Genomic DNA, 144,179 nt, shown 5'->3' with positions numbered 1-144,179 from the left:
CTGTTCTGCAAAGGTAAGCAAATTGGTGGTGGGGGGGGGGGGGGGTGTGCAGAGGTAGGCAGAGAAGTAATTACAGTTTGGGTGCACAGGTGAACAAGGAGGGGATATATAGAGGTAGGGAAGCTGGGTACAAAGATTAGCAGAGGACGCAGGTAGAGTTAAAGCAGTGAAGGGTTGAAGTAGAGAGGATGGCGGAGGTTTGGGGAACAGAGGTTATTAGGGGTTTTAGGATGCAAAGGTGTACTGACAGGGTGGATAAAGATGTAGGTCGCATGTAGGACAGCCCATTCATTTCAATGGGCTGCTCTATGCGCTAGAAATGCAGAAGAAAGTCCCTAACGCTTTTTCAAAATCACACAGTTGTACAGCACGTCAGCAGATATTTGAGGGTTTCATTAACAATTAATGGCACTGCTGTGTATCTGCTAAAGGGCAGCACATGTATGTGGTGTCATAAAGGCGATTTTGCATGCGTTCCCGATGCACAAAAATGTAAACGCAGGCTGAATGTCTCAGTTACATTGGTGGTCAGGGCAAATGTTCTCATTACATTGGGACTTGGTGTAGAATCCTTTCATTCACACTGGTGGCCAGTGTGAAGGCCCCCTTACATTAGTGATCAGTGTAAATCCCTCCCTACATTGGTGGTTGCTGTGAATGCTCCTATTACATTAGTGGTCAGTGTAAATCCCTCCCTACATTGGTGGTTGCTGTGAATGCTCCTATTACATTAGTGGTCAGTGTAAATCCCTCCCTACATTGGTGGCCAGTGTGAAGGTCCCCCTTACATTAGTGGTCAGTGTAAATCTCTCCTTACATTGGTGGTTGCTGTGAATGCTCCTATTACATTTGTGGTCCGTGTTAATCCTCTTTGCCCAGGGATTTCATAGGGGCTGTAGCATGAAGATGGGGCGGGGGGCAGTCATAGAGAATGTGGTGGTGGATCAGTGGGGGGCTGCAATGAGTAGTTGGAAGAGTGGGGATCTATCAGTGAGGGGCAGGGGGTTTATTGGGAGGGGGCAGTAGTTGAGGGCGAGTGGGGATCTGGTTAGTGGGGTGGCGTTAGTTGGTGGAGTGGTACCAGACAAGGTCCTTCACTGGACAATGATGATCCCCGCTCGCTGCAGCTGAAGTCAGCCCAAAGCTCTGATAGATGCCTGTCATTGCCCAACAGAATTGAGTGCCGGGGTGGAGATGTTAGTGTGGCCAGTCTGTAGGAGTGTACCGGAGGAGGAGAGCAAATGTCCGCTACAGGGGACTGTGCAAGGGGCTGCAAGCCAAGATGGAGGAGTTCAGACCCAAGGTGGAAAGGCAACTGGAAGATGTGTTGCACCTGACGGGGGCCCTCTCCCATTCCGTCAGCGATCTGCAGTGCAAGAACCAGAGGCTGTGGAAACAGGTGAACAAACTCAGCTGCCAGATGAAACCATAGAAGTACTGAGATGGGCAGTGGGACTGAACAGGGATGGACAGACCAGGTACTCCAGCCATGCGCTGCTCGCTGTGTCCAGCAACGCAGCTCAGGTCAATTCAATGAAGGGAGTATAGACAGGGCCGGTGCTAGACTATTTTGCACCGTTTCTATACCGTATAGAAAGTATAATTTAGAGCAGGGGTCTCCAAACATTCTAAACAAAGGGCCGGTTTATTGTCCTTCAGACTCTTGGAGGGCCGGACTTTGGCAAGTGGGGGGTGGCAATTTTCCTGGCATCAGTGGGACTTAACATATGGTATTAGGGGGAGAAATAGTGCCCCATTGTTTGTATCATAGGAAGGAATAGTGCCCCATTAGTGGTGTCAGTGGGAGAAATAGTGCTTCACTGTCGGTGTCAGATGTCAGAATAGTGTCTCGTATCAGTGGGAGGGATACTTCCCCAAGGGCCGGATAAAGGCACGCAAAGGGCCGCATCAGGCCCTCGGGCCGCAGTTTGGAGACCCCTGCTTTAGAGGTATAGAAGTTTTATTTGTTTTTTGGGGGGTGCAAGCAGCTGTTCTTGCCTAGGAAGCAAAATAGTCCAGCACCAGCCCTGTGTGTAGTTCACTCCTGAACCCTTCAAGAGGTTGTAAACCCTGTTAAAAAAAAAAAAACTGTAATGCCGCGTACACACGATCATTTTTCGGCATGAAAAAAACATTGTTTTTAAAAAATGTCATTTAAAATTATCGTGTGTGGGCTTCACATCATTTTTCAGGTTCTGAAAAACGACAACATTTTTTTTTTGAACATGCTGCATTTTTTAACGTCGTTTTAAACTATGTCGTTTTTCGGGTTGTAAAAAATGACCGTGTGTGGGCTAAAATGATGTTAAAAACCCGCGCATGCTCAGAAGCAAGTTATGAGATGGGAGCACTCGTTCTGGTAAAACTACCATTCATAATGGAGTAAGCACATTCATCACGCTGTAACAGACAAAAAAGCGCAAATCGTCTTTTACTAACACGGAATCAGCTAAAGCAGCCCAGAGGTGAATAGAACTTCCCCTTTATAGTGCCGTTGTACGTGTTGTACGTCAACGCGCTTTGCTAGAGCATTTTTTTAAAACGATGGTGTGTGGGCAACGTCGTTTTAATGATGAAGTTGGAAAAACGTTGTTTTTTCAACATGCTGAAAAACAACGTTTTTTTTTCATGCTGAAAAATGATCGTGTGTACGTGGCATAAGACAAAGGCATAATGAGCTAGTATGCACCGCATACTAGCTTATCATGAAATAGGAAGTTGGGTTGTAGAGAAAAGTTTAATGTAGCATACAGGGCAAGGGGCTTCATAATCCAGAGCCCACCAAAAAAAGCCCACCAAAATGTTCAGCAGCAGGCCCATGATGCTCTGAATCTGGCCCTGACTGCAATCATCCTCCCACTGAATGCAAAGCACTTGGTCACAGCATGGTGTGTCAGCATTTTGAGGGTTAACGTGAACCGCTTTTCAGAGGGGCAGCAGTGTAGCTTATGAAAAATGTATAACATGTTTTTGCGATGACAATAAAAATATCCTTATCCTGAGGCTTCATTCACCTGTCTGAGTGTCTTTGGTCATTTTTCAGGTGTTTTTTTAGAGCACTTGTACAAGCATTTTTTACCTTTTTTTGCTCGCATTTCAGGCTTCAGCTTTTTTTATTGTTATCTTCAGCTGTTGGACAGCTAATTACTATGCAAGAATATGTGGTTTGTATATATTTTTAAGGTGCTTCTGTGTAAAGTGGTTGTAAAGGCTGAAGGTTTTTTTACCTGAAGGCATTCTATGCATGAAGGTAAAAAACCTTCTGTGTGCTGCTCCCCCTCACCCCCCAATACTCACCTGTGCCCCCTCTCAATCCATTGATGTGCATGGGAGCCTCTGCTGTCCCAGATTTCTCTTTCCCCATTGGCTGAGACACAGCAGCAGGAGCCATTGGCTCAATCACAGCCAGTGAGCCAATGAGGAGAGAGCATGGGCGGGGCCAAGCTGAACCTATGGGTGTCTCACGGATGCATAAAGCAGAGCTCGGGAGTGAGCATGCACCAGTGCTCCCATAGCAACGCAGCTTGCTATTGGGGGCGTTGGTCAAGGGGGAGGAGCCAGGATCGCTGGCTGGGGACCTGAGAAGAGGAGGATCGGGCGGCTCTGTGCAAAGCCATTGCACAGAGCAGGTAAGTATTTATATTTGTTATTTAAAAAAAAAAAAAACTTTAATATCATTTTAAGTCTAATGGAACTCACAAAATAAGCTTCTGTACTTTGTTGAGTGAAGAGCTTCCAGCAACACTACACTACACACTGAATTAGATGGAAATCCTAGTGTTGGGTGTTGAAGCGCTTTCAGTGAATCTTCAAACCGTGCTTAAAATTTCTCTGCTGTGAATGGGGCATAATCCTCAAGTCCCCGTTCACACTTGAGCATAGCATATGTAGATGATTTCGATGCTTTTTTGTGTGTTCTGCACATTTTTCCTGTGCCTTTTTAGGAGTGAAGTTCTGCAGAGGAGTTTCTTTGAGGCAGGATCATGCATTTTGGCCCCCTTTTTATATGGGGCACCGGCAAAGTGCGTAACACATATTTTTAGGCAATTTTTCATGTGCTTCTATTGAAGTCAATGGAGCCAACTATGTAACATTCCACTTCCAAATCAGCTTGTTTACCTTTATGAGCTTCAATCATTGAGCTACAGGCACCTGAGCGCTCACAAGTGACCATAGACAATTGAAAGCATGAGATTTGGCTTGTTGATCGTTTTGGGGCTTTGATGTTTGACACTCAGGTATAAATAGGGGTTTAGATCAACCTGGGTAATTTTTTTTAAATATTTTTGTATTTTTTGATCTCATTGGATATATGCCTGTCCAGTCAAATGAACTTCAATATATAACTGCTGTATGTACAATAACCATGCTTGGAGTTTCCTCATATTTCCACATCTCTGTCCATGGTCCTGAAAGCACTGCTATGACAGATCAATCATTAACTTCATTATTCCATTCAACCCTGCTGCACAATACTGGGGTTGGTTTTCTAAAACTGGAGGGCCAGATTCACAGAAGAAGTACGCCGGAGTTTCTACTGATAGTCCGGCGTACTTTCAAATTTGCCACGTCGTATCTTTAGTTTGAATCTTCAAACCAAGATACGACGGCTTTTGGCTTCGATCCAACAGGCGTACGGCTTCGTACGCCTTCAGATCATAGGTGTAATACTTCGGCGCTCGCTGGATGGAGTTCGCGTCGTTTTCCGCGTCGGGTATGCTAATTACCCTTTTCCGGCAATTAACGAAAGGTACGCGCGGCCGTCACATTCTCTTACGTCGTCGCTAGCCGGCTTTTCCCGGCGTATAGTTAAAGCTGCTATTTCTTGGCTTATATTTAGACTTGCCAAAGTATGGCCGTCGTTCCCGCGTCGAATTTTAAATTTTTTTTTTTTTTTTGCATAAGTCGTCCGTGAATAGGAAAGGATGTAACTCACGTCGACGTTCAAAAAATCACGTCGGTGCGACGTAATTTCGCGCAAAGCACGGTGGGAAATTTCAAAACGGAGCATGCGCAGTAAGTTTGGCGCGGGATAGCGCCTAATTTAAATGATCCACGCCCCATTTGAATTAGGCGGGCTTGCGCCGGAGGGATTTACGCTACGCCGCCGCAACTTTACAGGCAAGTGCTTTGTGAATCAAGCACTTGCCCGTAAAACTTGCGGCGGTGTAACGTAAATGCGATACGTTACGCCGCCGCAGATGTCTCTGAATCTGGCCCGGAGAGTGCAAAATCTGGTGCAGCTCTGCATAGAAACCGATCAGCTTCCAGATTTTGTATCAAAGCTTAATTGAACAAGCTGATTGGCTATAATGCACCGGATTTTGCACTCTCCAGTTTTAATAAATCAACCCCACTGCATACACACAAGCAAAAACCGAAACAAATTTACCATACTGAACTAAATACCACTAAGTAACCTACATAATAAAAAATGATAGTTTCCATGAATGAGTTTAATCTCATAATTAACCGCCCCAAAGTCAACATAGTAACAAACAGCTAATGACTTCAGTACCAAGCTTAGGTAACAAGGCAAACAGCAATATGCTAATGTTGGGTTCACATGTGTGTGTGATGCGCCAGCGCACGTGCACGTGCATTTCTGCACGCTTTTATTTATGTTGCGACAGGGCTGCACATTCTATATTGAGGGCATCTGAAGGGCACTAAAAAATATCATGGCTTCTTTTTTTTAAATTGACCTACACCACAACGCACTGTATTACAGTTTACTTTCTTAGAATGGCAGGCCCAAAAGTGGTCACTGGATCGATTCTCAAATATACCAGTCTCAGCAGAAAAAACATATACCAAGGTAAGAGCAAGGAAATTCCATAGTGAAGTACCACTAAAAAAATCATTTATTTATAAACCAAATGGGTAGGTACTCATAAAACAAGCATATCGCACAGCACCACCGAATCTTCTGCAGGTGTGATAACGTCACCACTAAACTCTACCCTACGCTCATTTGGTCCGATGGGACGTCATCCAAGGAGCAACAGGCTGTATGCTTGGAAATAACAAATGTTATCTCTATTTTGTCATTAGAATGCAACTGAAGGATAAGTTCACTTTTTAGAAAAAAATAATAATAAATGCACATTCTTTTGCAGGTAATTTTTTTTTGCATTTTTGGAGCCTGCAAAGCATTGCACCAGCAATCAGCAGATCGCTGGTGCCATGCAGGTCTCTAGCGGATCTGCCAGTGTACCTGTGTGCCCATATATCCTGTACAGGCAATGTTTATTTTACCAATTGATTATCAATCAATCAACTTGGTACATTCAGCTTGCCCATAATACATGGTTCGAATCTCGGCTGGGTCCTGCTGAATCAGCTGAGATTCGAACTGTGTATGGCCTGCCTAAGATTCATAGCAATTGGTACTTCTTATGCCCCGTACACACAATCGGAATTTCCGTCAGGATAAACTCAGATAGATTTTTTCCGACGGAATTCCGTTTAATCTGTCTTGCATACACACTGTCACACCAAATTCCGACCGTCCAAAACGTGGTGACGTACAACACTATGACGAGCTGAGAAAAATTAAGTTCAATGCTTCCAAGCATGCGTCGACTTGATTCTGAGCATGCGGGTCGGAGTTCCACACAGACAATCAGAATTTGCGATAGAAAGAGAACATGTTCTCTTTTTTTCCGATGAAAAAAATGTCTAAGTCCATCGGAATTTCCGATGGAAAAAATCAGATGGGGCACACACACGGTCGGAATATGCAATGAAAAAATTCCATCTGACTTTTTTCATCGGAAATTCCAATCATATGTACAAGGCATTAGGTCCTCAGTAGTTCCTGGTAGGTCAGTAGGATCTCCTGAAGAAGTCCAGATTGGTTGGATGTAACATGTATAGTGGGCAGAGCCGTATGCAGAAGACATTATCACGCTTGCTGTGCTGGAGCTCATACACATAGTGGTTAGAGATCTGTCTATGTGAGCAGACCCCCCAAAAAAGCTCAAAAAATGCTAATCACTGCAAAATCGCGGTAAAAAACCTGCAAAAAGCACAGAAAACAAAACTGCAGAAACGCTCAAAAGCAAACTGCATAGGTGTGAATGGAGCCTAAGATTGTCGAAAACAAGAGGTTTGGGTTAAAGACTCTCCTACCTGCCAGTACGCACCCTTCATCTTTCAATCCTCTGGCCTTCCTACAAGAACCGGACATTTTTAGGTCAGGCTTCTTTATGATGTTCTGTGTTCATTTCTTTCTTTGTGAGTATCTTTATACTTATATTTACTTCCAATAAAATGCATCAGTGAGCACTATCAGTTTCCTTCAACTGGTATGTTTTTTAACTGGTGGCACAAGTTGGAGAGTTACTGAGGTGGCGTTAGAGTGACAAGTTTGTCATCATCAATATCCCTGTTGGGGGGATGCACTGTTTTGACCTTCTTTTATTATTGAGGTCAAAACCTGGAGGTTAGCTGATTTATTTGCCAATCGGTTGAGTGTGTTCTATATCACACAGTGGGAATTTCAGAAAGAAGACCTTAGATTATTCACTTTGTTTGGGAACACTGAACACTGTGGAATTATTTGCATTTGGGACTTGACACTAATTTTTATAAACCATCACACTATTTGGGGCATTGGGGATTTATTACATGTTTTTATTTATATTTATTTTGTGACAGTACACGTCTTTTTCCGTGACCAAATAATCCCACACAAATAACGATATTCTCACAGTGCTCCTACAAATAAACATATGTGCCACTTCTGTGCTCCAAACGATTATGATCAGGCATAAATTTGGTTATTCCCCTGGGTCTCTCGATTCACTATTGAATGAAATATAAATTGATGCAGAGACTGATATATTACACTTTATACAGTGTTTAATATTTACTGTATGCTTTTGTACTTTATCACCATGGATTACACAGTGTTGCAGTTTTTAAAGCACCTGAGTATTGACATTTGGGACTTAATTATTTGGATGCTAATATTTATTTTAAATTTTGTGGTTTAAGTATCTATTACCCTCACAACAGGTTTCACGCTGTATACATGTACGGTTATAGAGTTTATGTTTTGTTTTGTTTTTATTAACCGCTCAACATTATCACTTTTCATATTCATTTGATTTGAATTGTGGGTATTTTTTTTTTTTTAATAAAAAGACAAACTTTTCCTAACAAGATTATTATTTCTCCTTGTTTACCCTTTAGTTAATTTTAGTTAGATAACACAACAACCCCTTTCATTTTCAACTTATATATTTTTCTGATATCACAACATAATATATTATAACAATAGCATGTTGTCATACAGAGACATCAGTAAATCCTAGTTTTATATTAAAGCGGTACTACACTGCATTTGAGCACCACACAAACCAAAAAATCTATTTGATTCATTTTTATTATTCAAAACAAACTCCCCCATTCATCCATGTCTTTATGCTTTATTTTGCTGAGAAATCACTTTGAAAAAAAAAAAAACCTAGGATTTTTGGCCATGGCCATATTGAGTAAAGGCGGATGATTCGCGGAGCATTTACTTCCTGGAATCCATCTCTCCTTGGCTCAGGCATGCAGGCAGAAGGGCATGCTTACCTGAAAAAAACTCCTTCTTCCTTCCTGAAGACTCCTGGGATGTATGACATCATCTGCCTAGACCTGGACACCAGAAAGCAACTGAAAAAGAAAGAAGTAAATATAATTTACTCTTGTATCTATTTACTAAGGGTAGCCCCATAAGGATTGAAAATAATCATTGTTAATTGAAAGAGTGAAGTTCCACTTTAAGCTTACCAAATTCCTAAATCCCGCTACAAATCGAAGGGAGAACGCAGATTTTCGGTCCAAGGACCACGGCTCTGGAATGCTCTACCCACTACCATCCTCTTGGAGGAAAACCATCAGGCCTTTAGGAAAAAACTAAAGACCCACCTCTTCTGAAGGACCGGTATGACTCTGGATGTCAAGCCCCTTGAGGCGATTAAGTTCGCATTTGTTGCGCTATACAAGTACTCACTCACTCACTCACTTACTGTACCCAGAAAGGGATCAGGCATCCTTTCAGAGTCTACACATACTGCTTGGATCAAAAAGTAAACAAACAAAAAGGAAAATCATCAGCCAGAATATTGCTGCTGGCCAGGTTTTCTTGCTCTTTTCATGAGGCAAAAAGAATGTGTAAAAGAGGTATGAGGTACTGAATTTTATACAAATAAGTGAGGCGCTGCGTGCAATAGTGAGGCAAAAGGAGCTATGTGTAAGGGTGGCTTGAGGCCCTTAAAGTAATACAGATGATATTGCATGTAATAGAGAGGCATATGGCGTGATTATTGCCTAACCAGACAGATAAAGCAAAGTATATCTGAAGTATGTAGACACCACAACAACTCCCAAAATAAAAAAAGATTGTCCCGTGCCTTCTAGGCAGGCAGAAGAAAAAGAGAGTATTCTTGTATACTTGTATACTTAGTATTCTTGTTAGTGAAGCTTTGTTATATGAGATGATTAGATGTGATTTGCTTATTATGTTTGATAGCAGACTCTTGGCTTGAGGCAGCAATGCATGGAGTGAAAACAATGCCTGGGGAATAGTCATCTAACACTGCAGCAGCTGCAGACCTAAAGCACAGGCCCAGATCATGCTGTGCAAAGACACAGAGCATATTAGATTTTGCAAGATATATTGCAGCAATTGTCAGTAAGAGGCATATTTTGCTGTCCATCTGTCTCCTTTCTAGTAGAGACATGTTTTCTCAGTTTAGTCTTTGCATTATGTGGTGAAAGTATTTAAGCTTTCAGTATTATCCCTTAAAATAGGGGCATAATTATACTCAGGCACCTGGGATAAATGCATGGGTCTACTGTTCGGTGACCTTGGTCCTCCCTCTCATTCTTACTGAGATATGTGCTCTTCTATGGTAAGCCTGACATTGATTTAACACAAGCCAAATCAGATGGCATACAGATCATCAAATGCTGTATGATATAGTCCCAACCTTCCTACATTTATTTTGTACCCAAGAAAAGCTGGAGAGATACAAAATATTTCATATTATACACTTATAGGGATATAGCTGGGTTCTAAGATCACATTGCCCCCAAGGGCACCTGAGTGACAATATACATGTGCTCCAGGTGGTATTAACATTTTCAGAAACATATCTAGCACACCATTACAGAAGGACCGCATCTTCCTCTTCATTCTCCCAGCTGGTGACATGGTTTTCTCCTACAGTATCTCACAGACCTAAACCCTATTGAGCATCTGTGGGGCATCCTCAAACGGAAGGTGGAAGAGTGCAAGGTCTCTAACATCCACCGGCTCTGTGATGTCGTCATGGAGGAGTGGAAGATGACTCCAGTGGCAACCTGTGAAGCTCTGGTGAGCTCCATGCTCAAGAGGGTTAAGGCAGTGCTGGAAAATAATGGTGGCCACACATGTTGACACTTAAGGTCCAATTTAGACATTTTCACTTAAGGGTGTACTCACTTTTGTTGCCAGCGGTTTAGACATTAATGACTGTGTGTTGAGTTATTTTGAGGGGAGAGCAAGTGTACACAGTTATACAAGCTGTACACTCACTACTTTACATGGTAGCAAAGTGTAATTTCTTCAGTGTTGTCACATGAAATGATATCATTATTTACAAAAATGTGAGGGGTGTACTCACTTTTGTGAGATGCTGTACCTGTCCTGATACATTGCACTTATGATTTAACTGATTCCGCCGCCGGGGGGGGGGGGGGGGGGGGGACACATGGAAGCCATCCTACGTTATCTTACAAGGCCTTGTGCATTGTGATCCCAGGGTCATTTATTGGGGAGGCTGGGAAGCGAAGAAGCCTGACCTAAAAATGTCCGGTTCTTGTAGAAAGGCCAGAGGATTGAAAGATTAAGGGTGCGTACTGGCAGGTAGGAGAGTCTTTAACCCAAACCTCTTGTTTTCGACAATCTTAGGCTCCATTCACACCTATGCAGTTTGCTTTTGAGCATTTCTGCAGTTTTTTTTTTCTGTGCTTGTTGCTGTTTTTTTACCGCGATTTTGCAGTGATTAGCATTTTTTTTGCTTTTTTTGGGGGGGCTGGATTTGTTGTTTTGCAGATTAAATTAGTTGTTTTGCAGATCAAAAAACACAAAGCTAATTGTGGAAAAATCACAGTAAACATGCACTACATGCTTTTCTGCAGCTTCTCCATTGAAGTCTATTGAACCAAAAAAAAGCACAGTTTTGCATTTAAAAAAAGTCACTGACCCTTTGCAAAAATGCAAATGCACAAAAATGCATTGATGTGAGCGTGTTCCATAGCAAACCATGTTAAAAATAATGTAATTTCTGCAAAAGTATGAAAAAACACATTGGTGTGAACGGAGCCTTACAGCGAGTTTACCCTAGCAATAGGGGAGATACTCACAGGTGGCCAGCAGGCATCATTCTATGGGAGCAATATGGATGTATATTGTAGGCAGGCAAAGGCATCCCCAGGTGTGTTATTTAAAGACATTATAAACCTCCCAACCTGCACCTTGTGTTTTTTACCTGCGTAGTCTGTGCAGTGATCACATTTGATGCTCTGTATGCAGAGTCTATAGTAGAGTAAATCTTCCCATTCTGTTTTCAGAAGTTTGTGTTCAAACACGAGGCATGTAGCGTTGCACTGCACAGGTTAGTGCATGACCTTTGTGTGTAGTCTAAGAACTGGCAGAAGAAATTACATATCCTGTCATCGCTGGGTTTTTAAGTCTGGTGTCGTTGCAGGTGAGAGATAAATAGTAATTAGTTCTGACACAAACACAAACAGGCAAAGCAACTAACAGAGAGAGCACCACACTGTAATAGATATGTTTTCATTTGTGGTGCAACACAGTAGAAATGGTAAGGCATGCACTGGGCAATTTGATAACAAGAAGTTGTTTGTCCCTTTTGAAAAGGGACAAGTATGTGAATGAAATTATGGACGTAGGGGAACATGTGAGCCCATCATTACGAGGTAGGGCAAACAAACAACACAAGGAACATAACTATACTAATACCTATTTAAAACAATTGAATCAAGTGTACAATAGGGATGAGCTCGATGTTCGAGTCGAACATCGGTTGTTTCACCCATTCGCTGAATAGCGAACAATATTGGGCATCTGCGAGAAAATTGAGCACCATGTAACGCCCCATAACGCACCGCGAGATTGCAGTGCATTAGCGTCTGATGATTGGCCAAAGCATGCACCTGACCTGCATGCTTTGGCCAATCACAGCGTGCTCTGCAGAGAGAGCTATAAATGGCCAAAGGCACTCTGCATTTAGCATAGACTTTATATTCAGTGTATACCAAAACAGTGCTATGCTGCCAATCTGTTGCATGTGCAAATAATCAAATTAAAAATCAATTGAACCTGCAAAAGAATGTGCAAAATATGCAATAAATTGTACAAAATAGGTGTACCACTACACTTCCCCTACAGTGCTACTCGTGCCTAATCCAATGATTAAAGTGGCACCACACTGAAACAAAGTGACTGAAACATATCAATGAAAATTAATAATAATAAAAGTCCAAAATGCAAAAAGGTCTTCAGTTCCTTCTAAAGTGAAGACTTCACCAAATAGTGCAAAATAATGTAAAGTGCTGGTGCTCTCCTCCATCTCGATATCCTAGCCGCTCACCTAACAATCTGACGCCTGTTTCACCAGCAGGATAAAGCAGATCCACTCTGGGTGGTCAGATGCTGCGGGATCTGCGTTATATGACCTGCTGGTGAAACAGAGGTCAGATTTTGAGGTGAGCAGCTAGGATATCGAGGTCAAGGAGAGCACCAGCACTTTACATTATTTTGCACTATTTGGACAACGTGTTTCTGAGGCTTTGTTCGGTCAGAGGAAGAGCGGTGGGGAAGGTGGCCGGTGACTGATGCCTTTAAACTATTTTTCAGTCTTCAGCGCCAAGGTCTGGTTCCAGTAACCATCGCCAGCATCTGCATTATATGGTGCAGGAATATCTAGGGGCAAGAGCAGACTTGGAGACGTTTCCAACAGAGCATCCACTGGGTTACTGGGTCTTAAGGATGGACCACTGGCCAGAACTTGCTCAATATGCAATTGAGCTATGGGCCTGTCCTGCATCCAGCGTGTTTTCGGAATGCACATTCAGTGCTGCTGGAGGGTGTATAATGGATCAAAGAGTGCACCTGTCCACAGACTCTGTTAATAGGCTCACATTTATTAAAATTAATCAGTCCTGGATCAGCAGCTATTTGCTATGGATCTGGGATCCCTTGAAGACTGCCTATGCTGCCTATCCTATTACTCCTCAATCATGATAATGCTAGCTTTCAACAATATTTTTGGTTTAGGGCACCACCACTCAAGGCCCAATTTTTATGCTGGTGTTTAACAGAGGCATGTAATTACAATTTTTGAAATAATATTTAACAGCAGGGCCCGTTCCTGCACCCAACAATAGTTAAATAATAATTAATAATTTAACCAATTTTTCTGCAGAGTATATTGTGCAGACCCTATGTGTGAACCTGTCCACTTAGAGACACAGTCAAGCCCTATACCCATGGCGTCTGATTGACAGTTGGCTTTCTAGTGAAGGTGATCAGGTAGTTTAACAGCTGCCTAATCACTTTCGATGACTTCTGAAGTGTGCCCTCCTGACATAACCCCCCTCCCATGTATTTTGGGCTCAGCTTTCCCACCTGTGGGTCCGAGACCTGCATGGGAGGCATTGCTGGGTGGAGGGGAGAAGGCCCAGAAAACATCTGTTTGCAGATCATGCCAAGGCAGAATGTAAAATGTCACCTCTGGTTTCTGCTGACAATTTCCTGACCAAGGTGACCAGGGAAGAAGATCGATCTGTGCTCCATTAGCTTCAATGGAAGGCAGGGGAGACATTAGGGGTCTAAAAGATCTGATGTCCCATTAAAAAGAACTTGTCTTAAACCTTGCCCACAAATAGATTTTTAGTGGAAAAATAAAGTTACACCCATAGTAATACAAATATCACCACCATTGTAATTTACAACATCTCTGCTTTCAGAAAATATATACAATTTTGGTGTTTTAACATGGATTTTAGTATAGTTTGAGCAAGAATGAAAACAATTGGTTTCTGCCAGCTTTGGCTGGAGTTCTGCTGTAAACCTCTTGTCTGCCTTTATGTGCTTCAGTGTTCCATTTCTGTATTGCTTTTTCATAGCAGAATTTGATGCATTAAATGTTGGTGACAAAATAATTATTTTAGACCAATGCGATACAAGATAATCCAGAAAATAAACTTGCTTGGTGCCCTTGATTCATTGGCCCTGGTTTCCACTGACAGTATCACTTATATCACCTTCTGCTGAAATAGCACTAATCTTTTTGATTTAGCTATTTGCAAGTTATCTCTTGGAGGAATGAACTGTAAATTCAGTGTCAGGCTTTAAATATTTATGCAGACAAGATATATCTCCCTTGGGGATGTTACAAGCTTTAGAGTCTGAGGATTTGTTACAGGATTTGCTGGACAAACTTACTATGATCAATAACAGAGAATTACACTGAAAAAAAAGAAGATAGATATGATATCTAGATGATCTCCTGAAAGAAGCTAAATGATAAGTGCTCTTTAAAATAAAGTGCATTTATCCTTTTTGACCTCTTTCACTGATCCAACCTAACCCACCCTCCCCCTCCACACATAGGCCCGGATCCACAAAGCACTTACGCTGGCGTATCTCGAGATGCACGGCGTAAGTGTATATATGCGCCGGCGTAACTATGCGCCGTATCCACAGAACTAGATACCCCTGAAAATAGGCTTCTTCCGACCGACGTAACTTTCCTACGCCGGCGCAGCGTGGGCGCATATAGACGCTGAACGCATCTGGCGCTCCCATTGATTTCCTATTCAAATATGCAAATGAGGGAGATATGGCGATCCACGAACGTACGTACGCCCGACACGGGCTACGTGTGCCGCGCATAAGTTGTACGTCCGGCCTAAAGTTACCCCTCATAAAGCAGGGGTAAGTCAGCAGCAGACATGCACAGGTCAGCTGGAGAGCAGCTGCAGCAGCACCGTTACGGACGAGCTGAGCATCCACACTTGCAGGACAAAAATCTGTATGCCAACATGGCATCCATGGTCATAGCTATACTACTGGCTTCACAGGCACGTAGGAGGAGGGCACGGGAGACGATATACCGACCGCGCCTAAATGTCTTTGGCATGGGGGAGAATGCACGCATGCACACCACTGTGGTCCCTAGCTCACACACACCACATCCACATCACATTGGATTAGCCCAAGTCCACCATGCAGGACTTGGGAGCAGCAACGCCACGCCAAGGCTCCAATTATGTTGCTGTCCATTCATACCACATTCACACGGCCGTGGGTATGAATTCTCCCCGACGAGCCAGGGTGACACCCCTTACTGGCAGGAGTGTCACCCCCACATTCACACACCAGTCACACTGTAGCCTGCACTACTGACCGTGTGCTGGGTCTACAAACCAAAAAAACTCATAACCTGAGTAAACAAAAACAAACAAAAAAGCACTTATCTGCGCTGTCTTGGCCCATGCCTGGTGCCACGGCCACGGCCCGACTCCTCATGGGAGCCTCATGGGGGGGGGAATCAGAAGGAGGAGGAGCATCCCCTGGTCTCTCCATGGCTGGCTGCCTGCCCTCCAACGCCAGGGCGATGCGGGTGAGGACCGCATTGGTCTCGGCCTGCAGCAGCCTTGACTGCCTCCCCTCCGCCTGGATGGCAGCAGTGTTTTCCCGTACGGCCTCTGCCAGGGTGTGGACCTCTTCCACGAGGCCTGCTGTGGTGGCCTGCAGATCCCCCTGGCAGGTGACCACAGCAGCACAGTTGGCGTTCACATCCTGAACACTCTCATTAATGTTGGCAGAGGAGGCCATGCTGTCTGCCACTCGCCGCATCTGGACGGCAACCTCACCCAGATTGGCGGGTCTGTTCCCTCTTGAGATCTTCCGGGAGGAACTCAGACACCCCCCTAGTCTTCCAGGTAGCCTTCCTGGGGCCAGGAGAGGCTTGGGGCCGTCTAGAAGGGGAGACCCTTGAGGGTGTAGACCTGTTGGGGGAGGACCCTGAGGGGCTACCCCTGATGGAGGTGGAGGTCTGAGTGGTCCCGGCCAAAGGGGAAGACTCCTCCAAGTAGAGGGAAACCACATTGTCACTGGTCATCGTCTCCTTCTCAACCACCTCCTGAGGAGAGGTGTGGCCACTCCCCTCCACCGATGACTCACGGCTTCCCAGGGGGTCAGACTCAGACTGATGTTCGGGGGATGGTGTGGAATGGCCACCGGCAGCAGATGGCCCTCCTGCACATCTGTGGGTGACACAAAACATTCACATGTTGGTGGAGCCACACACTTGTCACATGTTCCCTTCCACCCCCACACATGCTACACACAGATAGGAGATAAAACACACTTACCTGTTCTCAAGGCATCCTCAATGGAGTCAAAGCCCTCCACTCCCTCCACTTGATGCCTGTGGAGACACTGGGCAACCACCTGCTCAACAGGAGTGAGCGTCAGAGTAGTGGCTGGTCCCCCTCCAGTGCCACTGGCATGAGTCCTCATCTTGGCCAGCTTACCTCGGACCAGGCGACGCAGGTCATTTTTTTTTCAGGATGTCGTTGGAGGACCTGACCTCATGTCCCAGGGCATTGACCTCTGTCGCAATCTGCATCAGGATCTCCGCCTTCCTGGCCCAGAATTCAGATTTTTTTTTTACTAGTAATGGCGGCGATCTGCGATTTCTATTGGGACTGCGACATTATGGAGGACACATCGGACACTTTTGACACATTTTTGGGACCATTCACATTTATACAGCGATCAGTGCTATAAAGTTCTGTATAGCATTACTGTTGTGGCCATATTTTGATGAAAACAGCCTATACAAAGTGAAGAAGATGAATTATCTCTTAACATACACAGACATATCTTTCCAGTAATAGCTGTCCAACTTTCCAGCAATATATAAATCAAAATGCTGTTACCTGTGGTTTTTCTTCTGTTGCTTGCAACAGTACAGTATATGCCACTCACTTCAGGTCAGGATTTCCTGTGATGTGATGATGAGTAGGCACTGGCAGCATATCACTCGGCGGCTCGGCCACTGACTGCACTGAGTGGGGGGCGCCAGCCGGATCTACACAACATTTACACAGGCAGGCAGCTAATTACTGAAGAGGAGTGGCAGAACTGCTGAGCTATCTCATCCAATGATCGGGCAGGGGGTGAGGGACATCAGATGTGTCAGGACAGAGAGCAGCCGGCTGACTCAGAAAAAAAGTCACTGGCGGCCACTGCAACTGACAACACCTTCTTGACGATTCCAGGGGGGGGGGGGAATTGCCCCCCCTGTCCCCTACCTGCAGACACCCATGCTTCCAAGTCAGATTACCCAGCTCATACACTACAAATACTGAGCACTGGGTGTATGTGTGTGCCCTTACGGCACCAGTAACTTTAGTCCCTTGGAAGAAGAAGGCCTTGAATCTTCAACTAGCCACTTTAGTTGGTGCACTTAGATGCCCTGTTTGGTAGAGTGAAAAAGTACAATATTCTGGCAGTATCCGAGTAACAAGGTGGACACTGTGACTGCTTAACAGGGTGTACGTGTGACCCAGGTTCTGGCAAGTATGAGCAAAATAGGCAACATTGTCTGCATGCAGTGTCTCTGTTTCCCTGCAAAAAGTGCCCACTCACCAATCCTGTGGTCAAGGTCGAAGCAAAATGTCCTGGAACAGGCAGGCTCTTCAGGTAGCCTGACTGGATTCCTCACAACTGGAACACTTTACACTGTCTGTACAGGTGCGCCTGGAGAATGCACTTGGGATTCCCCCTCTCAGGCAGGATGTCCCCAACTGACCGTGGATCTGTGGGAGGAATGGCACACTGACCTGGGAAGGCAACACCTCTCCCCTGGGTCCAGTCTTCTCACTTGCCTTGTGGCATCTGTCCTAACTACCAGTCAGACTCTGGGTCTCTCTCTCTATTCTTTTTCCCCAGAGCATGCTGGGGTGTGCAGTTCTGTTCCCACAGAAGGTTATGGGTCAGTTTGTTTAGGTCCCACAATCATTTGCTCCTCTGTGGTAAACTCCCATTGGTTCCCTCCCCCTGCCAATTAAGAAGCATGGGAGGGAACAGAACAGGCGGCTGTTTCTTTTGCAAATGCCTATCGCTCTCACCAGGGCCGGCCTTAGGCCTTTAGGCGCCCTGTGCGAGAAATATTTACAGCGCCCCCTAGTAACCATGCCCCTCAGTAACCACACCCCTCAGTAACCACGCCCCTCCATAACCACGCCCTTTCAGTGTCCACACCTTTCTCCAATACCGGCTCCATTTAAAGCCTTCCATTCCCAAAAAACAGATTACAAGCTATGATAAAAATACAACTTTTATTCACATAATAACGCCACCTATACTGTATATCACACGCTATAATAACACTGCCTATACTATAAATCACACGCTATAATAACGCCACATATAAAATAAATCACATGGTATAATAACACTACCTGTAAATTTACTATCAAATATCAAACATAATTACAATAAAGTATTTTTTAACTTTTGTATTTACTGTTCCTTTAAGAAACACCCTATTTAAATAGGAAAATACAAAAACAGACAATAAGCAGTACACTGCATTTATAAAAAAAGAATTTACTTACAGAAAAAAGTTTTTACATCTGCTGCCTGCTTCTGTGGATTCTTGCCCTCCTTTGTCTTCTCAGTGCGCATGGCACATGAGCTCCTCATTCCTGCTCCTCATAGCAAGGCAAGGACAGCCGCCCACGCCTGTGGCCTGCCAGTACTTTGTCCAGTTTTAAAGATGGCCGCCGCACTGTTGCTGAGCGGCGGCAATCTTAATGAGTAACCCACAGACTGCCAGTGACAGTGATCTCCGACTCCTAACAAGGCAGGGACAGCCGCCCACGCTTTCATTCCTGCAGAATCCGCCTGTGGCCTGGCTGTACCTAGAGCATTTGGCACCCGGGACGGATCCTATATCTGCCCCCCCCCCCACGGTAAAATTTAAAATCCCACTGTGCCCCCTGCATCCTTCAATATCTCTGTCACTACTGTGTACCCCCTCTCCACAACTGCACCTCTGGACCCCTTTACATTATACAACACCCTGCATCACTTTACAATTCACAGCCCCCCACAGCTCTAGACACCTATATGTTACACAGACACCCCCTAACCGTTCTGGACCCCCTGCATGTCACGCAGACCTCCCTACAGTCCCCCCCTACAGTGCAGACCCATCCCCCTACAGTCCCCCCTACAGTGCAAACCCCCCTTACAATACAGACCCACCCACACACAATACAGATCCCCCCACAATGCAGAACCCCCTCCCCCCTACAATACATAACCCCCTCCCCCCTACAGTACAGAACCCCCTCCCCCCTACAATACATAACCCCCCCCACAATACAGACCCCCCCACAATGCAGAACCACACACAATACAGACCCCCCCACAATGCAGAACCACACACAATACAGACCCCCCCACAATGCAGAACCCCCCCCCCACACACACAATACAGACCCCCCCCACAATGCAGAACCACACACAATACAGACCCCCCCACAATGCAGAACCCCCCACACAATACAGACCCCCCCCCCCACAATGCAGAACCCCCCCACACACAATACAGACCCCCCACAAGGCAGAACCACACACAATACAGCCCCCCCACAATGCAGAACCCCCCCCCCACACACACACAATACAGACCCTCCCACACACAATACAGCCCCCCCCACACAATACAGACCCCCCCACAATCGCACACAATACAGATCATTTGAGCCACGTGCTGCACACACACAGCACAGGAAAAGGGGGAGGCGGCTGCACTCAGTGCACTGTGCTGGGCTGCCTGTGACTGAGACAGACAGTCACAGGCAGCTGAGACTCATCAGACCCGCGGCGCTGCAAAGGGGGGGATTATTGCTGCCGGGTCTCGGGTGTGCTGACGGCTCACTCGGGTGCGACTTGCACCCTCCATGCCTGCTGTGTGTCTGCCGCTGCCTCCCTTGTGTCATCAAGCATGCCACCCGGCGCCCGCTAACGGCGCTAAGTCTTATTCAGTCACGCAGGGGGGGGGGGGGCGCCGCGCTGCGCCGCCGAATCTGACTGTGACCATCGGAATCTGTGCAGGTCGTCAGGCGCCCATGTTGCTATGGCGCCCTGAGCGACCGCACAACCCGCACACCGCAAAGGCCGGCCCTGGCACTCACTGTAGGGCAAAGAGGTGAGGGATGGGGAGAATTTCCCTGCAATAGCGGAGAGGCTTCCCTCTCCCTTGTGAGAGCCTGTGTGCTTCCAGTCGGCAGCCAGCGAGAAGCTTGGGGCCGCGGGTCACCCGCTACACATATTTAACTTGATGTGACAACTGTGGCTTCTCCCGTTTGTTTACCGTATCTTTAGTGTATCATGTAACATGTGCAGGCACATACCCTCCTTCTCTACCCCCCATCCTTGTGACAGTGGGCAAGGGTTTCTCTCCCCACAGTCGCTGTCACATTTAACCCCTTGCCGACGAGCCGCCGTCATTATACTGCGGCAGGTCGGCACGATCACACGAACCGTCGTAGCTGTACATCGGCTCCTTTAAGCGGGATAGCAGGTGCTATGACCGCCGGTCATGCACGATCGTGGGCACGAGAGGCAGAACAGGGACATGTGTGTGTAAACACACACATCCCAGTTCTGTGAGGTGAGGAGAGAGAGATTGTGAGTTCCTACTAGCTCGGAACAACGATCTGTCATCTCCTATAGTCAGTCCCATCCCCCTACAGTTAGAACACGCACTAGGGAACACCCTTCCCTGCCAGTGACATTTACCCAGTTATCAGTCCCGATAAAAATCACAGATCACCGCTATTACTAGTAAAAAAATATATATATATATCCCATATTTTGTAGACGCTATAACTGCTCAAACCAATCAATATACACTTATTGCAATTTTTATTACCAAAAATATGTCGAAGAATACATAACAGCCTAAACTGAGCAAAAAATTCACTTTTTTAGAAAAAATTGGGGATATTTATTATAGCAAAAAGTACAAAATACTTATTTTACTCACTGAACTGCAACTCAAATTATAACATTGGTATTGTGTGTTTTTTTTATGGATTTTTCTTTGATATTCTGGCTCTATCATTTAAAATACACCTATGATAAAAAAAATTATAGACCCTTCATTTCTGTGTAAGTGGGCAAACTTACAAAATCTGCAGGGGACCAAATAATTATTTTCCCCACTGTAATCATTCCAATGCCAAGAACAGCACCTGTCAATAAGGGGGAGTGTAGGCAGATGCAATCTATTTTCTCCACTGTAGGTGGCGCTCGATCGCAGTGGCATTGCAGCTGGAGGGGAAGTCAAGCGGAACATGGTTCCTCTATGGCAGGGGTCTCCATACTTTTCAAGCAAAGGGCCAGTTTACGATCTTTCAGACTTCAGGGGGGCCGGATTCTGACCAATGGGGGTAGAACATGCCCCAGGGCCAAGCATCAGCGAGCATAAACATGGCCCCAGTGTTGGTGGGCAGTAGGAGGAGGAATTATGCTCCATCATTGCTGTTGGTGGAAGAAATATTGCCCCATTGTTGGTGCCATTGGGAGAAATAGTGCCTCATGGTTGGGAGCAATACTGCCCCAAGGGCCGGATAAAGGCTAGCAAAGGGCCACATCCGGCCCTCGGGCCGCAGTTTGGAGACCCCTGCTCTATGGCATGGGTGCTCAACCTGTGGCTCTCCAGCTGTTTCAGAACTACAATTCCCATGAGGCATTGCAAGCTACTGACTGTTACAAGCATGACTCCCAAAGGCAGAGGCATGATGGGACTTGAAGTTCTGCAACAGCTGGAGAGCCACAGGTAGAGCACCCATGCATGGTTTTCTGGGTCACTGGGGAACTGATCCCATTGGACGCTGCCACCCCAATAGACTGTGGTAGCCATCTTGGGTTAGGCACAGAATATTTAAGACCCTGGTTTCCAGGCTTGCACACATTTCACGTGTGGGTGGTGTAGGGACATGACACCCATCTGCCAGGGACAGTGTTTAGTCGTAGGGAGAGGTTCTAGATGAGTTGGGAAAGGATAGGGACACACCATCCTTCCTGAAGACCTCCCCATGTGGATACGGACCGGCCAGACTGTAGTCCACCCCTCAAGACAGCTGCTGTCAGCATATCTGAGACCTTATCTGCTACACACCACTATAACATGCTGTGAGTGTTCCACTACAAGTTTTAGACAGGTGTATACATTTGAAGAATTCTTTACAACTTTTAGAATGTATGAGAGACATTTTCGCAAAATCTACCTGCGCCAGTCTTTATGAATTCCAAGGTATGTGCTGTATAAGGAAAGCTACCTGTAACATTATTATTCATCATTATTAAATAAAAGAACCCACACCTGTACAGGAAAACTATACTGAGAGAAATATTCAGACTGTCTTTGTTGATATCCTTCTGAAAATGCAAGTGACCTGGCTGTCATTGGTCACTGAATTACTGATCCAGAACATCCATGTGGTCAATAGAGTCAGTATTCCTACTATACAAGCTTGTCCCAGGTTATCGACTGTTGAAATACTTTAGTCTGCAACACAACTAGGTAACTAGAACTTTTATAAGGAGCGTGCAGAAAGGGCAGCCTCTATTCTTTTCTCAATACAGGATTTTTATGTATGTAAATATTTTTGTGCAGCCTATTGCTTTCCATGAGCTGACATGGTTAGGTGCCTTTTCATTTACATGAAGATCGGTGAGATCTACACCTGAAAACATTCACTGACTCTGAAAGCATTGTAAGCTATTAGTGGAAGGTTGTTCCTGCACTGAACACAAAATCCATGTCTGTGCTTCCGAGCCTCCCTGTCTGCGTTTATTGACACAGGGAGGGAAGCTCGGCTTTGACCCCCCCCCCCCGCGCTCCCTCCTCACAGGATTTTATTGACAGCAGCGGGAGTGGCACAGCGTTGGATTGCAATGGGGACTCAAATCACAGCTGACCACAAATCACTAACAGCTGATCATCACCACGTGAACCAGGAAGTGACGGTAAACGTCTTTCCTCAGTTGTGAGGAAGAGATCCTTGTCCTCATCAACATGAGGACAAGGTGCTTTGAGGGGGGTCTCCCAAAGTACCCCCCATATGTTGAGGGCATTGGGCATGGTATAATAGTTCAGGCCTGCCAGGCGGCATGCTTAGATAAGGGTCTGATATGGATTTAAAAAAATATATATTTTCATGCTGGCACTTCTTTTGTTTACATTCTGCCGTCTGCGGGGAATCCTGCTGACATCAGGTAAGTTATGGTTGTTAAAGACGCGGCAGCCACCCGCTTCTTAACCACCTCCCTACCACCCTATTGCATAATGACGTCCACAAGGTGGCTCAGTTATCCTGACTGGGCGTCATATGATGCTCTGACACACCACATCATCGTTTTAAAGAGTGTATGATGTAAGCTCTTAACCACGTGATCAGCTTTGACCAATTACAGCTGATCACGGCGGTAACCAGGAATTGCCAGTAATTGGCTTTTCTCAGTTCACGCTGACAAGATGCGAGCAGAGGAGAGTCGATCGGCGGCTCTCCTGACAGAGGTCTGCGCTGATAATCAGCGCATTGATAATCAGCGCAGCCTCCATCAGTGGTGCCCATCCCAGATGCCATTTGGAGGCCATCATCTGCCAATCAGTGCCCATCAAAATACCAATCAGTGCCCATCCAAATGCCAGTGCCCATTAGTAACGCCTGTCAGTGCCCATCACAAATGCCAATCAGTGCCCATCAGCAATGACTGTCAGTGCCGCCTATCAGTGCCATAAATTAGTGCTCATTAGTGCCACCAATCAGTGGCCATCGGTACTGCCTATCAGTGCTCATTGTTGCTACCTATCAGTGCCACCTATTAGTGCCCATCAGTACCGCCTATCAGTGCTGCATATTATTGCTTCCTCATCTGTGCCCATCAGTGCCACCTGTCAGTGCAGCCTCATTAATGCCCGTCGGTGAAGGAGAAAACAAAATTTTATAACAGAAACAAGAAAAACATTTTTTTTTTCCCTGTATTTTTTGTAAAGGGGAACTCTGATGTAAAGAGGTCTCTGGTCACCAGATTTTCCCGTTACATTATGGTCCGCAGAATTGCCCTTTACATCAGGGTCCACAGAGTTTCCCATTGCACTGTAAGGGGGAATCCTGCAGATTCTGATGTAAAGGTGAACTCTGAGGACTCAGTGACCCTATCCCCCCACAGACTGTGGCCTGGCTGAAGTTGTCATTGACCTGTTCCATAAGAACGCTCAGGTTTAGGGCAGTGGGGGCACTGAGGGCTGGCTCAGTCAGACGGTTCTCCGGCTCCTCTGTTTTGATGCTCTTCTCCAGTCCTCCCATCCTGGCACTCCCACTCCTACTCCTGGCACCCCCTTTCTCTATATTTCCTAAAAGGCGCAATGACATCATGTCACAGCATGTCCACTCCAAGCGTATCCTGCACAGTTCCAAAGCCAACCCATGCCCATCTTTTTTACAGGCAACAGTTACCCTTCCCGGACATGATCAATTTTTAAGAGCGGTTCGCAACCCTGTGAGGCAACCACCTTGGGTGTAGAATATCATATTAGGGACAATAACGATTATAGTCAAGTTAATTAACCTACCGGCATGTCTGTGGAGTGTGGGAGAAAACTGTAAAGTACTTAGCGAAAGCCCATGCATAGATAGGGGAAATTTACTAAAACTGGTGCAGCTGTGCAAAGTAACCAATCAGCATCTAGGTTTTGTGTCTAAGCTTAATAAAACAAGTTGCAGTTAGAGGCTGATTGGTTACAATGCACAGCTGCACCAGATTCTGTGTGCTCCAGTTTTAGCAAATCTCCCCATAGTGTCCTGGCCAAGATTTGAATTGAGGACCCATAGTGCAGCAAGGCATAAGTGCATAGCTCCCAACTGTCCCTGATTTTGAGGGACTGTCCTTGATTGATTTGGAGCAATGTCCCTCATTCCTCCTCATTTGTCCCTAATTTTGGTCTGGTCTATATAGTTGTATATACAAATGCATATATTTTTTTTATAAGAAAGTGTTTTCCAGCACTAATACTTTCATCTGATTTCTAAATTGCTGCATTTGTAAATTCCAAAAGCCAGTATAAAGGAATAGTAGTGGTAAAAAGCACTTGTGTTTTTGTACACTTCTCCTTTAAGGGGGCGTGGCAAGGGGTGTGTCCTATGCCTGCATACTTTTGCTGATAGGTGTCCCTCATTTCCATTTAAAAAATTGGGGGGTATGTAAGTGCTAGGTGCCTGCTTGCCATAAATGTCAATAAAAAACATTTGATTACATACATGTTTACAGCACAGTCCCCTAATGTTTGTTCCTGGGAAACAAAACGACAGTTTTTAAGAGAACTTCTCATATGTAATATGTAAATACAAAGAAACCCAATAGTGACATCTAGTGGACAAGTATGGGTTTATCAAGCAAATTATTCAGTCAATTTGTGAACCATATCATGTTACATCTTCGTGTTGCCGTGGTCCTAATAGAAGGCTGTTCACCATTTTTCAAACTCTAAAAAACAGAACAAAAGAAAAACCACATGCAGTACATCTCTGCAATACATGCACATTTCTGCATGCGTTATTCCTCTAAAGACCCTGAAAGTACAGACAAATCCCTGCTGGTTTGCCAGAAATGCACTCACTTTATTAATCCTTTTTGTGGGATAATAACATAAAGAACCTTACCACATTCTTTGCATTACGGTAAAAAAAATCCCCCACTAGTGAGTGCAAGAAGGTTGGGAGACAGGTGAAAAAAATCTTTTTTTTTTTGTTTCTTTGATGCTTTTTGAGTGACTTTAGTAACATTTGTCCATATTTGTGATTTTGTCAACATCTGGGATAATAGTTGTTATAAAACACGAATGTGGGTCATATGAGGGATTAAGCACTGATTGAATATTGGTTTGTAAAATGATGTAATATGTGATTTGCATTTTATAAGATTATGTGAGCCTGTGTTCATTTTCGATGCAAAAATGTAATAAAAATGATAAAGATAAAAAAATTCCACACTACTTGTTCCCCCTCCACTTACCTGCCTCCTCCACTGATCCAGGGCGGTTTCATTTGCAGCAGTGCTGCTCCCTCTTCCTCCTCTCAAACAAGAATATTAGAGCAGTGGGAGCCATTGGCTACTGCTGCTGCCAGTGCCACCTTAACCACATCAGCCCCATAAGCTTTTACCCCCTTAAAGAGGAGCTCCACCCAAAAGTGGAACTTCCACTGATCGGATTCCTCCCCCCCCCCTCCCGTGTCACAATTGGCACCTTTCGGGGGGAGGGATACCTGTCTTTGACAGGCATCCCTTTTCACTTCCGGGAGTCCGGTCGCGGCTGTGACGTCACCGCAGGGCTCACTCCTCCTCCTCCCCTGGCCGCCGGGCTAATAAGAGAGAGGACCGGGGCCTTGCAAATGCGCAGTAGGGTTCCCGGCGTGAAACCGAAAGGCTACACTGCCGGGTTCCCTTACCCGCAATGGCAGCGGCACTGTAGCCTTTTGGCTTCACGCCGGGAACCCTACTGCCGACATCGAGGGACAGCAGGACAGGTAAGTGTCCATTTATTAAAAGCCAGCAGCTGCAGTATGTTTAGCTGCTGGCTTTTACTTTTTTTTTTTCCCCGGACACTTATTGTGATACGGCAGTGTGACGTTGTACCCAAACAAAATTTTCGTCCTTTTTTCCCCAAAAATAGAGTTTTCTTTCGGTGGTATTTGATCACTTCTGCAATTTAATTTTTTTGCGCTATAAACAAAAAAAGGGAAACAATGTTGGAAAAAAACAATATTTTTGACTTTTTGCTATAATAAATATCCAGGTGAATGTTTTTAATTAATTTGTCCCTCAGTTTTATGGCATTTTTTATTATTTAGGTTTTTACTAGTAATGGCGGCGATCAGCGATTTTTAGCAGGACTGCGACATTGCGGGGGACAGATCTGACACTTGAATTTTTTTGGGACCATTGACGGTTATACAGCAATCAGAGCTAAAAATAGCCACCAATCACTGTATAAATGTCATTGGCAGGGAAGGGGGTCAACACTAGGGGGCGATCAAGGGGTTAAATGTGTGTCCTAGGGAGTGTTTAACTGTGGGGGGGATGGGACTGACTGTGGGAGGAGACCAATCGTTTTTCCCAAGAACAGAGATCTACTGTTTACATTGAAAGACCTCCATTCTGTCTCAGGAGCGATCACATGTGCACGACAGACGTGGCGGCCGCCAGGCACATGTATTAGCTGTCGTCATGCTGCGGGCACGAGCCCTCTAGTGCTCTTAAAAGCGGCCGACGTACAGCTACGACGGCTCGCCCAGAGGAGCCAACCTGCCACAGTATAACTGCGGTGGCTGGTCCTCAAGTGGTTAGTGTCAGTCAGGTAGTGTACTTCCCAGCAAGGGTCTGTTACCGCCATAATACACTTGTTGGGATTTTTTTTTTTCATACCAAAGACATATTGCAGAATACATTTTGGCCTTATTTTATGAAGATTTTTATTTTTTAGGATATGTTTTAGAACAAAATATATGATTAAAAAAAAAACTGTGGTGATCAAATACCACCAAAAGAAAGCTATATTTGGGTGAAAAATATATAATTTTAATTTGCGTACAGTGTTGCATGACCGAGCAATCGGCAGTTAAAGTAGCGCAGTGCTGAATAGCAAAAACGCCCTGGTCATGAAGGGTGTAAAACATTCAGGAGGTCAAGTGATTAAAATCCAGTAATACGCTGCTTCACCCTGCTCTGCACATGCTCAGCTGCTCTCCATTTTTGTCATTGTGCCACAAATCAGAGCCTTTAGAGGCCAATCTGCTCATAGCCTAAAAATGTAACGCTGCTCATGGGTTCTGGACTTCAGCAAAATGTCAGCTTTCGGCAAGAAGAAAAGGAACAATGCTGGAGGCAATTTAGCGTACACACTATTTGTGGTAGCATAATTTATTAATGTGGAATTTACCTTTTTTGATATTGTCAACGTCCCCTGGGTGTTCACATCGCTGAACATGTTTACAATATTTTTTTTAAAAAAGTTTGAAAACGAACATTTCTAAACATTTTAGAAATGTTAACAACAGGGATCCTAAATGCCTGAGACTTTGGGGGCTGGAGAAGGTAAACACTGGAGGGGGAAATTTCATACGCCAGGAAGGATGTGAAAGTGCGCAGTAGGCAAGTGGTTAAGCGCAGCATCAGACACAGCATGTGAACATCTGGTAGCAGCTGTATGTTTAGTGTTCAGACAGGCGAGTGGGGGGGGTCAAAACCAATGCTCAACCACCTGATTTTATGGTCCCCAGTCTCACAGTGAATGAGCCTTATGCCGCATACACACGATTGGAATTTCCGATAGAAAAAGTCAGACTGACTTTTTCCATCAGATATTCTGATCGTGTGTAGCCCCAGCGGAGTTTTTTTTCCCCATCGAAAATTCTGATGAATTCCATCGGAGTTTAGATCTAGAACATGTTCTATTTTTCTCTGATGGTATTTCGATGCGATTTGGCCAGGTAAAAGCCCGATTGTGTGTATGTGGCATTAATTATCCTTTTAAAGGCCATCCATTAACCAGGTTGAACATTAAAAAAAAAAAAAAAAAAAAAATCTATTTAACTCATCCACACATTTGATAGGGGAATCCTCCCATTGTGACATTGTATTCTGCCAATTAGTCCCATTTTCATGCACCAATGTTAGACCTTTCAGTTTACTGCAGTGTACCACCAATCTTGGTACTACTTAATTGCATGCCACAATCATTTTGGTGCATGCCGATATATTGGCCCCATCCTCTTAACTATCCAACAGGGAGCCAGGGTTGGTGCAGTGATAGGCGGAGAGGGGGTACAGTTTCTCATTTTTGCCCTGGGCACTGTAAAACAGGCTTCATGGAATCTGAACCAAAAACAGCTTACTTGTGGACTTGGTGCAAGTTCCCACAGACTGCAACACTACTGTAGCTTCTCACACAAGGCCAATAACTGACAATTGTGACATTTAAAGTGGATGTAAACCCAAATTTGTTTATTTTTTTGCTGTCACAAGGTAGAGTAGAAGATTTCCCATCATCCGTGCCAAGTCTTGTCACAAAGAGTTAATCCAGCTCTGCGCAATCCTCTTTTCTTTTTTGCGGGGTGGAATGTGAGCTGCCAGGCTGGGGATTACAGTGCCCATGTAAGCCACAGCAGAAACCTGAATGATAGGAGGTAAAATGAGCCGACATGGTGAGAAAACAAAATACTATATCCCATTGCAACAGACACCTACTCTAGATGCGTTTGTCACGGGATATGGCTGTTGCGGATAGGGCTGGCATATACAGTATTGATGCTGCAGCTCATGCAAAAGTAGCAACATTATTATTTCCTACCTGCACATGCGCCACATATTGCCACAATTTTGGGTTACCCTAAAAGCTCCACACTAGCCCCAGAGCGACAACTAGCATTTATTCAGTGCTGCACATCTCTTTAAGCATGCAGTGATCTTTGCAGAGACCGTTAATCAGCTGGAAGTCTCTGGTCACTAATAACTTATTTGTGGCTCCTACATCATGTTACAAGATCTACTGAATAGTGCTACAGATAAATTATTAGCAATGGGAAACATTCTGTGCCAGAAGCCGATTATCGGCATGTGTGGGGACCGCCAAAAAAGAGATTTTTAATACAGCTTACCTGTAAAATCTTTTTCTTGGAGTACATCACGGGACACAGAGCGGCATTCATTACTATATGGGTTATATGGAGTACCTTCAGGTGATAGACACTGGCAATCTCAAACAGGAAATGCCCCTCCCTATATAACCCCCTCCCATAGGAGGAGTACCTCAGTTTTGTAGCAAGCAGTATGCCTCCCAAAATGGTCCTCAAAAGAGGGGTGGGAGCTCTGTGTCCCGTGATGTACTCCAAGAAAAAGATTTTACAGGTAAGCTGTATTAAAAATCTTTTTCTTTATCGTTACATCACGGGACACAGAGCGGCATTCATTACTATATGGGATGTCCCAAAGCAATGCTTACAATGAGGGGAGGGAGAACATCTCCAAGACAAAAAGGATTTAATTTAGAGATATACTCAAATCATAATAAATCCAACTTAGTTGAGAAAAATAATCTTAAATTTTAAATTTAACTCAAAAAAGGGGAGCCCCCGGAATCCGAGGGTCTCAAACTGCAGCCTGCAGCACTGCCTGCCCAAAGGCTGTATCAGTATTCCTTCTTACGTCCAACTTGTAGAATTTTGTAAATGTGTGGACAGAAGACCAGGTTGCCGCCTTGCAAACTTGAGCCATAGAGATCTGGTGGTGTGCTGCCCAGGAGGCGCCCATGGCCCTAGTAGAATGAGCCTTTAATGATACTGGAGGAGGCAACCCTTTCAAGCCGTAGGCCTGAGTGATTAATTGCTTAATCCACCTAGAAATGGTGGACTTTGCAGCTGCCTGCCCCTTCTTGGGCCCATCCGGTAGAATGAACAGCACATCTGTTTTCCGGATCTTCCTTGTAGCTTTAAGATAGGCCTTCATGGCCCTGACAATATCCAAGGTATGCAGCAACCCTTCCTTTCTGGAAGTAGGTTTAGGGAAGAAGGATGGTAATACCAAATCCTGGTTCAAATGAAAACTGGATATGACCTTCGGTAGGAAGGAAGGATGAGGGCGGAGAACGACCCTGCCCTTATGAAAAATAAGATATGGTTCCTTACAGGATAAGGCCGCTAGTTCCGAAACTCTTCTTGCGGAAACTATGGCAACCAAAAATACTAACTTCCTTGTCAGTAGAACCAAAGGAATTTCAGCCAACGGCTCAAACGGTTGTTTCTGTAAACTTGACAGAACAAGATTTAAATCCCACGGACAAAGCGGGGATTTAACTGGAGGTTTAATACGTAAGACCCCTTGAAGGAAGGTCTTAACCAGCGAGTGGGTGGCCAGCGGCCGCTGAAACCACACTGACAGGGCAGAAATCTGTCCTTTGATTGTGCTTAATGCCAATCCTTTATCCACTCCTAGCTGGAGAAAACTTAAAACTCTATCTATGGTGAACTTGCGAGGAAGCCATAGCTTGGACTCACACCAGCCTACATAGGCCTTCCAGACCCTGTGATAAATCACCCTAGAGACCGGTTTCCTGGCTCTGATTAGGGTAGAGATTACTTTCTGAGACAGACCTCTACCCCTGAGAATCAAGGATTCAGCTTCCAGGCCGTCAAATTTAGATGCCGTAAGGCAGGGTGGAGGATCGGACCTTGCGATAGCAGGTCTGGCCTTAGAGGCAGAGTCCAAGGGTCTCCCACTACCATCCTTAGGATTAGTGAGTACCATGCCCTTCTGGGCCATGCTGGAGCTACCAGGATAACTGGTATGTGCTCCACCCGGATCCTGCGCAGCAGGCGGGGTAGTAACTGGAGCGGGGGAAACGCATAAAGAAGTTTGAACTGATGCCAAGGGCAAACCAGCGCATCGGTTCCGCAGGCCATCGGATCCCTTGAGCGGGACATGAACCTGTCTAGCTTCTTGTTGAGTCTCGATGCCATGATATCCACGTCCGGCACTCCCCATCTTTGGCAGAGTGCTTGAAAGACTTGTGGATGCAGAGACCATTCCCCCGGCCATAGAGTCTGGCGGCTTAAGAAGTCCGCCTGAAAGTTGTCCACTCCTGGAATGAATATTGCCGATATGCAGGGCACATGAGCCTCTGCCCATAGGAGAATCAAGCTCACCTCTCTCTGAGCGGCTTGACTCCTGGTTCCCCCTTGGTGATTTATGTATGCCACGGCCGTGGCATTGTCTGATTGAATTCTCACCGGGAACCCCTGCAATTTTGACGTCCAAGCCCTGAGGGCTAGTCGAGCAGCTCTGAGCTCCAAGATGTTGATGGGCAACTGCTTCTCTGGCTTTGCCCAAGTACCTTGGCGAGTGCAACCATCCAAAATTGCTCCCCAGCCCGTCAGGCTGGCGTCTGTGGTCACTATCTTCCAAGCCACTGGGCTGAAAGACTTCCCCTTCAGTAGATTCTGAGGGTCTAACCACCAACACAGACTTTGTCGGACTCTTGATGAGAGCGGCAACGGGATATCCAAGGCCTGTGGCCTTCTGCTCCATGCTGACAGGATGGCTGCCTGTAGGATGCGAGTGTGGCTCTGGGCGTATGGTACCGCCTCGAATGTGGCCACCATCTTGCCTAGTAATCTCATACATAGGCGAATAGTCGGTTCTTTCTTGCTTAGAACCAGTAGGATTAATTCCTTGATGGCTTTGACCTTCCTCAGAGGTAGGAACACTCTTTGTTGTTCTGTGTCTAATCTCATGCCGAGATATTCCAACTGCCTTGTGGGCAGGAAAGCTGACTTTTCTCGATTTAGGACCCAGCCGAACCTCTCGAGGTATTGGACCGTGAGGGCCACTGCTCGCTCCAAGGAGACGAGTGGTCTATGACTAGGAGGTCGTCCAGGTATGCTAGGATCGTGACCCCTTGGATCCTTAGCTTGGCTAGGATTGGAGCTAGGACCTTCGTGAACACCCGGGGGGCCGTAGCCAACCCGAAGGGAAGCGCCACGAATTGGAAATGACGCGAAGCCACCATAAAGCGTAGATATCTTTGATGTGGCTGATAAATTGGAACATGAAGGTAGGCATCCTTTATGTCTATGGACGCCATGAAGTCGTCCTTTTGGAGTGTGGCAGCTGCTGACCGCACGGATTCCATCCGAAATGAGCGGACCTTTAGGTATGCATTTACCATCTTTAGGTCCAAAATTGGCCTGACATCTCCATTGGCCTTTGGGATGATGAATAGGTTGGAGTAGAAACCCAGCCCCTGTTCCAGGACTGGTACCTCTACTATTACTTCCTGAAAGTAGATGATCTAATGCCGATCTTAATGCGGCTCCCCTCTCCGGATCGTTTGGAATCCTCGACTCCTGGAAATGAGGAGGAGGAAACCTTAGGAAATCTAATTTGTAGCCTGTGGCCACGGAAGACCGTACCCACTCGTCGGGAATGCTGGCTTCCCAAATCTCTGAAAAGAATCGCAGCCTTCCCCCCACCTTCGTGGGTGGGGGCGCCCCTTCATAAGGTAGGCTTGAGGGCTGGTTTTGCTGGTTTGCGAAACCACTGCCTTTTGCCTCTAACAGCCTGTCCTTGTGACTTGCTGTTGAAGCCGAAGTTTGCTTTTGCAGGAGGCCGTCGATACTGCTTGGCATTAGAGGGCCCCTGCCCAGGGGAATACTGTCGTTTAAACGCAGGCCCCTGAAACTTCTTCTTAGTTGGCAAGAGAGTACTCTTGCCGTTTGAAATGGTCTGAATGTATTTATCTAGGTCTTCTCCGAAGAGTCGTCCTCCATGGAAGGGGAACCCTACCCGGAGCTTCTTGCATGGGGGCTCAGCCTCCCAGCTTTTTAACCATAAGAGTCTTCTCATATGGATAAGAGATAACGATAAACGTGACGCTTGCTGGATAGAATCCTTGATTGCGTCTACCGTAAAACATATGGCCTTAGGGACATCCGAAAATTCTTCTGCCTGCTGGGCAGGAATAAGTTTAAGCATCTGCTTAAATTGATCCGATAATGCTTGAGCGACCCCAATCGCAGCCACAGCTGGCTGTACTACTGCCCCTGCAGTAGTGAAGGAGTTCTTAAGTAGTGCTTCCAAGCGCTTATCAACTGGATCCTTGAACACCTGTATGTTTTCTACAGGGCATGTTAACGATTTGTTAACACATGAGATGGCTGCGTCCACTGCAGGAGCAGCCCATTTTTTGGAAAATTTATCTTCCATAGGATATAGGACAGAGAATCTTCTAGGTGGTAAGAAGATCTTATCTGGCTTGTTCCAATCTTGGAACAAAAACTCCCTCTAATAGAGGATGGATCGGAAACACAGCATTGCTTTGAGGCGCCCTCAGTGAGCCCAAAGCTGAAACCGTCGATACCTGGAGATCTGGTACTGGCAAGTTGAATGCCTTATGGACCAAGTCCGACAATCCTTGAATCCACCAGCTCTCCCGCAGGGAGACTGCCCCAGACTCCTCTGTATCCGGATCTTCGATCCCTGAACCTACTTGGTCCTTGTCCAAGAGGTCGTCCAATTCCCCTGAGGAAAGGACCTCCTCTTCTGAGGGTCCGCGCTCGGGCGACGGAGATCTATTCCGCTTACTGCCCCGCATAGCTGCGGCTATCATTTTTCCCATGCTTTTCTGCATCTCTTTTAAAGAGGTGAGTAATACCTCCTCCGTGACCATCTTAGGGTTGGACTGACCCGCGTCAGCTCCAGATCCCGATGGCCCCAAGGCTCCCTGTGGGGAAAGCAGCGGCATAGCTTTGTCCGAGACCTCAGACTCTCTGGGGGAATCCCCACCTCTTGTACCCTCTGACCCGGATGCCATGGTACAATACCGAGGTACACCTGCTAGCTTATTGGTACCTGGGACTATAAATAGTTAAATGCCCAAACACCTGTTTGGGGGATAAAAAATGCTTCCTCTCCCCTAGATGACACTTTTTTTTTTTTTTTTTCAAATCTAGGAAAGAAAAAACATTCTGTCCCCCTGAGTAGTATTGCAAGAAAAAACTATGAGATGGAAAAGAAACAGCCTATTCCTAGGCTTGAAAACAGTCTTCTGAAGACTGTAATATTCTTTCTGGCCACTGTGTGTCCTCGGCGCCCCGTGCTGCCGCTTCTGGTCTTTCCTCCCCAGTTCCAAAGTAATGAATGAGCTGTCTGGAACACACAAGGAAGGGCCGCCCCTTCCTTAAGCCACTGACCCGCCCTTCCCCCCCAGCAATCTCAAACAGGATATGCCCCTCCCGACAGGGGGGGGGTTTGGGGGGTTGGGAGGAAGGGACCTCTCTGCTCCAGCAAACTGCAGCTGCAGCCTGGAACCACGAGGAGGTCAGTGTTTTGCCTGCTTTGCAGGCTCTGAGGAGGAAGACTGAATGGAGCATCGCCTGGAGGCTTGCAGGTAAGCACAGCTCTCTGACACACACATATACTTTATACACACAGGCCCCACTCAATGCTTTTCCAACACTACAAGGGAGGTCACATCTTATGGGGAATAACACATAGAGCCATCCTATCTTTATGATATGTGACTAGTTTGCCAGATGCAATGCATAACTTTAGGCATGTCCCCTGTGACCCCCCAGAAAAAACTTGCTAAGAGCCAAGTTCCGCAAGTTTTCCCCTCACTTACCTGCTCCATGCCGCAGGACTTTGCCAAGCAAGAGGCCCAATCTTCCCCCATCTCGGTGGGGATGTCTAGACCTTCAGGCCCTGGGTTCCTTGAAGGATCCACTGTCCTGGGCCCATATAGCACCCTGGCAACAGAAAACATTAGGCACCCAAAGGTTTTCTAAGTTCTGGGCCCAGGGTCCAGCTCTCTAAAAAGAAAAGCATTATGGGCTATACCCCAAGGGTTTGGGGTCCGGTTACTGACCACTTTAGCGCCGAGGCTTTTTTGGACAGAACCGGTTAGCTCACCTAATCCCAAGGATGCGGAGGCAAGCTAAACCATGACTAACACCTAAGACACTGGCGTAAAAACTGAGGTACTCCTCCTATGGGAGGGGGTTATATAGGGAGGGGCATTTCCTGTTTGAGATTGCCAGTGTCTATCACCTGAAGGTACTCCATATAACCCATATAGTAATGAATGCCGCTCTGTGTCCCGTGATGTAACGATAAAGAAAGTTAGACGAGATCAGCAGCAAAGCCATAAACTCCAGTGTGGGTACTGCCTCCTATGTATGCACAGTAGAACCTCTAAAGCCTCGTACACACGGCTGGTTTTCCTGACGGGAAAACTGCGAGGAGAGCTTGTGGCCATGAATCCCTCCTTTTTTCTCTCGCCGGGACTTTTGCCCGGCGGTTTTTGGCAGTTTTCCTATGGAAAAAACTGCGATGGAGCATACACACGGCCGAGATTCCCGACCAAAGCTCCATCACAGTTGTCCCGTCGGGAAAAACCGGCCGCGTGTAGGGGAAAGACTAACCAAGCAGGTTCTCGGCTTTCCCCCTCAGGATTTCCAACGGGAACTTTTCACAACGGAAATCCTGCACGTGTGTACGAGGCATTGGACTTTGTATGCAGGAGGGAAACATCTTAACCTGCAGAGCTTTAAAAAAAAAAAAAAAAAGGCAGTGTTTTTCTACCGCACAAAATAAAAGACGTGCCAGCCGCAGGTAAAGATTGCAGCAGAATGCTGGTGGACTACGCACCAGAACTGTGAGTATATAGTGGAGAAGCCAGAGGATGAGTTAGATCTGCACAATTGAAAAACATGCAGAAAATGCAGCATGAAACACTGTCCAACTTGTTGAACTCTGAACTGCTTTAAAAAACATGTCTGCTAAGATCTCAAACATATAATACAGCAGCTGCAATTTAATAAACTAAAAGTCTCTCAAAAAACATATGGAAAGCACATGCTGCCCGCTGTTTTGGGATGTCTCTCCCAGGTCCACACATGCCCCACAATGCACATCAAAATATTAAGCCTGCCCCTTCACAATATGCTGTTCAATTGTCTGTAAGTTGATGTGCCTTGAGGCATAAAGGCTATCTATACTTTTAAATAACTTAATTCCAATGACCTCCCTCCCCATACTAGCGTAACCCCTTCACAAATCTTAGATCAGAAGGTGATACAATCCAGAAGTTTACGCCACTAATGCTGAACTTGCCTGCATTCCAGCACCACCGACACTGAACCCCTACACCAGTGACTGTACGCCTTCTACCAGCTAGAACCTTCTTGCCATCCAGTAACTATAGCACCGCATAAGACTATTGTACCTTGTGGCACCACTTCTCCCCTTTGCAGAGAAATCCAGAGAGGAGGAGAGACTGCACCCATTGTTTGTGTTCTCAGCATTTGGAGCTGCTCGTTTCCTCTCCAGAGCAGCCTGTAAAAGTACAACCAAACGTCTGGAGGGGCTGTGCAAACTGTGCGTCTCCTTTGGGGAAGGGGGAGGAGATGCACACTCCCGACTTAGAGGAAGAGGGAAGTCAAACACTTCGATGTTACTATCAAGCTGCTCACCGCCTACAGCAACATTTCCATTGCAGCAGCCATTTTTTTGGAACTCCAACGTCAATATTTATTCCTTATTACTTTTAACCACTTGAGATCCCCGCTATGGTCGAAAGACGTCCACAGCGCGGCTCTCAAGTGCCGGGTGGACGTCCATAGACGTCCTGCTGTTGTTGTTCCCTGTGCGCGCCGCTGGGGGCGCGCAGCGGGGAAACAACGTGCCCGGCGCATCGCTCGGGAGCCGATGCGAGTGCCTGGCAGCCGCGATGTGTGCCGGTCACTCGCGATCGCCGGTAACACAGCAGGACGTGGAGCTCTGTGTGTAAACACAGAGCTCCACGTGCTGTGAGGGAGAGAGAAGACCGATCTGTGTCCCTTTACATAGGGACACAGCATCGGTCACCTCCCCCAGTCACCCCCCACACAGTAAGAACACACCCAGGGAATACATTTAACCCCTTCCTCACCCCCTAGTGTTAACCCCTTCACTGCCAGTCACATTTATACAGTAATTAGTGCATTTTTATAGCACTGATCGCTGTATAAATGTGAATGGTCCCAAAATTGTGTCAAAAGTGTCCGATATGTCCGCCGCAATATCGCAGCCCTGACAAAAAAAAAAAAAAAAAAAAATTATTAATTTATCCCCCATTTCGTAGGCACTATAACTTTTGCGCAAACCAGTCGCTTATTGCGATTTTTATTTTTTTACAAAAATATGTCGAAAAATACGTATCAGCCTTAACTGAGAAAAATAGTTTTTTTTTAAAAAAAATTGGGATATTTATTATAGCAACAAGTAAAAAAATATATATATATTTTTTTAAATTGTCGCTCTTTTTTTGTTTATAGCGCAAAAAATAAAAACCGCAGAGGTGATCAAATACCACCAAAATAAAGCTCTATTTGTGGGGGAAAAAGGACGCCAATTTTGTTCAGGAGCCACGTCGCACGACCGCGCAATTGTCAGTTAAAGCGACGCAGTGCCGGAAGCTGAAATTTCCCCATGAAGGGGGTTTATGTGCCCAGTAAGCAAGTGGTTAAGATAAGCATTTTATTTAAAGTACAATATCGCTTATTTATAATCTCTTAATCCTAAACTATTTAACAAAAATACACATTCTATATCAGGCTTAAACTAATACTCCATTTTACTTCCCGTATTCTTTTACAATAAATATAGGATAAGTCAAAGTCACAGTACCAGGGATAGCTTTATTCAGAAAACCAAACAGCATTCCACATAAACCAGGAGGCCACAGTTTCTGAAGACTAATGGAGACAAAAAAAATAAAATAATCAATGAAAATTAGCATGGCTGGCATTGGCGATGACCAGGATTCATTCAAGAGAACCCAAAACTGTTCATTGCTGATAAAAGACAGGACATGAATTGCGCCAGGCCTCCTCTCCATGGCTGCATTGTCAAGCAAGTGCAATTAACAAACAATAGAAGGAAAAGCTGAAGGGACTGGTATTGCCACCTGCGGCTCTTAGCTGAACTGTATGTCTATTGTGTTTTTGCAGCATAACCCCTGGAATATACTATATCTACATCACTGATCTCTACAAAATGGTAGACATCACTATCCAAACATAAAAATTGCTTATTTGCTGCTTTTTTTTGGTTTACTTTACTAAAAAAACATAAGTTTGTAAAATGAACAGAGACAACACAGCTAATATTTCGCGGCCTAAAGAAGTTTTCACTAAAGTCAGTAAGTGCTGTGAGTATTAAATCTGCTGGTTCGATTCAACCACAGGGCCCCTTTTCATGTGGGGTGCATTATCTCAGGGCAGACATTTTTTATCAGGATGTTAACATGCTTCAAAACATACCTGCACTCATTTGAAAAAGCATTGCACCACAAAGCACAGGATGTAGGTTATGGTGCCATTTAAAATGAATGGCACCACAATGCAGGGCATGCATACCCCATGTATTACTGTGAGTTTCCACAAAATGGGTGCAAAACCAGCATTATAGGGAATCTACAGTCCTCCTGAAATGCAGATACTTATTCAGAAAGGGAACAGTTTACCTTAAAACGTTAAAGATAGTTTAGAAATGCTTAACCAGACAGCATTTTGCCTTATCCTTTGTTAAAGTCAGGGTTAACATTAGTAGAGCGCAAACAGCATTTATCAAAAGCTTTTACACAATACTGGGTTGCCCTACGCCAGGCAACCTGCTTCTCAAATGAAGACACTGAATAGTTACTGTAAGCAAGCTACATACAGCCAAGTTTGGTAGGAAGCAGCCACTGCATTGTTACAGCAGCAACAGCTACTGGTTTCCTGCCCACTGCAGTTTTATACTACTATATCAGGTATGCCCTTTCCAAAGTAACCAATGAAAAAGGTATGGGGGTCAGATGATCTGCAAAGAATGAAAATTGCCATCTCCAGAGTTTTTAAAGTAAAAATTTAAATCGAATTCTTCTGAATGGCAAAAAATTGCACCTCCAATACATGTAGCAGGGTCCCACAGTCACTAAAAGTGTCTCTTCTCTATTTTAATGATGTCAACTTTTAAGATACTCCCCGTAGGACCACAATGCAAAATGGATGCTTTGCAAATAGGTCCCATTGATTCTGTAATGATTACGATTTCACATTCAAACCAACATTTGAATAATTAATGGATCTACAGACTCTCCAAAGCTGGTGTGCTAGGAAGAATGATGCTTTAAGACAAACAGCTAACAGAATAAAGGCCTTTTCCATGCAGAAACAACATTTCATCCTTTAATTCAAAGGTATCATTTCTCTAGATACTGAAAAACAAATAAGTGCAGTGTTGCTTGAGATCAGGATCTCATTCATTAAACATATGAATCAGGCAAGTCATACTGCCCACTATACACAGCCACTAAACATATCTACACGAGAAAACAATGGCTAGTCCACAGGTACAAGGAGTAAAACACAAGTTCCTGCGATGCAGTACATTTGCACCAAGCCTCTTTAAATGTACCTATTTATAAATATGTACAAATCAATTACAGGCACTTAAAATGTCTTTGGTTGGAAGAAACCAACATTGCGAAGTTGTGTGTTCCTCCCTCCCCCCTAGAAGGACACATGACACATTCTCCTGGTGGGGTCAACAGGCAATGACTCCAGTTCATATCTGATGGTGCAGGAAGGATGGCTATGCTTCAGAAAGAGCAACCTGAAAAATAAATAAAACGGTTAAAAAAATTAAAAATGTAAACTTTGAAACGGAAAAAATAAAATAAAAAATATAGGACTTTACCCAATGTAAAATCATTATCTTCAGGACAATTGAAGGACATGGTGTTCAGAAACAGTCAGGTTATTGGAGCTGCAACTCCAGGCCACTACCTTAATATAGGACCAGGCTGGCAAGGTTCGCTGTCACCACCATTTACTGTCACTTGTAAAACACAGAAGCCCGGCTGCTGTGCTTAACATGACAGTGTGCTTCTCCCAGTAGCTCCCTCAGAACCTCTATGCACAGAACTTAGGGCAAACACAGAAGCACAGCAGCCATGGCACGGATATGTTTATAGGCTTCAGAAAGGGCATCCCATGCTGGCTTAAAAATAGCCTGGTGCATGGATAAAGACGCTCCCCCTGCCAGACAATCTCATTGCTACTGCTGTCCAGTAGCAGAGAGGTAGAGCTGCAAATGGACTGTGTGGGACACCGAGATCAGCGGCTTCTGAGAGGTAAGCAGCTAAAGGGAAGGGAGTGGGTGTTTGTGCACAGGTGAGGGAGCAAAGCTGAATCAGCTGCCTTGAGAAACAGAGTATAGCTGTTGTGGAGGAAGGGTTGAGAGGTGGCTGCTGAGATGATCTATAAGAGAATAATGCAGGGGGTGAGCCTTGGATGTGGGGGCAGAAATGTTGCATTCTGTGCATTATACCCTCCTGTGTATCACACACTCCTGAACCCAGTGCTTGTGTGTTGTGCACTCCTGGTTTTATTATACAATGCTCCTTTAAGACTCTCCAACTATGCACTTTGGCAATACCCACCCTATTATGCAGCATGCTCCTGCACAGGAAGGGTTCTCCTGCACCTTTTCTCTGAGTGGAAAAAAGCCCTGGGCCCAGCCACCCAAAAACAGGCTGTGCATGGAAAGCAATGGGTCAACAGGGAGAGGTCTCCCATGGACTGGCCAGTCCTGCACTGCCTGGGCCGGGATGACGGGATTAATAATGGGTGCCAGACGGGCAGTCCTAATGGCAAACTGGTATTCGGCATCCATATTGCTTTGCAGGGAGAGACAGTGCAACAAGAATCTTGGCTGAAGTCACAAAGGAAAAAGGGAAAAAAATTAAATAAAATAGGCAGTCAGCAAAAACAATATAGCTAAATGTTTCTTAGCAGGGCTGAAGAAAAGGGGTTCAACCACTATGGACAAATACGTAGGCATGCCAAGTAGAGGATGGGGTATATGGGCTGAGTAGAGGATGGGGTATATGGGGCTTGTGTACAACTTTTTGTGTTTTCCCAGTGTCAAATGATACTGCCACCTACAGGAGGTTTGAACAATTTCTGAATTCATATGTCCCTCAATGGAGGTTGAAGTATAATGACCCTTACACTGCGTAGTGGACATCTATCCAATTTTTTGAAAACCACCCCCGATACCCCAGAATACTGTGTCACATCAACACTTGTGGCTGCTATCTGTCTCAACCATCTTCCATCTTTCACACCTTGCGATTGAATAGCGAGAGTTGGGGGCTAAGCTAATGGGCTTGCCTAATCCATTTATGGAAACTTGTTCAAGCTTCACAGATAATCATACGTGCTCTACAAATCTGAGCAATCTACATATTGCTGTGCTTTATAAAATGTTTTTTTTTTTTTTTTTTAAAACATAAGAATGGCTGTGGCAAGGACATACAGCTGCTTAAAGCCCTGGGGCTCTTGGACACGCTTCAACAAAAACATAAGAAAGCATAGGCACTTTTACCCACCTACTATTAAGACTTGCCGCCTCATAAACCTCTTTAAAATGCAGGTTTTATTTTTAATTTGGCAATTACCTTCTCTTGGCAGAAGTCTGCATTGTTTTGCCTTATCTTGCTTGGTCGACCTCTGATGACTGCATAGCAGAACATAGTGATGACCATTACAAACAGGAAGTAGCTGGTATCCATCAGGTGCAGATTAATAAGGGAGCGGTCATCCTATAAAACAAAGAAAAAAAACATATATTTAATAAGTCCAATATCAAAATAAATCACAGTTCTTTGATGTGTCACAATAGGACTTTAAATATCTATGAAGACAACATGCTGAAAGGTCCTGACGTTCAGTTGAATACACTTATATGGCCAATAAAGGTGCTAATCAAAGAGGAATAAAAACGGTTACCGCATTTGTTTAAACTTCAGCCACATATGCTTTGCACTTCCTCATACATATATACATACATACATGGGGGGGTGGGGGTGGAAGTGGAGGCATAGGCATGATAGATTGGGGGGTGGGGGATTGAAGGCATAGTAGGTACGATTCAGACCCATGCCTATAATTCCACCTCCCCCATTCATTATACCTGTGCCTCCAATTCCACCCCCCAAATTCAGCACATATATGCTCTCAACCCCCCCCCCCTCCAGCACTCATCTTGTTCAATCCCCCATTATACCAATGCCTCCAGCACATGTACTGCTTCCAATGACAGCGACAGCACACTGTTATAGCTACCATTCTCCTGTAGCAGGGGGGTCAGACATCAGTGCACTGCACACTTAGGGCAGCCGAGAGGGTTTGAGCCCGCCCACTTAGAACTGACTGGAGACATGCGCTGCCCCACTCCTTAGATGTGCGGCAGAAGGGAGGTGGAGAGGAGCAGTCCCAGGTGACTGTACAGTTCCTATTAAAATTGCTGCACTGCAAACCTGTGTGTGGCAGGGGGCACTGGCTATACATTTGGGGGGCATCCATACTCGCACGCCTCATTTTTCCGATCGCCAAATGCAAGCAGAAATTTTGAGGGCTGTGTGAATGAGTTAATAAATAGAGAGATAGATAATCTATGTATAAAAATAGAGAGAAAATATACATTGTACCATGTTAATCACTTCTAGGTAGGAAGGCTGCCGCTCCAGGTGAGCACACTAGAACAATCAATGTCCACTAAGAAACCAATGGGTGCAGGCAATGCACGGGCTATGCAAAAGAGGAAAGATATGGACAGCCGCACTCCAATTTCTTGGATGCTTAGTCATAGCTATGACTAAGCATTGATATCCAATGCAAACCGCGTCAGCTGTTTTTCCCCACTGTGTGCCGATACCTGTAGTGCATTTTTCCTTTACCCAATAAAGGGCACGTCTTTTTAAGAAATTGGAGTGCGGCTGTCCATATCTTTCCTCTTTTGCATATGTTAATCACTTCTCCTTAGGTGGACGTCATGACGTTGGGGACTTGAAGTGAAAATATTTGAATGATGCCTGCAGCTACAGGCATTAGCCAGATATCTTTTCAGCCGGCGATTCCCTCACATGTAAAAGCCATCTTAGTGGCTGTCTATCCGCTTAAGTGTTTTTTTTTCTCCCAAAAAAATTGCTGCACAAATATCGTGAAACATAAAAAAATTGCAACGACCACCATTTTATTCCCTAGGGTCTCTGATTCAGGATTTTTATAAAAAAAAAAAAAAAAAAAAAAAAAAAAAAAAAAAAAAACATTTATATATATATATTAGTTTGGGGGTGCCGAGTAATTGTCTAGCAATAAAAATTATGATTTTTACATGTAGGAAAGAAATACTAAAATTGTCTTGGGCTGGAAGTGGTTAATCAAGAATAAATATTAACCAATTGAAGATACTGGAAGCGCTACATATGCCCAAAAAACACCAGACACGACAGAAAGATAAAAAGTACCATTGTTACTTTTACATCTACTCATTTGTAGGGTTGAGCTTCGATCTGAAGATAATGTCAAGTGAAGCAACCCGACAAATAAAAAAAATAATCGACAAAAAATATTTGTCAGTTTTCATCAGCTGCATGTTTTCAGTGACGAAAGCTAAACAAAAATAAAAATAGTATTTGGTCAATTGATGAAAATCACTTATAAAATACTATCTTTGGTGCCCTCCGCTGGCCTTTTCTGAAAATCGGCAACACAATTCCATCCCCAGTATACATACACGGGATTCTGCTCTTCCCAGTAGGGGGGTGTGCTGAGATTAGTCAGTCACATCACAAGCAGATCAGCAGGTGTCGGCCAATAGATGTCCACCGCACCCACTGATCTGCGAGGAGAAAGCGAACGAAGATCTGTTTATGTAAACAATGCATAGCTCCGTCCTGTAGGCTGGGATGTGTTAGATTGTTTCCCTGCAAAGCACCACATAGTAAAACACAAAAACACTGGTTAGGCACATATTTAACCTTTTTGTTTATAGCGCAAAAAAAAAAAAAAAAAAAAAAAAATAGTGGTGATCAAATACCACCAAAAGAAAGCTATATTTGTAGAAAAAAAATGCCATAAAACTTAATCTATATACAGTGTTGCATAACTGCGCTATTGTAAGTTGGATGATGTGTGGCATAAGCTAATGTTGGGCGTAAAATGCCAGGACAATTCAAACAGCCCCCAAATGACCCCTTTTTGGAAAGTAGACGCCCCAAGGTATTTGCCGAGAGGCATACAGAGCCCATAAAAAATATATTATTTTTTGGCACAAGTTTGTGGATTTATTTATTTTATTATTACACAAAGTTGTAATTTAAAGAATATATAGCTCACACACGTCATGGGTATGTGTGAAATTTTTCAGAACTCTTTTGTTGCCACAATTTTTTGTAAAAGGTTTTACATTTTTAAAACTTTGAGACAAAAAGAAAAAAAAAAATACAAAGTACTCACCGTGGCCCTTATATAAAACCTTGGGGGTGACTTCTTTCTGAAAGGGGTCATTTGGGTGGGGTTGTGCCATCTTGGCATTTTAGGGCCTCCAAAACTGTGATGGGTAGTAAGGAAGTAAAATGAGCAGTTTACGCCCTTTAAAATCCTGAAGGTGGTGATTGTTTGCCACCCGAACACAGCTAGGCACCCAAAAAGTCTCGCATGTGGTATCCCAATAACTCAGGAGAAGCAGCAAAATATTTTTTTCAGAAACTTGTGACAAAAAAAATAAATCTTCCATGGGCTCAACATGCCTCTAAAATAACTCCTTGGGTTGTCTACTTTCCTAAAAGGGGTAATTTGGGGACACACACACACCAGGGTTGTACTGCTCTGGCATTTTAGCACCTCAAGAAATGTGATGGCAGTGTGGTAATCAGAAAGTAAAAGCTGTGTCAATTCCAGGTATGTATGTGTAATATATATATATATATATATATATATATATATATATATATATATATATATATATATATATATATATATATATATATATATATATATATATATTTTATTACACACACCCCACAGTTTTTAGATGCTATAACTTTTGCGCAAACCAAATTGATATACGCTTATTAGGATTTTGTTTACCGAGGACATGTAGCAGAATACGTTTTTCTGACAAAATTTGAGTTTATTGGATAAAAAAGTAGAAAATATTGTTTTTCAAAAAATTTTTGGGGGGGGTTTATTACAAAAAAGTCTCTACTTGTGAAAAAAAAAATAAAAAAAACAGGACATGAATTTCATTTCTGTACAGTGTTGCCTGACTGCGCAATTACCAGTTAAAGTAAAACAGGGTTGAATAGAAAAAAAAAAAAGGTCTGGTCAGAAAGGGGTTAAAACCTTTGAGAGGTTAAAGCGGATATAAAGCCACTCTCCTCCTTTCTAAACTACTGCCATAGTGCTGATCTATAATGATATAGATGCCTCCTGCATGTATCCTTACCTGTCAAATGTCTCCTCTGTCTGTTATAAGAACTGAAAAACTGCAGATTCGGTGGGTGGGTCTGTTGTCTGGAGCTCTGTGGTGGAGTTGTGATGTCAGTAGACTCCCCGCCCTCCTCTACACTCCCCTTGTCTCAATGATCACTAACATCTAGTCAAAATCCAGAAAAGTAACCACATGACTTCAGAAAAAGAGGGAGGCTAGTGCATGAGATATGTAAATAACCGGTCACTCACAGCAAGGGGGCAGAACGGACTAAGGTTTTTCTCTGTAAGTCCGTTTTATTTCACTGAACAATAAAAGAGGATTGCTCAGAGCTGGATTAACTCTTTGTGGCAAGACTGGGCACAGAGGATAGGAAATCTTATACTGTACATTGTGACATGAAAAAAATAAATTCGGGTTTACATCCACTTTAAGTAGTTCTAAATGCTAGCAACATCTGATCAGTCCACAAATTGTACAGTATATGTAGCTTGTAAGCTATGTGTCATTGATTAATTATTAGAAGGAAAACAGTGCAAGAATATATAATATAGCCAAACAAATGGATAAAATCAGCCGTGTATTCACCTCTGGAACAATAACTGTAAGCTTAGGGTTTAATGCATGGTACACCTTCCCAATTGCTCCCTTATAACACCAGAAAGGGTTGTAGTCCTGTGCATATTTTGTGCTAGAGTCTCGAGCAGTAGTAAACATTTTGTACCACAGGGTGGCATTGCTGTACGTTTCGGGAATGCAGTGGGGTGGTTGCCTGAAACAAAACAATATGTTAATGTCTTCTTTTTAATAGGCTATAGTTGGCATACTGCGACAATGACGTTAATGAAAAATAAGCTGCTCACACAGTGACTGGGAACACGCTGCTCACTGCCGTCACAGTCATACAAGTAGTAAATACCACCTGTTCACAGTGCCCGTGGAGGATACATTCATCAGAGTTCCAGGCAGCCGGCAGAGTGAACGTTATATTCATTTCCTCATGGGACTCTCTGCCTTCAATAGGGAGATATAAATAGACAGGCTTCAGAGAGCAATACAAGCAGAATTCCATTAAATGAAAGAAGAAAAAAAGAAAAAGAAAAGAGAAGTTCACAGAAAAAAACCCATCAGAAATCTAAAATTACATACATTTTACATAAACCAAAGCCTTCAAATTATTCCTGATCATTTGGAGGTTATTGGAATCTTATCAAGTACAATATCCATATTTAAACTACATCTCCATGTTAACTTTACTCAACATGATGCACTGTGCGGAGGTTACCTTAATAAATGTGATATTTTTGATAGCCAAGTTAACACTTTGCTAGATAGCAGAGGTGGCAAATAATTGTGATGTTAAGTAATGCATATTGGTGCTGCCAATTTTGGTCCGGGCTTCGAAGGCTCCTAGGCACAAAGGGATACAGCATGGCTCCAAACTTTACACTGTAAATCCCAGCAGTGAAACAGTCAACCTGATGGCAATTTCTTTAAATCGCCCTTCTTCACACAGGGATGCAGTTTGAAATGTGTATTTAGATTTAAAAGTTCTTTACAGCCCATTGGACAGAGGTACATCCAGATCCCCTGTGTATAATGCAATAACCGCCTCATTTTATGGAGCCATTTATCACAAACTGAACACAGTTGTTTCATCAGTGCAGTGAAAGAAAATCATGGATGTAAAAGCAATGATTTGTATGGTTCCACCCATGGTCCTGAGGCGAGAAATAACCCCTTTTGTTTTTGGGATATGTTTTGAAATAAGTCAGATGGCAAGGAAACAGGTTGAAGTTCTGCCCTGAAGCCAAAACCTATATATATATTTTTTTAAGTGTTTAATAGTAGGAAAGGGTAAGCCCCCCCCCCCCCCATCAGGATATTTTTGCTGCGTCCTGCTGAAGAATTTTCCCTTCACGTCTTTACCACTGTTAAAACGACGCTTTTAACCCCAGCTAGCAGCTGAATAAAGGGTTAAAAGTGCCCGCAAAGCGACGCTGCCGAAGAGCTTTGCAGGCGCTTCAGGAGCGGTGCCCACCGATTTCAAATGGCAGGGGTAGTGGAGGAGTAGTGTATACACCGCCCGAAAGATGCTGCTTGCAGGACAGAAATACCTGACCTAGTTTCTAAGAGTCAGTTCACACAGCAGGGGCACGACTTCGGGGGCGACTCTGCAAGTCGTCCCGTCCTGAGGACGACTTCAGAGGCGATTTGCAAAACGACTTCTGTATAGAAGTCAATGCAGGTCGCCCTGAGCAGCTCCCGAAGTCGTACAGGAACCCTTTTCCAAGTCGGAGCGACTTGCATCGCTCCTTTTAGAACGGTTCCATAGCATTGAATGGGACGCGACACGTCAGGCGGCTGAGCCGCCTGTCGTGTCGCCCCAGTGTGAACCGGGTCTAATCCTTACCTATGCTAGCCAAAAAAAAAAAAAAACACACCCCACCACACAACATTTTGCCTTTGTGTACATTTTAAGTTTTTGTTTTATTGTCTATATAAAAAAAAAAAGGGGAGAATTCCTATGGAATGAGAAAGACCTTTGAAGACTTCTAGCTGGCTGGTCATACACTGGGCAAATTTATTCCAGGCCCTGATAAACTAGCTGAAATTCTCAGTGGGTGACCCCGTCAGCTGCCTCCCAACATCCCTTGACTGAATAATTGAAGGAGCAGAATAGAAAAAGGTCAGCCAAACCGCACCTGCATCCAGTTAGACGCTGGCACTGTTTGGAAATTTTGACAGCTAGGAGATTATCTCATTGGTTCTGTGCAACGTGGATAGAACAATGTGTTTGATTTTTTTTGTTAACCCCACAGGTCGAATGAAAAAAAAAAAAAAAAAAAAAAAAAGAGAAGGATATACAAGTTTATATGAAAGTTTTAAAATGTTGCGTTTTTTCAGACTGCTATCTAATCTCTATGGATTGCTTATCCCAGATCCTAACAAAAATTAAGCATGGGTAGAAGAGAATGCATACTACTGAGAGTTAGACTGATATGAAAGGAATTTTTGTGTATACTTACCTGCTCTGTGCGGTGGTTTGGTACAGAGCAGCCCTGATCCTCCTCTTCTGACGTCTCTCAATGGCGCTCCTGGCCTCTCCCTCCAAGCAACTTACTAGTGGGCACAAAAGCAGGTTCGCTCTTCAGCCACTGGTCTGCATGTCCATTCGCACACAGAGCTGCTGCTTGGACCTGCCTTCTCTCTCCTCATTGACTCACTGGCTGGGATTGACAGCAGCGGGAGCCAATGGCTCCCACTGCTGTCTCAACCAAGGAGAGGGAAGATTCCCCAGAGAGCCGAGGCAGGCTCCGAGGGCCCCACTGCAAATACCAAAGGGCCACCAAGGTAATAGATCCTGGCCCGTGATCACCTTCTATAACAGCCAATTCATGATTTGTACTGTATATGCTCAACTAACCCTCCAACACATCAATAGAAAGTAAAGAAAAACAGGCCACATTCCACGGTTTAATGTAACATTACTTTTTAAATGTTTTAGGTGCTTTCTACTAGCACATAGGTCAAACCTGAGAACATCCACTTAAAAATTTGCATATTATTGGGAAGGTGATCAAAATAAAATAATTAAAAATGATGCACTTTAATAAGTCACGTATGGGCAATTCATATTATATAAGTATTCCTGCAGCCTAGAAATCTTTTAAACAAGTCACAACTTTATGGATACCTGAAAGTCCAATTTGATGACCAAAAACGGTAGAACTGAGATGCGTGATGTTACGAGAGTAGCCTCCAAAAGGTTTCAGGGGATCCAACGTCAGGGTAATGGCTACAGAGATATTTATAGGGCCGGTGTCTTCCAATGCCTGGGGGGTCTGTGTGGATGACCTAGCCTGGCCAGTGGTGACTGTACTATCTGGTGGGCTGGTATCATTAAGAATATGCTTTAAGGTTTCATTTTCAGATATACAAAAGTCCAGATTATTAAACCTCAAGAGAAAGGTATTCCAGTCCTGCAGTAAAAAATAAAATAAAAAATTGTTATGTAAACATGATCGATTACCACCACATACAATACTGTTCAGAGCATGGCTTTTTAGTTCAATAAATTAATCAGAACACCAACGGTTAAGACAAACTTGCTGGCAATGGTGACAACAAAGCAAAAAAATGGTTTCAGAATATTTTTAGTTGATGCAGAACTTCTGACTTTAGCTATGTAAGTGTCAGAGTGGTGATAACATGGCGGACCAAACTAAAAAACAAACACAAATATGGCACAGGAACCTGGAGTTAAGCTTTATTGTAAAAATCTTATAAAACTGAGTTTATTGTTTAACCGCTTGACGATCAGCCGCCATCATACTGCGTCAGGATCCCACCAGCCGTCGTAGCTGTACGTTGGCCCCTTTAAGCAGGTGCATGCTGCACAGCAGGTGTGTCGATGCTTATGGCCAGCGATCGATGACCGCTGGCCACGAACGCAGGCACGAGAGGCAGAACAGGGACGTGTGTGTGTATAACACACATCCCAGTTCTGTGCAGAGAAAGAGATATCGTGAGTGCCTAGGAACCACGATCTGTCATCTCCTATTAGGGGTGCAACGGATCAAAAAACTCACGGTTCGGATCGTTCCTCGGATCAGGAGTCACGCATCGGATAATTTTTCGGATCGGCAAAAAAATAATAAAAATAAAAATTCTCCCCCACTGTAATATCCACATCTCCCCACCCCCACTGTAATATCCACATCTTCCCCCCCCCCCCACTGTAATATCCACATCTCCCCCACTGCAGTGGCGTCACTAGGGTTGGTGTCACTCGGTGAAGAAAAAAAAATGGTGCGATTATTCGCAAATGGAAGAAACACAAAACAACTGTCGATCTCCCACGGTCTTCTAGGGCTCCATGCAAGATCTCACCTCATGGAGTTTCAATGATGAGAATGGTGAAAAATCAGCCCAGAACTACACAGGAGAATCTTTTCAATGATCTCAAGGCAGCTGGGACCATAGACATCAAGAAAACAATTGGTAACACACTACGCAGTGAAGGACAGAAATCCTGCAGAGCCCACAAGGTCTCCCTGCTCAAAAGAGCACATGTACAGGCCTGTCTGAAGTTGTTACTGAACATCTGAAGGATTCAGAGGTGAACTGGGGGAAAGTGTTGTGGTCAAAGGAGACCAAAATCAAGCGCTTTGGCATCAACTCACAGTGTTTGGAGGAGGAGGAGCAATGCTGTCTATGACCCCAAAAACACCACCCCCACCGTCAAACATGGAGGTGGAAACATTATGCTTTGGGGGTGTTTTTCTGCTATGGTGACAGGACAACTTCACTGCATCAAAGGGACGATGGACACGGCCATGTACTGTCAAATCTTGGGTGAGAACCTCCTTCCCTTAGCCAGGGCATTGAACATGGTTTGTTAATGGGTATTCCAGCATGACAATAACCCAAAACACATAGCCAAGGCAACAAAGGAGTGGTCCAAGATAAGCACAGTAAGGTCCTGGAGTGGCCTAGCCAGTCTCCAGACCTTAATCCCATAGAAAATATGTGGAGGGAGCTGAATTTTCCAGTTACCTTAATGACTTGAAAAAGATCTGCAAAGAGGAGTGGGACAAAATCCCTCCTGAGATATGTGCAAACCTGGTGGCCAACTACAAGAAATGTCTGACCTCTGATTGCCAACAAGGGTTTTGCCACAAAGTACCAAGTCATGTTTTGCGAAGGGGTCAAATACTTATTTCACCTCATTAAAATGCAAATCCGTTTATAACTTTTTTGAAATGCATTTTTCTGGATATTTGAATTTTTGTTATTCTGTCTCACCGTTAAAATAAACCTACCATTAAAATAGACTGATCATTTTTTTTGTCAGTGGGCAAATGTACAAAAATCAGCAGGGGATCAAATACCACCCACCCCATTTTCCTCCTAGACAGTTGAAGATTTACTTCCTCACTGCCAATATTCTTGGAATTTCTACCACAATCTGTCTCATTAAAAGTGGTCATCACCAGGACAAAAAATAAAAAAAGGTGTCCGTGTCCTCCTGACAGGGACGCAGACACCAATAAAAACCTGACAACTGTCTTCTAGATCTAAAACTTTAATTTTTTTTCTGTACATATACTTTAATGAAAATAACAGCTGCAGTGGTCTGTAATACACCAAAACAAGTTCTTGCACCTGGACATCCATACCTCTGTCATTTCAGGCGATTTGATCTCTTTCATTTTGAAGAAGTAGCCAAGAGTCAGAAAAGCTATGGCCATGCCACTGACACTGACCATAAACACCACCAGAGGGGGTCGGCTGCTGATGCAGGACTTGAGGTTCTCCAGGGGATGTAGATTCAGCAACATCGTGGTGTGAGTGCCCTGGAAAAAAAAAAAAGACGAAAAGCTAAATACGGCCATGAAATGCATATTTGTATACAGATAACCAATTTATTATTTTGTTCAGCCACGTTTGACCATTGCAGTTAGACCCATTTCACACTGAAGCGTTTTTACAGCGTTTTAGCATAAAAAAATAGCGCTATTAAAACAAGCACCTTTGGAGCAGCTTTTGGGCGCTGAAAAAAAAACCGCTCCAAATACGCCCCTCTCCATTGAAATGAATTGAAAGTGCTGTAAAAACGCCTTGCCCTTTCACACTAAGGCACTGCAAAAAAAAACTAAAACGTTGGGGTCTTAGCGGCATTTTTTGGGCGCTGGCAGTGTGAAAGGGCTCTGAAAGCTCTCGGGCTTTCACATTGGGATTGCAGATGAGGCTTCTTACAGGCTCTTTACGGGCTTTTTTTTTTTACGCCAAAGTGCCTGAAAAACGCTTGAATAACGCCCGAAAAACACCCTAGTGTGAAGCTAATCTTGGCTTCTCTGCCCAATTTGGTGATTGGCAAAACACTGGCCTGGAATGTAGTGACTGAATGGCATGGTGCTGCAGTGTGTACACACACACACACACACCAGCTAAATCAGTTACCTCTGGATTTCCAGATTGTCAACCCTATATCTTTTTAACCACTTGAGACCCGGACCAATATGCAGGTTAAGGACCTTGCCCTTTTTTGCGATTCGGCACTGCGTCGCTTTAACTGACAATCGCGCGATCGTGCAACGTGGCTCCCAAACAAAATTGGCGCCCTTTTTTCCCCACAAATAAAGCTTTCTTTTGGTGGTATAGAGCGACAATTTTGAAAAAAAAAAATGCAATATTCTTTTTTTTGCTATAATAAATATCCCCAAAAAAAGATAATAAAAAAAAATTTCCCCCCTCAGTTTAGGCCGATATGTATTCTTCTACCTTTTTTTTTTTTTTTTTATATACCAAAAAAACACAATAAGCATTTATCGATTAGTTTGCGCAAAATGTATAGCGTTTACAAAATAGGGGATCGTTTTAAGGCATATTTATAATTTTTTTTTTTACTACTACTAATGGCGGCAATCAGCGATTTTTCTCATGACTGCGACATTATGGCGGACACATCGGACACTATTGACACCATTGTCATTTTCACAGAGAAAAGTGCTATAAAAATGCACTGATTACTGTGAAAATGACAATGACAGTGAAGGGGTTAACCACTAGGTGGCGCTAAGTGTGCCCTAAGGGAGTGATTCTTACTGCAGGCGTGACGTCACTGATCGTCGTTCCCTATATCAGGGAACAGACGATTAGTGCCCCTGTCACACAGAAGAACGAGGACGGTTTATTTATATATTTATATATATATATATATATATATATATATATATATATATATATATATATACACACACACACACATACATACACACACACACACACAATCTATTTTTTAACCACAATCCTAAACACTAAATAGGACAATGGACTGAATATACTCTGACTTGCTCAGTACCTTTTTGATAACAATCATAAGCTACAGTACACACTGTTCTGCCAAGTACTAATTTGCTTACGTTTCTGCCACATGTCCCTTTCCTGGTCTATGTCCATAGATCTGGCTAGCATATGAGCAGTCTGATGCATGCGAGAAAAAAATTCTCAGAAATTAATATTCTGAGCGCTGTGTACACACAAATGTCATAAGCCCCTCACATAACCTCTCATTTTGCAACAAATACCAAATTCCTTTGATATTGGTAAAAATGTAATTCAGGGATTTTTTTTTAAAGTTAGCAAACACATAAAAAGGATCATCTCCCTTTCTACTTTTGTTTTAATTTCATAGTACAGGTAATACCACTATTAACTTGTTTTTCACCAATTCACAGCAAAAAAAAAAAAAAAATACTATAACAGTAATTACACTGGCAAGAACGGATTTGTTAGTTACTTGCTGTAAAATTCCTTTCTCCGAGTTCAACGGACACAGCTCCTTATGCTTGACTATTGGGTTATATCGCCACCTACGGGGGGGGGGGGGATCGCCTATGGGCAGTCCTAGCCGATAGTCTAAATCAGGGATATGCAATTGGTGGACCCCCAGCTGTTGCAAAACTACACGTCCCATCATGCCTCTGGGTGTCATGCTTGTGGCTGTCAGAGTCTTGCTATGCCTCATGGGATTTGTAGTTCTGCAACATCTGGAGGTCCGCTAATTGCATATCCCTGGTCTAAATCCTCTCTGCCAGAAGCAGCTCAGTTTGTAACAAAAGCAGTACAAGTAGAACAGAGAAGTGGTCAGTGTTGTGTCCGCCAATCAACTTGGAGAAAGGGATTTTACAATAAGTAACAAAAATCAAGTTCTCCTACGTTCATTGACGAATATAGCTCCTTCTTATGCTTGACCATTGGGATGTCCCAAAACAGTGCCACATTGAGGGTGGGGGGGGGGAAAAAAAAAAAAACACACCCCATAGTGCTCAAGAATGCTTGGCCATGCATTAACAATTTTTTAAAACATATTATTGCATACATAAAGCATATATCTAAAGTATTATAGATATGAAAGTATTACATACATAAAGTATATAATGGTTTGTTTGAGAAAAAAAAAAAAGGGGGGGGGAGCGATGGTGGGATTTTCCGAGTGCCAAAAGTAACTTGTTGGAAAACAATACTACTCTTTGTTTTTGTCAAGTATGGTTATTCTCCTATTCAGTTAAGAATGTGTACTGTTTAAACAAAGCCTAGCACTGCCAATCAAAATGGTTTCTCATGTTAAAATACATAATCGCTGAAAAGATATAAAACTTATTTTACAAACTTAGATCTAGATACTTCTTATTGTTCACGGTAAAATAACGACCTGCCATACTTTATTCTCATTGGAACAAAGGATCATCAACCAAGCACAGAAATGAAGGGCATGTGTCAGAATATGGAAAATTAGAAAGGCACAAACCCCAAGATGTTGGAAAACCTCATTAAATCGGAATCAATTTTCAAAGTGAAACAATCTACTAAATGGACATTTGCAACCTGTGCCGTTTTTCACAATTACATGGTTCAAGGAAACCTGTCAGAGAAACAGCGTCTGTCACTGCTGAGATCTAGATTCTGAGCTACAGTAAATGAACACAAAGCATTATGTGAAGCAAATGAAGCTACAACTACCAATAGGAAGACCTGAACCATGCTCAGGAGAGATTTAGACTAACAAGTCAACAACTCGCATTTTTAGAAGGCAAGTTCATCCATGTCAGTACCTGTGCTTCTAACAATGCTGCCATGCCAATTTTTGAAAGGAAAGAACAGTAAATCATTTGAGAACTTTCCTTCTACACAATAGTCTATGGCAGTTTATGGCAATTTTTTTCCCAGTGAAGGCACCCTTTAAAAATGTATGCACAAATCAAGGCACCCCATTCCAAAATGTAAAAGAAACTAATAGTTTTTACATAATGCAGTGACATCAGCACATGGCGGAGACCCAACATTAGAGAGGATTTATTTTACACACTGGTACCGATTAATATTCCAGCGTGTCTCCTCTCCTGCATTTCCCCTCATTCAGCTAATGTGACCCCAGTGTGGATGGAGAAGGGCAAACAAGGACATCCTAAAGAGGTCAAGGTCTTGCTTATCAATTTATGACATCATCATTTAATACAGGGATATGCAATTAGCGGACCTCCAGCTGTTGCAGAACGACAAGTCCCATGAGACATTGCAAGACTGACAGCCACAAGCATGACTCTTAGAGGCATGATGGGACTTGTAGTTTTGCAACAGCTGGAGGTCTGCTAATTGCATATCCCCGATTTAATAGAATCCCAGCAGCTGGCTCGCACGGTGGCCAAGGTTGTAATGCTGCACAAATTAAAACCCGTGGCTTGGTGCAACAAAAAAAAATGCAGGCGAGATCCACCTGCCAGGTTGCTGACAAGTGTGGGCAATTTTTAGCATTTTGCCAAGGCACCCTGGTTGAAAAAGGCTGGACAACAATCTATTTGTTACTCTAATGAAGTACTCCCCACTTGTGAGAGTACTGAAGCATGTGGCTTAAAGTTCTCTTACACCACTATGGATAGTGGTTATTTTATGGATGCAATTCTGCAATTCTTTTTAACATGTTCACAAATAAATGTTAGGTAAAGCAAGTCAGTGCAGGCAAAGAATTTTCATTCTTGGCTCCATACATTTCCAACCACATCAAATCCATGAAATTCTAATCGGGTGTCCCAGATTGGGCGTCAATGACCAGAACCTTATTTAGGCTCCATTCACACTTGTATGACTCCAAAAGCTCCACTGACCTTGGAGTGCGACTTAAAGGGGAGGTTCACCCTAAAAACCACTTTCTCTAATTACACTGGCCCCCCACATTACAATACGATTATGCCCGTTATGTTTTTTTGATGCTGTACATACCTTCGTACAGCTATTCACCTGTGGCTTCGGGGATGCGAGTCCTGCGGGAGTGGGCGTTCCTCACATGCTGGTGATTGACGTTTTGACAAAAAACAGCTCCCCCCCCATCGCGTAAGCCGCGTCACGATTGGCGAAAGGAGCCGAACGGCGATGCGCAGGCGCAGTATAGCGCCGACTCGCCGTTCACAGAGCTTCCCAGTGACAAGCTGTGCAGCGGGGGCGTGTCAGGACAAGGCAGATCATTGGAGGAGAGAAAACAGAGTTCCCGGCATAGCTAGAGAACTGACCATAGTGTGCTCTCCTGTCCTGTCAGTGTTGTCAGTTTATTAAAAAGGAAAGCAGTGGGACTTTCAGGAACACCAGGGATTTCATACAAAGGATGCAATACAAAGAGATCAGGGTACAAGTACATGGTACAGCAGGCACATATCAGGAATGTGGGGGCAATAAGCACTTTTTTTTTTCAATCACACAGGGTCCAATTCCCTGATATTTTAGCGACACATTCTCTTAAAAGGGGTTGTAAAAGGTATTTATTTTTATTTTTCTACTTACCTGACTTTTCGAAAGTCCCACGCTTGCCCCCATCATCCTCCTTGAGTCGAAGCCTGGCCGTTGATTGGCTGCAGTGGATGGATTGAAAGCAGTGCAGCCATTGGCTGGCGCCGCTGTCAATCGCATCCAATGAAGCGGTGCGCCAGGGGGCAGGGCCGAGTGATACAGCGGCGGCTATGGCCGTCGCTGTATCACAGGAGGGTGCCCACAACAGCTCCACACTTTGCAAGCTCGCTCGCATATCTGTGTGGAGTGGTTGCATGGGAGGAGCCGAGACAGCTGCTGAGGGACCCCAGAAGACTAGTATCGGGGCCACTGTGTGCAAAACGAACTGCGCAGTGGAGGCAAGTATAACATGTTTGTTTTACATGTCACTTCCAGGTCAGTAAGAAGGGGAGAAAAGCAGACACATGTCTGCTCATCTGCCTCTCGTCCACCTGGCTGCACAACCCTTGCCAAGTCCACCGATGGAAGCGGGTTAAACCAATCTGCAAAACAGTTCCACCGAGAGTATGTGTAACCCTAGGTGCCTACGATGTACAGGCCTGGCTGTAAGAGGGGTTAAACCAATTAGCAGACATCCAAATGTGAGAATAGCAGCCAAACATGCAGCTAAAAATGGGACTCAGGTATACTCAGGAGGCAGGGGAGGGTGTGTTCATTATACAGCATAGAGGTGAGAACAATTGGTTTTATGTGTATGTACAGTTAAGCACGGTGAAGCAAGAACAAAGCTTTAGATCCAAGATAGATTGAATGCCACAATGTGCTTTTACATTGCAACTTCCCACTTGAACGGAAGATCTGCAAATCCTACAGCTGAATGGAAAATTAAACGTATTCCATAAATATATATTACACACACACAAACACACACACACTAAAAGTGCTAAGCAGAAGTGTATGACACATGAATGCACGATTAACTACAATACGTGTATATATAACTTGCGGCTTTGAAGTGGTTTACCGGAGGATTTCAGCCATAACCCAGTAATGTTTATTTTTTATAGCAGGCAGCTGGCTTACTCAAGAAAAAGTTGTGAGCAGCTCATGGCCTTTCTCGGGCTTACCGTTTCCACCAGCTCTACTGAGAAACGATCTGACGGTGCGGCCGGCTAGTCCCAGAGGCGATTAAAGAGTAGATACTCTTTGATTGCGTCTATGGCCTTGGAGGACCGGAGCGATGCCATGACATTACTTCTGGTCCAGGTTGGAAGTAAACAATTTATTTTTTGCTCTAAAAGCAAAGATAACCCAGATCTCTCCATAAAGAGGACCGGTCAGCCTTATTTCTATTTCAAGGGATGTTTACATTCTCCCATCCCTCCGTGCTCACGCGCAGAAGCGAATGCATAGCAAGTCACGCACGAATATGCAAGGTGTTTAAAGCGTAGCCTATGGAGATAAAGTACCGTAACTTGCCACCATTACATGAGCATGCTCAATTTTAGAGCATAACATGTTAGGTATCTATTTACTTGGCGCAACATCATCTTTCACATTTTAGATAGCAAAAAATAAAGGGGTGCAAAAAACATGCAATTGGGCTTTTTCTCAAAAATACATGCTGGAGAACCAGTATCTGATCAGCACTTGGAGCTACACCCTGTCATAATACAAAAGCACAGCAGGTGAGATCACGCACCAATGTTTGTGTTGGTATGACGATCTGTCAGGTTTTTTTGGTTCAACAATTGAACGATAAACTTGCAGTGTGTACTGGTATTTATAATGTTAGCTATATCTATACAGAGAAAATAGGAGTACTGTCAGTGCTTTTTTTTTTTTATGTTGGTGAAAAAAAAAAAGAAAAAAAGGGGAGTACTCCATTTTCTCTGTCACAATTGCACCAATGCGGCTACAATCACGTTTTATATCTATACACAAATGTTTTGCCTTTCATTTCTAGTTCAAACTGAATGGCTTGTTCTACAAAGGAGAGGTTTACAATCACTTTAACCTCTTTTGTATAAGCCTTGGCAGAGTCTTGTGGTTATAGAAAGGCACTAGCCACATTATTTGTACTAGAGCATATTAGGGGAATGACTACAAGAGATTGGCCAGCACAGAGTGTTTTATCTATACTTAGAAAAAAATATGATAAATATATATATATATATATATATATAATTTTTATGTGAGTGCTAATCAGCAATCACGTAACGTGCCACATCTCTCCTTTCCCCTTCTGACAGATGCAGTGGGAGGGGCCAAGGTACCCCCACTGACATCAGTCGGGAGGAGGAGAGGTCTAGCATGTCTCTCGCAAATAAGGTATATGCAGCGTTTTTTTATATATATAAAATGTATTTATTTTTTATTACACACACTTAAAAGACCGTGCAGAATATATAAAAGTAAGACATATATTGCAGCAGCAGCGAGGGAGGGAGGGGGCAGGCCCTGACACAGGAGACAACAATCAGGGAGAGAGGGGGGAACACAAGAGCAGATAGGAGAGACACGTAAACCGACCACGGTGTCAGGGCTCAGCAGCCATAATTACCGTGGTCAGTTTACAGAGAGGAGAAACTGGCAGGGTATGCCAAGTTATTTAGGTGTTACAGGGGTCCAACTGACACAGCACAAGCACTGTCTCATAGAACATGCCTAAATTAAAAGGTGCAGGATCCATATATTTTTTCCTTTTTTGGGTTACCATACGCTTCAAAGCTTGCAGAAGCTGGTGATGTTTTGTTAGTAAAACAATGTACCCTCTACTCTGGTTATTGCCAGCCAACTCTCAGTACAATAACTGTGTAATGCTACAATTATATAATAATATTGTCAATGAATAGGATTCAGAGTGTTGCCAAATATAATGCCCTAGTTTGTAGACAAGATGACATTTTATAAACAGGTATTACCAGTTGTTAAATATTTTAATTGGTATTCTAAATGAACACAATAAATGGACCGGAGTTAACATTGGGTTAGCCGCAGAAACAACACACCCCAAACATACCGGCAATCCTGCTATTGTGTTGGCCCACATATCCTCCAACTTTTGCTGTCTATGGCACGAACGTTTCCCCAGTATCCATTTTCCAGGTAGCACCATCATCATCATCCTGTCAATCCTCTTCTGTTCTTGGAGCTCCCTCATCGATCTAATACTTGCAACCTTTCCCAACATCCCTGATGGGGCCTAAAATGCCTCATCCCTTCCCCACTGACCACGTGCTGCATTTAAGGACCAATGCTTCATTTACATGGCATTTCAGTGCCAGCTGCAGCAATAATCCAGAGTATTCCTGTGGCTGAATTCATAGGTGGATATAAAGTGGAGACCGCTCAGCCTGTACAAAGCAATGACAGGCTGGGAGCTACAGCAGCTATTCACTAGTATTGGGACAAAAGTGCACATATGAAAGGACAGCTGCAAGCTGCTTATGTCCAGGGGTGATCAACGGTCCCCAACCACAATTAATCACTCCTTGTGCAATTACATCTGAACACTAGTGGACAGCTGCAGCCGTCATTGCCTAGTACAGGCTGAGCAACTTCAACTCTCCTGTAAATCAAGACACAGGAATACTTGCTGCAGCTCACACTAAGTTCCCCTGTGAATGAGGCCTCAAGCTGGACATACACTATACAATTGAAGTGTGTATGTACAAGCTAGAGCTGCACGATTCTGGATAAAATAAAAATATCAGAATTACGATTTTTTTGCTTAGAATAAAGAACATGATTTTCTCACATTTCTCGGCGTAACATCTTTCACATTATACAAAAAATATTGGGCCAGGTTTAGCTTTTTTTTTTTTTCATTAACCGCTTGCTGATCGCTACACAACTATTTACGTTGGCAGAGTGGCATGGCTGGGCATTTGGACGTACCATTTAAGACACGGCATTGCGGGCGCGCACCCCTGCCGCAAGCTCCGTGACTATGACCGCAGGTCCCGTGGACTTGATGTCCGCAATGGTGTCACGGAGCGGCAGAATAGGGGGATGGATGCCTGTGTAAACAAGGCATTTTTCCCTGTTCTGCCTAGTGACAGGACAAGTGATGTCCTTTTTCCCTGTTCTGCCTAGTGACAGGACAAGTCTACAAATACGGCAGCTGCTGACTTTTAATAAATGGACACTTACCTGTCCAGCGTGCCCGCGATGTCAGCAGCCGAGCAATCGCTCGTGTCTCAGCTGCCCCCGCCGCCATCCTCAGTGAGGGAATCAGGAAGTAAAGCGTTGTGGCTTCACTGCCCGGTTCCCTACTGCGCATGCACGAGCCGCGCCCTTACTGGTCCCTGCTGTCCCCTGGGACCAGTGTGTTTCCCAGAAGACAGCAGGGGGTGTTACTCCGCGGGACTCTATTCCCAGAAGTGCAAATACCTGTATTATACAGGTATCGGCACCCTCTCCCCCCTGAAAGGTGCAAATGTGACAATGGGGGGGGGGGGGGGGTTTCCGAAAAGTGGAGGTTTACTTTTTGTGTGGACCTCCGCTTTAAAGAAGTATGGCCAAAGCTTTTTTGTGGGTCAGTTGTGCTCTCCTGTAATCCAGAATCAGTCGATAGTCACTCCAGGCTCTGGAAGGATCCCAACAATATTGTTGTGATCCACCCAGCTGACCGATTGACAGCTGGCCCCAGTGCGCAGCTGGGAGCCAAAGCCAGAGCCAGCTGTGCCTGCCCCCTTCCCAGCCCGGCGCATAGCAGAAAGCCGTCTCTTCTCAGAGCTGACCAAGAACTGAGTGCTCAGAAATCATGTAATAGCTCAGTTCCCAAGCTTAAAGCAGAAGTAAACCTTTCTATTTTAAAGTTTCAAAAAACAGTTAACATTCCCGGAATGCCGGAAATGCTAGCGGTCACATTGGTTGTGCTCTCAACCAAACTGTCAAACCATCCAATGACCGGTGTCATAATGGATCACATGTGCAGCATTATGGCAGTTGCAGATTAAACAGAGGCCAAGATGGCAGCTTCCTTGACTGAAAACAATAGTAGGGTTTACTTACACTTTAAAGTAGTATGTTTTTTAGTAACCCCAAATGTTTCCTTTACCTACTTGTGGACCAGCCGCAATGTACTATGGAGGGGCAGGTAATAAAAACGATCCAGAATCCGCGGCACTTCTTCAACCTTTAGGCCCGGTTCACACTGATGCCAGTTCATACCGAATGTGATGCGATAAAAAAAGGGTTGCAAATTTAGACTCCATAGACATTAATGTAAATCGTTCTGGAATCGCATAGAATCATAGATGGTCACATATGTGCGAATTTCACCACACAATTCTCCACAAAAAAACAAGCTGTACACAGGAAGTTAACGCTTTTTTTTTACACTACGATTCCATTGGCTAGAACATAAAATCATAGTAAATTTCACCCCAGAATGGACAAAAAAAACTGACCAAATTCACAGCGCATCAGTGTGGAACGGGTCTTTTCACACTACTGCGACTTCAAAACCGCGCCAATTTAGCGCGATTTTGCGGCCACGATTTCAGGGAATGCCAGTCTATAGAGCTGATTTTGCATCGCACATAGATCAAACTCGCACAGAACCTTTTTAACCACTACACTACCGGCCGCCGTCAACTGACTAGTCCTATTGTTCTGACAGGACGTCATATAACGTCATTGTCTTTCACAGCCGCTAGGGGGCGCACCTGTCGTGTTACTGGGAACACAATGCGCGTGCCCGGCGGCCGCGATGGGCGCTGGGCACCCACGATTGCCCAGTAACTAAGCAGGGACGTGGAGCTCTGTGTGTAAACACAGAGCTCCACGTCCTGTCAGGGAGAGGAGACCGATGCTGTGTCCCTTGTACATAGGGACACAGATCGGTCACCTCCCCCAGTCAGTCCCCTCCCCCCACACAGTAAGAATCACTCCCAGGTTACACAGTTAACCCCTCGCCCCCTAGTGTTAACCCCTTCACTGCCAGTCACATTTATACAGTAATCAGTGCATATTTATAGCACTGTTTCGTTGTATAAATGTGAATGGTCCCAAAAATGTGTCAAAAGTGTCCGATGCGTCCGCAATTGTCGCAGTCCCAATAAAAGTCGCAGATCGCCACCATTATTAGTAAAAAAAATAAAAAAAAAAAAAATAATTATAATTATGTCCCCTATTTTGTAGGAGCTATAACTTTTGCGCAAACCAGTCACTATACGCTTATTGCGATTTGTTTACTAAAAATAGGTAGAAGAATACGTATCAGCCTAAACTGAGAAAAAAAAAAAGTTTTTTTTTTTAATGGGATATTTATTGTAGCAAAAAGTAAAAAAAAAGTGTTTTTGTTTTTTTAAAAGTGGCGCTCTTTTTTTGTTTATAGCACAAAAACTAAAGGCCGCAGAGGTGATCAAATACCACCAAAAGAAAATTCTATTTGTGGGAAGAAAAAAAAAAGGACGTCAATTTTGTTTGGGAGCAACGTCGCACGACTGCGCAATTGTCAGTTAAAGGGACGCAGTGCCGGAAGGTGAAATTTTGCCTGGGCAGGAAGGGGGTATACTTGCCCAGTAAGCAAGTGGTTAAACACAGCTTAGATTCGCAACGCGTTGATGTGAACGGCACTCATGTAAAACTATGTTAGTAAATTGACTTGCGAATTTGAGCAATCGCAACGGATTAAATTCGCAATAGAATTCGCAGCAGTGTGAACTGGCACTTATTGCATGTTCTGTAAAATCATCACCTATACGATCTGATTCCTGTGCGAGTTCATAGGTCGCACTGCGATCTGCGAACTAAACTGGGGAGTTAATGACACCCGCAGCGGTTCGCAATGAGGGCAATGTGAACTGCTTGCGGTGGAGGAGCAATGTGGGAACCGGCGCTGGAATAGCGCTGGTTCCCGCATCGCACTAGTGTGAATGTCCTGAAATTGCACTAAACGTAATGCATGCACTACTTGTCAAAAACGCACTGGACCTGGATGGTGTAATGTGGGACCATGCCATCCGATGCAGACACACGCACTGCGATTGTGATCTGTGCTTGGAATACATTGACACCTGCAGCAGATCTCACTCGCAGCTGGTCGCCCACTCACTGGAAAGAGCTTCTGTGTAGGCAGAAGTGACTGAAAAGAGCCAGTTGGGGGATCAGCAGCTCTGAGAAGCAGGTAAAGTGGAAGAAAGTGAAAACCGGTAGCTTATTTATAGAACAAAATAATATTTTATCATAGACAGTGCCATGGAGTGAGTGTTTAGTTCTGCTCTTCTGAGTTGGTGGAGGCAACAAGAAATCCTCCTACATAGCTTCCCCCCAGTATAAATATATATTGGTGAGCAGAGCAGCAATGTCCTCCTCAGCCGCCTATCGAGGATGAAGCCGTCTCCCTCTCACCTGTCCGGGTGTCCCCCGCTCTCCGCCTCTTCCCGGGTCCCGCTCTCAGGCGGCCGGTGGTCCCCGGGGCTCTGTCATGCCTGGGCTCCCAGTCACAGGCGGAGGTTTATGTTCAGTCCTCTCCTCTTACCCTCCACTTCCTGGACGACGTCTACTTCCGGGGGCAGCCCAGACTGTCACTCACACATTGCTTTTCCTTTTTTTCTTTAAAACAACTTTATTGTCAGAGCTGTGTACACTCACACATAGCTGTTCACGTCTCACATGTAAAATTATTTTTACCACTTGAAGACCAGGTCTGTTAAAATAAGTATTTTTTACTAGAAAATTACTTAGAACCCCCAACATTATATACATTTTTTGTTAGGAGAGACCCTAGAGAATAAAAATGGCGGTCGTTGCAATATTTTATGTCAAACTATATTTGCGCAGTGGTCTTGCAAACACAATTTTTTTGGGAAAAAAATACACTTTAACCAATCGCCTACTGGGCACTTTCACCCCCTTCCTGCCCAAGTCAACTTTCAGCTTTTAGCGCTGTCACACTTTGTATGACAATTGCGCAGATATACAACACTGTACCCAAATGAATGTTTTTTTATTTATTTTTTTCACACAAATAGAGCTTTCTTTTGGTGGTAATTAATCAAATCCCTCCTGGGTTTTTTATTTTTAGCTAAAAAAATTAAATAAAAAGGCAAACATTTTGAAACAAAAAAATGTCTTACTTTCTGTCAGTAAATTTTGTAAATAAGTAATTTTTCTCCTTCACTGATATGCGCTGATGAGGCGGTACTGGTGAGGTGGCACTTATGAGGCGGCATTGATGAGGAGGCACTAATGTGCCGCACTGATGAGCATTGATAAGTAGCACTGATGGGTGGTACTGGTGGGCAATGATTGGCGGCACTGATAAGAAGGCAATGATGGGCACTGATAGACAGCACTGACTGGCATGACTAATGGGCACTGATTGGTGTCACTGATGGGCACTGCTGGGGCTGCATTGTAATCAGTGCCCTGATTACCTTTACAGATCTCCCCTGTGAGGAGATGCCGCTGATCGATTCTCCTCGCCACACACTCTGCCAGTGTGAGCTGATAAACGGCATTGCCTTATTCACATATGACCGTCTGTTATTGGACGCAGCCGATCACATTGGTAAAGAGCCACATCATCGGCTCTTTACCGAGGTCAGGGTTGTGCCATGTTCTAGTGATATGACATCACTTTATACACACACGGGGTACCTCTGTTTTGTGTCGTCTTCATCAGTGCCCTGAGATAAGGCTAAGGCTGCCGTGGGGGAATACTCAATTTTAAAGCAGAACAATATATACCTTAACTCCAGCGATGCGCCATACCCAAGCTCCTGGGGCCACTGTCATTGGCCCATCGGGGGTGACATCACTTCCACGCATGTGTGGGAGTGCAGTCAGATTCGGCATTGTCGACTTTGTATTGTGAGCTGCACATGTACGGCTCACTGTACAGGGGCAGACAAGCAGGTAAGTAGCTTTAATGGAGAAGAGACAGAGCATGTCTCTTCTGCTTTAAAAATTCTACCTGTCCACCAATTTAGATTCCTTAGTCTAGAGTTCCACTTTAACCACTTGGGATCCGCGCTATGGACGAAAGACGTCCACAGCGCGGCTCTCAAGTGCCGGGTGGACGTCCCTGGATGTCCTGCTGTTGTTGTTCCCCGTGCGCGCCGCTGGGGGCGCGCAGCGTGCAAACAACGTGCCCGGCGCATCGCTCGGGAACCAATGCGTGTGCCTGGCGGGCGCGATGTTCGCCAGACACCCGCGATCGTCGGTGACACAGCAGGACGTGGAGCTCTGTGTGTAAGCACAGAGCTCCACGTGCTGTCAGGGAGAGAGGAGACCGATCTGTGTCCCTTTACATAGGGACACAGCATCGGTCACCTCCCCCAGTCAGTCCCCTCCCCCCACACAGTAAGAACACACCCAGGGATAACATTTAACCCCTTCCTCACCCCTAGTGTTAACCCCTTCACTGCCAGTCACATTTATACAGTAATTAGTGCATTTTTATAGCACTGATCGCTGTATAAATGTGAATGGTCCCAAAATTGTGTCAAAAGTGTTCGATACGTCCGCCGCAATATCGCAGGCCTGACAAAAAAAAAAAACGCAAATCGCCGCCATTACTAGTAAAAAAAAAAAAATCATAAATCTATCCCCTATTTTGTAGGCGCTATAACTTTTGCGCAAACCAATCAATATACGCTTATTGCGATTTTTTTTTAACAAAAATATGTAGAAGAATACGTATGAACCTAAACCGAGGGAAATTTTATATTATATATATATTATTATAACAACAAGTAAAAAATATTGTGTTTTTTTCAAAAATTTCATTTTTTTTATGTTTATAGCGCAAAAAATTAAAATCGCAGAGGTGATCAAATACCACCAAAAGAAAGCTCTATTTGTGGGGAAAAAATTATAAAAATATAATTTGGGTACAGCGTTGTATGACCGCGCAATTGTCATTCAAAATGCGTCAGCGCTGAAAGCTGAAAATTGGTCTGGGCACGAAGGGGGTTTAAGTGCCCAGTAATGAAGTGGTTAAGGTGGGCCTCTTCTCTTAGAGATGCACGTACCAACATGAACACTAGTACTGCAACTGTTCTCCAGTTAAGTGTTGGTTCCCCGTGACAATGTACACATTTTGGAGGGACACGCTGAACCAATGTCCACATCCACCTCTCCAGTGTTTTCCAATACTACTCCTGAGTAGCGAGTGGGCCCCACACGTGTGCTCAACTTAACTCTTGAACTTCATTCCCTTTGTACAGGATAGACAGGATTGCTATGGGAGACAGACTGCTAGCAGAAGGAGTGCCCACAAAATGTCCCTCGCTGCTAAAGACCGTGCCACCTAGAACAGGTACACACTATTGACAGGCTGGTTGTTACACTTCCGTTATTCTTGGCAGCTACTTATGTTTTCGCTTTACTCCTTTCCACACTGATGTCTTCATATGCCAACGTGTTAAGACCCACTAGTTCAGCTACATGTGCTGGTCACTTGCGATACACTCTTTAGAAACTTCAGACCAGACAATTACAACGTTCAACACTTTACTTACGAAAGGTATAAATTAGATATCTCACGGTCCAACAGATAAAGGCATTATTCATTCCTAGAGATGGGCCAATGGGGACAAGGGCCTTTCTCCGACAACCCTGAGCTGTGGTTGTGGGGGTCTGTGGGGCTGGAACCAAGATGCTGCTTGCTTACTGGTGTGTTTGTGTTCGTTGTCTTGTTGAAACACCCATTTCAAGGGCATGACCGCTACAAGTATTTTGATGTATTCAAACAAATCCATGATCCCTGGTATGCGATAAATAGGCCCAAAGAATCATGTAAAAAGCCCCCTTGTGTTGTGTGATCTAATATACAAACTGCGACTTTAAGGTTATCATTTTGCTGATTAAGTTAAATATATTGTTTTGCACTATCTTGTCTTGTAATAAAACTATTGGCACATAGGCAGGAAGTCTGGTTGGCTGTGATCAGCCGATTCCTGTAATTGTTATCTTTTTTTCCCCATTTTGTATACTTTGCACAATATATAATTTTCCATAGACAAAGTTTTCGTAAGCAGAAGGACACGTGTGCCTTCTTATAATCATGCCTTTCTTTGTTTTGTAACTGAATAAAAGCTTAGACACGAGCTACAATAAATCAGTCATCTTATGAATACACAACCTGCCTCTCATTTCTCGCCTATTTACGTCCACAGAATGGCGCGTACAGGCAGATGGGCTATATATACGTCCCTGCCTTCTAGCGGGTCAGGGGTCCGATCGGGACCCCCTCCGCGGCGGGCGGATTCCCGCGGGGAACGATCCGGGACGACGGCGCGGCTATTCGTTTATAGCCGCCCTGTCGCGATCGCTCCCCGGAGCTGAAGAACGGGGAGAGCCGTATGTAAACACGGCTTCCCCGTGCTTCACTGTGGCGGCTGCATCGATCGAGTGATCCCTTTTATAGGGAGACTCGATCGATGACGTCACACCTACAGCCACACCCCCCTACAGTTGTAAACACACACTAGGTGAACCCTAACTCCTACAGCGCCCCCTGTGGTTAACTCCCAAACTGCAACTGTCATTTTCACAATAAACAATGCAATTTAAATGCATTTTTTGCTGTGAAAATGACAATGGTCCCAAAAATGTGTCAAAATTGTCCGAAGTGTCCGCCATAATGTCGCAGTCAAGAAAAAAATCGCTGATCGCCGCCATTAGTAGTAAAAAAAAATATTAATAAAAATGCAAAAAAACTATCCCCTATTTTGTAAACGCTATAAATTTTGCGCAAACCAATCGATAAACACTTATTGCGATTTTTTTTTACCAAAAATAGGTAGAAGAATACGTATCGGCCTAAACTGAGGAAAAAAAAATGTATATATGTTTTTGGGGGATATTTATTATAGCAAAAAGTAAAACATATTGTATTTTTTTCAAAATTGTCGCTCTATTTTTGTTTATAGCGCAAAAAATAAAAACCGCAGAGGTGATCAAATACCACCAAAAGACAGCTCTATTTGTGGGGGAAAAGGGACGCCAATTTTGTTTGGGAGCCACGTCGCACGACCGCGCAATTGTCTGTTAAAGCGACGCAGTGCCGAATCGCAAAACCTGGCCTGGGCATTTAGCAACAAAATGGTCCGGGGCTTAAGTGGTTAAACTCACAAGTGCTTTTTTCACCACTACTATTCTTTTATACTGGCTTTTGGAATTTACAAATGCAGCAATTTAAAAATCAGGTGAAATGTTTAGCACTGGGAAACACTTTTTGATAGATAAAAAGTGCATTTTATATACATCTATATAGATCAGACTAAAATGAGGGACAAATGAGGAGGAATGAGGGACAGAGGGACATTGCTCCAAATCAGGTACAGTCCCTCGAAATCAAGGACAGTTGGGAGCTATGCCAAAAAGAACAATCTTGCTTTCATCAGTCTACATAATATTACACCATTTCTCTATAGAACAGTCAGCCTCCCTTTGCTTTCAGTGGGCTGCTTCCTGCAGCTAATTGTAGGAATCTCCGTTGGGGTTCTCGCATCTAATCAGAGGGGTGCACTGTGTTGCCAACCTACCAGATTAAAATTTACAGACACAACACCCACAATTTACTGGCACAGCCAAGTTTTTACTGGCAGTTCCAAAAGTTACAATATTACAGTTTTAAGTGCAAATTCCAGTATTTAGGCTACAAACAAGTACAATATGCACTTAGTAATGTGATTTAAGGTAGATATTAAGGCAAAAATAATATTTCTTATTTTATTTTCGCTATAATAAGTAAGTAGCTAAGAGAGACAGGACTCAGGAGGGCAATACATTAGAATGGACACATGAAATTGACTCTCACTGTGATACTGACAGCAGTGTGCAGCAGCACAGATGATGACACGTCCCCTCCTGAGTCACAGTAACGGTCTCTCTCCGTGCCAGGTGGTCCTCTCAGTCCCCTCCAGTCCAAACAGCACTGACAGTCCCGCTCTTGGCTTGCCTTACTCCCATCCAGCAGACCCACACATGACGCTCCGGCCGCTCTGCTCGGCTCCCTTGTACCATGACATCACACGACACACTCAGACACTAGTCCCAGCATCACAAGACTAGTGTAAGCCAGCAACAGTGTTTCTGATCACTGCCACACCAATCACAATGTCACCTGACCAGTGCAGCCAACATCAAAGTTCCTAATCGCTGGTCATATCGGTGCCATTAGCAACAGAGCCAATGTAGCCATCAACAGTTTTCCTGATCACCGCTACATCAGTACAGTGTCACCAAAGCCAGTGCAGCTATCAATAGTGTCCCTGATTGCCACCACATCAATGCAGAGCTTGCCACCTGTACTAAATGTGACCTGTTTATTGACCACGTTTCTACCTATTGTCTGGACCGATCCTTTTCCTTTGCCTGTTTGCTGAGCATGTCTCTGCCTTTGCCTGAAATTAACCAACTGCACGTCCCACTGACTACATTCCTGTAAGACACCAATCCCAGCCATTCCCTGTGGACAACTGCACTTCTGGAACAACAGGAACTCTTGTTTATACTTTCTTCAGCCTCCTGTACTTCCTGGGCAGTGAACATGGCATTTCTGTGGGAAGCCACATATCAGTAAGTTGGGCTTGCTAAGTATATAGGAATGGGGACAGTTATAGGAGCGTCCTTGAGCACTTGTACACAGGGGACCATTACAGTACATTGTTTTTGATCAAATTGGTTGATTTATGTGATGCACAAGTTACAATGTCTCATGCCCCATACACATGTGCGGGATTCCCCACGGGAAAAGTTCCCGTCGGAAATCCCGAGGGGAAAGCCGAGAACCTGCTTGGTCAGTCTTTCCCCCTACACACAAGAGGTTTTCCTGACAGGAAAACTGTGATGGAGCTTTGGCTGGTAATCCCGGCCATGTGTATACTCCATCGCAGTTTTTCCCATAGCTGGTTCTCTTTTTTTTGTACGGCGGTTTATGGGCAGTTTTCCCGTTGGAAAAACTGTGAGGAGCATACACACGGCCGGGATTCCTGGCCAAAAGCTCTCCTCGCAGTTTTTCCGTCTGGGAAAACCGGCTATGTGTACGAGGCTTCACACGTGTGGTATTCACATACCTAGGAGGAGTAGCAGAATGTGTTTTGGAGTGAGATTCTAATTATGCCCATGCTGTGTGGGAAAAATATCTTATTAAACTGACAACTTTGTGTAAAAAAATTAATCTGACGTTTCTTCTTTATCATCATTATTATTTGTCCCTTTAGGTCCACGTGCAGACGGTATGACTAGCATATCTAAGAAAAGGAAAAATGATGCGGATATAAGTCCCTTTGGACATCCAAGGAAAACTTCTAACAAAGATAAACAGCCATGCTCTCATCGTTCACAGCACCGTACAGCAACAGGCATGTCCACTACTGGCAACACGTTGAGTAATGTATCTATGTTGCGCTTTATTCACCTATAGGAAACCCCAGCACAGTTTTAAAGTCCATAGGACCAAATTTCCCAACAGGCAAATGATTCCCGCACATGGTCCACCTTCAGATTTGCGCACAGCCCCCATTTTTTGCCTCTCCATTAGTGTGGAGCCTAAGAGAACACCGGTGACCATGCCCACACCGTTCGAGTTTGGTCTCCCTGCCAGGGTGTCCCATTATTTTGGGTTGTAACTCGCTCACTGAGAATGCTAGCTGTATGAAAGACGAGTACTTGTACCCACATGTCAAGGGACTATTCTCCTATGTAAAAGATACTATTGAACTTCTAAAGACAATAGATGGACTACAGGTCCCTGAGGGAGCTTATTTAGTAGCTATTGACAGAGACACTGTATAATTCCATTCCACATACGCGTAGTATACAGGTGATCCGAGAATTCTTGGGTGAGCGTAGTACGCGTTTGGAAAACTATAATGACTTTATAGTAGAAATACTCAAGTTTTTACAATACCTTTGTATTTAAGCATTCCCACTACCTTCAGGTGCACGGGGTCGCTATGGGAGCCCAGTGTGCTCCCTCATATGCGAACGTGTACCTAGGGAGGTGGGAACGTGATTTGTTTGCTGATGAACATAGGCAGACTGAACTTGATAAGGTTGATTTTTGGTACCAGTACATAGATGACATCTTTATGGTATGGGCAGGATCAAGAGTTGAATTAGTAAGATTTTTGGAAAGTCTGGAATGCAACACTACAACCTAAAATTTACGTATAAAACTTTCACCCACAAAGAATTACCTTTTTGGATGTGGAAATTTACATCAATGAGGCAGGAATTCTCTGCTTGACTCTGTACAGAAAGCCTACAGCTGGTAATAAAGTGTTGCATGCATCTAGCTCACACCCTGAATTCCTAATTCAAAGTTTTCCATACAGTCAGTTTTTGACACTAAAGCCTCATACACACGAACTGATTTTCCAATGGGAATTGTATGTTGACAGTGTTCTGGCTGAAAATCAGACCGTTTGTACGCTCCATTGGACAAATGCTGTTGGATGGCAGGCTTTAAGATTTTCCGTGGACAACAGTCTGTTGTGGGATTTTCCGATTGTGTGTACACAAGTCCATCGGACAAAAATCTGAAGTACAAACACGCATGTTAGGAATCAATGCTCACCAAACACAAAATCAGCAGAAGGTGCCCAAGGGGTGGCACTCAAGAGCTGAAAAAACACATAGTCTGTCACTACGTTTGTGTTTGTTGGCCAACAATTGTGTGCCGTTTGTATGCAAGACAAAATCCAGGCACCCGCCCTTTGGATAAAAGTCAGACGCTTTGTCTGCTGAAAATCCGATCGTGTGTATGAGGCTTAAAGGGTCACTAAAGGAATTTTTTTTTTAGCTAAATAGCTTCCTTTACCTTACTGCAGTACTGGTTTCATGTCCTCATTGTTCGTTTTTGCTTTGAAGTAGCTGTAATTCTGCTGTGATCTCCACACTTCCTGGTTGCCCGTTTCCTTATAACCATCATACTGGGAGATTTTCACGGTGGTCTAAGCTGTCATTACTGTGTGTCTAAAACTCCTCAGTACCAATCAGATTCATTTTAAAAACAAAACACTGCCCTGGATTTGTTTGTTTTTGTTCTGTGAGTCTTCCCGACTCACCCGGAACTTCATGTATGTACCTTTAAAATCGAAAGTGAAACTAGAGGCACATTATATGATAGATTGATTCCTTTTAAAAATGATAAAAAATTGAATGTAGTTAACTTTTATGTCTCTATACCCAATAAACAGTCATTTCAGCAAAAAATTTGTTTTCCTTTAGTGACTCTTTAAGACACAATTGCACCATGGACATTGACTTCCAGAGGCCAATGTACTACGTGAGTGTCTCCTGGCAAGAGGTTATAGTAAAACCTGTCTTAGAAAGGCATTTAACAAGGTAAAGGCTCAAGAAAGACCCTCCCTGATATACAAGCTCAAGAAGGCTACACAAGCTTCCTCTACCAGGATAGTCACCAAATACAAAAGGCAACATGGAAAGATTCAAGCCATATATAAAAAGTTTTGGTATCTTCTAACTGCAGATCAGAAAATCAACAAGTACATTAAAACGTATCCAGAGATCACCTACAAAAGATCAAGATCACATAGTGATACATTGGTATCTTGTCATATGTGTGAGTATCATATGAAAACCAAAGCCCCTGGATCTTTTCCTTGTGGAAAATGCAATTACTGCCCCCACATACTAAGAGGAGAAAATATTTTTCTTTCAGATAACACCATATTACACCTAGACATCAATTGGTGTTGTTTATATCATGCCCATGCAAGGCATTTTACACCTTTCTATGCGATGGGGACACTGTTCCTGGAGGCGGAAACCACTAGTGGCGTGTGTCGTGTCTGTAGGCCATGTCCCCACCCATGTCTCGAGACTGCTGGCGTGTAGATAGATGGTCATAGGTGTGGACCTCGGCTGGCCGCATGCGTGTGGCCCCTCCCTCTTGCTTCACTATCGCATCATGGCAATGAATGCCGGGCATGACTGGGGAGGAACATATAAGCAGCCACATGGCGGTGACCATGTTGTTGAAGACCAGTTCTGGGCACACAATGGCAGAGTTTTGATAAGCAAAGAGTCACTCTACTCTCAACACTGGCAGGCACATTGTTAATCCGCTCACAGGATGTCACACAGCAGGGTTGGCAGGCACAGGGTTAATCCGCTCACAGGATGGAGTCTGCAGGGCTGACAGGCTTGGTAGCTTGGACGGGGAGGACAAAGGGGGTGGTCTGGAGTCTCTGGTCTTCGCAGACGACTGCACAGGCTGGCAGTGAAGAGAGGGAGAGAGCAGTAGCTGGGATGGGGTCTCCGATCTCCAGAGCAACCCCCGGTGGGGCTTGAGGGGTCTAGGCAACCCCCGGTGGGGCTTGAGGTTGCCATGGTAACAAGCCCCGCCCCTTCACTCTGGGCCCACACAGGGAGTGTGGCAACAGGCAGGTAGCCTGCATGTGGCGAATCCACATGCAGGCGCGGTGGGGAGGCAGACTTTCCTGGCGCCTAGCCGTGAAGAACAGGATGCTGACACAGCAGGGGGCAGCTCCCTGGCACCCAGCACTGAGTTCTACATGTAGGCACTGGGTACGGCAGTGGGGTGAGTGGCCAGTGGGGAATCCCATGCTGGGGATGAGGAGCAGAGCTTGGGGGGGGGGCAGAGACCGTGACAGTTTACAATATTATTATTATTATTATACAGGATTTATATAGCGCCAACAGTTTGCGCAGCGCTTTACATCAGGGAAGACAGTACAGTCACAATACAATTCAATACATCTTTTGTAATCTTTTGCTCTTGTTCCATGAATATGTACAGATTTGCAAGGTTGCCTTTGCAACACTGACAATACCAAATTCAAATCCCATGGGCACAAGGGAGACTTTACTGGCGGATTAATCCGCAGTACCCCTTGAATGAAAGCCCGAACCAAGGACTGAGATGCCAGCGGTCTTTGAAAAAAAACTGATAGAGCCGATATTTGACCCTTGATGGTACTAAGGGCTAATTTCATATCCACTCCTAACTGGCAAAAGGCGAGAATCCTACTTATGTCATCCTTCTGAGGATTCAAATTCTTGGTTTCACACCAGGAAACATATGCCTTCCAGACTCTATAGTAGATACGCTTGGAGGCTGGCTTCCTAGCATTAATGAGTGTAGAAAGCACTGGACCCGAGATCCCTCGTTTCTTTAAAATGTGGGTCTCAGTAGCCAGACCATCAAATTTAGCTTTTGTAAGAAAGGATGGAACACTGGACTATTACCTGCGTGATGATCACCAGCAACTCCAAGCTGACATGAAAAAATAAAGTGCTTCCAATAGTGCAGTACCAGATGTTAAGTGGAATAATACCTCACCATCCCAGCTTCATAAATTACACTCACACTTATTAAAAATAAAACCGCATATCTCATAATAAAATCCAACATGTCACGCCAGGCTCCATTTCTACGTGTTGCGCCACCATCCTCGTGGCTTCATCAGGAGATTACCCTCCAGATTATCATTTATTGGCCTAGAATATTTAGCACATGCCTTTATATTGCACATCGTCATAGGTTCATTTATGCATTTGTAGTTTGGAGCAGTGCTATCACATTCTATATATTTGTGTCCTTCTACCATTGTGTCCACAATAATATTTGATTGCCAGGTGTGCCAGAGGGGCGGAGACTGTTCTTGAGGTTGAGAGGCAAAACATAGATTATAATATTCTTAAGTGGCTCCTTCGGGGGTGGCACTACAGGAGTAATGCCCCATTCAAGTCTATAGGACATTAATGCACAGCCACAGGCAACTTGGTATTATATTTTTACTGGCTGGCGTTAATATTAAATGGGACATCTTTATCAGAAGCAAAGGGGGAATGTGCAGATTAGGCTAATTTAGGGGCCTAGCATGGGGTTAGATAATAGGTTAACTCGTTCTTTAAAGTTTTGGATAGCACGGGGAAGGATTATAACCATTGTTCAAGTCTCCATGAGAGAAATTTCCCCTGACTTACTGTCCCCAGTGAAAACAGTTTTAACAGACAGGAAGTGAAAAAAGTGAAGCAAATAAAGAAATTCAAAAAAGTGAAGCAAAAAAAAATTGCAACAGAGAAACAGACAGCCATTAACCCTCCTGGCGGTATTCCAGAGTCTGGCTCTGGGTAAGATTTTTGTACCAAGAGCGGTATCCCAGAGCCAGACTCAGGCTTGCCTCGCTGCAGCCAGAGACAAAGTTACTTACCTTGTCCCTGGATCCTGCGATGCCGCCGCGCTGTGTGAGCGAGCGGGTCCTCGCTCGATTCACACAGTGTCCCTGTGTGCCGCCGATCTCCGTTCCCTGCGACGTTACGACGCATGGGGGCGGAGAACGGCGCCAAATTCAAAAAAGTAAACCAACACATTATACAGTATACTGTAATCTTATAGATTACAGTACTGTATGTAAAAAATACACCCCCCCCTTGTCCCTAGTGGTCTGCCCAGTGCCCTACATGTACTTTTGTATAATAAAAACGGTTCTTTCTGCCTGCAAACGGTAGATTGTCCATAGCAACCAAAAGTGTCCCTTTATGTCAAAAGTGGTTTTAGAGCAGCTAGAAAACAGTGATAATAAATTAGAATCACTTGCAGAATTGAGCGATAGCAATTTGTGGGGAAATTCATCATAAAAAAAATAAAAGTAATGACAGCAACAATTCTGCAACTGAGTAAATTTCAGTGATTTTGAGTCGATTACATTATTGAATAATTTTTATTATAATTATATTAGTTGTTATATTTATAATTATTTATTATATTATAATTTATAATTTTGTTTTTTAAACTTTTTCATACCCGGGATGCCTACTAGACTCTTGTTTGGTCAGATTTAAGTGAGTTATTCCTAAGAATTACAGGCCTACAGTATAAAACGCCAAATTTCCTTGCAAAATAATGGTACCGCTTTCAGCACCTAAAATCTGAAATAGTAATACCGACAGGGAAGTTAAAAGCTGATGCAGATTAAAGCCTTCTTCTCCTTTACCAAAATGTAAATACATTTTGCTGGACATGCACTTTAAATGATGAACTAAACAATACATCACTATGCTCTAAATGACAGATATATTTAAGAAAATAAAAACAAAAAAACATTTTACTACAGACAAGCATTTAAAGATTTTAATTCCTTCTTTACATTTTAATACAGAAATTCACCTGTAATTCATGTTAAGTTCTACTGCCTTTAGGACAATCATAAATAAATCTTAGGTAAGTTTTCTACTATATGTGCAAAATCATTTTGCTTTGTTTAACATTAGAAGAAATATTCACTAATCAATCATTGCAAATTCTGACATAATCCTCCTCTTAGCATGATTAGTCCTTTAAACATTGAACATGCTATAAATAAATTATGTAACAGGACAAGAAAGTAATACATTGGAGCCTGTTGCGGTTCTAAAATAAGATGGAAATCACAAAAACGTCAACCGCTGGCAATAGTCTTGTTTGAGTTAACATTTTCTGCTATTCTTAAAACACCCATATATGTTTTATGGTAGAAAAATCAGGATGTTTAAATTTGGAGTATCAGTTAGCCAGGAAGGTAGATTTTGATGCATTTAGTCATTGTACACTTCTTAGAGTTTTAATCTATGCAGTTCTGGAAGTTAAGCTTAAGCGCCAAATACACATATGCGGTCAAATCTGTGACAGAGGGTGTATAGTGTGTTTGTATACATTTTCTTTATATTCAGTGACTGTTTAACAAAATGCCAAAAAAGCTGTACATAAAATAGAAGTGTGAATATTTCTCCCCCTGCCCGCAGTGTCAAATGCTGCTCCATTCAAGTGAAATACCCAAGTGAAGTTTTTGGGTAAACAGACCCTTTCAGGGGTGGCCATCTCCTCTGTCCCCAACACTCATACTGTAGGTTCCTCTACCTCACTACAAGAAGTGGAGGGCGGCAAGTGTCTGTTTCTCAAAAAACTTCAGCCAGGGATTTTACTTGAACAGAGCAGCATTTGAGATCATGAGCAGAAGGAGAGGTAAGTAATCACTCTCTGCTTTTGGTGGTACACCTTTTGGATTTGGGTTGCATTTAAAAAATAACCACCTTTTAATTAATATTTTATTTTCCTTTTAATCATACAAATATGCAATAAAATATTAATGTTTTATATTTACGATGTTCTAGCAAAGAGGGCCAGCCACAGCTTGAATTTGGTCAATTTAGCAAGAATTGGCAGACATTACAGCGGTGCACAGCAAACCTAAATTTCAACTTGAGCTATTGAGCAAGAAAGCCGATTAGAAGTAAAAAGGAGCAAAGAGCTTCAACTTCTGGCTGCATATAAAAACACATAATAATCACATGCAATATTTCATATTTACCTGACTAAGATAAAATGATAATATGGAAAGAAAATATATACAAAACCAGTATACAATCCTTTAAATAAGGAAGACTTGGACCTATATAGCACCTGCACAATATCCGTTGATGACATTTGGGATGGGCAAGACACTTCTGAGTAAATGATCTGCGTTACATATTTCTTTTAGCAAACCAAGCAAATCTTGTTACACCTTTAAATTGATAAATCATTTCCAGCATGCTACTTCAAATAATATGTATATATGGTGGTAAAAAATACACAGGCTTATTTACTAGGGTAGTATAAGGGGGAGTAACTATGTGCAAAGCACCCTAACCTTTGGCCTCCAATGAGCTCTCAGGTTATGATTTTATTATTAAGACTGAAAAGGATGCAATAGTACTAGCACATAATCTTTGGACTCTGCACTACTTTTAAAATAAGGCTGACCGTATTTATTGTCTGAATTTTTATGTCACATATTTACATCTGTACATTTTCTACAATTAAATCACCATAGGAAACACATCTGAGGAAAAAAAACACAGTTCTACATATAACTGTACCTAAACACGTGACAGAGATGCTCTTCATCAACCCAATAGATAAAAAAGAGAAATCTATATTCAGTGTTCAATAGTACCAAAAGAAATAGATTTTCATCAGTTGTCCATGTGCAAAGGAGAACATGCACACTGCCACAAAATATTAAAACTGTTCCTCTCCCTGTAAAGAAAGCGGGGTCATGGGAACAACAGAAAGTACCTTTCTATGTAGAGAAAAATCTTGGGAACTGAAAGGGGTGTCTAAATCATACCCAAAAATAAATAGTAACAACTTGACTTGAAAGATGTTAGAATCAGACTCATTTTGTGATTACATTTTTATTTTAAGAATACCTTACCAATAAACCCATAGCTAGGGCTGTGGTTGTAAACCCTTACAAATACCCAGTAAAGTGACTGGCCTCGGGTGATACACAGAGATTAAACAAATCATCCTGCATAGGTTGTACCTGTTCCCTACATCAGTTCAAAGTCCATAATTTATAAATCTCCTGAGCTGTCAGAAAAAAAAAAAAAAGAAAAGGAGAGCTGAAGTTAAACTCTGCAGAGCTCAGTAAGGAGAACTCTGAGAGCCGATTGGATGGAAGGGTTACACCCACCTTCACACAATAATAGACCTGGGACTGTCAATCAGCTGGAACTCCCTCCCTTGTCACAATTTTTCTCTTGGTGTCAGGAAAACTTGTCCGGAGTAATACATGTTGATCGCAGAGAAATGAAGCACCAGACAGAAACATCACTTGGTGCTCTTAATTCAGAAAACTCCAGCCAAAGTCTTTTTTGCTTAGTTTTGGTTAGAATGGAAAAACAAAATAAATAATGTGTAATATATTGCAGTTTACCAGTCACTAGATGCACTTTCTGCATTATTATATAATTGTTTTCTTTAACTTTAACTGGGGTCCCTGCCAGTAACATACTTGCTGTTGTAGACTGGCCACACTCACTTGCCATACTGTATCTATTATAGCGTTTTTTAAAACCCAATTATCAATTACTTTCCTTAGATCGAAGGCCCCTCAGCGGTCCTCGGACACGTCCTCTGTTGCCGCCATGATACCCAGAGTGACTTCCGGGTATCGGCGCTCCAGCGCTGTGACTGGCTGGAGCGGCGATGACGTCACTCCCGCGCATGCACGCGGAACGGCACGATCCCCGCGCATGCGCACATTTCCGGAAGGCTCCCATTCAAGAGCCGCCGGGCTCAGTAGACATCGGTGCCCGCTTTTCTGCAAATATCTCCTTAACAATGTAGGTTAAGGAGATATTGCAAGCACCTACAGGTAAGCCTTAATGTAGGCTTACCTGTAGGTGCAAGTATGACAAGAGGGTATACAACCGCTTTAAGAAAAAAATTATCACCCTAGGACAGGACAAACAAACACCTCCTCCTCCTCTTCATTATAACGAAGGGGGAGGGTTTTCTTTTCGCTCAGAGATAAAGAGCTTGGGGTCCTCTGAACTCATCTCTAACCATACTTTGAACTTGCGTTTTTTTTTTCACGCCAATGAGCCACGGGACAAATCATCCCTGCCCCGTTGCTCACCTCTTTCTTTATGTGAGCTGCAGGTGGGAATGACCTGGTCTGCAGGTCACTGGAATACAAAAAGAGCACAAATTCAGAGTTCAGCTAGCAAGGAGTACAGAGGACACCAAATAGAGGATGATGGAAACAATGTAACTGATATGTGTACAGCACAGACAGAGAGCAGGAGATGTTATCGGCTGCCAAGATTTTTGGCAGAATCAACAGGTATTTTTTGCACTTCTTGAATAGAAAAACAAAGAACTTCCAATGGTTGATTAAAAAGTCAAAAGGGGACTAAAAAAAAAATATATATATTTGTTGCCTTAACATTCTCTTTAAAATCTTTGTCAACCTATGTACTATGTACCTGTTATCTACCAGTAGAAAAAAAATGGAAAAATCGTTGTCAATTGGACAAAAAGGCAGAGATTTTATTAACCCTTCTCCACAAAAAAAACATTTCCTGTTTTCCCATCACTTCCCATTCTGGCAGAAGGTGAGAGAAAATTTCCCCAAAAGTTACACAGACCGCAAAAAAACAAAAAAAAAAAACAGAAAGGGTATCTAACCCTTTTGCACTCTATCTAAATTGAAATAAGACATTTTGGCTGGAGTTGGGCTTAAAGGACTACGTGTAGGTACTGAATGTTTAGCGATAGTGATTTTTTTGCCAAAACTATAATAGTTTAGGCATGAATACAAAACAGTGTGCTGATTCCCCCTCAAAGTTCTTACATTGATCATGGATGCCAGTGGTGAGATATGCTTAATGGAGTTCTCCGTGTCTCCCCTCAGTGCCATACGGAACCTATGGGTGGGTTTGTCATTTTTTTGTCCTAGCCTTTATACGTGTAATGACCAGACGAAAATTTGCATATTTTGGTATTAAGTTACCTGGCAAGAAAATGAGCTTAAACTTGCCCAGGTCAGCACTTCAATTAAGTGCAGAGCTAGAGAATCGCTATATCAAGTTATATATTTTGTCCATTTCAAAATGCCACACTGTATAGAGCCATCAGTATAACACAAGAGATTGTATTTGGGTCGTGTTATAAGGGATTGTAAAGTCTTAAATGTTATTTTTGTTTTTTAATAAACAGGTTTACACTTACCTGCTCTGTGCAATGGAATTGCACAGAGCGGACCCAATTTTCCACTTCTGGGGTCCCCCACCGGCGCTCCTGGCTCCTCCTCCTCTTGGTGTGCCACCATAAGAAGCCACTTTCCATCATTGCACACCTGCGTGCTTGATCCTAAGCAGCGCTGACTGTGTCCATTGACAGACAGTGCAGCTCGGCCCCACCCCCCAGTCACAGGATTTGACTGACAGCAGGGGGGAAATTAAGGGTGGTATGGGGCAGGTTGGGGTGGTGTAGGGCAAGTTAGGGTGGCACAAGGCAGGTTGGGGTGGTATAGTGCAAATTAGGGTGGTATAGGTCAAGTTAGAGTGGCACAGGGCAGGTTAGGACTCTATGTAGTGACACTGTGCAGTAACTTACAGCATGCTTCATGTCTACAGATGAAGACACCTGGGTGGGCCTGCTGTGTTCTCGCCTCTATCTGCTTCAGCCAGAGTGATGGGGTCTGTGGGAGGAAGGGAAAAGTCAGCCACACCTCCAGCTGAAGGGGGAGTGTTAAAGGCAGCCTCCCCTGCACAGCTGAGAGCCCTGTTCGCGCCGCTCCACTGCGAGCAATATAGTACAGGGTTTAGCGGCGGCCCCCGTGTCACCCAGTGCGGGGCCCCCCCCACCCCCACATAGCAACGCCACTGTTTTCACAGAAGATTTACACACTTTTCCCCCAGGATTAACATTTTTTTATTGAATCCCATAAGAAAAAAGTGTAAATCCTGGGTGAGAGCTGTGTTAATCTTGACAGAATGTAAAAATAGAGCCCTAAACCTTGCATTCAGACCTCAATGACTGCATTTGATATTTTAAAAAGTTAGGAAAAATTTATTGTGAAAAAAGCAACCTGTGAGTTTACCCAACACTACTTGCATAATTATTCGTTGCGGTCAGGTGTAAAGAGGAGAGTGGCAGGGATGTGTCATTTGCCTATATTTTTTTTTTGAACAGTGTCCCTTTTTCAGCTTAGAAATTTGGGAGGTGCACACACATCCAAAGCACTGAACCAGGGATGCTTCATACCGGACAGTCTGATATCCTGCCTTAGAGCCCTCTTCCAGGGTTGATATCAGCTTTGGAGTAGCGAAAAAAACTAGCAGTGAAGTGCCCAATGTCCAGTGGACCAATTATGCACACACTGCAGAAGATATAAGTATCCAGCAGGTAAAGATAATGAGATGATAAAAAACAAACCCGTGTTGAAGCAATACTACAGAAACCACAAACGTTGTTACAGTTTAATTTTGGTACTTATTTTGCAAATAATTCAATGCGTCTTTCCCATTAACGTGAACCCTGTATTATTTACAGATTCGTTCTTACAATGAAAATAGGAAAAAATACAACAAAATATGCACAGCTAGACTTTCCCAACATGACGAATAATTTGCCTTCAACTGAAACGCTGAATAAATACTTAATAATTAGTCAAACCTCAAATACTCAGCAAGTAAGACATAGCTCCATGTATAATCATGGAAATCATGTACATCAATAATAATTTCACAAAACTCCATAGCTGCAGATCGGGAAATGCGAATGCAGTGATAATTCCTAGTGTCATTAGTTTCTAGTCAATGTATAAGCACCTTTCTTGGGAATATTGCTTTAGTCTGTACAATGTATATCTCAATAGTAAACTGCTATGCTTTTAATGCTGACAAATAAACTGAAAGCCAAAAGGCAAGACATATCTGCTAACCTGCTATGCCAAGGCCCCCACTTGATTGGGCTGCCCTGTGCACGTCTGTCACAAAAAAAAAGAAGCTCATGCACCTTTTTGGGCAACATGCTTCACAAGATTTTTAAATTAGTGTTTTTCTGCGCGATTCTGTTGCACGACCACCGTGGTAAAATCACACTGCATTTGGGGTGCCAGTAAGAACAGTTGGCTCCCAAATACGCAGCGAGCAACTTTGCTGGAATTTGGAATCAGCGCCAGAATTGTGGAGATTCGAAATTGAAAAGTGTGAATGGGGTCTAAGATCAAAGGCTACAACAAGTTGGCTTGTTTATAAATTGCTGCCACCTTTATATTAAAGCTGTATTAAACCCAACATCTTCACGTTCCCCTATATTGAAGCACTATATATACTCTCTATATTAGTACCTTTAACATTTTGTGAATCTGCACTCTTAAAGAGCTATTCATATTTGGGTCCAGATGATGATATCACTCGCACATGCACAGTTATTTCTGCATTCATGGCACACTACCTGTGCCATGATTGCATAGAACGACGGGCCGTGATAGTGACTCCTGTGCGCATGCGTCATCGCAGCCCTGCTATTTAAGTGCCTGGAGAGCATAAACCTGGAAGGAAGACCAGGCGAAGATGGAAGCGTTGGGAGCAGTGACAGCTCAGCGGTGGAGAGCTTCATCTCAAAAGGTAAAGGCGGCCATACACAGTTCGAATTTCGAAAGAATTTTCTTTCGAAAATCATATCAAAGACATTTCGTACGAATTTCGCACAGTTAGTGGGTTGCAGCAACAGCCGATTTTCGTGCGGCAAAAATTTTTTGATAAATCCGACATGTTGGAAATTTTTTGAAAAACAAACGATTTTCTGATCAATGATGGGAGAATCGTGCAAAAAAAAATGCGCATTTGCAAGAAAAGAATATTCCCGGAGAGTAAGGAATATTCCCGGCAACATGAAGGTTTGGTCGGCCGAATTTCGAAAATCAATGGTGGCATCATCGGATCACAAAAAAATACGAACTTTCTGATTTTGAAAAGAAAATTTGTTCAATATTCGACCGTGTATGGCCTGATTTAGTCTGTGGTACATACAAGCACAATATGGCATAAACCACCTGGGGCCTGTATTTAAAAAAAAAAAAAAAAAAAAGTGCAGATTACTAATGCCAACGCAGGTGGTGCGTAAACCCACAGCTGTTCAGATTTCAAAGTGCAGGTATATACAGCTAGGGACATTACTGACTGTACTTGTATTTTAGGGGCTAGAGCCACAACGAAAAAGAAAAAAAAGACCTAGAAAGATGATCTCTGCTGGTTAGCATAGTACATCCCCTCCACCCCTCAAAATTTGTGGTAATTTCTGCTACAATGATCAGTTCCCAAAAAGCATTCATTCAGCGATTTCTAGGGTTTTCATCCAGCAGCTTGTTTTATCTTTGGGGACTTAAAGGGTCACTAAAGGAATTTTTTTTTTTTAGCTAAAAAGCTTCCTTTACCTTACTGCAGTCCTGGTTTCATGTCCTCATTGTTCGTTTTTGCTCTGATGTTGCTGTAATTCTGCTCTGTTGTGGACACTTCCTGATTGTCTGGCTCCTTATGAAAAAAGTCATGGGAGACTTTAGTTTCGTTTTCCTAGCCATGACTCTCTATGGCACTGTCCAGCACAGAGGCATGAAATAACATGCAAAGACTAATTAAGTTTCAGTTTCATTTTTGCATCTAGGAGGCACATTATATGATTGATTTTTATCTATTTTTAATCGTTTTTAAAAGGAATCAGTTACCTATTATGTCTCTATACCCTGTAAACAGTCATTTCAGCAAAAAAATGTTTTTCCTTTAGTGATCCTTTAACTATATCAGTTTTGAGTGGACTGATCCCATAATAGTTCAGCATGTTCTTTTATTAAATTACTAGAAAACTGTCAAATTCATCTTAGTGTTCCCAGGATGCTGTCTGCTAAAATCTTGCGAGTCTTTTTAATTATAGATAAAGAAATGACCCAAACAACTATGTCTAAAAGGTCACTGTTGCTTTTGTAAACTTAAAAAAAATATTCCGATTGGTAGAAATATTTAGCAAGATTCATGATATGACAATATATACTATTATTGGAATACGCAAAAAAAAAAAAACAAGTGCTATTTAATAAGTTACCTGCAGAAATTCTTAGTGGATAGCAGACCATTCCTTTAGGAAAATTGGCGTTTTAACTTGAGCTCATCGACAAGCAAGCAGTTTAAAGCAAAAATTATAACAAGTACCTCTTAGCTGAAGAAGCCATTGATTGCACTGTCTGGGTGATATTCACTAGGAACCAGCTCGTCAAAAACCTTGCCTCACCTTCCTTCGCAATAAACTATCAACCTCTCTGGATTTTATACACAGTGGCAAAGGATTAAAACACTGTTCAAGACAGACACTGTAACAAACTGAATCACATACTAATTGGGGCTCGTTCACACTTGCTGTTGTGGATGGAAACAGAAAAAAAAAAAAAAAATAGGCAATTGAGCCATGGTTTTACCGCCCTCCTTAAGGTGCAAACGCAGCTGGGTGGGGTTGTACATATGCCATGGTCGCAATGCTTTGCTTCATGGCAAAAATTATACCCCATTGTGTTCTGCAGCCAAAACCGTCGCCAAACAGGACTCATTCAAGAGAATGGGACTGCTTTACAACCACCCTGCAACTGCATGCAATGCACACAGTGGTGGCTTGGGCTTTTAGGGGTTAAAACAACTGCTGAGTAGGTGATCTATGGCCACCCAGCCATCTAAAAAGCAATCCATGGAACACTTTTTAGAGGGGTGAGAAGGGCTGCAGCAAATGTAAACAAGCCCTTAGTGATAGCACTTTATATTTAAAAGGGTAACTCCACTTTCCTTGGAAATAAAAATAGCAAATTAAAAAAATATAATATAGCATATACAAGGGGCGACTCAAGTCATATTGTAATTGAATGTTCTTAAAAATTACTTTTCCTTTTCAATCTGCAGTGCTGTAATTTTCTGTAAAATGCGATGCAATATGGCTACCTGGGGGTATTCTGTACACAGAATGTGTACAGAACTCCCTGCAGAAACATAATTTCCTGCTTGTGTGATTGGCTCGCTGATTTTCCTGCACCAAGTCTGCAACTAAGATGCAAGTTAGATTTTGAGCATCCCCTGCTACAGAAAATTAATTTTTTGGTGAGATACTCCCAATAGGAAATCACATCTAAAAGGGTGCAGACCCTGCAATTTTCCTCATTAGAGCCCAGCAGGTGCAGTAGCTGGTTGGTAATTAAGAAACCACTCCCATAAGATTAACTTTCCACATGGACACAGACAAACACACAAAATTTCTTCAGAACAACAAAAAGGTAGGATTTTTTTTTCTCAACAAAGGTTTTCGCTAAAAATTGTCTGCTGCACTGCTCAAGTTTCTTTAAAAACTACAGTTCTCTTTTAAGAAAACATAATGCAAACAAGTTTGCTTTTTGCCTTAAGAAAATAATGAAATTAAGTTTGCAGTCTAGGGATTGTTCGGACCTTCAGGAAAGGAAATACACTAGATTTATAAATCATCCCCCTTCCCATGTTCTTAATAAACTGATTCAGTGCTGTCCCAAAGGGATGACCTATTTACAGGAGTAACAGAATGGAGTTCAGCATACACAGACTATCCCGCATAGACCTGTGGCTGTAGTGGAGGAGGAAGACGGTCGTCCTCTACATTTTCGGAATCAATGGATGCCAAGGCTTGAGTGCTAGATTGTATGTTCAGTGGGTACTTCTCCACAATGTCCTGCACTTCACGAGTTACGTCATCTGTCCAGTCAATCAGATCCTTTTCCAACTTCTTGGCCTCTGTCACAATGCGCTCCTGTCTCTCAGACAGCTGTGAGAGCAAATCAAGGTTCCTGTGCATCTGTTTCACTCCTGGACATGTGTCTGTGTCCCAGATGTCAGAATCATGCTTTTTTGGAGAAGCTTGGCCAGACATGTACCTGCTGAACTCTTCTTCACTTAGGTTCAATGACTGGGCATCCAGCTTCTCAATAAATGCTATTGCACAGCACTGAAGGGGAGACATAACAAAAAATTTGAGTTATTTTTTTTTCGTAACAAAAAACTATAAATAAAACATTTTGGTCATACAGATTTACTATGCAAAGGCAGATACAATCCTATACTGCTAATTCTTCTCCCCATGCCCGACACAGTTACTTACTTAGATAATTACTCTATTGCAGATGCTTCATATACCTGCTCCTGATGAGCGGTTTAAAGCTGCGAAACGCGTCGAGATACTAGCAGTATTGTGTATCCAATTACACACCCATTGAGATATGTTTTCTACTATCTTTACAATTATAGGGAATACAAAGACCATAGATTGCGCAGATTTTATCTTGTATATCGTTTTTTTTCCCCCAACTATGAATATTGTGGACTCCCTCATTTTACCATGTGATTAATGCTCAAAATCATGTTTCTACTGGTTATTACCGGGTCAAGGAATAGGCACTACGTGGTTGGTGCCTTTCTCCGCATGTATAACTTATATGTGTAAACAGGTTTTTTATGTATCAATAAATTGTTTATTTTTCCACCATTGTATTCAATTTGTCACCACGAGCTTCATTTAAAGTCCCACCCCCTTTCTGCAACCTTGCTGTCTTGCAACTTTGCTCCCATTTTGTCTATACTGCTAATGTGTTGTGCAGTTTAACAGATTCGTCAAATTTGCAATAGAATAAAAATACATTCTGTCACACCGTATTTGCGCAGCGGTCTTACAAGCGCATTTTTTTGGAAAAAAATACACTTTTTTTAAATTAAAAAATAAGACAACAGTAAAGTTAGCCCAATTTTTTTTCTAATGCCCGGTACACACGATCCGATTATCGGACGATTGATTTTTTTTTTTGTATGCAAATCTTACATCGAATCTGATGAGTTTACTAAAGTCACGAAAATTCTCGTACGGCAGAATAAAAAAAAAATCGGAAGTGATGTCATGTGTTGTAATGCATTTGTATTGCATTTTCGAACGACAGCGGTACTGATTAAACGAAAATCATAGGATCTGGCATCGTACGAAAAAAAATTCCGTGCATGTCCGATAGTATAAAATCGGATGAACTGTCCTGATCGGCTCTCGGAAACTCTGTACCAACGATCCGATTATCGTACGATCGATTCGAAAGCGGCATTTTTCATGCGATTTTCGGATCGTGTGTAGGGGGGATTATTGTGAAATATAATGTTACACCGAGTAAATTGATACCCAACATATCATGTGTGGTTTGAACACGCTTTTCATATGCGGGCGCTACTCGCGTATGTGTTTGCTTTTGCACGCAAAATCATCAAGCGGGGAGCTTAAAAAAAAAAAATCTTATGAATTTAACTTTTTTTATTTTGACAGTGTCTTTAAAAAAAATCATAAAAATTGGTCACTTTCAGTACTATTACAAGGAATGTAAACATCCCTTGTAATAAAAAAAAAAGCATGACAGGACCTCTTAAATATGAGATCTGTTGTCAAAAAGACCTCAGATCTCATATTTACACAAAAATGCAATTAAAAAAAAAAAATGAAAAAAAAAAAAATGAAAAAAAAAAAAAATTCTCCTTTAACCACTTAAGACCCGGACCATTATGCAGGTAAAGGACCTGGCCCCTTTTTGTGATTCGGCACTGCGTCGCTTTAACTGACAATTGCGCGGTCGTGCGACGTGGCTCCCAAACAAAATTGGTGTCCTTTTTTTCCCCACAAATAGAGCTTTCTTTTGGTGGTATTTGATCACCTCTGCGGTTTTTATTTTTTGCGCTATAAACAAAAATAGAGCGATATTTTTAACTGTTTTTTTTACTTTTTGCTAGAATAAATATCTCCAAAAAATATATAAAAAAAACTTTTCCTCAGTTTAGGCCGATACGTATTGTTCTATATATTTTTGGTAAAAAAAAAAAAAAAAAATCGCAATAAGCATTTATTGATTGGTTTGCGCAAAAGTTAGAGCATTTACAAGATAGGGGATAGTTTTATGGCATTTTTATTAATTTTTTTTACTAGTAATGGCTGAGATCAGCGATTTTTTTTCGTGACTGCGACATTATGGCGGACACATCTGACACTTTTGACACATTTTTGGCACAATTGTCATTTTCACAGCGAAAAGTGCTATAAAAATGCACTGATTACTGTGAAAATTACAATGGCAGTGAAGGGATTAACCACTAGGGGGCGCTAAGGGGTTAAGTGTGCCTAAAGGAGTGATTCTTACTGTAGGGGGGGCGTGGCTGGACATGTGACATCACTGATCGTCGTTTCCCTATTACAGGGAACAAACGATCAGTGACAAGCCACAGAGAAGAACGGGGAAGGTGTGTTTACACTCGCCTCTCCCCATTCTTCAGCTCTTGTGACCCGATCGCAAGACAACGGCGTCGATCAGGTCCGCGGTTACGGAGCTTCGGACCGGGTCGCGAGCCCGCCGAGGGCAACGTACCTGTACGTGCCTGTGCCCAGCCGTGCCATTCTGCCGACGTATATCGGCATTAGGCGGTCCTTAAGTGGTTAAGAGCATTGGGCGGAAGCGACGACCTCCAATGCTATGGAGCCAAGCAGGGGCCACCTTCCCCTTACTCGGCATCCAGGCAGTGAGGGGAGCAGACACTATAGTCTCCGCTGCTACCGACCACTCCGGTAAGTAGCGGAGACGACCGGAAGTGCGACAGCAGGGGGGTGGTCATCTCTCCCGCCACTAATAAAACAGATGTCGCTGGGAATCCGCCATAGAGACCACTTTTATCTCAAAGAGAAACGCATGCAGTTACCGAAAATACCAGTGCCATGGCAGCTAGCTGCTGCAATCACAACGGTATTTAGCGTCAAAATACTGACGTAAGGTTTTCTGAAAGCGAAGTCTGAAGAAATCCCCCCAGAGCTGTAACCTAGACTTTAAGGATGCTGAATGTTAAACCACATTCTTCGCCATCCTGAAAAAATTCAAGAACAGACTGCATGTTAGGTTCTGTCTATCCCTGCTCTGTCACACAGGCTTTCAACTTGTTCCATACTTTTTTCTTTATCAGAAAAGATTTTATTAAGGTAAGTAATACATAATGAGCAATACATAATGCATAAATACATAATACATAATGAGCTGTTATGCTATGCTCAATGAGGCTGGGGTACCATCTATTTTGGCTGACATCTTTTTCGAATTGATCTGAATTAAGTTCATGATTCTTAATAGAACTGTCCAGACCTCCAAGTATGCTCCAAGAGCACATGTATCACATCAGTGACCACCACCTTACAGACACTGGTGAAAATAACTGAGGTACTTCCTGTATAGGAGGGGTTATATAGGGGAGGGCTTCCTCTTTAATTGATCTACCAGTGTCCATTCACCTATAGGTGGCATATAACCCAAATAGTTATTATTATTATAACCAGCTCTGTGTCCTGTGATGTACAATAAAGAAAAAAAAGTGCTGGGTGTGTTTGGGTCTGGTACAGGTATGAATTCAGGCAAAAATTCAGACCTGAATAAGTGAACAGACATGTAATGGACCCCAGCCTTAGGGATTATCTCACAAAAAATGAAATTCCTATTGTAAAGAAAAGCAGAAAAAAAAATTCTGGGGGCTCTTCTGTACATAAGTGCAAGTACTGAATGCCTCCAGGTCTCCACATTGCATTGACATTTTTGACAGTTTAAAAAAATTACAGCAGCTTCAGAATAAAATAGATTTATTTTTTTCAAATTAAAATATCAATGAACATATATAGTGTGGCACTCCTCAAGATAATTTCTTCTTTAATAGTCATTGTCTTGGGAGTGCTGCACTATTTATTGCCGTTGATATCCATTTTGAAGTTGTTATAAAAATCACTTCTTTGTACCAGCTTACTACCTACAGTTTAGTGAAGTTGGACTGCATGGATTGGCTTTTTGGATTAAATTACAAAATAGCTTGTATGGCAAATTTATATGCTCTATTATTTTTTTAGCCACTTGCTAACCGGGCCATAGCTAAATGATGGTTACAGCGCGGTCGGCTAGTTCTGAGAGGGTGTCCAGGGACGAACTTGCGCGCACCCGAAAGTGTCTGATCACCGGGTTCTCTGGATCCGACAGATCGGGGTGAAGGGCCGATGACAGAGGCCCTTTACCATGTGATCGCCCGTCCAATGACAGAATGATCACTTGTCAACAAACCAGCGCATGTCTGGTTGAGCTCTTTCCTCTACTTGATAGGTACAACGTGTGCCTCATACATGCAACATCAGTGCTCATCCTGACAGTGCTCTCTGCATGTTCGGTCTCTATTTGTGGCCAGGCTGTGAAAAAGTCTCACACATGTAGTATCGCTATATTCCGGAGTAGCTTGTGTAAAATAAAAAAGAAAATTATGCCTAGATTATGTGTTGGGGTTTTTGCTTCCAAAATTGGGTCATTTTGTGGGCATTTCTATTGTCCTGGTGCACCAGTGCCTCCAAAAGTGTAATAGGTAGTCAAAAAATTAGATATGTCATTTATGCTCCTAGAATATCTGACGATGCATTTTGGGCCTCTGTATGTGGTCTGGCTGTGAAAAAGTTTCACACATGTGGTATCATCAGGAGTAGCAGAGAATCGGTTTTGGGATGTAGTTGCAAGAATGCGTATGCCATGCGAGACAAATAACCTGTTAATATGACAATATTGTGATAAAAATATATATTTTGCAAAGAATTGTGGGTAAAAATTACAACTTCAAAAAACTTTCCATGCCTCTTAAATACCTTATAATGTCTACTTTGCAAAAAGGGGTACTTTGGGGGGCATTTGTACTTTCCTGGCTTGTTAGTGTTTCAAGAAATGCCTGTCAGTTTTTCATGCAGACCCGACTGGATGCTCCATGCACCTCTATGGATCAGCGGATGTCAGCTGTGACATGTCCACTGATATCCGCCGGATACCTAATCCGATCCTGTCCGTGAAATCCAGTTGGATGGAAACCCTATTTTCCATTGGTCTGGAGGATCAGATCGGATGAAAACAGACGGCAGTCTGTGTTCACCCGATCTCCCATAGAGGATAACGGGACTCTGAAAAGTCCGTCCCTGCACAGTGAGCGGAGACGGACCTGTCATCCGCCTGCTCAGCGGTAATCAACAGATCGATTTCCCACTGAGCAAAATGGAGTCCGTTGGGTGGAAAGCTCATGTGAAAGGACCCATAGGCCATCAGTATATCAGATGTGATACATTTTCAGTGATTGGCACTATAGATTATAGACTACATAACTTTCACACAGACCAAATAATATACACTGATTTTGGTTATTTTTACCAAAGATATGTAGCAGTATAAATTTTGGCGAAAATTTTCGGTCTTTTTTTTTTAATTTATAGCACAGAAAATAAAAAACCCAGTGGTGATTAAATACCACCAAAAGAAACCTCTATTTGTGTGAAAAAAGGACAAAAATGTCATGTGGGTACAGTGTTGCATGAATGAATGAGTAATTGGCCTGTTTAGGAAGGGGGTATAAGTGCCCAGTGGGCAAGTGGTTAAAAAAAAAAAATGGAATTTATGGTGTGTGTGGACGTCTTTAAAGCGGGGGTTCACCCTATAAAAAAAAAAAAAAACTTTTTTTTTTTCTTCTGGCATAAAATTCGGGGAATGGGCGTTCCAATCCAGACGGAAGGTGATTGACGGCCGGCTCTGGCGCGTCACGCTTCTCCGGAAATAGCCAAAATAGGCTTGGCTCTTCACGGCGCCTGCGCATAGTCTGTGCGCAGGCGCCGTGAAGAGCCGAGACCTACTCCGGCTGTCTTCGGGGAGCGTGACGTGCCAGAGCCGGCCGTCAATCACCCTCCATCTTAAAAGGAACGCCCATTCCCCGCGGGCAGTCTGAATCTTCTATGTACGATATAACAGTGAGTACGGGGATAAAAAAATTAAGACAGGCATACTGTAGCTCGCGCTACTATGCCGAATTTTATGCTAAAAAGTTGTTCTGCAGGGTGAAACACCGCTTTAAATAAAATCATGTGAACAGAGCATAAGAGGGCATCAGAAAGACCACTATACTACTCACCAGGTTTGTGAAATAGTATCCATCTTCCCCAGTCATCAGCCGACTAGGATTGCAGAATCTAGTGATATACTGAATATTTGACTGTAGACGTGGTGGGTTCGCCTTTAGCACAATGTAGATTAGAGTAGGGAGGAAGTCATCAGCAGAAGCAGGTTCATTCTTTGTGGTTCTAATTGCATTAAAGATTTGTTTACTGCATCCAGTAATGCAGGCAAGCTTGTCCCGTGGAATCCGCTTTGAATCCATTTCTATAATATCTGAAGGAGATTAAAGAAACCAATTCCTATTTATAGTTTCCTAAATGCAACATAAAAATAAAAACACACTATATCAACTGGTCTAACAATGTCAGGACTCCTACCATATTTTCAATTATAAAGAAAACACAATACCAAACGACTCTCTATGATTCAAATCCACAATGCTAGCACCTTCTTAAACAGCTTGAGTCTTCTGGTAAACTGCTAATGGTGCTGTTCTCATCTCTGCAGGTCCAGTGCCCTTGGCTATATAAACACATATCTCATTTTCATCATTATTCACCGTTATTGAGCTTGTCCTTTAGGAATTCTACCCAACCAACGAATGCAGTGATACATTCAATACTAACCTCTTTCCCATTACTGCCGTCTCCACTATGTGGACCTGTCCAGCATGTCGCTGACCCATTCATTTCTATAGGCAAGTCATATTCCAGCCATTCTGCAACACAATCACCCTTGTAACCTGACCCTGAGACAGTTTATGAATATTCATTTAATTACTAACCTGTTATAGCTTTTACAACCATATCTGACACTTCAGGAATTTCTTCATTGACTGGAACACACAGCATCTCAAGAGTGACCCAATGTAAGGCCCTGAGGAATAGAGCAAGAAAGCATCAATTTAAGTACAAATGGCACTTCGTTTTGCTTCCTGGCAGGTTGTACAACTATTTCCATGAACCTCCAAATGGAAAGACATGATTTACAGTATCTTCCCAGGGTAGACTAGAGCAGGCTATCTTATCAATGAGTTGTTAAAGACAATTTACAGTGGATTTGGTTATATTTTAATATATAAAATGTTACTGTAAATAGTTTTATGTTTGCCATGTATACATATGAAGCTCACATTTACTCACTGTGTCTTTAGGGCCCCTTTCACACAAATGGACTGATCTGGCACGCCTGTCACTTTTTTAGGCGGACCCAATCAGACCATCCATTGACCTTTATGGAGCGGCAGATGTAAACGGACATGTGTCTGCTTACACCTGTCAACCTTCGATACTAGCTGGCAAAAACAGATGGATAGGGGATCTGCTTCCCATCCATCTGGCGAATAAACAGACTAGTGGTCCATTATCAGCAGACCACAGATAGAGGTAAGCGAGCTGTGTTCGTTCTGCATAAGCTGAGCAGGCACGGACCTATCATCCGCCTGCTCAGTGGGGATCAGCGGGCGGATCCACAGGCGGAGTTCGCAATTCTGAAAGAGCCCTTACTTCCCAGCAAACGCAGGAACCAAGGCATTTTCATGTATTAAATGTCTATTTGTATGAAAAAAAAAAGGCTTGTATACACAAACAAATTAAAACAAAAGTTCACAGTCTTAATACAAAAATAAACTGAATTATTTCCAGCACTGTGTGAATAGGCCACAGCCAGCTTTGTGACCAGCACTGGGGCACATAAGAATATCCCAATTGGTTTCTTGAAATCTTTTACCAATCTGCAAATGGATTGAACACTGCATCTCTATATCCACACAAAATGGATTTCTTGATATCTTCTCACCTGATTCTCTTTTGCACAGCTAAATCTTTCTTCTCATCGTCTGTGGTTTCTGGACAGAACACATGCTTGTATAAGCGTGTCATGATAAACTTCTCAATTTGGTCCATGGCTTCCTCCACTTTAATAGGCGGCACTATTTTAAAAAATAATAAGAACAATGAGGAAAACTTCACAAAAACAATAACGCCACTACAAGTCTAAAGCCAAAAACCAAGAACTTTGTAAAAACAAAACAAAAAAGGATCTCACACACATCGTACAGAAAAAGATATACATATATACTGTATATCTACATCTCTTTGACTGTATGCAAAGTGAAGAAAGACTGTATGCACTGTCTTCAGTTGGAAGTGTATAGGATAATATACATGCAGATTATTAGCCGATTTTCAACATATAACTATCCTATTAGATTAGAAAATTTTAATACTACTAATTTCAGCCATAGGAAGAAGCAAGGGAGGCCGTCTATCTATATGGTTTGTGCATGCAGAGATCAGGGAACATCTTTGGCAACTGTGCTACACAAGATAAACATGCAGCCAAAAATGTTTGCTGAAATAGTACTTGCCAGCATCAAAACCTTTGCTGATATCAGGCCACAGCCACACTAATTCCTCAACTCAATTGCCAACAAAACACGTGACTAGGAACGAATATATACTGTATATTACATAGCCGTCACACTTCTTCTGGCAAATCGGTTCATTCCTTGACCACATGAAGACCAGCATGTTAAAGTATAACTAAAGGCAACACTTGTCAGGTATTCATTGCTGTATATTTCCCTGGGACACTGTTGCTGGCTTACACTGGTCTGGTGACACTATGACTGCTGTGACGGTTGATCAGGAACACTGTGGCTGGCTGTACTGGTCAGAAAACATTGTGGCACCGCCCCCTGTGATGTCTCCGACTGGTACAAGCTGGGTCTGTGACATCACATGGGACAGTGCCACCAGGTAAGGTGACCAGCTGGCCCTGCCACTTAGCTATTTAGGAACTGCCACACAGTGGAGCAGGCAGACGGCACAGGCCTTCGGTGCAAGCAGAGTTTTTTTTTTTCAGAGGGCGGTGGCGGCAGGCATCAGGATCGACTATGGATCTACAACGGAGGACATTAGTTTTTTATTTTTAATAAAGGAATTGTCAAAAACAATGTCTTTCTTTTTGACACTTTTTTGGTAAATGAGTAGGGACTCTGACAGTGTTCTGTGCCCTGATTGGGCAAAGCCTTCATGGCTTCAGCCAATCAGGACTTCAAATTCACTGTGAGGTCACCAGATTGCCCTGCCTCTTAGCCATTTAAGAACTGTCAGGCGGCAGAAGCCCGCAACAGGTGCAGAGTTTTTTTTGGGTCAGCGGCGTTAATTGTGATTGACGCTAGATCTACCCTGGTTTTGTTTTTTTAATAAAGGAATTGTCAAAAACGGTCTGCGTTTTTATTTCTTTTTGTCACTTTTTTGGTGAATAAGTAGGGGTACAATGTTCTCCGTACTCAATCACACAGGGGAGGGGTCTGGGATGTGGGATCCCCTTGTTAAGGAGGCTTCCAGATTCTGATAAGCTCCCTTGCCCGCAAACCCAACAACCACCGGCCAAGGGTTGTGGGGAAGAGGCCCCAAAGCACCCCCCCATGTTGAGGGCATGTGGCCCTGTATGGTTTAGGAGGGGTGCTCACTTATCCCCCACCTTTCCTGGTCTGCCAACGTTGCATGCTCGGATAAGGGTCTGGTATGGATTTTGGGGGGACCCCAGGCCATTTTTTTAGTAAATAAAAAATTGGCACGGGGTTCCCCTTGAAAGCTGTACCAGACCTGAAATATGAATGGGGGGAGGGGGGGCACGCTGTTTTTTTTTTTCAGATTGAATTTGTGTTCAAAGCTGATCCGATGTGCGATTCAGATGCATTACCATAGAAGGCAATGTGTCTGGAATTTGCATCTGAACCGCACCAAAGTGCTCAGAAAACACACAGGACTCTAAAAATTTGCAACAAATTTTCATTGCCATTGCACCGCATATACGTGAACTGGCTCCATAGAAAGCCAGTTTGATTGACATGTCACACGAATCGGATGTGGTTCAAAACGCATTCAATTTGCATATATGTGAATGAACCCTAAGGCTGCATTCACACCTAGGCATAGGCAATAGCGGCGTTTTCCGGCGTTTTTTTCCGGCGTTTTTTTTCGCGCGTATTCATGCTAATATGCGCGTTTGCATACAGCGTTGTCCGACGTTTTTGTACTTAGACGTTTTTTTTTTTAGCCAATAGGAAAAACTATCATCTTTTCATCACTTATTGCTATGTTGGTAGATTTTTTTAATCTTCTGCATGGGCGACAAGTTCTATTGACAAAACGCCCGTAGCAAAAGCTTGTTGTCGCGCAATACGCGCGTATCTGGCGTTTTACATTGATTTCAATGGAAAACCAAAAACGCTCAAATACGCGCATATCGCGCGTATTGCGCGACAAAAAAGGGTCCGGAACTTCTTTTGACTACAGGCGATGCGCGTCAGGCGCATCAGCGTGCAGATGTGAACCATCCCCATTGACTTTCATTGCTTTTCGTCCCTCTGGCGTTTGTTCGCGTCGCGCTACATGCGACAAAACGCGAAGGTGTGAATGGGGTCTTATGCATAGAATGCATTAAGGTAAAAAATCTTGAGCCTTTAGAACCACTTTAATTCTCCGTTACACACAGCCCAACCACTTTATGCCCTCCTGTTAATTTCAAACCATCACTAACAAATAAATAAACATCTAATGTATTTTTAATTTTAGTAATTAAAGCTTTATATGTTATTATTCAATACTAGTGAGTATTTTCACACCTTTTTTATTTATGCAAGAAGATAAATCACTATAATGTAGTAATATTTCAGTTACTTTAGCCATTTTCATAGTAAGGATGTAGAATCTTACCTTCAAAATTCATCCTAAAATCCCTATATAGAAATGTTGTTTTAACATGAAAAAATCCAACAAATATCAACATCATGTTTGACCTTTTATAAATATGAAGATGCTAAGGAAATGTAAGTGATGTTAAGCGAGTTTAATAAAAGACCACGGATGAGTTCTTGCTGGAAAGAAATATTTTAAGCAACAGACAGCATGGTGATGGGGTGGGTATTACTGCGCTTACCACAAGAGTGGGGGGGAAGGGAAAAGGAAGGGGTACAGCTGCTGCACTAAATAGTGTATCAAACCAGGAACAAATGAAGAATAAAAGGGTAGTGCTGCGCTGTGAATAGGGAGTGGGATAACGTGCAGAGGAAGTGTAGCCAATCCTTATATATGGAAAAAATAGTCTGGCTACTAATCATGAGTAGCAATAATAAAAAATGATACTGGTATACCATACAAATAAATATCATCAAAATAAACGTGCTACAATGCAGCCAAAGCTAGCTGAAGAAATGTGAAATACAGAGTGACAGTGCTGGTGTCATATAGTGAAATAAATAATAACAAACGTACTGATACACAACTCCTGAAGAAGTTACGAGAAGTGACGAATATGCGTAAGAGTATTACATAGAGTCCACCAAGAGGTACCGGAGGTGACATTGGCGAACGCCCTGTTTTTATATGCCTGTTTTTATCACAACAATGTGAGTACCTAGTATATTATTTTGTTTGAATAAACCCAATTTTAAAACGATACTGCACTATTGGCACTTTCAGCTCCCTGGGTGCGAGTCACTGTCACTGTTTGGACGTGACTACCGAGAGGGATCTATATTTATTTTATTTATTTTTTCCAATTACAGTCCATTTTGATGACACCTTATGTGGATAAGACCAGAAAAGTGTACCTGGGTTTTTATGCTGTTACCTTACAGCAGTAAGGTAAGGGGACATCCTCACTTACTCTGAAGAAAACACCGGAAATCAACCCCTTTTGTCACGTCACTAGACCAGCACTTTTATTTTGGATTTTGCCTGCTGCTATGTTTATAGTTATCTGCTGCATGGACATTTAACCTAGTTTATTACAGTCACTCGTGTGCTTTGCACGCTGTACACTTTATTGTGTATCAGTACGTTTGTTATTATTTATTTCACTATATGACACCAGCACTGTCACATGACACATAAGGTGTCATCAAAATGGACTGTAATTGGAAAAAATAAATAAAATAAATATAGATCCCTCTCGGTAGTCACGTCCAAACAGTGACAGTGACTCGCTCCCAGGGAGCTGAAAGTGCCAATAGTGCAGTATCGTTTTAAAATTGGGTTTATTCAAACAAAATAATATACTAGGTACTCACATTGTTGTGATAAAAACAGGCATATAAAAACAGGGCGTTCGCCAACGTCACCTCCGGTACCTCTTGGTGGACTCTATGTAATACTCTTACGCATATTCGTCACTTCTCGTAACTTCTTCAGGAGTTGTGTATCAGTACGTTTGTTATTATTTATTTCACTATATGACACCAGCACTGTCACTCTGTATTTCACATTTCTTCAGCTATCTTTGGCTGCATTGTAGCACGTTTATTTTGATGATATTTATTTGTATGGTATACCAGTATCATTTTTTATTATTGCTACTCATGATTAGTAGCCAGACTATATTTTCCATTTTTTCCATATATAAGGATTGGCTACACTTCCTCTGCACGTTATCCCACTCCCTATTCACAGCGCAGCACTACCCCTTTATTCAACAGACAGCATGGATTCATGAAAGACAAAAGTCAGACAAATCTGATTTCTTTTTATGAGGCGGCAAGTAAAACCTTAGACAGAGGCGTGGCGGTGGACGCGGTATACTTGGATTTTTCAAAAGCGTTTGACACAGTTCCCCACAAACGGCTCATGTGTAAGGTAAAGTCTACAGGCTTGAAAAGACCAGTTTGTAAATGGATAGAAAACTGTTTAAAACACCAAATTCAGAGTGGTGGGTATTAATTGTTGCCATGAATGGTCTAAGGCGTACCCCAAAGTTTAGTGCTGGGACCCTTACTTTAAAATATCTTTATAAATGATGGTAAAAGTACCATTTCAGTCTTTGCAGATGACACTAAACTATTAACGTCCTCACAGGATGTCTCCAACTTACAAGTCGACCTCAATGCACTGTCTCGCAATAAGCCTATATTGATTTATTTGCGCAAAAGTTATAGCGCATACAAAATAAGGGATACATTTATGGCATTTTAATTATTACTTTTATTTTTTTACTAGTAATGGCAGGGATCTGCGATTTTTATTGTGACTCTGACATTGCGGCGGACACATTTAAAACTATTTTGGGACCATTCAAATTTATACAGCGATCAGTGCTATAAAAATACACTGATCGCTGTATAAATGCAAGGGGTTAACACTAGGGGGCGAGCAAGGGGTTAAATGTGTATCCTAGGGAGTGATTCTAACTGTAAGGGGAGGGGACTCACAAGGGGAGGAGACCGATCTGTGTTCCTCTGTACTGGGAACACACGGATCGGTCTCCTCTCCTCTGACAGGGCGTGGATCGGTGTGTTTACATAGACCGATCCACATCCTTGGCTGTGTTACCGGCAATCGCGGTTGCCCGACGAACACGGCCGCCTGGCACGCGCAGCGGCTCCCGAGCGGCACGGCGGGCACCCTAGATGGCAGGGAAGCCCAGGACGTCATCTGACGCCCGCCCAGGACGGGAGATTCCTTCTGCGGACGTCATATTTCTATAGCTGGGATGGGAAGTGGTTACGGGCCAGTTCACGCCACAAAAACGCACTCTAGATCTGTTCCGGATGCGTTTCTGCATGCATGTTTTTAACACGCATGTGTTTGATACGTTTTCGGATGCATTCCAGGTGCTTTTTCTTCTTTCCCCCCTTTTTTTTTTTACTATACTAGGGTCCAGTGCATTTTTGATGCGTTCCATTGTGTTTTGATACGTTTTACTGTGTTCCAGTACAGTCCAGGAAAAATGCAGCATGTTCTACTTTTTTTTCTGGAACCGAAAAGTCCTGGATTTGACTGCACTGGAGTGAATTGAACTGATTAAACTATGCCATTGGAAACCATATAACCCTTTCATGCGCTTTTGATGCAGAACAAAAAACGTACTGGACTGCATGCGGTGTGAACTGGCCCTAAATTCGATTTAAAATGTTTATTTTTAATTTTTATTGATTTATTTTAATAAAATGCTTTTGGAGTAAAAATCTATTTATTTAAAGATTGTTTTCCATTTAAGATACAGTAAAAATTTAGTTTATTCAGCATGAAATGGAGCTTAGTTATGAAGCAGGAGGCTGTATATTCTGCAATATTTACATTTTCGGTAAACCCATTCAATGAATACAAGCTCTGCAAGCTGAGATAACATGAATTGCGTTGATGCATTCACACAATTTCTAACTACCAGCAAGAATGAGTCCTTACATTTAAAGAGCACCTGTCATTTCAGAGCCATCATGGCAGCGCCTGTTAGAGGGCATCCACTCACCTGCTGACACCACGTCTCTCACCTTGTTGTGTCACTGCTGCATCACCAGCTGTTCCATTAAAGTGAATGGGATTGTCGTGAGTAAACAGCGGGTCAGAGGAGGAGCTGCTGAGGGACAGAGATGACAGGCGCTCTTTAAAAAATATGATTTAAATCGTGGTTTAAATAGACTTGATTTAAATAAAATCCACCCTGGGTTTAATGTTGATACATGTAAAGTTATGCACTTAGGGGCTAAGAATATGCATGCATCATACATAATAGGGGGGAGTACAAATTGGGAATTAATGGTGGAGAAGGATCTGGGGGCTCTGGTAGATTGTAAGCTTAATAATAGGATGCAATGCCAAGCTGCGGTTTCCAAAGCGAGCAAAGTCCTTTCTTGGATTAAGAGGTATGGACAGCAGAGAGAGAGATATCATTTTGCCCCTGTACAAATCATTAGTAAGACCTCATCTGGATAATGCAGTTCAGTTTTTGGCGCCAGTTCTCAAAAAAAATATCGGGGAACTGGAGAAAGTGCAGAGAAGAACAACCAAACTGATAAGAGGCATGGAGCAGCTCAGCTATGAGGAAAGATTAGAGGAACTGAATTTATTCTCTCTTGAGAAGGGAATATAAGTGGTCCAATATTGTGAACTTGGTGTTGAGTTATTCACTTTAACCACTTCAGCCCCGGAAGATTTGGCTGCTCAATGAGCGGGCCATTTTTTGTGATACGGCACTGCGTCACTTTAACTGAATTGTGCGGTCGTGCGATGTTGTACCCAAACAAAATTGACGTCCTTTTTTTCCCCCACAAATAAAGCTTTCTTTTGGTGGTATTTGATCACCTCTGCGGTTTCTATTTCATGGCGTTTTTTTTTTACTAGTAATGGCGTGATCTGCGATTTTTTGCGGTATTGCAATGGACATTTGACACATTTTTTTCGGACCATTGACATTTACAGAGCGATCAGTGCTCTAAATATGCACTAATTACTATGTAAATGTCAATGCCGGGGAAGGGGTTAAAACTAGGGGGCGATCAAGGGGTTAACTGTGTTCCTTATTGTGTGCAACAACTGTGGGTGGTGGGACTACGAAATTGGACAGAGCGTGGTTTCTACTTTGTAGAAACACAAGCTCTGTCATCTCTCCTCAGACAGCATGGGGATTTGTGTGTTTACACACAAAAACCCCCGTGCTGACGCTCGTGCATGAGATCACAAGCGGGTCCCGACTGTGCAGTGGGCGTGAGCGCCTTCTGGTGGCTCTCCTGGACGAAGAGATTATATATAATTATATATATATATATATATATATATATATATATATATATATATATATATATATATATATATATGATTTTACCCAGGAGAGCAATTCTGCCACAATATATCTGCGTAAGCCGGTCAGGAACCGGTTAAGGTCATCACAGAGGACAAAGAGGCACTCTTTACGTCTGGAGGAAAAGAGATCTCCTTTACAAATACAGAAAAGTTTCTTCACAGTTAAAGCTGAGAAAATGCGGAATAGACTCCCTCAACAGCCGGTTCTGGCCAGCTCAGTAAGCTTAGTAGATTGCTTTAAAAAAAGGCCTGGATTCTTTCCTAAATGCAAAAAATATAACTGGATACTGACATTTATAGGTAAAGTTGATCCGGGAAATATTCGATTGCCTCTTGGGGGGGGGGGGGGGGGGGGGGGATCAGGAAGGAATTTTTTCCCCCGCTGGAGCAAACTGGATTGTGCTTTGCTAAAGGTTTTTGCATTCCTCTGGATCAACTGTGGGTAAAGGATTGTGTACACAATACTGTTTGATTTTGTTTTCCCTTTTATTGGTTAACTTGTCTCTTTTTTCAACCAGACCAACTATGTAACTATGGCCCAGATTCACGTAGAATCGCGGCGGCGTAACGTATAGTAGATACGTTACACCGCCGCAAGTTTTCATCGCAAGTGCCTGATTCTCAAAGCACTTGCATGAAAACCTACGCTGGCGGCCTCCGGCGTTAGCCCACGTAATTCAAAGGGGCGTGTGCCATTTAAATTAGGCGCGCTCCCGCGCCGGACCTACTGCGCATGCTCAGTTTTGAAATTCCCGCCGTGCTTTGCGCGAAGTGACGTCATTTTTTCGACGTGCGTAGCGTACTTTCGTATTCCCGGACGTCTTACGCAAGAACAAAACATTTTCAAATTTCGACGCGGGAACGACGGCCATACTTTGTACAGCACATACGTGGGCTGTGTAAAGTTAGGGCAGCAAAAACGACGATTAACTTTGCGACGAGCAACTAGACTAGCAGCGACGTAGCGAACGCGAAAAACCGTTTTGGATCGCCGTAACTACTAATTTGCCTACCCGACGCTGGTTTACGACGCGAACTCTCCCCAGCGGCGGCTGTGGTATTGCATCCTAAGATCCGACAGTGTAATTCAATTACACCTGTCGGATCTTAGGGCTAACTATGCGTAACTGATTCTGTGAATCAGTCGCATTGTTAGGAAGACCCTAAAACAGAGATATGACGGCGTATCAGGAGATACGCCGTCGTATCTCTTTTGTGAATCTAGGCCTATGTTGTGAAAAAAAAATGAAAAAAAAAAGAAAACTAATACCGTTTTGCAAACAATGGTGACAAATTAAGTTGTCAGAAATGTATGAATAAATTGTAGATGAGCCAAGAAAAAAAAAAAACTTTATCTAGTTTAAAAGGGAGAAAAAAAAAAATCAATGGGCTTCAGCTTTAGTAAATGGTGTGTGATTGTTTGCCTAGTTAGGAAAGGACGGGGTTACCTTTCCAATACATCTGTAGTTTGTCCGCTGTGTTCTGGTAAAAGTCTTGAGTGTATTCTGACAATTCTTCAATATTTGACTCCTAGGGAGACAGCAAGAGAGACAATCAACAACATGTATCCACAGCAGAATCAAACTTCAATTTCTCACGACACATCTCAGAGAAGATGGAGCTATCGATTATTGAATACACAGGAAACGAGCATTAAAGGAGTTCCACCCATAAATATAACATTACATCAGTAGTTTTAAAAAAAATGTCATTAGTCCTTTACGAATTTTTTTTTTTTTTTTTTTTTTTTTAGATGCCTTCAAAGTGTTGTTGCTAGGCAGAATAGTTAATCTTCCCACTTCCTGCACCTAGGTGCTTAATGCTTCCTAACCTACACCGCACAGACTCCTGGGAATGTAGTGGGTGTAACTTTCCAGGAGTCTGTGCACTCCCCAGTCTCAAAGAATCATGTGACTTGGACAGCACAGGTGCTGAAACCTGATCGGACACTGCTTGTGCAGCACTGAGCACGTGCGAGATCTGCAAGGCTGAAATCCAGGAAGTCATACAGTCTGGCTTCATGATGCCCACACTTAAGATGGCCCCAGTCAATTTCTATTTTATAAAGTGTCTAAATGCTGTAACAACCTAACAAAACGGACCTTAGTTTACAGACCAACTTTACTAGAATACATTAAGCTTGTGTATTACAGGGGTATTTATATTTAAAAAGTGAAATTGTGTCCGGAACTCCGCTTTAAACAAGCAATTTCTGAAGCAGAAAACAGACTTTAATAATACAGCACCACCTTGTGTCTTACGTGGTAGGGACACGTTTATTAAAGTGATTGTAAAGGCAGACGTTTTCATACTTTAATGCACTCCATCTATTATAATTCATTTAGATAATAAAAACTTCTAGGTGCAGCACTAGTAAATTTGAAAAAAAAAAAACACTTCCTTATTTTCAGGCCCAGGCAAACGATGTCATACATCCCAGGAGACTTCAGCAAAGGGGTTTGCTCAGGTTAAGCACACTCTCATGCCTCCATGACTGAGCTAGTTTAGGAAAACATAACATAAATGAATGACAGAACTACAAGGAAAAAAAGTTTTACAAACCTTCTTGTGCTGCACGGCTTCCAGGAAGACTTTGCACTGCTTATACACGTCGTGCCCCGCTTTATGATAGGTCTTCAAAAATTCAATAAATTCCTTAGACACGCGATCGGTCTCAATGCTGCACTGACGAGTGAGAGAAGGACTAGGAGCTTTCGGTTCTTTCATATCTGTCAACAGGAAAGAAAGTGTACCTGTCATGCAACTTTTACCAAATGCCAGTGCACTGGCACAGATAGAATAACACCCTTTTTTAATTTGGAATCATTTGCATAATGAAAGCGAGTGAAGATACTTTGCCTATATATTTTCACTCGCAAATGGCCCAGACTTTATTAAAATAGGAAGCGGTACCTGTTACATCAATCTCTCATAAGTATCCATTTAACCACCTCCAAGGAGCAAACAAGTGACAATGTCACAAAAAGATTTCCAAAAAGGCACAGTAAACATGTCACTGCTGCTTAACCACTTAAGACCCGGACCAAAATGCAGCTAAAGGACCAGGCCCCTTTTTGCAAATCGGGACTGCGTCGCTTTAACTGACAATTGCGCGGTCATGCGACGTGGCTCCCAAACAAAATTGGCGTCCTTTTTTTCCCACAAATAGAGCTTTCTTTTGGTGGTATTTGATCACCTCTGCGTTTTTATTTTTTGCGCTATAAACAAAAGTAGAGCGACAATTTTGAAAAAAAATGCAATATTTTTAACTTTTTGCTATAATAAATATCCCCCAAAAACATATAAAAAAATGTTTTTTCTCAGTTTAGGCCAATACGTATTCTTCTACCTATTTTTGGTAAAAAAAAAAAAAATCGCAATAAGCGTTTATCGATTGGTTTGCTCAAAATGTATAGTGTTTACAAAATAGGGGATAGTTTTATTGCATTTTTATTATTTTTTTTTTTTTTTACTACTAATGGCGGCGATCAGCGATTTTTTTCGTGACTGCGACATTATGGCGGACACTTGGGACAATTTTGACACATTTTTGGGACCATTGTCATTTTAACAGCAAAAAATGCATTTAAAATGCATTGTTTTACTGTGAAAATGACAATTGCAGTTTGGGAGTTAACCACAGGGGGCGCCGATGGGGTTATGTGTGACCTCATTTGTGTTTACAACTGTAGGGGGGTGTGGCTGTAGGTGTGACATCATTGATTGTGCGTCCCTATATTAGGGAACACACAATCGATGACAGCGCCACAGTGAAGAACGGGGAAGCCGTGTTTACACACAGCTCTCCCCGTTCTTCAGCTCCGGGTACCGATCGCGGGACTCGAGCGGCGATCGGGTCCGCGAGTCCCGCGGTCCCGGAGCTTCGGACCGGGTCACGGGAGCGCGCCCGCGACCCACTGCTGGGCTTTATACAATCACGTACAGGTACGTGATTGTGCCCAGCGGTGCCATTCTGCTGACGTATATCGTCGTTAGGCGGTCCTTAAGTGGTTAAGACCGACAATAACTACATGTTAAGTCCGCTATCAATTTTTTTTTTTTTAAATGATTTCAGTACCTTTATTCAGCTGAGAATACCAGGCACTTCCGGGTAGTGGGCGTGTCATTCATTTTGCAAGCGCCCCAGTGTTTTCTGGGACTCGATCGCCATGTCTCCTGGGAGCACAGCGTCATGCTTCCCAGGAGACGAGTCATAAGGCAGATTCAGTGAATAACGCGGGATTTCACTCATCACGTGACATCCGCATTCACCGCTTCCCGGAAGCATTTGCTTGTGGGCTTCACGCTGCCCACAAGCAAAATGGAAACGGCCTGAAGAACATTTTATAAAGTCACATTTTATGCCGACGGAGATTGCGGGGCAGTAGCGTCATTAAAGATATTAGTATTATTTTTTTAACATTATAAGAGTTTAAGGAACCAAAAAAAAAAAAAAACCGTCAGGACCGCGGGAACCCCGCTTTAACAACTGTTACTGTGAAGAAACCTTTCCATATTTGGAGATGAAATCTCTTTTTCCTCTAAATGTAAAGAGTGTCCCCTTGTCCTCTGTGATGACCTTAAACTGAATAACTCGGCACCAAAGTCACTATATGGACCAATTATGTACAGTACCTCACAAAAATGAGTACACCCCTCAAATTTTTGTAAATATTTTATTATATCTTTTCATGCGACAACACTGAAAAAATGACACTTTGCTACAATGTAAAGTAGTAAGTGTACAGCTTTGTATGACAGTGTAAATTTGCTGTCCCCTCAAAATAATTCAACACACAACCATTAATGTCTAAACCGCTGGCAACAAAAGTGAGTACACCCCTAAGTGAATATGTCCAAATTGGCCCCAAAGTAGTAAACACTCACTACTTTACATTGTAGCAAAGTGTAATTTCTTCAGTGTTGTCACATGAAAAGATATAATGAAATATTTACAAAAATGTGAGGGGTGTACTCACTTTTGTGACATACTGTATATTGGTGTTTCCCTGACAGAATCTTTCCATGCCAAGAATTTAGAATAAGCTTTCTGTTAATATGGTGACATGCATCTGAATAAGGAGCACTCTGCATTTCCCCTTTAAAGAAGAACTTTATGAGCATGTCCATACATTTATATAAAAAACTTCTTTACCCCCCTATGGAAACACTAATGGATTGCGAAGAAAATTCTCTCTTTAATTTTTCCCATTGCTGCCTGTCAGCTCTCCCCTGCCAGAAGCCTGATTTGTGGGTGTTCCTATTAATGAGTTCACAACTCAGTTGCCACCACCTCTATTCAGTGAGCACTCCAGACCATTCCCTAAGCCACCTACAGCAGTGCTCCCTCTCCTCTGTTATGGCATGACAATTTGAATGTGTGGCACTCAGTTCCTGTGTCTGTATCACTGTGGCCCAACTAAATAAGCCACTGATGATGGCGGCTCAAGCTGCACAGCACCATCGATTCCCATTGTGCTGGTGACAGGTACACCCACACCAAGAAACAGAATGGCACTGTGTGGTCCAGCTTCCTACATCGTAACATTCACTGGGTGGCTGACTCAGATGGGCCACAGTCAGGCAAACAGTAAGTTGAACAGGAGAACTTGGTAAAAGGGGAGCCAGGTCTATGTATAGTACTACATAAAAAACTGTTACATGAAGGAAAGGAGATAAGAAAAAAGAAAAGTAGTGAGACATCTTCTTTAAGGACATACAAAGCGTTACATGCTCATAGTCTCATCAAAGCTCTTATTTAACCACAGCCCTGGAAGGATTTACCCAATAAAACATACCCATAAATAATAATTAAAAAAATCTAATTTCTTCATCAATTTAGGCCAATATGTATTCTTCTACAAATTTGGTTAAATTGGTAAAAAAACAAAACAATAAGCGTATATTTGATTGGTTTGCAAAATAACGTCTACAAAATAGGGGATAGATTTATGGCATTTTTATTATTATTTTTTTTACTAGTAAAGGTTGCGATCTGCGATTTTTAACGGAACTGCGACATTGCGGCGGAGAGATCTGACACTTTTGATACTTTTTTGGGAACCAGTGACCTTATAGTGATCAGTGCTAAAAATATGCACTGACATTGTACCTACACTGGCAGGGAAGGGGTTAACCTCAAAGGCACTCAAAGGGTTAACTGTGTTCCCTCAGTGTGTTTCTAACTGTGTGTGGGGGATGGGCTGCTTGGGACAACACACAGATCAGGATCTGTCTGATCCCCTGTCAGAACGGATATCTGCCTTGATTACACACCCACAGAATGCTGTGCACGAACCTGACGTACACCTAATGCGATTCTAGTAGCCGAGCCAACCTGCCGCAGTATAACTGTGGCGGCTGGTCAACAATCGGTTGTTTGCGTACAAAGATTACATGACCGTTTGGAAATTTTCTACAATAGCACTTCGTGCTTAGAAAGGTCTAAAGACAATGGGTACCTTAAGACCCCTTTCCCACTGGGTCGCTTTGCAGGCGATATAACGTTAAAAATAGCGCCTACAAAGTGACCTGAAACAGCCGCTGCTGTCTCTCCAGTGTGAAAGCCCCGAGGGCTTTCACACTGGAGCGGTGCTCTAGCAGGACAGAAAAAATAAAGTCCTGCTAGCAGCATCTTTGGAGCGGTGAAGGAGCGCTGTGTATGCCATTCCTCCACCGCTCCTGCCCATTGAAATCAAAGGGCACCGCGCCTATACCGCCAGCAAATCGCCTCTGCAGAGGTACTTTGCGGTGGCCTTAACCCTTTCTCGGCTGCTAGCGGGGGGTAAAAGCGGCCCGCTAGCGGCCAAATAGCACAGCAAAATAGAAAGTAAAGAGCCACTAAAAATAGCGGCGCTTTACCGCCAACGCCGCCCCCACCCCAGTGTGAAAGGGGCCTAAAAAAAAATTGTGTGTGTTTCTAAAACAAAACTAAATAGAAAGTAAAATCTATGTAGGCAGAATAGAGTTTTGCAACTTAAAAATTTAGTGATACCAAACGTTACATTTTTCAAAAAGCTAAAAATGTGTTGATGCCACTACCACTGGAAGCTGCAAAAGGTCCATTAATCACACAGCACACACACATCCAGGAACAGTACGTAAGTAAAACTAATTATTTGTGTCTTACATACTTACTGATTGAAAGTGAAAGTTAAAAAAAAAAAAAAAACACACACACACACATCACAAATTGGGTTGTTCCAAGAAAAGTAATAGAGGGGAAATCTTCCAATGGGGAAACTAGTTCTGGTGGCCTGGGGGTCCCCAAGGAATTCCCTCTCACTTCCTGTTTGGCTATGGGACAGGAAGTGAAGGGAAATCTCTGCAATGGGACACAGACGGCAAAAAGAGATCTGACAGGGGTTATAACCCTCCCTTGCTCTATCCAATATGAAAAAAAAATATTTGCTTATAGTACTACTTTACCATTATCAGCATAAGACATTACCCTTAAAATTGACCAATTTGTGCAAATCGCAGAGACAATAAAAGGAAAAATACTAAAAGTGCTAAAATTACACTAATTACAATGACATAAATGCAAAAACACACAGCTCAATGGCACACACATACAAGGAAATATCCACCCACCTCTTAGCTTGTCACAAAGCACTTGCAAACCAGTAGAGGCAAAATGAAGTTAAATAAGACAATGAACGCATTTAAAAACATACAAAATGGTTAGAACAAATAAAAGGATTCTATGAAGTAAAATGAAAACACAATTTAAAGCAAACAATGAAAGTAGACAACAAAGGTCTAGAAACACACATGCAACAAATACTGCACACAGTAAAGGCAGAGTCAAAAACACACCATCCTAACTGTATAGGAAAGAATACGCACCTCATTTTTCATAAGTCAAAATGAGCAGAGCAGTCGCGGCAACTTACCTGTGACCAATTTATCAGCTCACTTAGTACCTTAGACCACACCCATTAGATAGAAGTCAGCTACTGACAAACAATCCAAAAGGGATCTTGTCTTCACCAGTACTACACACACCTGTGTCCCATGAGCAAACATTTCTAAATGTGCTGCAAACCTCCCCAGTACTGCTATTGTCTCAGTACACTATCAGTTTGAACCCTGGTTCACATTTGAGCCAATTGAAATGTGATTTGACATGTCAAATCGCATGCCAAATCAGCAGGAATCGAGGGCAATGGCACTGTCCAAATCGTTGTGACGCCACATTTGCGGCGCCGCACCGGTTCCCAAAAGTTATTTCTGTACTACCTTTAGCAACTTCGGGGTGCGATTTCCATAGACATCTGTGTAAACCCGCACAGATTACTCTGAAATCGCCCCGAAGTCGGGACTAACATGCAGGAATGAAATTGTGCACGTTCAGCGTGAACCTGGGCTAAAAATCCAACTAGGAGCACCCTCTATAACACCCTCTTGTAATGCTTTTAGCTGTCTAGGACCTTGGGGTTCAACATTACAGCTGTTCTGAAGAACTATAGTGAATGTGGGTAGCAATCGTGACACCAGAATTAAGAAAAAAGTTAATATTTTTTTCCTGGTGTGTCCCAATATTAATCTTCCCTTTTCCCATCTGCTCATTCCTCATTGGCTCAGTGAAGTCTGTTGCTTGTAGCATTCACCTCCTAGACACATCCACCAATCGGAACAGGTAGAGATGTTCAAGAGAATTCTAATGTGTGTGTATGTAAAAATATAATAATAATAATAATAATAATAATAATAATAATAATAAGTGTTCCTGCTACTAGTTAAAGCCGAGTTCCACTCAAAAGTGGAGGCTCCACTTATCTGCATCCCCTCCCCTCTCCACATTTGGCACCTTTCGAGGATGAGCGTGTACCTGTTTTTGACAGGTACCCATCCCCACTTCTAATAGATCACGTCGTGACAAGATCATTTAGAAGTTTGACCCCCCCTCCTCCTTCCCCACCGACGGGCCATTCAGGAAGCGCAGCGTGCTTTAAAGCATGCGCAGTAGGGAACTGGCTGCGACAATATCCAAAATTCAGCCTGTGTGAGCCGAGCTGCCAAATGCTGAAATCTTTCCAGTATGTCTATACATAGGGAAAAGTGCTGCTGATCAACTGTACAGATAATTCTAAAGTTAAAACTTTGGATTATGTTTAGATATGTTTCCATGTGTATCAGTTAGAAAACATGGCTATCGGAAGACTGCTAAAGTTCTCAGTGGCATGGGTCTACACTGCTGTTTATGACCTCTACAGCTAGATTCCTTGGCTTAAACTAAAACCCAGTAAGCCAAATCTACTATAATTTGTGTGGCCGAAGTCTCATATAGCTTGTGTGTAAACAGTGTTCAAATTTTTTTCTGAAAAGATGAACCAACTCTTTACGGGTTGAATTATTCCCACTGTCCAATCTGCTGACATTCTTCCAATAGGCCCCAATTAATTCATTTTAGCAGAGGTACAGCAGGGACCAGGGGGTGCAAAGGTAACCTAAAGCCGCTTACACACGATCAGTCCATCCGATGAGAACGGACCGATGGACCGTTTTCATCGGTTAACTGATGAAGCTGACTGATGGTCCGTCGCGCCCACACACTATCGGTTAAAAAAATGATTGTGTCAGAACGCGGTGACGTAAAACATAACGACGTGCTGAAAAAAAGAAGTTCAATGCTTCCAAGCATGCGTCAACTTGATTCTGAGCATGCGTGGATTTTTAACGGATGGTTGTGCCTACTAATGATCGTTTTTTTGCCATCGGTTACCAATCCATCGGTTAAATTTAAAGCAAGTTGTTTTTTTTTTAACCGATGGTTAAATAACCTATGGGGCCCACACACAGGTTTTGACCGATGAAAACGGTCCATCAGACCGTTGTCCTCTGGTTAACCTATCGTGTGTAGGCGGTCTAACACTTTTAAGACAGCTAAAAAGATCAATAATGTCATGTTGCTGGCCATGCCAAGGTAGATGAGAGTTTAAAGGGGTTGTAAAGGTACAATTTTTTCCCCCCCTAAATAGCTTCCTTTACCTTAGTGCAGTCCTCCATCACTTACCTCATCCTTCCATTTTGCTTTTAAAATGTCCTTATTTCTTCTGAAAAATCCTCACTTCCTGTTCTTCTTTTTGTAACTCCACCCACTAACACACAGCTCCTTTCTCTATCTGCAACATAGAGAGGGTCCTGACTCTCCTGTAGTCCAAGGGAGGGGGCGAGCACGACACTCCACACCAGGGAGAAAGCCTTGCATTACTGTGTGGAGTTACAGACAGAAGAACAGGAAGTGAGGATTTCTCAGAAGAAGAAAGAAGGACATTTAAAAGCAAAATGGAAGGATGAGGCAAGTGAAGGAGGACTGCACCAAGGTAAAGGAAGCTACTTAGGAAAAAAAAATAATTCCTTTACAACCCCTTTAAGCAGCCACAGCTCAAGGAACCCCTAGCAACCTTTGGGGAAAGCGTGGGATTCCACGGAATGCTGGTATATAAAGGCTGGTATAAAATAAACTAAGTGGTGGAGAACACTACTATAAAACCATATTTACTTTACCCAGACCACTTGGAGCGCATCAACATAAACTTAAATCTATGCTTCCAAGCAACAGAAAGAGAACCTACCTCATAGCCCAAATGTTCAACACTTTAATATGCAATGGCTGCTTAAGTCAGCATGCAATTTTCTGGAGCTACGTTTGTTGGTCTCCGAAGATTAAGCCAACATATTTTTTGGATCTTGCAAATTATTTGGAGCCAGCAGCCATTGCGTCTAACTGAAACGTGACAGAGAGAACTGAACGCTTGTGAAAAATCAGTTAATCACAAAGAAGGAACACACTTGGAACACACACACACAAAAGGGATGGATTAGGGTTAAATGGAGAACGCTTGTGAAAAATCAGTTAATCACAAAGAAGGAACACACTTGGAACACACACACACAAAAGGGATGGATTAGGGTTAAATGGAGATTAGTTATCAAAGTCTCCAGCTACTGAGAAGCACTTGAGCTGAAACTAAAACTACTAAAAGCAGTTACAGCTGATCACATACAGCCCACTTCTATTCCAGAACAACAGGAGATCCTAGCTTGATAATAAAGCAGCAGCAGCAGAGATCAAACACGGACTCTTCAACTTAGTGCAGCCTAGACGGGTTTTTAACAATTACAGAAGTCAGATCAATACTAAAGATGCTCAATTCAGATTCCCCTGTGTTATAAAGCAAAACAGAATCACTGCTGCAGAGTACAGAGAGAAGAGTTGAGCACATCACAGACTCCAGTCTAGAATATAACAGGCAAGGATGTACTGAAGCAAGCAGACTGTACTGACTAAGCTGTGTTACCTTCAGCCGGGGAGGCCAGCTCCCAGGGAGGGACAAAAAGACCCTTCAAGTCCCTGAGAATATCAGCACTGCGCTCCCTCCCTCCTGCCTGTGCCGGCTTAACAGACTTTTCTTCAATGTCTGAGGAATATTCAGCAGAAAACCAGGTGGCAATTTGGGTTGAAAAAAAGAAAAAGAAAAAAAAAGGGTAGAAATCAGGAAAAAAATAAATAAAAACAGAACAAATTAATAGGATCAACGATATAAGCTTGAATTGGACAGCAAACTCTCTTTAGCAGTAAGCACAGCATGCAAAAACAACAAAGGTCTGCCAACCTCAGATTATTTTGTTAGTGTATACCAGTGTTTCTCAACTCCAGTCCTCAAGGCGTCCCAACAGGTCATGTTTTCATGCTTTCCATTATTTTGCACAGGTGATTTGATCATTTTCACTGCCTTAGTAATTACCACAGCGGTTTCATCTGAGGGAAATCCTGAAAACATGGCCTGTTGGGGCGTCTTGAGGACGGGAGTTGAGAAACACTGGTGTATACTGTGAGGCCCCATACACACGACCGAGTTTCTCGGCAGAATTCAGCCAGAAACTCGATCGGAGCTGGATTCTGCCGAGAAACTCGGTCGTGTGTACACTTTTCAGCGAGGAAGCCTCGTCGGGCCGAATAGAGAACATGTTCTCCATTTCCTTGTTGTTCAATGAGGAAAGTCGGCCCGCCGAGATCCTCGGCGGCTTCCACACTGAACTCGACGAGGAACTCGATGTGTTTGGCACGTCGAGTTCCTCGGACGTGTGTACGGGGCCTATGAGCTCTCCTGCAATGTTCATTAAGGCACACCTGAAGTAGAGGAGTGACACTGTGGGAAGCAAAAAGAAATGCTGTGCTGCTTCTTTAACTATGAAGATACAGAGTACTTTTGATGTATTGTGTTGAAACCCAACTCTAATACTGGTAGAACAGTACCTATTAACCTGTCCAATTTGGAGCCGCCATGGTGAAATGCCCATAAAACCAGGGCAAACAACACAGGAGGTGGTGGGCTCCATGTACATGGGAAATATTACAAAAAACATAATTTAAAGTAAATTTCCATTTACAGTTACAGCTGAGAAAACCCCACTATACTAAATGTCTCTGTTCATCCTCTCAGCATTCCTAAATATATATATTTTTTAAATATTTTGAAGCTTTCTAGTTTCTTTGCAGCAGGATTATACATGGGACCACAAGAAGTTCTGAAGAATTTCAAAGTGAAAGTGGAGGGACAAACTTCAGGAAAGTGCATTAAACTTACAATGTACCACCCATGCATGGAGACCTGTTATCTTGTGATCACTGTGATGACCAATCACAAAATGTAAACACTATAAATGTTTACATCTAGGAACCCACCCCTTCTTTTTACAACTGTGGAAAGAGAGGAAGTGGGGATTTAACAATGAAAAGATGAACAGCAGAGCAGATTCATTGCGAGAGGTTGCGATTGTGGGATCATTTTTTGTAAGCTTTTCACACTCTCCTTATCTCCAACTATGTGAGCTGTATATTGATTCCTTTATCTCACCAATTATGTTCATAAAACAATGCACAGCAATCCACATGCACTGGCAGTATTCTTGTTTTTAAACTGCACTCCCAACACAATAATACAGTAGCAGGTGATACATCTGCCAACCAGTGCACCATAATGCACAAAATCGGATTTACTAAAACTGGAGAATGCAAAATCTGGTGCGACTGTGCATGGTAACCAATCAGCTTCTAACTTCAGCTTGTTCAATTAAGGCTGGGTTCACACTTGTCCGACAAACAGTCCTACATTGGGAGCCTCATGTAGCATGACGTGTGAAAATCAATGTTTCCCTACGAGAGCCGTCTTAACTGGTCCTACACAAGTCGGTCCGACTTTGAAAATGCTCCCTGTACTACTTTTGGTCCTACATTGATCCTACTTCAGCCCATTGAATATCATTGAAGTCGGACCAAAGTAGTATCCTGTTCATGAAAGTAAGATGGATGTAGGACCAATGTAGGATAAATGTAGGACCAATGTAGCAGAGCAAAGTAGGATGAAAGTAGCGTAGTAGTGTGAACCCAGCCTAAAGGATCACTAAAGGAAAATTTTTTTTTTTTTTTAGCTAAATAGCTTCCTTTACCTTACTGCAGTCCTGGTTTCATGTCCTTATTGTTCGTTTTTGCTTTGATGTTGCTGTAATTCTGCTGTGATCTCCACACTTCCTGGTTACCTGTTTCCTTATAACCATGGTACTGGGAGCTTTTCACGGTGGTCTAAGCTGTCATTACTGTGTGTCTAAAACTCCTCAGAACCAATCAGATTAATTTTAAAAACAAAACACTGCCCTGGATTTGTTTGTTTTTGTTCTGTGGGTCTCTTTACTTCACAAAAACATGAAACCAGTTTAAAACCGAAAGTGAAACTAGAGGCACATTATATGATTGAATTTAATCTATTTTTAATCATTTTTAAAATGAATCAGTTAACTTATGTCTCTATACCCTGTAAACAGTCATTTCAGCAAAAAAAAATTTTTTTCCTTTAGTGACCCTTTAACCACTTCCAGACCTTAGGTGTTTTTCAGATTTGGTGTTTGCAAGACTAAAACAGTTTTTTCTGCTAGAAAATTACTTAAAACCCCCAAACATTATATATTTTTTTTTCTAACACCCTAGAGAATAAAATAGTGGTCATTGCAATACTTTTTGTCACACCGTATTTGCGCAGCGGTCTTACAAGCGCACTTTTTTTGGAAAAAATTCACTTTTTTTAATTCAAAAATAAGACAACAATAAATTTGGCCCAATTTTTTTATATATTGTGAAAGATAATGTTACGCCGAGTAAAATGATACCCAACATGTCACGCTTAAAAATTGCGCCTGCTCGTGGCATGGCGTCAAACTTTTACCCTTAAAAATCTCGATAGGCGATGTTTAAAAAATTCTAGAGATTGCATTTTTTGAGCTACAGAGTAGGCCTAGGGCTAGAATTATTGCTCTTGCTCTAACGATCGCGGCGATACCTCACTTGTGTGATTTGAACACCGTTTTCATATGCGGCGCTACTCGCGTATGCGTTCGCTTCTGCGTGCGAGCTCGTCGGGACGGGGCGCTTTAAAAAAAAAAAATTTTGTTTTCTTATTTATTTTTATTTATTTTAATACTTTTTACACTGAAAAAAAAAAAAAAAATTATCACTTTTATTCCTATTACAAGGAATGTAAACATCCCTTGTAATAGAAAAAAGCATGACAGGTCCTCTTATATATGAGATCTGGGGTCAAAAAGACCTCAGATCTCATATTTGGGCTTAAATGCAAAAAAAAAAAAAAAAAAATTGGAAATGTCATTTTTTCAAATGACAAAAAAAAAATTGTCTCTTTAACCACTTTAGCCCCGGGCCTGTTTTTCAGAGTCGGTGTTTACGAGACAAAACCATTTTTTTTTGCTAGAAAATTACTTAAAACCCCCAAACATTATATATTTTTTTTTTTCTAACACCCTAGAGAATAAAATGGAAGTCATTGCAATACTTTTTGTCACACCGTATTTGCGCAGCGGTCTTACAAGCGCACTTTTTTTTGAAAAAAATCACTTTTTTAAATGAAAAAATAAGACAACAATAAATTTGGCCCAATTTTTTTATATATTGTGAAAGATAATGTTACGCCGAGTAAAATCATACCCAACATGTCACGCTTAAAAATTTCGCCCGCTCGTGGCATGGCGTCAAACTTTTACCCTTAAAAATCTTGATAGGCGACGTTTAAAAAATTCTACAGGTTGCATTTTTTGAGTTACAGAGTAGGCCTAGGGCTAAAATTAATGCTCTCGCTCTAACGATCGCGGCGATACCTCACTTGTGTGGTTTGAATACCGTTTTCATATGTCGGCGCTACTCGCGTATACGTTCGCTTCTACGCGCGAGCTCGTCGGGACGGGGCGCTTTAAAACATTTTTTTTTTGCTTTTCGCATTTATTTTTATTTATTTTACAATTTTTAACACTGAAAAAAAAAAAAAAAAAAAAAATTATCACTTTTATTCCTATTACAAGGAATGTAAACATCCCTTGTAATAGAAAAAAGCATGACAGGTCCTCTTAAATATGAGATCTGGGGTCAAAAAGACCTCAGATCTCATATTTAGGCTTAAATGCAAAAAAAAAAAAAAAAAAATTTGGAAATGTCATTTTTTCAAATGACAAAAAAAAAAATGTTTCTTTAAGACGCTGGGCGGGACTGACGTTTTGACGTCACTTCCGCCCAGCGGAGCTATGGGGACGGGCGAAGGAGATTTTTCCTTCAGTCTCGTCCCCGCTCACCATCCGGATGGTCGCGATCTCCTCCGCCGCTACCGACGGCTCCGGTAAGCGGCGGAGGGCGCGGAACAGCGGCGGGAGGGGGGGGGGGCCCCTCTCCCGCCACCGATAACGGCGATCTCGCGGCGGATTCGCCGCGGAGACCGCCATTATCGTTAACACGGCCGCCCACAGAAGAGATGAATATCTCGATTGTGGCAGCAGCTGCTACCGTTACCGAGATATTCATCTCTAAAGTGATGACGTATAACGACGGTGGGCGGTCGGCAAGTAGTTAAGAGGCTGGGCGGGACTGACGTTTTGACGTCACTTCCGCCCAGCAGAGCTATGGGGACGGGCGAAGGAGATTTTTCCTTCAGTCTCGTCTCCGCTCAGCTGCCGGATGGTCGCGATCCCCTCCGCTGCTACCGACGGCTCCGGTAAGCGGCGGAGGGCGCGGGAGAGCGGCGGGAGGGGGCCCTCTCCCGCCACCGATAACGGCGATCTCGCGGCGAATCCGCCGCGGAGACCGCTGTTATCGTTTACCAGACCGCGCACACTAAAGATTGATACATCGGTTGTGGCAGCAGCTGCTGCCGTTACCGAGATATCAATCTTTAAAAAATGGATGTACATCGTCGTGCGCAGGTCTGGAAGTGGTTAAGCTTATACAAAAAAAAAAAAACTGGAAGTTGATTGGTTTCTATGCAGAGCTGTACCAGTTTTAGTAAATTAACCTCAATATGTCATGTGTGTTTTTGGCTATATTTTGTTGTGTTGGTAAAGCAAAACAATACAAACGTGTGATTGGGACCTAAGGGGAATTAAAGGGGTTGTAAAGGTACAATTTTTTTTCCCCCTAAATAGCTTCCATTACCTTAGTGCAGTCCTCCTTCACTTACCTCATCCTTCCATTTTGCTTATAAATGTCCTTATTTCTTCTGAGAAATCCTCAATTCCTGTTCTTCTGTCTGTAACTCCACACAGTAATGCAAGGCTTTCACCCTGGTGTGGAGTGTCGTGCTCGTCCCCTCCCTTGGACTGCAGGAGAGTCAGGATGCCCACTAACACACAGCTCCTTTCTCTATCTGCAACGTAGAGAGCGTCCTGACTCTCCTGTAGTCTAAGGGAGGGGCGAGCACAATACTTTACACCAGGGAGAAAGCCTTGCATTACTGTGTGGAGTTACAGACAGAAGAACAAGAAGTGAGGATTTCTCAGAAGAAATAAGGACATTTAAAAGCAAAATGGAAGGATGAGGTAAGTGAAGGAGGATTGCACTAAGGTAAAGGAAGATATTTAGGAAAAAAAATTACCTTTACAACCCCTTTAAGTGGAGAACTGGTTTACACGTCCATACAGGCTTACCACACATACAATTGCAAAATCAACCATTATTTGTTTTAAGTACACGCATACACATTTAAGGCAGTGGCTGGTGGCAATGAAAAAAGAACTCCATGAAGTGCAACAAACACGGTCATATCACTTTAAGAAAAAGAATCAGTCAAAAATGTGCTAAATTATTTAAAACTAAAAACACTCAAGTTTCTTTCTTGTACGCTACTGCTGGAAAATACAGTGTGTCTAACTTTGGTCTATTTAAAGAAGCCAGTCCCCTGAAGTCACCCTCCCCATTTCAGCCAACTTTCACCAAACTATGCAATGCCTTTAGTCACTTTCTACATTTAAATTCTTAGGCTCCCACACACCAACATTGATTTACAAGCTCTGATCCACACTGGAATGCAGAAAAGAAACCAAGACCAAATATAGCTACGAAATAAAGACTGCACTGCAAACAAGAATTTTGCTGGCAGGATATGCAAAGTAATGTACTAGTAAAAGATAAAAAGGGAACGGAAAGTGGTAAATTCTAGGTTAAAGAGGACCTGTCATTATGTTGCAAAGAAGGATGAGAGATAGGAGGGATTCTGTTCTTTTGCCATTAGGAAAGGCTTCATTGTATCCGACAAGGTTTAAAGTGATACTAAAGCTCTGTTCACATATATGAGAATCGGATGAGTTTTGAACTGCATCCGATTTGCATGAAATATGGCATCTATGAGTAACCAAAACTAAAGATAAGGCGATTTAGGGAAGAAGTAATGTGTTATCAAAGTCAGGAGGAAGGTAGTGGTCAACCCAAGGTTTCCCAAGACAGTCACATTTTTTGACCCCGTCAAGAACAACGGCTTTGATCTTGGCATGGATCATAGCTCTGGTAACCATTCCTAGTTTCCGTGACATTGAGGTGAGAGGTCTTACAGGCCTTCCCAGTGGTTTGCTTTACAGCGGTAGTAACCTGCAGGGGCAACTTGAATTGAAGATAGGTTATTTCCAGAGGCGATTCAGTTCGCATGTGTTGCGCTATATAAGTTTCTGACTCACTCACTCACTCAGAAGGTTTCTTATTTTGCAAATGCATTCAAAATTGGCTAGGTAAGAAGGAATCGGTGTGTAAGCATTAGAAAATAAATGTTTACCGTATTTATCGGCGTATACCGCGCACTTTTTTGCCCTGAAAATCAGGGCAAAATCGTGGGTGCGCGGTATACGCCGATACCCGCTTTCCCGCGCCGAGTTTTGAATACTGCGCCGACATATACCGAGCGCAGTACACTCGGGCAGTCTCGGCACCTTCCGCGCTCACGTCCTGGACGTACAGGACGTCAGCGCGGGTAGCCGAGCATTGCCGACAATACACAAGTGTACTGCGCTCTGTATATGTCGGCGCAGTATTCAAACTCGGCGCGGGAAATGAGCGGGGAGGACGCGAGGATGCCGCAGAAGGACGCCGGACCCACCGAAGAGGACGCCGGACCCGCCGCAGAAGGACACCCGAAGCCGCAGAAGGACACCCGAAGCCGCCGAAGGACACCCAAAGCCGCCGAAGGGGACACCCGAAGCCGCAGACGAACGCCGGACCCGACGAGGCTGCCAATGGACGCCGCGCAAGACACCAAAACTGTAAGTACAAAAAAAACTTTTTTTCCACAGGATTCGGGTCAACTTTGGGGGTGCGCAGTATACGCGGGAGCGCGTTATACCGCGATAAATACGGTAATTTGGAGGGATTAGAACATTTTGGGGACAGGGATTTTGTAGGACTTACAGAGGGTGTGAAACATCTTGAAAGTATCAGGGTTTGTAAACTTGTGGGCTCGAATGAGGTTGGCTAGAAACCACCCATGAAAGGAGGAAGGTGAGGTCAATGCTGGGTAAGCCCCCTCCACTTTACTGAAGCAAAAAGTCAGCCCATGAGCTGACAGCCAATTCAGTGCAGAGGGGAGGAGCTTGAGGAGACCCGATATCAGGAGAGGCTTCACTGGAGGCACCGGTAGGAGAAAATACACTGAGCAGCATGGAGTAGGAGGAATCGACTGAGACAGAGCTGGTGAGGGCCAGTGTCACTGATCCCATCCTTCCACTACCATCACCCCTCTGCCTGATTTCTGCCATCCCCCTCTGCCCCCAATCCCACCAGCCTCCCTCTGCCCCCAATCCCACCATCCCCCTCTGCCTTATATTGTCTTACCATTTCGTTCAGGGGTAAGCACTCTGGGGCCCTCCAGCTGTTTCAGAATTTCAGAAGTCCCATAATAACTCTTAGAGTAATTTAAACCACCAGCCTTGCAATGCCTCATGGGAAATGTAGTTCCACAACATCTGGAGGGCCCCCAGTTGCCTACCGCTGATTTAGTAGTGGACTGGCACAAAGTACCTAGATATCAGACCTTGTTTGGAAAGTGGGGACACTAGGCTTTTCTTTAAAATCCTATACAATGTCTACCACTCACCCCTTTCTTCGCATTATGTTTACTACCAAGTTACATGTATGCTTTAATCTTTTTCTAACAGTAAAATCAAAAGAAAATATACATTTCATATATCGCATGATGAATAAATGTATTAGATTACCTTTCTTCTGCCCACTTTTGGATGAGGCAGTGAAGAACTTTTTTACTGTTGTAACCTTTCGTGTCTTTTCATTGGATTTCTTTTCTTCAAACTTGGCAAAACCAAGTGAAGGCTGACCTCCCTGGGCTCCCTGGCTGCTGGCATAAGCCTCCTCTTCTTCCCGCTGCAAGCTGTAGGAGACACCAAATATCATAAAAGGTCACACAGACTTTAACAGCAACATTGTGCAGTGTTTGCTAAAATAACATTGACTTATGGATGGCAATTCAAGAATCAGCTCAAATACTGGCAAATCTAACAACCTGCTTGAATGAAGGTCAAGATGACTTTTAAAGTTTACTTTTAAAAGCTGAAAGAAAATGATAAAACCAATTTTACGACACAACGCATGCTGGTAAACTATGGGTCTATAAGTCTATGCTGAACACTAAAAATGTGTTTGTTTTTTCTACATACTTACCTGTAAAATCTATTTCTTGGAGTACTTCACAGGACACAGAGCAGGCTATAAATCATGACTATGTGGGCTGCATGCCACCTATAGGTGAATGGACACTTGCTGACCAAACAGGAAGTCCCCCCTTTATAACCCCCTCCTACACAGGAAGCACTTTAGTTTTGCAGCAAGCAATAAAAATCCAGAAAGAGGGGAGGGATCTCTGTGTCCCACGATGAACTCCAAGGAATATGGTATTGTATGATTTTTTTATGGATGAACTTGTGTCTTTTTTTTAACCTATGTAAATGGATATTTACAGGTAAGTTTGTAGAAAAAACAAAATCTAAATTTTCTTTATCGTACATCACGGCACACAGAGCAGGCTATAATCATGACTATGTGGTATGTCTCAAAGCAATAAAATCTGAGGGGTGGGAGACCCAACAATAACCACCGCCATTAATTCAAATACTTCGGGCTTTGTACTGGCTCCAGAGTTTCAAAGTCCTTTAGGTACAATAAAATGCCTGTTGATCCTGCTAGAAGTTCAGTGAGCTTCTATCAAACTCTAGTGAGTGGAAAACTCTGCCACACTGAATCCAAGCAGTATTACCAGCCCAATTTAGTTCTGTGGACTACATAGACTGCGTTTCCCCCTCCTCCATGCATTGCGGAGATGGGGGGGGGGTTTGCAGTCCAAAAACTTCCTGACCAATGTTGACAAGTCTGCTCCAAAGATACAGTACAATGAGTGAGCATTTTAACTTTAGGATAGAAAGTGTTTATTAGCTGGAGAGCAGAAAGTAATGAGTGAGGTGAAGGATTGCAAAAATTACCACTCTGGTGCAGCGCTCACTGAAAGTTGCCCTGACATGAGAGTGGCAGCCTTCTAGTTTGTGCAGTTTTCTTCTCCTTGTGCTCTATGTAGGTGTCCAACAGTTTAGCCTGAGCACTGTGAACAGACTGGTCTCAATGTGTGCTGTGCGCTGTCAGTGTGCGCTGTGCTATGGTGTCAATGGCTGTGCAGTTGTGTGGATCTCAGCGCTGGATTGTACTCCCTCCCGCTGTGCTGCAGCTCCTCTCCTCTCTGCCAGCCTGAATAAAAGGGGGAAGTGGGGACATGCAAGCGTGGAGCCGCACACACAGGCTCTGATGATGAGATGAATGAATGGGAGAGAGAGAGAGAGAGAGAGAGAGAGAGGATGGATGGGAGTTGCAGAGGAGACAGCAAGAGAATGGGGAAGAGACCCAGTTCTAGTGCCCTGGCCCTCTGGTCTGCCCCCAGTGCCCTGGCCCTCTGGTCTGCCCCCAGTGTCCCGTCACATTTTGTTAAAGTTGTTGTTGGTAATATTGAATTTTGTAACTTGATTCTGCATAAAACATTGTCATTCCATGAGATAATCTACGAGGGCGTGTTTACGGGTGCAATTAGGTGCAGGGCAGTGTATGAATTAGGTGGGGCAACTGGTGGCGAGCAACTCTTGAGGCCTGGCTAGTAGCTCAGGACTTGAAATTTTGAGCCCTGAAAAGGGTATTACTTGAATTTGGATTCTCTGGACAGACACATTCTGTCAGCTATTCTAGCTCTGTATTCAACTCCTTCTGCACATGTTTACTCCTCCAGCCTTTTCCTATTACTAATGGAACAAGGCAGGGTTGCCCCTTGTCCCCATCTATTTTTAATCGCATAATTGTGTCACTAGCCGAGACCATTCGCTCACATGCTTTCATCACAGGTTTCCATTTCAAGAAGTGTTCTCATGTCATCAATTTCTTTCCGGATGGCGTGATCCTCCTCCTCACTAATCCCAAGGAGTCCTCCTCACATGCCTATCAAGTGTTAACCTGGTTTAGCTCTGTATCATATTATAAAGTGAATTACACTAAATCTCTTATTGTATACCTAGTTGTTTCTAAACCCACTAAAGCCCACCTAATGCACACTTACCTTACACCTGGAAGGACAATAGTATTCCTTATCTAGGTATCCTACATACACCCTCTCTCTCTCAGTTGGCAGTAGCACATTATAAACTACTCGCAGCTAAAATTGACCAAAGAAATCCACCAGTACTCACATTGCGAGCCAACGTGGATGGGCAGACTGTCTCCCTTAAAATTATGGTGTTGCTCCAAATACTATACATATTCACATACAGTATTTAGGACTTTACCTCTCCCCATTTAAAAACGAGTCGAATTGGAATGTACCATAATACTCAATATTCTTCTCCTCTCCCTTCCCCTTTTCTTTACCATCACTACCCATACTACTTAAGATATTACTAGATTGCAATTGCATTTAAATACTGCTACCTGTTTATTATTACCTTTACTGTAGTATAACGATGATTACTTTGACTGAATGATATACTATGTACTATTCTACGGACTTTCTATTATTGATTACATTGTCATTATATTTGTGCAACCTTTCATTATTATTACAATAAAAGTTTGTAAACAAAACAATTTAAAAACGAGTATCTATGCTCCCTTAACGCCCTCCTCAAATCATTTATGTGGTAAAAACAAAAGAGCACAATGCTCCTATGCTCATCTTATCAAACATAAAAGGGCTGGCGGGTTAGACTTTGTGGAACTTTTGGACTATTACTATGCATCTCTACTTACCCAGGTGAAACATTGGTTTCACCATTCCTCTGATATTTTTTTGGGTAGACCTGGAATCAGCCCTGTCCTGTCTACAGACTTAAAGCGCTCCTTCTAGCTGACAACTAGCCCCCCCCCCCCCCCCCCCAAAGCTTCTCAAAGCCTGGAGAGTGCTATTCCATAGCTCTGGATGTACGAACCCCACTATCGGCTTTAGAAATTCTCATACCACATTTACAAATCAAGACACGGAGCACATCTGGTATGCTCTGGGTGGAAGACCTTCTTCATAACAATGTACCCAACCCATGGCTGCAGAAAAGAAGTTTGCAATGTCTATGGCCTGCACTAGTGAAGCAAATTACACAGAGAAAAACAAAACTGATAACAGAGAGAATGATACCGTTCTGCAAGCTCCCAGTCCTCTTGGATTTGTTTCTGTCGCGCTTTCTGATACTCCTCCCTCCAGCATTTTGAGCAAAACCCTTGCCATGCTGGATTTCCATAGTAGCCGCATCCTTTCTTGCAGAGGAGTTCTGACTGGTCCACATGGATGGCCCTTCGCTCCGTTTTCTCCGTTTTGAGGCTCATCTTTCTGCTGGAGGAAAACAAATGGATTTTGGATTTGACGGACACAATATTTTACTTCTGCACAAATAAGTTGATATAAACGTGTTAACTGACTGGAGGCTCGGTTCACACTGCTGCGCTGTGATATGTTGCGAATTTGTTCCGTTTTTTTTTTTTGTCCTGTGTGAGGTGCGAATTTACCGGAAATTTTACCGCAAATTTCAGGAGTTGGACATAGCTGTGATTGATGTTCTAGCCCAGGCATGTCCAAAGTCCGGCCCGCAGGCTGAATGCGGCCCCCCTGGTATATATATATACCAGGGGGCTACTGGGCTACTAAAGATATACACAGTATTTATTGGCGCTACCTCAGAGGGGACAGGGAGGGGGCATAACACGCGCTTACTCAGCAGCATCTGTACTAGGAAGTTCTGTCTCCTGAGCTGCCATTGGACGACTGTTCTGTCTATCATATAAGGCAGGACTTGGTATTAAAGAGGTTGCCGAGAAAACAGGATATTCTCCTGCATGTAATCTGTTAGCGCTCGTCCCGCCCCCTCCCTGTCCCCTCCGAGGCTGCAAATGGGCATGGATCAGGCTGCATTCATGGCAATGGGGAGGCTGCATTCATGGCAATGGGGAGGCTGCATTGATGGGCACTGACCCTTTTTTTTTATTTTTTTGCTTCACAGTTCTTTATTTAAAATATTTTTTTTTCCCCTGAAACTTCCCTCTTAAAGTTTTATACGCCAATAAATAAGGTATACATAGAATAACACTCCCAAGCTCATCCTTGGTGTTGAGCGGCGCTCGGGGATTCACTGGGGCCACAAAAGATATCTAGATATCTAGAGATACAAATGACATGCCCAAGCTCAACTCTTCACCACACACAGCCACAAAGGCAGGAGAATTCTTGTTGGACCGTGTATTAGTTGCTCGGACAAACACACTTAGACCGAATTTTAATGGTTCAAAGAATGTCAGGCAAAAATGGTCGGCCCTCACGCATGTTCACTTCATCAAATCTGGCCCTCTTTGAAAAAAGTTTGGACACCCCTGTTCTAGCCAATGGAATAAAAAAAAAAAGGTGTTAACCACTTAACCTGGTTTCTGTGGAGAGTATTGTGGTGGAATTCGCACATATCTGAACCAACAATGCGATTCCAAAATGATTTACATTGATGTCTATGGAGATTTGCAACGCTGTAAACTTCCACAAGACCCTTTTTTATGCGAATCTAGTTTTTTTTTTTTTTAACGCATCACATTTGTTATCAACTCGCACAAGTGTGAACGGGGCCTCTATGACTGAAAGTATAACTAGAGGCAAACCTATTTTTTTCTTGCTTTGGACAGAGTGGAGAAGGATTAGAACACTTGTCAGTTTTTATGGCTGTCTGTGTCCCCGTTAGGGAGATTCCCCTTCTCTATTTATCCTGTTTACCATTATAATTGAAAGTAAAAGAAAATCCCACATTTTGGGCTGACCCCAGAAAAGTAATAGAGGGGAAATCTTCCAATGGGGACACAAGCTCTGGTGACCTGGAGGTCCAGAGGAATTACCTTAATTTGCAGGGATTTCCTCTCAGGGAAATCTCTGCAATTGGACACAGATGGCAACAAAAAAAAAACTGACAGAGGTTATAACCCTCCCTTACTCTATCCAAAAATGGAAAAAAAAAGTTTTGCATATAGTTCTACTTTAAAGTTTAACTCCAAGGCACAAAAACGATATTTCTAAATGGTCCTAAAGAGTACATATCTACTTTGTTTGTACCAAATGCCTTTGCAAACCCAGTTATCACCTTGTAAAAGTAGCTGTCCTGTAGGATGGACCCGGCAATGGTCTACCAATACAGGCTCCCTGCAGAAGAGGACAGGAGTGAGTGGATACCAGGTCACCCTGAACAGCGGTAACTGGTCTATATTACAGGAAGCTCCTGCACAGATGAAAAAGTTATATGCTAGAATACTGCACAGATCTGGAAAAAAACATAAAGGCCCCCCCAAGATTCAAGTAAGAACACACAAGCTTCTCATATTTATACAATATTTACTTATCCCCGAGTACAACTTTAAAATAGGACGCTTTCTTCCCAGGAATAGTACATAAACTGCATTTCAGTATATCAGCCCCAAAGGGTTTCCAACGCTCACACTTTTTATTTGGGACAACGAACACTGATTATAGCAGAACACTTTACCTTTGCGGGGGGCCCTGGCCCCTCCCAACAAAGGTTAAATGCTCTTTTAGTATGGGGGAGGGGGGTTTGTAATAAGCAGTAAGGCCCCTTTCACACTGGGGCGGGGGGTGCGGTGATGGTAGAGTGCCGCTTTACTGTCGGAATTGTGCCGGTATTCGGCCACTAGCGGTGCGGTTTTACCCCCCGCTAGCAGCTGAAAAAGGGTTAATACCACCCACAATGCGTCTCTGCAAAGGCGCATTGCGGGCGGTATTTACATCCACTATAAAAAAGAAGTAAAGGGGAATTTATTTATTTTGAGATTCATACTTATCTAGGTGGATGCTGCATCTGTCCCCTGACGCCTCTGCACTGAGAACCGAGCGATCGAACACCGCAGATCACTCGCTTTTCAGAGCTCTGTGAACAGAGAGCTGTAGACTGTCAGTCACAGCTCTCTGTTCTGCTCCCTCCTCACACACTGGATGGAGCACTGGGCTATGTAGGGGGCAGAGCAGCCATCTCAGGCTCTCAATGGCTTGCTGAGACGGGTGTCAGTCTAGGCGCCTGGCGGATGCAGACATTGTCGTGATGACGCACTGCCTGGACTGAAAATCGGCGACATCAGCAGAGAGCGGACTTCAGCCCACTCTGCAGAAAACGGGTCAAATTAATGCACAACGAACTGCAGTCATGTGATCCATAGGAGGAGGACAGCCAAACAAGCTTTGGCTGGACTTCTCATTTAACTTTAAATAGTTAATTTGGACCAACCTCATCCAAAACTTTCTACTGCACTAACAGTTGCACTAGATGAGCACACACAGTATACATCGGTGTATTCCAGGACCAGGACGAGAATTTCCGGTCCTGATCCCAGAACAAAATGGAGTTGAGTTAACTGGCAGCAGGATGGGAGCTTCTCCTCCCACTCCCAAAACAAAATGGAACAGGGCTGTGCACTGCTCAGTCCTTCAGAGGAAGCTTTGTATTCTATGAATGAATACAAAGCTACCTCTGATTGTCTGAGGTGGAAAGGTAGGCTGGTGATCTCACAAACTCTGCCTCAGGCATCAGTGGAAGCCTAGTACTCATTCATAGAATGGGTGAGTAGTGCAAAACTCGGTTCAATTTTGCTCCGCGAGTGAGATGAGAAGCTCCTGTCCTGCTGCCAGAACACAGTGCTGTATAATGATGAGGCTATGTACAGTTTATACAGTGCTCTCAGCCGAGGCGACTGTTGGTGAATGAAATAAGTTTGGACTAGCTTGCTGCATGCCTCATGTTTCTAAAAACAGAAAATTCTGACAATGAAATGTGAAGATAAAATCTACTATAGGCTGTGTGTACAGGGAAATAGAAGACACCATGAAACTACATGATCAATGTACACCTTTGCAGGCGAAAAACACAAAAGGTGCAGGTAGGGAGGTCTATGCCATGGGTCTTCAAACTATGGCCCTCCAGTTGTTCAGGAACTACAATTCCCATCATGTCTAGCCATGTCTGTGAATGTCAGTGTGTTACAATGCCTCATGGGATGTGTAGTTCTACAACAGCTGGAGGGCTGTAGTTTGAGGATCCCTGGTCTATGCAATAGCAGTAATGAACGCCTGGAATCTCTGCTGAAGCTCTGGCCCCTTCTCTTATCGATGTGCCACCATGGGAAGCCACTTCCTATGGGGCAGTGTTAATTTCCTAGATGAAAATATTTTCATCATAGTATTTGTCAGCATCAAAACTAAATAAATAAATAAAATTAGAATTACAAGCCGTCCTCAAGTTACCAACAAGAGTGGTTCTAAAATATTGAATTTTGAGTTTTTACTAGATGTAAGCCAAAATCATGAAAATTAAAAAGAAAGTAAACCCTAAAAAAAAATCCCTGTAAGACAAAGGCATAACGAGCTAGTATGCATAGCATACTAGATCTTTATGTATTACTTACCTCAGATTGAAGCCCCAGCAGCGGTCCACATCTCCCCCCTCCGGCCGACATTTCTCCCGGTGCTTACTTCCGGGTATCGCGGCTCCGGCGCGGTAATTGGTCGGAGCCGCGATGATGCCGGTAACAGCACACGGACTGAAGCAACGGCACATAGGTGTCATTGCTTCAGTTTTCCCCAGTGCGCATGTGCCGATGACATCGGCACATGCAAGGAACAGGGGATATCTCCTAAACCGTGCAGATATCCTGGGTAGCTACAGGTAAGACTTATTATAGGCTTAAGCCTTTTACACACGACCGTTTTCCCGGCAGGAAAACTGCCAGGAGAGCATTTGGCCGGGAGTCCCGGTCGTGTGCATGTTCCCTAGCAGTTTTCCCAACAGAAAAACTGCCCAGGAAAAATAGAGAACCCTGCTCTCTATTTTCCTGTCGGGATTCCCGGCAGAGTGTTTCCTGCTGAGAAAACCGGTTGTCTGTATGCTTACCTGTGCGAGAAGCACCTGCATTTCAGTTACAGTTGTATCACTGTAAGTGTGCAATACATCTCCTCATAAGACCCTGTTCTACATGTGGGGATGGGTTAAGTTGACTGGGGGAATATTCTAATTATTCGGTGCCAGATTTAGTTTATCTAAACAATGGGACCCAAAACTCTTTATTCTATGAATAATATTAGGTACAACCACTTTCACCTGCAGGTAAGCATAGATTAAGGCTTACCCTTAAAGGGTCACTAAAGGAAAACATTTTTTTTTGCTGAAATGACTGTTTACAGGGTATAGAGACATAAAAGTTAACCGATTCCTTTTAAAAATGATTAAAAATAGATTCAATTCAATCATATAATGTGCCTCTAGTTTCACTTTCACTTTTAAACTGGTTTCATGTTTCTGTGAAGTAAAGAGACCCACAGAACAAAAACAAACAAATCAAGGGCAGTGTTTTGTTTTTAAAATGAATCTGATTGGTTCTGAGGAGTTTTAGAAACAAAGCTTGGACCACAGTGAAAAGCTGCCAGACAAGCAGGAAGTGTGGAGATCACAGCAGAATTACAGCAACTTCAAAGCAAAAACGAACAATGAGGACATGAAACCAGTACTGCAGTAAGGTAAAGGAAGCTATTTAGCTAAAAAAAAAAAAAAAAAATTCCTTTAAGTGCTGGAAATATCTCCTAAACCTGCACGGTGGCAAAAACAACACTGCTCATCACCAAAAGAACACCATACCCACAGTGAAGCATGGTGGTGGCAGTATCATGCTTTGGGGCTGTTTTTCTTCAGCTGGAACAGGGGACTTAGTCAAGGTAAAGGGAATTATGAACATTTTCAAATACCAGTCAATATTGGCATAAAACCTTCAGGCTTCTGCTAGAAATCTGAACAAGAGGAACTTCATCTTTCAGCATGACAATGACCCAAAGCATACATTCAAATCAAGAAAGGAATGGCTTCCCCAGAAGATGGAAGTTTTGGAGTGGCCCAGCCAGAGCCCAGACCTGAATCCAATTACAATTCTGTGTGGTGATCTGAAGAGGGCTGTGCACAGGAGATGCCCTCACAAACTGACAGATTTCGTGTTTTAGAGTCAAGATGTGCCATGCTGATAGTTTAAGGGTGTGCACACTTATGCAACCACATTATTTTTGTTTTTTATTTTAACTTCCCTCCACCTAAAAGATTTAAAGAGGAAGTAAATTTCCATCTTTAAAATTACCTAGAGGCAAGCCTATAATAAGGCTTGCCTATAGGTTGTGTAAATATCTCCTAAACATGCACCATTTAGGAGATATTTACTGTACATGCAGCCAGTGAAATCACTGGCGCATGTGCTCTAAGGCAGTGTTTCCCAACTCCAGTCCTCAAGGCACACCAACAGGTCATGTTTTCAGGATTTCCCTCAGATGAAACGGCTGTGGTAATTACTAAGGCAGTGAACCTGATCAAATCACCTGTGCAAAATAATGGACAGCCTGAAAACATGACCTGTTGGTGTGCCTCGAGGACTGGAGTTGGGAAACACTGCTCTAAGGGAACGGCCGCCAGAATTGTTGGTGGAAAAAGTTCTGAAATCATTTATCTTTGTCTCATTTTTTTACATCACAGAAACCTGACATTTTAACAGGGGCGTGTCAACTTTTTATATCCACTGTAGGTGTGGTATTATGACCAAATGTTACTACTTGCATAACTCATCAGACAACATCCTATGCAAATGGTGTTTACACTGTGCTACAAGCTAATTTTAGCATCTATGATGGCTAAAGCACAAAAACAAGCCAGGCAGAAAGAGACAGACGAGAAAGACAGGAAGAAGCTGATGAGCCACCACTATACTAATGATAATTCATCGCTGACGGTTACAGAAATGGAGTCACAAGACATCACAGCTGCCCCCACCTAAATATATTCCAAATACTACAGCAAATCTTTTAGCATAGTATTGTGTTCTATGGCTTTTTTGTGAACAATAAATAGTCAGCAGAGCCCATTACCCAAAGTACTCTGTAGGGCAGTTCACACTGATGTCTTGCATCAAAAATGTATGGATAGTAGGATATATGGTTTCTAATAGCATAGTGCACACCAGTACGGCCAGTTCCAGTGCGTTCCAGAAAAGAAAAAGTATAACATACTGCATTTTTTTCTGCACTGAACTGTACAGCAACGTGATAAAACGCACTTGTGAAGAGAAACAAGAAATGCATCCAGACTGTGTTTCTATGGTGTGAGCCAGTTCTAAAGGAAGAGTCACAGCATTGCGAGGACAAGCGGGGAAGAAAAATAACTACATTACTGCACAGTGTGTCATCTTTTTTCCAAATGGCATTCATTTTCTCCCTCAAAGTGCATTTCATTCATCATGCATAAGGCTCGGTTCACAATAGTCGTGCAACTTTAGAGTCAGACTTTGATACGACTTTACACTCTGGGGTAGAGCTGCACGATTCTGGCCAAAATGAGAATCACAATTTTTTTGCTTAGAATGAAGATCACGATTCTCTCATGGCGTAAAATGTTTTACATTTATACAAAAAAAAATGGGCTAACTTTACTGGCTAGTTTTTTTTTTTAATTCATTAAAGTAATTTTTTCCAAAAAAATGACTGCTGGGCAAATACAGTGCAACATAAAATATTGCAACAACCGCCATTTTATTCTCTAGGGTCTCTACTAAAAAATAATATAATGTTTGGGGGTTCTAAGTAATTTTCTAGCAAAAAAAAAGTTATGATTTTAACTTGAAAAGAGCTGTCAGAAAAAGGTTTGGTGTTTAAGTGGTTACATGTTCCCTAATTTACATACAGAAGTCAATGTGATACAATGTTTAGACTTAACTTTCCACTGATAAAGAATGTTTTCAAAACTTGGCAGGTTGCCCAGACTTGGCAGATTGCCCAGACTTTGACTTTTGGCTGAGAGCAGACAGGAAATTCTTTTCATGTCAAAGATTGTGAAACCCTGTGTCAAGAATGGCAACGGGAAAAAGATTGTGAGAACGATTCTTGACGATTATTCGTGCAGCTCTACTCTGGGGCATTAAGGCGCCGTTCATACCTCAACGATTTTCTGCTTGAAGCTTGTAGCTCCAAAACGCTTGACAAGCCAAATCCTATTAATTTCAATGGCCCCTGTTCACATACTGGCCCGGATTCAGAAAGGAGATAGGACGGCGTATCTCCTGATACGCCGTCGTATCTCTGAGTCCGGCCGTCGTATCTATGCGCCTGATTCATAGACTCAGGCTACGCATAGATATCCCTAAGATCCGACAGGTGTAAGTGACTTACACCGTCGGATCTTAGGCTGCAAACTCACGCTGGCCACTAGGTGGCGCTTCCGTTTGTATACGCCAGGAATATGCAAATGAAGAGTTACACGGATTCAGAAACGAACGACCGCCGCTTTTTTTTACACTGTTTGCGCTCGGCTTTTTCCGGCGTATAGTTACCCCTGCTATATGAGGGGTATGTGCGGCGTATCCTATGTTAAGTATGGCCGTCGTTCCCGCGCCGAGTTTTGAATTGTTTGCGTAAGTCGTTCGCGAATACGGCTGGACGTAATATACGTTTGCGACGAAAGCACATCATTTGGAGCATGCGCACTGGGATTCAGTGGCGGCCGGCGCGTGCCCAGTTCATTTGGCGCGGGGACGCGCATCATTTAAATGATACACGCCCCCTACCCGCCGAATTTGAATTCCGCCGGGTGGATTTACGCTACGCCGCCGCAACTTTACAGGCAAGTGCTTTGTGAATAAAGCACTTGCCTGAAAAACTTGCTGCGGCGTAACGTAAACGACATAGGTTACGCGGATCTAAAGATCCGCTCACCTATCTGAATCTAGCCCTGTATTAGCGTTCTGTCACCTGAAGCAAAACGCCTGAGTACATGAGCTTCTTTATGGCATATTACAAGCCTGTTTGGCCCTATAGACTTGCATAGAAATGCCTGACTTGAGAAAAAAAAACGCTCATAAAACACTCATGCTCCGTTCACATCGAATGACAGCAAATTGCAGGATGCTCTTGCACTACCAATGGCACTCCGTTTGTGGTAGAGCTGGGCAATTTTTTTATGGACACCGTGCCGGTCCTGAGGAGCTATGGGTAGGGGTTTTTGGCGAGGCTGCGGCTTCAGCCTAGTCCGCAGCATCCGACCTCGTGGATTAGGCCAAAGCTGCGGCGTCGCCTAAAAACTCCTGCCCGCAGCTCCTCAAGACCGGCATGGTGTCAGTGCCAGTCCTGGGGAAAGAAAATCGATTTTTGACCTACCAACATTTTTAAATCAAATCGATTTTTTTCCCAGCCCTAGTTTGTGGTGCAATCTTGTTGCAATTGTCGCCCGATGAATCATGATAAAATTGTGCAAACAGACTCGTGGGTCGCCTGTCGGCAAGAAGAGGTTGTGAACTGAGCCTCAAATAGCAGCTCTCCACCCCTAATTTCCTCTCCCTCTCTTCCCCCTATTGCTTTCTATTGGCTAAACAAAAATGCCTGAAGCTGTAAAATGCTTGTATTACAATTCTAAAAAGGGTTTAAGAAGCTTGTAAAAGCTGCAAAAAAAAGTTTAAAAAAAATGCCAGTAAATCGATACGCTCAGGTGTGAATAGAGCCTAAAGTCCTATCAAGGTCAGACCAAAGTAGTGCAGGAATCCTTGCTAAAGTCAGACAGACTTATTTAGTATCAGTTAAAGTGATTGTTATTTTTAGAGGAAATTTTTTTTTACAAACATGTTATACTTACCTGCTCTACGCAGTGGTTTTGCACCGAGCAGCCCAGATCCTCCCTCTTTGGCTCTTCTGGCACCTCCCTCCTGTCGAGTGCCCCCACAGTAAGCAGCTTGTTATGGGGGACACCTGAGCCGAGTCACAGCTCCATTCATACATGAAGCCCCGGCCTGGCCTGATTGACAGCAGCGGGAGCTAATAGCGATGCTGCTGTCCCAGCCAATCAGGAGAAGCGTCTCGGATGGCCGAGGCACCCGTGGACACTGCTGGAGAGAGATGGGGCTCAGGTAAGTAATTAGGGGGTGCTGGAGGGCAGCTGCTGCGCACAGAAGTTTTTTTATTTTAATGCAGAACGATAAAGAAAAAACTTTGTCATTTCAATCCCTTTAAGACAGCTCTCATAGAGAGCCTATGTCGTCGCATCAGTGTGAACCGAGCCTAATGGTAACATGTTACTATTTGTTGGCATAATTATCAAAATTGTTTTAGGTTTGATTAAAACTAAAGTCCAGAATTGCTTTATCTTTTGCAAACGGCACAATTAAAAGAAACTGCCCCTAATGCAGAATATTATGACTGCTTAATGTAAACAAATGAGCAGCAGGCACCCCTTAGGTCTGGTATGAATTTTAAGGCCCCTGCCAATGCAAAAAAAAAAACAGCTCATGCCCACCCACCCCCCCCCCCCAAATCTTATTCCAAAACCTTATGTGAGCATTCAGCCTGGCTGGTCAGAAAGGGAAAGAGGGGCACAAGTATGTGGACCTCCTGAACCACACCAGGCCACATGCCCTCAACAATGGGGGCGGGTTGATAACATCACCCGAGTGATCCTGACCTTCAGTGTGCTCTATCAGGGGGGACCCCTGGGGGATGCGATTCAGGCACACAGAAATAGACAGGATCAGATATGTCTTGGTGGGCGTCAGGTTTTTTTCTTTTGGCAGGTCAGTAGGAGTCGCACATTGTTTTATTGTGACCAACATAGACCTGCATCGCTAAAGGACATAACTGACGGTGGAGCAGCATTGTAGGACCGGGATGCCCAACCTTTTAAAGAGCGAGGGCCACTTAAGTGACTTGGTAACCGGTCGCGGGCCAGAATGAGTGGAGTGGGCGGATGACAGGTCCGCGTCCACTCTGCATATGGAGAGCAGACACAGCCCACTCTACTCTATGGGCCCTTTGCTCCGATCCGCCCAGGCGGAGGTGGATGGATCCACTTCCGTTTTACTTTTAGTGGATCGGCAAGGATGTGGAATTCCCTTCCCCGGTGGTCTCAGCGGGGAGCATCAATAGTTAAAAAAAATGATTAGATAAGCACCTGAACAACCGCAACATACAGCGATATACAATGTAATACTGACATATAATCACACACATAGGTTTGACTTAAAGGGTCACTAAAGGAAATTTTTTTTTTTTGCTGAAATGACTGTTTACAGGGCATAGAGACATAATAGTTAACTGATTCCTTTTAAAAATGATTAAAAATAGATAAAAAAACAATCATATAATGTGCCTGCAGTGTAGTTTCGTTTTTGCTGTTGTTTGCTGGTTCTCTGATGTACAGAGAGCCACTAGAGGGCAGTCAGCCAATAGAGAGCAGTGATACTTTGTCTAAAACTCCTCAGCACCAATCCAGTTTAGTTTTACTCACACCTCCTTGATTAGTGACCACCGTGAGAAATCTCCCAGTACTGTGGTGATCAGGAAACAGGCAACCAGGAAGTGTCCAGAACAGAGAGGAATTACAGCAACATGAATGCAAAAACGAACAATGAGGACATGAAACCAGGACTGCAGCAAGGTAAAGGAAGCTATTTAGCTAAAAAAAAAAATTCCTTTAGTGACCCTTTAATGGACTTGTGTCTTTTTTCAACCTCATATACTATGTAACCATGTATTGGAGGTAGGCGGTGCACCTGTGGATCAGTTTGAAAATAGCCCAGTAACCACTGCAGAACAGATGTGCCCATATTTGGTATCACTTCATTCACAACACCGATGTTCCGGGATGACGAATAGGCGATCCGCAATCTGGGCTTGACAACCAGCCATTCCAGAGCAGGAGGCCACGGGCCACATCAGAGGGCTCCCGAGCCAATGGTTGGGCACCCCTGTTGTAGGACATTTTTTTTTAAAGGACTTGTCAACAATTAGATTTGTGCTTTTTTTTTGTGAATGAGTAAAGGTAGTAAACAGCCTTTAAGCTGGCCATGGACGGGTTTAAATTTGGTGGTTCAGCAGAAACCTGACAAATTTTAATCTGTTAATGGGCAGGCTGGTTTTACTGAAGTCGATCCATCGATTGACTTCATTACAACCAGCCTGTATTACTTTTTTCGGCCAATGACTGCCAGCAGCTATAGCACCCGCTGGCAGTACACAATAACGCTGCAGGAGGGAATCCCTCATCAAAACAGTCAGTTCCAAGGAATATTCTTCCCTTCAACCAGTGGTTGAAGGAAAGAAAATGGCATAATTTATGGCCTAGCTTACTCATTCACATGTGGATATGGGGAATCTGCCCCCCCTTATTGTTAAAGGGGGCTTCCAAAGTGCAATAAGCCCTCTGCCCCCAGGCCCCCCACAACCACCAGGCTAAGTTTGTGGGAAGAGGCTCTTGTCCTCATCAACATAAGGACGCCTGTCTGCTCACTCCTGAGCTGCATGTGTGCGTTTGTAAGACACAGATTGCGGCTCGGCCCCGCTCCTTTCTCATTGACTGAGACACAGCAGCGCGACCAGTTGGCTCCCACTGCTGTCAGTCACAGCCAGTGAGGGAGCGGGGCCGAGCCGCAATCTGTGTCTTACAAACACACACAAGCGGCCCAGGAGTGAGCAGACAAAAGTGCCCCAAGATCAAGCAGCTTGCTATGGGGTCACTCAGCAGGGAGGAGGAGCCAGGAAAACCGGCGTGGGAATCAAGAGGCAGATCAGGGCCGCTCTGTGCGAAACCATTGCACACAGCAGGTAAGGGGGAGGGGGGCATATGTTTGTCCTCCCCTCCCTTCTTTACTGGCTGTCAGGCTGCATGCTCAAATAAGAGTCTATTGTGGAATTAGGTGGAGACCCTACATTTTTTTTTCCTGAGGTGCCTTTAAGGCTGGGTTCATACCTATGCGAATTGAATGCAGCTTTCCTCACATCCTATTTGCATGACAGGAGATTGTGACCAGCTCTCTATGGAGCCGGTTCATATATCAGCGTCGTGGCTGCGGAGCGGCTTGCACAAGAGCGCTGTACCCCTGGCTCTGTTTCATGGCTGAATTCAGACAAAAATTCAGCCCCGATTAGTCCCTGAAACTGTGAATAGCGACGCATCCATCGGAGGTGTGAACCCAACCTAAAGTTCATACAAGACATGGCAGCTTCCTTGTGTTTAGTTCTGCTTTAAAGCAGAACTTCACCAAAAAGGGGAAGTTTTGTTCATTTACATCTATTCCCTCCTCTGCCACTTTTTTTGGGGGGAGTGGGTACCTGCAGCAATCGGAGCAGAACTTCAGCCCTCCCCTCCTTCTCCCACAGCTTTTTAGGAGATATCGCAGGCCTGGGAAGACTGTGGAACCAGTCACAGAGTGAAGTGTGGCTTGCTCATGCACAGTGGAAAACCAGCTGTGAAGCCACAAGGCTTCACTGCGTTTTTCTCTTAGTCAAGATGCTGGCCCCTGGACCCAAAGCTGATTGAAGAATTGGCTTGGGTGACGACAACGCTAGATCCCTGGATAGATAGGTGTCCTCATATTAAAAGTCAGCATCTACAGTATTTGTAACCGCTAATTTAAAAAATTTTGGAGGGAGACCAGAGCTCCATTTTAACTTTTGGCATTGTTTTGTTTTTTCTTTACTGGTTTCTAGCAGCCAATGAAGTAAGGGCACACCGACAATGGGTGGAGTTCCCCATCAGCCCTCCTTGAGATTGACAGCCAAATGTGGCACTCTTAAAAGGGGTTGTAAAGGTAATATTTTTTTTTCTTAAATAACTTCCTTTACCTTAGTGCAGTCCTCCTTCACTTACCTCATCCTTCCATTTTGCTTTATTTCCTCTGAGAAATCCTCACTTCCTGTTCTTCTGTCTGTAACTCCACACCATAATGCAAGGCTTTCTCCCTGGTGTGGAGTGTCGTGCTCTCCCCCTCCCTTGGACTACAAGAGAGTCAGGACGCCCACTAACACACAGCTCCTTTATCTGCAATGTAGTGAGCGTCCTGACTCTCCTGTAGTCCAAGGGAGGGGGCGAGCACAACACTCCACACCAGGGAGAAAGCCTTGCATTACTGCGTGTAGTAACAGACAGAAGAACAGGAAGTGAGGAGTTCTCAGAAGAAATAAGGACATTTAAAAGCAAAATGGAAGGATTAGGCAAGTGAAGGAGGACTGCACTAAGGTAAAGGAAGCTATTTAAGAAAAAAAAAATTGTACCTTTACAACCCCTTGAAGGCCGGGTTCACACTATTGCGAATTGGATCCCTGCATCCAATACGCAATAGCAGGAGAATGTGAATGGCTCTCTATGGAGCCGGTTCACATATCACTAAAGCGGCTCCGGTGTGAATTTGCACAGGAGCCCTGTGCGTCTTTTGGTCTTAAATCGCACCTGAAACGGTGAACCAGGACCCCTGCTGGGAGCCGCATCGGCATTAGGTGTAAACTGAGCCCAATACATTTCAGTGAATGTGTTTTGTATTTCCTTATTGGTTACTAGGCTGCAGGTTGCCAGTATCCTAACAAGCAATGATGTGGGCTGAACTGGGATGGTGGGTGGATACTGAGAGACTCCTTTTCCATCCAGTTGGCATGCGGACAGCAGCACATGGATTCTATAGTCATTATTGGGCTAACAGCTATGGAATCTGCCCACTGCCAATCACAGCACAGGTGTATCTGATAGGGAACTAGTCTCTCAGAGCCCTCCATCAGACTCTGCCCACCCACAACAAAACCCCTTATCTGATTGCTGCGGTCTGTGGGAGGGGGTGGACTGGCAGCGCAGTAATCTCAGCACTGCTGTGCCTCAAGGCTTGTCCGCACTACTGGCGGTGCAAGTTTTTCCTTTGCAGATGTGCATTCATTTACAATGGCACCCTGACGCATCTAGCAAACACGGGGGCATTCGCAGCCACCAAAACGCATCGGTACCCGAGTATTGTGCAGTTTAGTGGGTCACCATTTAAATAATCATGCCTGTAGAACGCTTTGCGTGTTCCGCTTTATTTGGCAGCCCATTGGAATGAATAAACTGCCCTAAGGGCGTCGTATGGAAACTCGCCTTTATGATGTGACCCTTCCCTCAGCGCTGGGCATCTCCTGCAATCTGTGTTTCTGACATGTACATGAATCCAGCAAGAACTGGGGTGCACAGGCCCTGACTACCACACTGACTCTATACTGTCCACATACCCTCTCCACAGGACACAAATACCCTTCACTCCACACCTGACACTACTGGGAGGTGGGTGGGGGCTTCACACACATCCTACACAGAGCCCTCAGCCTGGTGAAGCATTTCTGGGTTATCAGCAAACAGACATGCCCCTCTGACTGGCAGGTCTCTGGAATCACCGTTTGTGGTAATTGTTGGTTGTCACACATGTCCCCCGCCTCAGAATAACAACACCCCCGCCCCCTGTTTTCCAGGCTCTTACCTTTGTTCGTCCCAGGTAATTTGAGTTCCTGTGACCCTCCTGGCTCTCACCCCAGAGCGACACGCAGGCCAGGTCCAGCGCGATGACGTAACACGACGCTGCGTTCCAAGCCTCGCTTCGAGCGGACACTTCCGGGTATGAGTGAGCAGCCTGAGAAAAGAGCGATTCAGTGTCACTGACCGTCTGACTTTATTTTTTCATTACCGACTCATTTTAGGAATCTATTTAAATGTCGATAATTCGCATGAAAATATGTTTCTACTGGTATGTTGCTACTGAGCAGAAGCGGCCATGTAGTGGGACTGGCATTGGTACCTTTGTATAGGAAGACAGTAGCGCCCCCTAGCGAACTATGAGAAATATACAGTCCACATCAGGACATCAAGAGCCATTGCGGGTAAGGGAACCTGGTAGAACCCCCAAATATTATACAGTAAAACCTTGGTTTGAGAGTAACTTGGTTTAAGAGCGTTTTGCAAGACAAGCAAAATGTTTTAATACATTTTGCCTTGATATACAAGCGATGTCTTGATATAAGAGTAGTGTCATGTCACAACTGTGTATAAAAAAGAAGAGAGGCGCCTCTAAGTGTAGCAATATGGTTACATTTAATGAAGTTACAACATTTAGCAACTTATTGCTACACATAGGTGCCTCTCTTCTCTTTAATACCCTGTAAAAAAAAATGCTTTGATATACAAGTGCTTTGGATTACAAGCATGTTTCTGGAACTAATTATACTCGCAAACCAAGGTTTTACTGTATGTATTTTTAGCAGAGGATCTAGAGAATAAAATGGTGATCGTTGCAAAATGTTATGTCACGCGGTATTTGCGCAGTGGTCTTTCAAACACAATTCTTTGGGAAAAAAATCACTTTCATGACTAAAAAAAAAAAAAAAAACAGTAAAGTTAGCCCTATTGTGTATAATGTGAAAGATGATGTTACGCCGAGTAAATAGATATCTAACATGTCATGCTTTGAAATTGCGCACACTTGTGGAATGGCGACAAACTACGTTACCTAAAAATCTCCATAGGCGACGGTTTAAAAAAAAAAAATAATGGTTACAAGGTTAGCGTTACAGAGGAGGTCTAGTGCTAGAATTATTTTCTTTTGCTCTGCGGAAGGTGGCGATACCTCACATGTGTGATTTAACCACTTAAAGGAGTTGTAAAGAATTTTTTTTTTTCACCTTAATGCAATCTATGCATTAAGGTGAAAAAACATCTGATGCTATAGCCCCCCCCCCCCCCCCCCGAGCCCTGACCCCTTGAAAGTCCTTGCGATCCTCTTCGTCGCTCAGCCTGGCCGCTGATTGGCTAGAGCGGGTGGATTGAGAGCAGCGCAGCCATTGGCTGGCGCTGCTGTCAATCACATCCAGTGACGCGGCGTGCCGAGGGGCGGGGCCGAGTGATACAGTGAGCGGCTATGGCCGCTTGGTGTATCACGGGAGCGCGCCCGCAATTACTCACCACCATGTGAGCTCTCTCGCATGACTGTGGTCAGTACTTGCGGGGAGGACCAGAGAGAGCCGTCGAGGGACCCCAGAAGATGTGGATCGGGGCCACTCTGTGCAAAACGAACTGCACCGTGGAGGCGAGTATAACATGTTTGTTATTTTAAATGAAAAAAAAATTTCACTTAAAGCGGAGTTCCGGCCACAATTTCACTTTTTATATATAAATACCCCTGTAATACACAAGCTTAATGTATTCTAGTAAAGTTAGTCTGTAAACTAAAGTCCGTTTTGTTAGGTTGTTACAGCATTTAGAGACTTTATAAAATAGAAATTGACTGGGGCCATCTTAAGTGTGGGCATCATGAAGCCAGACTGTATGACTTCCTGGATTTCAGCCTGGCAGATCTCGCACATGCTCAGTGCTGCACAAGCAGTGTAATAGGTTTCAGATCAGGTTTCAGCACCTGTACTGTCCAAGTCACATGATTCTTCAAGACTGGGGAGTGCACAGACTCCTGGAAAGTTACACCCACTACATTCCCAGGAGTCTGTGCGGTGTAGGTTAGGAAGCTTAAGCACCTAGGTGCAGGAAGAGGGAAGATTTACTATTCTGCCTAGCAACAACACTTTGAAGGCATCTAAAAAAAAAAAAAAAAATTCTTAAAGGACTAATGACATTTTTTTAAAATTACTGATGTAATGTTATATTTATGGGTGGAACTCCACTTTAAGCCCCGGACCATTTTGTTGCTAAATGACCGGGCCACTTTTTGCGATTCGGCATTGCGTCGCTTAAACTGACAATTGCGCGGTTGTGCGACGTGGCTCCCAAAGAAAATTGGTGTCCTTTTTTCCCCACAAATAGAGTTTTCTTTTGGTGGTATTTGATCACCTCTGCGGTTTTTATTTGTTGTGCTATAAACAAAAAAAGAGCGACAATTTTGAAAAAAAAAATAATTTTTTTACTTTTTGCTATAATAAATATCCCCAAAAAATATATACAATTTTTTTTTTCCTCAGTTTAGGCCGATACGTATTCTTCTACATATTTTTGGTAAAAAAAATCGCAATAAGTGTTTATTGATTGGTTTGCACAAAAGTTATAGCGTCTACAAAATAGGGGATAGTTTTATGGCATTTTTATTAATTTTATTTTTACTAGTAATGGCGGCGATCAGCGATTTTTATCGTGACTGCGACATTATGGCGGACACATCGGACACTTTTGACACATTTTTAGGACCATTGTCATTTCCACAGTGATCAGTGCTATAAAAATGCAGCGGCTCCTGAGGGGGCAGCGCTACACGTGGGGGCTCGTCTGGGATTCTACTTCTCAAATTATTAAATATCCCCTCATACTGGACCT

General features: G+C 43.3%; 2 protein-coding genes across 5 annotated transcripts; both read right to left on the bottom strand.

Annotated features, from left to right (window-relative positions):
* Positions 1-38,368: 38,368 nt before the first annotated feature.
* Positions 38,369-64,826, bottom strand: TMEM248 (transmembrane protein 248). Of its 2 annotated transcripts, XM_040338499.1 has the most exons (7): positions 64,664-64,826; positions 52,198-52,374; positions 49,713-49,998; positions 46,879-47,029; positions 46,604-46,787; positions 42,198-42,341; positions 38,369-40,348 (listed from the first exon to the last, which is right to left on the bottom strand). In XM_040338499.1, the coding sequence occupies exons 2-7, from the start codon at positions 52,357-52,359 to the stop codon at positions 40,328-40,330; spliced, it is 948 nt and encodes a 315-aa protein (XP_040194433.1). In that variant the 5' UTR covers positions 52,360-52,374; positions 64,664-64,826; the 3' UTR covers positions 38,369-40,327. The 2 variants fall into 2 exon arrangements, with proteins under 2 accessions (XP_040194433.1, XP_040194432.1); XM_040338498.1 differs by lacking the exon at positions 64,664-64,826 and having other exon boundaries at positions 52,198-52,437.
* A 21,728-nt stretch (positions 64,827-86,554) lies between these two features.
* Positions 86,555-141,454, bottom strand: RABGEF1 (RAB guanine nucleotide exchange factor 1). 3 transcript variants are annotated; one of them, XM_040338496.1, is made up of 10 exons: positions 141,349-141,454; positions 126,173-126,367; positions 122,718-122,887; positions 114,485-114,604; positions 105,741-105,907; positions 104,627-104,708; positions 95,389-95,521; positions 94,376-94,467; positions 93,608-93,864; positions 86,555-87,581 (listed from the first exon to the last, which is right to left on the bottom strand). In XM_040338496.1, exons 2-10 carry the CDS (start codon positions 126,358-126,360, stop codon positions 87,183-87,185), a joined length of 1,608 nt encoding a protein of 535 aa, XP_040194430.1. In that variant the 5' UTR covers positions 126,361-126,367; positions 141,349-141,454; the 3' UTR covers positions 86,555-87,182. The 3 variants fall into 3 exon arrangements, with proteins under 3 accessions (XP_040194430.1, XP_040194429.1, XP_040194431.1); XM_040338495.1 differs by having other exon boundaries at positions 126,173-126,364; positions 141,349-141,427; XM_040338497.1 differs by lacking the exon at positions 114,485-114,604.
* Between the last annotated feature and the right edge of the window lie 2,725 nt (positions 141,455-144,179).

This window comes from Rana temporaria, chromosome 2, assembly GCF_905171775.1.
Source record: "Rana temporaria chromosome 2, aRanTem1.1, whole genome shotgun sequence".
Taxonomy (NCBI): domain Eukaryota; kingdom Metazoa; phylum Chordata; class Amphibia; order Anura; family Ranidae; genus Rana; species Rana temporaria.
Note: the sequence above shows the minus strand (reverse complement) of the source record. Positions and strands in the feature narration are given on the sequence as shown.

Bases quoted from the DNA above. Each gene is read 5' to 3' on its own strand.
- TMEM248 (XM_040338498.1), bottom strand. From the start codon at position 52,422: ATGCATTTCATGGCCGTATTTAGCTTTTCGTCTTTTTTTTTTTTCCAG. The intron at 49,999-52,197 runs GTATGGATGTCC...TTTTTACTGCAG, and splicing joins AATCGCCTGAAATGACAGAG to GACTGGAATACCTTTCTCTT. The intron at 40,349-42,197 runs GTAATTGCCAAA...TTTATTTTTCAG, and splicing joins CAGACTTCTGCCAAGAGAAG to GTTGCTCTTTCTGAAGCATA.
- RABGEF1 (XM_040338496.1), bottom strand. From the start codon at position 126,360: ATGAGCCTCAAAACGGAGAAAACGGAGCGAAGGGCCATCCATGTGGAC. The intron at 105,908-114,484 runs GTAACACAGCTT...TCCTGTTGACAG, and splicing joins GCTGGCCTCCCCGGCTGAAG to ATATGAAAGAACCGAAAGCT. The intron at 87,582-93,607 runs GTGAGTAGTATA...TCTCCCCTTCAG, and splicing joins GATACTATTTCACAAACCTG to TGCTGTGCAATAGCATTTAT.